This window comes from Impatiens glandulifera, chromosome 7, assembly GCF_907164915.1.
Source record: "Impatiens glandulifera chromosome 7, dImpGla2.1, whole genome shotgun sequence".
Lineage (NCBI taxonomy): Eukaryota > Viridiplantae > Streptophyta > Magnoliopsida > Ericales > Balsaminaceae > Impatiens > Impatiens glandulifera.
In genome coordinates, this window is record NC_061868.1 from 46,358,860 (window position 1) to 46,473,296 (window position 114,437).

At 30.7% G+C, this 114,437-nt stretch overlaps 20 protein-coding genes, 1 long non-coding RNA gene and 1 other non-coding gene across 25 annotated transcripts; 10 read left to right on the top strand and 12 right to left on the bottom strand.

The window, feature by feature from the left end:
* Window positions 1-2,843: 2,843 nt before the first annotated feature.
* On the bottom strand, window positions 2,844-4,417 carry LOC124944854 (protein PHLOEM PROTEIN 2-LIKE A10-like). The gene has a single exon (XM_047485198.1). It carries the CDS (start codon window positions 4,159-4,161, stop codon window positions 2,968-2,970), a length of 1,194 nt encoding a protein of 397 aa, XP_047341154.1. The 5' UTR covers window positions 4,162-4,417; the 3' UTR covers window positions 2,844-2,967.
* A 1,364-nt stretch (window positions 4,418-5,781) lies between these two features.
* On the top strand, window positions 5,782-10,402 carry LOC124910252 (CSC1-like protein RXW8). Its single transcript, XM_047450875.1, has 13 exons — window positions 5,782-6,003; window positions 6,091-6,139; window positions 6,240-6,403; window positions 6,654-7,140; window positions 7,220-7,366; window positions 7,435-7,498; window positions 7,585-7,794; window positions 8,018-8,191; window positions 8,421-8,719; window positions 8,941-9,217; window positions 9,311-9,589; window positions 9,668-9,901; window positions 9,973-10,402. Exons 4-13 carry the CDS (start codon window positions 6,854-6,856, stop codon window positions 10,135-10,137), a joined length of 2,136 nt encoding a protein of 711 aa, XP_047306831.1. The 5' UTR covers window positions 5,782-6,003; window positions 6,091-6,139; window positions 6,240-6,403; window positions 6,654-6,853; the 3' UTR covers window positions 10,138-10,402.
* A 14,024-nt stretch (window positions 10,403-24,426) lies between these two features.
* LOC124910061 lies at window positions 24,427-26,879 on the top strand. The gene is made up of 2 exons (XM_047450685.1): window positions 24,427-24,582; window positions 26,073-26,879. Exons 1-2 carry the CDS (start codon window positions 24,427-24,429, stop codon window positions 26,877-26,879), a joined length of 963 nt encoding a protein of 320 aa, XP_047306641.1.
* A 29-nt stretch (window positions 26,880-26,908) lies between these two features.
* LOC124910062 (glutathione S-transferase T3-like) lies at window positions 26,909-27,860 on the bottom strand. Its single transcript, XM_047450686.1, has 2 exons — window positions 27,489-27,860; window positions 26,909-27,406 (listed from the first exon to the last, which is right to left on the bottom strand). Exons 1-2 carry the CDS (start codon window positions 27,858-27,860, stop codon window positions 26,909-26,911), a joined length of 870 nt encoding a protein of 289 aa, XP_047306642.1.
* Window positions 27,861-29,751: 1,891 nt separating this feature from the next.
* On the bottom strand, window positions 29,752-30,750 carry LOC124910600 (transcription factor MYB36-like). The gene is made up of 3 exons (XM_047451272.1): window positions 30,615-30,750; window positions 30,417-30,546; window positions 29,752-30,341 (listed from the first exon to the last, which is right to left on the bottom strand). Exons 1-3 carry the CDS (start codon window positions 30,748-30,750, stop codon window positions 29,774-29,776), a joined length of 834 nt encoding a protein of 277 aa, XP_047307228.1. The 3' UTR covers window positions 29,752-29,773.
* A 2,637-nt stretch (window positions 30,751-33,387) lies between these two features.
* LOC124944400 (transcriptional corepressor LEUNIG-like) lies at window positions 33,388-41,533 on the top strand. Of its 3 annotated transcripts, none has more exons than XM_047484646.1 (18): window positions 33,389-33,743; window positions 34,007-34,104; window positions 34,177-34,286; window positions 34,987-35,388; window positions 35,480-35,568; window positions 35,895-35,976; window positions 36,175-36,250; window positions 36,437-36,486; window positions 36,808-37,092; window positions 37,455-37,694; window positions 38,225-38,473; window positions 38,562-38,703; window positions 38,934-39,043; window positions 39,170-39,319; window positions 40,457-40,612; window positions 40,703-40,819; window positions 40,954-41,160; window positions 41,263-41,533. In XM_047484646.1, exons 1-18 carry the CDS (start codon window positions 33,712-33,714, stop codon window positions 41,404-41,406), a joined length of 2,739 nt encoding a protein of 912 aa, XP_047340602.1. In that variant the 5' UTR covers window positions 33,389-33,711; the 3' UTR covers window positions 41,407-41,533. The 3 variants fall into 3 exon arrangements, with proteins under 3 accessions (XP_047340604.1, XP_047340602.1, XP_047340603.1); XM_047484647.1 differs by having other exon boundaries at window positions 36,811-37,092; XM_047484648.1 differs by lacking the exon at window positions 36,437-36,486 and having other exon boundaries at window positions 33,388-33,743; window positions 36,830-37,092.
* Window positions 41,534-44,570: 3,037 nt separating this feature from the next.
* LOC124910063 (gibberellin 3-beta-dioxygenase 1-like) lies at window positions 44,571-45,999 on the bottom strand. Its single transcript, XM_047450687.1, has 2 exons — window positions 45,305-45,999; window positions 44,571-45,168 (listed from the first exon to the last, which is right to left on the bottom strand). Exons 1-2 carry the CDS (start codon window positions 45,775-45,777, stop codon window positions 44,571-44,573), a joined length of 1,071 nt encoding a protein of 356 aa, XP_047306643.1. The 5' UTR covers window positions 45,778-45,999.
* Window positions 46,000-47,174: 1,175 nt separating this feature from the next.
* On the bottom strand, window positions 47,175-51,035 carry LOC124945547 (pentatricopeptide repeat-containing protein At2g41720). The gene is made up of 12 exons (XM_047486001.1): window positions 50,593-51,035; window positions 50,348-50,520; window positions 50,179-50,284; window positions 48,994-50,100; window positions 48,816-48,924; window positions 48,530-48,734; window positions 48,303-48,435; window positions 48,101-48,208; window positions 47,920-48,040; window positions 47,694-47,832; window positions 47,480-47,608; window positions 47,175-47,411 (listed from the first exon to the last, which is right to left on the bottom strand). Exons 1-10 carry the CDS (start codon window positions 50,992-50,994, stop codon window positions 47,735-47,737), a joined length of 2,562 nt encoding a protein of 853 aa, XP_047341957.1. The 5' UTR covers window positions 50,995-51,035; the 3' UTR covers window positions 47,175-47,411; window positions 47,480-47,608; window positions 47,694-47,734.
* Window positions 51,036-51,938: 903 nt separating this feature from the next.
* On the bottom strand, window positions 51,939-53,299 carry LOC124945533 (U11/U12 small nuclear ribonucleoprotein 31 kDa protein). Its single transcript, XM_047485987.1, has one exon. The coding sequence runs from the start codon at window positions 53,267-53,269 to the stop codon at window positions 52,463-52,465; it is 807 nt and encodes a 268-aa protein (XP_047341943.1). The 5' UTR covers window positions 53,270-53,299; the 3' UTR covers window positions 51,939-52,462.
* A 784-nt stretch (window positions 53,300-54,083) lies between these two features.
* Window positions 54,084-55,102, bottom strand: LOC124945136 (NAD(P)H-quinone oxidoreductase subunit O, chloroplastic). The gene is made up of 6 exons (XM_047485518.1): window positions 54,832-55,102; window positions 54,696-54,751; window positions 54,555-54,620; window positions 54,442-54,483; window positions 54,307-54,366; window positions 54,084-54,217 (listed from the first exon to the last, which is right to left on the bottom strand). The coding sequence occupies exons 1-6, from the start codon at window positions 55,037-55,039 to the stop codon at window positions 54,188-54,190; spliced, it is 462 nt and encodes a 153-aa protein (XP_047341474.1). The 5' UTR covers window positions 55,040-55,102; the 3' UTR covers window positions 54,084-54,187.
* Window positions 55,103-55,233: 131 nt separating this feature from the next.
* Window positions 55,234-59,732, bottom strand: LOC124945135 (protein TIFY 8). 2 transcript variants are annotated; one of them, XM_047485517.1, is made up of 6 exons: window positions 59,600-59,732; window positions 56,939-57,185; window positions 56,191-56,384; window positions 55,755-56,122; window positions 55,579-55,669; window positions 55,234-55,488 (listed from the first exon to the last, which is right to left on the bottom strand). In XM_047485517.1, the coding sequence occupies exons 2-6, from the start codon at window positions 57,156-57,158 to the stop codon at window positions 55,360-55,362; spliced, it is 1,002 nt and encodes a 333-aa protein (XP_047341473.1). In that variant the 5' UTR covers window positions 57,159-57,185; window positions 59,600-59,732; the 3' UTR covers window positions 55,234-55,359. The 2 variants fall into 2 exon arrangements, with proteins under 2 accessions (XP_047341473.1, XP_047341472.1); XM_047485516.1 differs by lacking the exon at window positions 59,600-59,732 and adding an exon at window positions 58,734-59,398.
* Window positions 59,719-61,714, bottom strand: LOC124910064 (pentatricopeptide repeat-containing protein At5g11310, mitochondrial). Its single transcript, XM_047450688.1, has 2 exons — window positions 61,126-61,714; window positions 59,719-60,899 (listed from the first exon to the last, which is right to left on the bottom strand). Exons 1-2 carry the CDS (start codon window positions 61,712-61,714, stop codon window positions 59,719-59,721), a joined length of 1,770 nt encoding a protein of 589 aa, XP_047306644.1.
* A 1,310-nt stretch (window positions 61,715-63,024) lies between these two features.
* Window positions 63,025-67,665, top strand: LOC124945257 (E3 ubiquitin-protein ligase At1g12760). The gene is made up of 6 exons (XM_047485655.1): window positions 63,025-63,187; window positions 64,167-64,212; window positions 64,291-64,904; window positions 66,518-66,643; window positions 66,742-67,033; window positions 67,147-67,665. The coding sequence occupies exons 3-6, from the start codon at window positions 64,330-64,332 to the stop codon at window positions 67,336-67,338; spliced, it is 1,185 nt and encodes a 394-aa protein (XP_047341611.1). The 5' UTR covers window positions 63,025-63,187; window positions 64,167-64,212; window positions 64,291-64,329; the 3' UTR covers window positions 67,339-67,665.
* Window positions 67,666-68,240: 575 nt separating this feature from the next.
* On the top strand, window positions 68,241-69,925 carry LOC124945467 (syntaxin-32-like). Its single transcript, XM_047485912.1, has 4 exons — window positions 68,241-68,690; window positions 68,776-69,020; window positions 69,105-69,511; window positions 69,612-69,925. Exons 1-4 carry the CDS (start codon window positions 68,453-68,455, stop codon window positions 69,769-69,771), a joined length of 1,050 nt encoding a protein of 349 aa, XP_047341868.1. The 5' UTR covers window positions 68,241-68,452; the 3' UTR covers window positions 69,772-69,925.
* Window positions 69,926-70,674: 749 nt separating this feature from the next.
* On the bottom strand, window positions 70,675-72,091 carry LOC124910730 (polyadenylate-binding protein-interacting protein 5-like). Its single transcript, XM_047451410.1, has 3 exons — window positions 71,996-72,091; window positions 71,141-71,561; window positions 70,675-71,065 (listed from the first exon to the last, which is right to left on the bottom strand). Exons 2-3 carry the CDS (start codon window positions 71,555-71,557, stop codon window positions 70,883-70,885), a joined length of 600 nt encoding a protein of 199 aa, XP_047307366.1. The 5' UTR covers window positions 71,558-71,561; window positions 71,996-72,091; the 3' UTR covers window positions 70,675-70,882.
* Window positions 72,092-76,997: 4,906 nt separating this feature from the next.
* On the top strand, window positions 76,998-77,566 carry LOC124910065 (EG45-like domain containing protein). Its single transcript, XM_047450689.1, has 3 exons — window positions 76,998-77,121; window positions 77,195-77,474; window positions 77,560-77,566. Exons 1-3 carry the CDS (start codon window positions 76,998-77,000, stop codon window positions 77,564-77,566), a joined length of 411 nt encoding a protein of 136 aa, XP_047306645.1.
* An 8,959-nt stretch (window positions 77,567-86,525) lies between these two features.
* Window positions 86,526-87,703, top strand: LOC124945895 (caffeoylshikimate esterase-like). Its single transcript, XM_047486416.1, has 2 exons — window positions 86,526-87,095; window positions 87,199-87,703. Exons 1-2 carry the CDS (start codon window positions 86,567-86,569, stop codon window positions 87,660-87,662), a joined length of 993 nt encoding a protein of 330 aa, XP_047342372.1. The 5' UTR covers window positions 86,526-86,566; the 3' UTR covers window positions 87,663-87,703.
* Window positions 87,704-91,295: 3,592 nt separating this feature from the next.
* On the top strand, window positions 91,296-95,427 carry LOC124946016 (synaptotagmin-4-like). The gene is made up of 13 exons (XM_047486564.1): window positions 91,296-91,414; window positions 91,487-91,591; window positions 91,738-91,788; window positions 91,901-92,021; window positions 92,107-92,228; window positions 92,404-92,505; window positions 92,648-92,722; window positions 92,966-93,045; window positions 93,340-93,490; window positions 93,574-93,804; window positions 94,422-94,718; window positions 94,800-94,913; window positions 95,217-95,427. Exons 1-13 carry the CDS (start codon window positions 91,310-91,312, stop codon window positions 95,361-95,363), a joined length of 1,701 nt encoding a protein of 566 aa, XP_047342520.1. The 5' UTR covers window positions 91,296-91,309; the 3' UTR covers window positions 95,364-95,427.
* Window positions 93,345-97,830, bottom strand: LOC124946017. Its single transcript, XR_007100005.1, has 2 exons — window positions 97,725-97,830; window positions 93,345-93,943 (listed from the first exon to the last, which is right to left on the bottom strand). It is a non-coding gene; the product is annotated as an uncharacterized LOC124946017 (long non-coding RNA).
* A 1,402-nt stretch (window positions 97,831-99,232) lies between these two features.
* TRNAL-UAA lies at window positions 99,233-99,315 on the top strand. Its single transcript has one exon. It is a non-coding gene; the product is annotated as a tRNA-Leu (tRNA).
* A 51-nt stretch (window positions 99,316-99,366) lies between these two features.
* LOC124910443 (phosphoinositide phospholipase C 6-like) lies at window positions 99,367-103,132 on the bottom strand. Its single transcript, XM_047451087.1, has 7 exons — window positions 102,628-103,132; window positions 102,150-102,346; window positions 100,620-101,225; window positions 100,408-100,525; window positions 100,143-100,295; window positions 99,974-100,060; window positions 99,367-99,895 (listed from the first exon to the last, which is right to left on the bottom strand). Exons 1-7 carry the CDS (start codon window positions 102,964-102,966, stop codon window positions 99,527-99,529), a joined length of 1,869 nt encoding a protein of 622 aa, XP_047307043.1. The 5' UTR covers window positions 102,967-103,132; the 3' UTR covers window positions 99,367-99,526.
* A 2,022-nt stretch (window positions 103,133-105,154) lies between these two features.
* On the top strand, window positions 105,155-112,665 carry LOC124945610 (clathrin interactor EPSIN 1). The gene is made up of 11 exons (XM_047486071.1): window positions 105,155-105,343; window positions 105,435-105,486; window positions 106,923-107,002; window positions 107,104-107,182; window positions 107,555-107,638; window positions 107,739-107,884; window positions 107,970-108,221; window positions 108,797-108,954; window positions 110,157-110,347; window positions 111,161-111,620; window positions 112,150-112,665. The coding sequence occupies exons 1-11, from the start codon at window positions 105,303-105,305 to the stop codon at window positions 112,386-112,388; spliced, it is 1,782 nt and encodes a 593-aa protein (XP_047342027.1). The 5' UTR covers window positions 105,155-105,302; the 3' UTR covers window positions 112,389-112,665.
* The last annotated feature ends 1,772 nt before the right edge of the window (window positions 112,666-114,437 follow it).

The following is a 114,437-nucleotide window of genomic DNA, read 5'->3' on the forward strand; positions in this document are numbered from 1 at the left end:
AAAGAGTTATTCTACCTTGTAGAGTTACTAAAATGCCCTTTACTTAAATTGGCTAAATTTATTTAATTAACTTCTAATACTAATAATTTGAAACACTTCTACTTTAATTAAAATTTAATTATAAGCTGGTGAACGGTGACGGTGACTAATTTAATTCAAATCTACAAACTCTTTTATATATATATATATATATATATATATATATATATATAAAACTCTTATTTATATTATATTAAATATTAACATAACATTATTAAAAAAATTAAACATTAATATTATTGTTATATTAATTTATGAGGATTCGATAGAGTAGGAAAATTAAAAAAAAGATAATATGTGATATATTATTGGCTGAAAAAATGTGAAGAGAAAAGAAATAGAATCATATTTATTTTATCAGTAAATTAAATTAACGTCATTTTCTTGATAAAAATATAAAAGTCAATACATTATCTTCTTTCTTATCTCAATTTGTACATTATGTTTCGTTTGAAAACATTTATATAATTGGAATAAATATTATTAAATTTGTTATATATATATATATATATATAAATTAAAATTATTTTATTAAAATTATTAAAAACAAAAATATCTTTTAAATAAATTATTTTTGACAAACCCAGTTCCATTGTTGGAGAGGGGATGATTTTCAGGACCAATTTATTAGGTAATTTTCATATTATATTAAAAAATTACTGTACATTCTTTCATATTTTATTTTTAAAAATTGTTGCAATTTTTTTTTACAAAGTTAAATTTTATTTTGTGTTCAAAAACCAAATAATTTTTTTTGCATTAATCACATCGATCGATGATAAGAAATATAATCATTCATAATATTATGGTGACTTCTATGAAAGAATCAGATTTCCATGTAAGAATCAGATTTTTTTATCCTTAGTTCTTAATCTCTTAAAAACGATAGACTCATGATTTTCAATCTCTTAAAATTCACTTTACCACTCAAAATACCATAATGAATTATATCTATATATATAAATTCCGAAATAATAATGGATTACCAAAACAAAATTTCGGTTTTATTAAAGTTAGTTTTAAAGATAACATATTTCTAACATATTCTTTTTAGTTTAAAAACATTTTTGATGGATAATATGATCATGACCCAGTTAAATCCGATCTGTTAATAAATTATGTAAAAAATAGATCCAGGCGAACCTTAGGTTTTCTTTTTGCTAGTTTTGGATGTTAGGGTTTTGAGTTTTCACCATTAATTAATAAATATACCACTATATTATCTCATAAAAATTGACATTTCATTAAAAAAAAATAGTCATGGTTTTAAATACTGTCGTACAAGTATGGCAATAAATTATAGTGAAAAGGATGGAGACGGACAAGGATATAATTATGAGACGTCCAAAGATTAAAGTTGATAGATATAATCACCCACCCACTTGCCAAATAATAGTCATTTGACTCATTTCTAAAATGTTTGGTTTAGTGAATACAATAAACATATAATATGACCAAGATGTTTAGCTATTAATTATTAGAATAATTTCATATGTCAGGACTCAATAATATAATGTATTCATGATGATAATCAATCTTGCAAAAACACCTCATTTTTACTTTTTAAACATGACCATAATTAAGATAAATTAGGATTAATATTGTTCCTTAATTATGGTGGAATGTTAATTTATTCAATTCAAAGATGATATATTCTAAATTTATTAATACTATTTATAAGTAACAAAATACTTAATTTGAAATTGTTATTGCTGTAGTACACAAATTCATAAATATGATCGATTCTGAACCATTTTATTCAAGTAAAAAGTTTGGTTTTATTATTATTATTATTATTATTATTATTATTACTTTTATAAATTTGAATTTTATTTTAAATCCGTTTATTTTTTAAATTAACATACTTTTAGAAGAATTCGTTTATTTTATAAAATAACATTTTTTAAATGAAATTATAATTATTAACTAAACAAATAGTTAGTATTAACTAATTTATTCAACCATAGGAGACCAAAAAAAATATTAAAAAGTTAGAAAAACAAAATATTAACAGAGTAAGACTACTCAGGAGCAGCAACAAATGTCATACATCTAAAACTAAAACTATGTATAAGACTTATTATCCAGCATGAGCACTTTGACAGGGTTGTATTTTTGGTTTCAATGGGATGGTGTTCAAACACCCGAAATGGGCGTCCATGGGGTGATCTCGTAGTTACTAAGGGTTCATAAGGAGATGCTATTATGGTAGGCATGCTGATGCATACACCCCATATGGTGAAAACCTATATTATACCCAACCCAACCCAATCCAATCCAAAACGTACCCAATTTTGACCCTAAACTCCTGATTTACCCGACCCAGTTAGTAACCATATACCCAACCCCAATTTTGACCCTAAACTCCTGATTTACCCGACCCCAATCGGAATGGCAGGTACCTGACGAGCACCCGATGACATGCCTACCAATGGCTAAGATTGTAACAGCAAAAACACATCAAGTAGGTTTCAAAATCTCTATAAATATTTATTATATTTTGTTTCAGAACAGAAGGCAGCATCAGCTATCATTGTTTCAACCCAAACTTTAGTGGTATAGTCTCTATTAGGGGAGCTATAACTCCCCTTTATCTCAACGCTTATATAATCTTAAAAACATAGACTTTCCAACATGCCAAACCCATGAAAAAAACACCATTCCAGGCTAGACACACATGGTTGGATACCCCATAAGAATAACTGTGATTTGAACAAAAGTAGAACTAAAATTGTTATTTCAGAAACTCCAACAAAGAAAACAAACCCATTTTGAAATAACATTAGTAGACAAAGATTTGCAGCTGAAAAGAAGAAAATGGATTTTATACAGTTTGAAACAGATGATGTCTTTAGAATAGTATAATAATGTCAGTAGTTTGCATTGTAACAATAGCTAACACATGATATATTTATACAAAATCAAAACTTATGCAGCTACCAATACATTTAGCGGACCACCACCAAGGATATGTAAATAAAGAGCAAGACATATGGTAACAATGACCAAACTTTTTGCACCAACATACCTGACCACATGTAGGCCTCTGTCAAGAACTTGGTCACAAACAACATTCGAACTTCTTTTCGTCGCCTCTGATAGTTTAAAAAAGAAGAACTCCATGAGACTGTGAATTGTTTCAAATGTCACTCTCCCAGCCACATCAAACACAAATTTCCTGTTGCTTGGGATCGCCAATGTTGAACTAATAGTGTTGGCCCAACTGTTGTTGTTACTCTCACCTCCATCATCCATTTCCTCCAACCTAATTGAACAAGGGGATGATGATCTTGACCTTAAATCAGGAGGACTAGATTTCTTCACTTGGTGAGAGGTTCTCACAAGTGTTTCCACTGCCCCATTACAAATTGAGACCAAGATGTCTTGAACCTTAGTGTTGTGCTTTGGGTTTGTCAGCCCAGCAAATATATCATCGTAAAAGTTCACATCCATTGTTTTATCAAGGTAAATAGAAACTGCAGTACTGACAAACGTCTGGATGGAATCTGCTATTAGAACTTTACACTCGTCGGTACAAACTGTGCTCACCCAATCTGGAACAGAAGGCTTATCTGTATTATTGGATCCTTCACAAGAATAGAATCCCACAACCAAATTCCTAGCAAATGAACCAACAATTGCTGATACAAAACCAGTCCCAGCTTTAGACATCATCATCTCCATGGCTCGATCAGAAAAAGTTGAATTTGGTGATGACCCTTGTTGCCTCTCACTCCCTTTTACCGACCTTTGATACCCTCTGGAAATCCCAAACGCCATAGCCTCAGTAACCCTAGCAATGGACTCAGAGAACTCCTTTGACTTAGCAATTTTTGACAATTGCCTCAAACTATTAGGAACTTGGTCAGAATCTGACTGTAAGAACTCCTTAAGATCCCTAGATACAACACCAATAGCCTCTGATGAATCAGAAACCATCTCTGCCATTGATAGAAAAGCTCCAAGTAGCTTCAATAATCTCTTCCTCTTTCTAGTGAAAGAAGGCAAATTGTACACCTTGTAAACCCCATAACTAGAGACACCAAAAACTATGAGTCCAATAATCAATTTCTTCTTTCTTTGAGAGAAATTCAATGCCCCTTTCACAAGTTGAATATCCATAGCAGAAATGAATAAAATTTGAACTCAAACAGCTGTGAATATGAAACCTAGATAAATAAACTAGGGTTTGTGATTGGGAGTAGGCGTAAGTGAATTGATTGATGCAAAATGAAATTGATTTGCTTTTTCGATCGGGTAAGATAGATAGTGTAAATAATCATCAGATTTTTTATTGAACTTTAAAACAAACCTCTAATGGAAGACGAAGATCAGAGCCAGCGAAAGAGAAAGAGAGAGGTTACGAATTACGATTTTGCTGGCTCATTATGTCCAGAAAAAAATAAAAAATATATAAAACCAAAAAAAAGGAAAGATGGAAAATATGAATTATAAGACCTAGCTTGTTTGGATTGTATCTCCACGGAAAATACATTATTAGGAAATTTCATGAGATGACCCTAGTAATTTATTTAATCGTCTAAATGACTGCCTAATAAAAATGGCGTAAACTATCGTTTCTTATTTTTCGGATAAAAATACCTGTAGGCGATGGAACCCTAATCCGTCGAGTGTGCCGTCGCATAACGAGCGTACCGTTCGCGAGAGACGCATCCATGTCATCCATTACGCGACGGGTATGGTCATTTGCAAAAAAATTATTAGGCGTTAATCCTATGCGCAATTAAGGATCATTTCACCAAATTTCCTATTATTATAAATTTTTATATTTTTATATTTAATACATTTTATTCTTTTTTTTTTATTTATTTATTTAGCAACTTCGTGTTTGTAATCTAATTGGAAACTAATTTAAATTATTACTTTATTTAATATATATATATATAGAATTGATATAGAAAAAGAAATTAATTGACAAAGAGAAATGGGTCAGATTTTTTTTCTGGAAAAACAAAATTGAGACAAGTTGAGTACCTTATCTTTTTGAAAACAACAATGTACTCATGGGAAGAGGATAACTTTATTTTAATAATAAAAAAATATTATAAAAAAATATATTTCTCAAATAAAACTAAATTCACTCAAATAAGTAAATATATAAAATTAATTGTATTTATATTTTTTATTTATATTTTTACCTCTTATAAATCTTTTTTTTTATCAATATTGAAGTTGTTTATATATTTTTTTTCAATATAAAAAATGTTAAAACTTACTTTTATCATTATGATTTTATCCATAATTTTCTTGTTATTCGATGAGTTTATCTCTCAATTTTTTTTTAATTATCTAATTCAAATATTGGATAATAAGTTTCAAAATATAAGAAAAAATGTGAATTACAAATTAGTATCCTTAACCCATTTTAAAAACAAAATTATATATATATATATATATTTTAAATAAAAATAAATTTAATTTAAATTAATAATAAACTAAATTTAAAAAATGTTCAGTAAATAAACTTATATATTAAAAACAAAAAATATATATATATTTTGAAAAAGATTTAATTAATCTTTAAAATGACATAAATAATTAAATATATAAAATAAATATTTATAATTAAGCTGTTAAATTTAAAATTAATGATTAATGTTTTTTATTATTTAATGAAAACAAATTAAAAGAAAATTTAGTTTGAAAAAAAATAATTATCCAAACAATTAAAAAAAAGAAAATATTTGCTCCAAGTTCTAATTTTCTTTCTGTAATAAGTCCTAATCCAAAGTCTGAAGCAAAAAACCCAAGTAACGAATCAAACGCCAATCATTCATCTTTGAATCTCGACATTTGAAAATCGAATTTCAGTTCAAAATCAGCCAAAATGGACCATCAGATCTTAAAGAGGTCCTTATTCCTCCTGAACGAACGACGATCGGCAAGTGGCGAGGACGAACGACGATGGGTAGCGGCGGTGAGGTGCCGGCGGCGAGGATGGGGGTCGGAACTCGGATCTCTCTCCCCTTTTCTGTTTTCATTATTTTTTATTTTAATTTTCTTAAAAAAGTTACTTCCTTTACTTTATAGGGGACCAATATGAAAATACCAAACAGACCCAAGACGTGGTTTACCGTTGGTAAGGCATCTCTCTCTGTTCTTCTCTCCCAATTGTCTGGCCAAGTTGTTTTCCCCCCATTTGAACTCTCTAATTTCCCATCCTTTGGATTTTTCTTCAGGGTTTTGCTGACAATCTTCTCATCCTTCTAATCCCACCAATTCTCCATTTTTCTTCTATCTATCCAACTGCTTATCAAATTGATCAACACCATCTAACAAAAATACATACTTTACGAAGCAATTGCATGCATGCCGGCCGTGATCAATTCATTCCTTTATTTGGGTCAGTACCATATTTGCAATTTTCCATTTCCTTTTCTGATATTTCTTGGGAATTTTGCCTAGAATAATCCCAATCGTCAACAGATGGATTACGAATTCCTAGAATAATAATTTATGCATGTCGATAAAATTGATCCCCATGATTGTTAATTGATTGGATGATCCATTGATGATTGAACCCCCTTCCTTCAGCGTGAGGAAGACAATGCATTTGTTTCCTACTTGTACTAATTGCAGTTATAATTTGTTAGGATGATAAATTGAAATTCCATCTGGTTCTTCAAATTTTGTTATATTGAAATCATCAAGGGAAAAACACAACACTGGCTTCAAATCTGTAAAGGGTTGTTGAATAGCTTCATCATATGTTATATTCTACTGTCCTATGTTACTTGAGCAAATATGATATGCTCATCAGAAAGTGGCAGATATAGCATATTGGTGGATACAGATGGGTATGAACATCCCTGGACTCTTAACTTCTGCTGGCATCAATATATCAATCTGTGCTGTGCTCCTGTCCCTGTATTCTGTTTTAAGTAAACAGCCAAGCAATGCAAGTGTATACTTTGGTCAAAGGCTTAGTCAAGTTCGAACAAGAAGGAATGAGCGTTTCTCTTTGGAAAGATTTGTTCCTTCCCCAAGTTGGCTTGTCAAGGCATGGGAAACATCAGAAGAAGAACTACAGTCAGTTGGAGGATTGGATGCTGTGGTTTTTATTCGAATGATCAGTTTCTGGTTAATTTTTACTTCCCCCCCAACTCCTTATATTTTTGTTGATGTTAAACTATTGATACTGTCTATGTATGTCCTACAGCATGAAAATTTTCTCAGTCGCTGCAATCACATGCACCTGTCTTGTTCTTCCTGTCAACTATTATGGAAAAGAGCTAGAACACAGGTCTATTGCATCGGATTCTCTGGACTCGTTCACAATTGGGAATATTGGAGAAGGATCAAAATGGTAACAGTATTCATGAATTAACTAACTCTTTAGTTTCATAATTCTTATACTTGTTAAGTTTAATTCAGGCTTTGGGCTCATTGTCTGGCGTTATATATCATATCCTTCTCCACATGTATTCTTCTTTATCTAGTAAGGATGTTATTTTTTATTCAACATCTTGGTTTTTGTTATGAAAAATATCTTAATCTTGTTGAAGCACATTATTTTCCTTGAAGGAGTACAAAAGCATTGCAAATATGAGGATGGCATACATTATTGGAACTTCCCCGAATCCAAGTCACTTCACGGTTCTTGCTCGCTCCATTCCTTGGTCACCGGAAGAGTCATACAGCGAATCTGTGAGAAGATTCTTTATGAAGCTCTACCCGACAAGTTATTTATCTCACCAAATGGTTTATGATTTTGGAACTGTCCGAAAACTGATGGTGAGTGTCTGCCAAAAACTGAAATTACTCATAATGTTTCAGAGAAATTAAGATAAAATCTCATTTTTACTCAGTTAGAGAATCACTTTGAAGATTTAAAGATATTATTTATAGATGTATAGCTGTATACTTTCTTTCTGTTCAATTTTGTTTTTATCATATAAATTCACAGGTACCTTTATTTTGTTTTTCGTTCAAATTGTTTTGTGTTAATTACTCACAGAACGATGCAGCTACGATGTATAAGATGTTGAAGAACGATCCTATTGAGCACATTGGATCAAATTGTTTGAGATGTGGCTTATGCAGAGGGAGTAAAACTTCTTTCAAGGTCCTTTTTGAACCAGAAAGCGCTAGGTGGGGGCGTGACCCAGTTGAACCAGATCTAAGAGACAAGGTTACATAAGTACCTTTTATTTTTTCTCATATATTTTCTTTTTCAGACAACTAAAGTTTTATCTATAACCAACATCAGATTTTGTATAGAGAAATTAGAACCATTTGGTTGATGATTTTGTATAAAAGTATAGGGTAATTTGGTTGATGATGGGATACATGATTAAATCCAAGTATAACCTTTATATCAAACAAGGCCTTCATCAAACTTTCATTTCCTTTTTTGGCAGGAGTGTCCAGCTGCGTTTGTATTTTTCAGGACCCGATCTGCTGCTTTAACTGTGTCACGGGCTCTTCAATCATCGAATCCAATGTTATGGGTAACTAATTTGGCTCCAGAACCCGACGATGTTTACTGGAGAAGCCTTCAATTACCTTTTGGACAACTTTGGATTCGAAAGATAGCTACACTTCTAGCCACAAGCATGATCCTACTTCTATTTATTCTACCTGTCACTCTTGTACAAGGCCTTGTTCATCTAGATAAATTGCAAACTTCACTTCCACTATTAAGGGGAATTTTAAAGAAGTAAGTATTATTCTTAACACAACATTAGAGCCTTGTTTTATGCAGGTTGTAGAAAATAGGTTATTTGAGTTGAAAGTTATTAAGAATTTACATATATAATTTCCATTTCAGAAAAATAGCGGGTTATTTGAAATTAATCTGATATAACCGACATCATCAAACAAGGCCTAGGTGTGTTTCACATAGACTTATTACCATTCATACTTTGTTGTCTTGTGCAGTAAGTTTGTAATACAGATTGTGACTGGATATCTACCAAGTGTAGTGTTAATGTTGTTTCTGTATATTGTCCCACCAATTATGATGCACTTGTCGACATTGGAAGGTCCAATCTCTCGGAGTAGCAGAAAAATGAGTGCTTGCCGGAAAATCCTATACTTCCTTATTTGGAATGTTTTCTTTGTGAATGTTATTTCTGGAAAATTTCTTGATAAATGGGGTATCTTTAATAGACCAAAAGATTTGCCCAATGAACTTGCTAGAGCAGTACCATCCCAGGTAAACAGCCAATCAATCAAAACATCTGTTTTTACACTTGCATTAATAAGAAATGTAATGTAATGGGGTGTATGATTTTGTTGTTTTTGCAAGGCTACCTTCTTCACGACGTATGTTCTGACATCAGGTTGGGCAAGCGTTTCTTCAGAACTTGTGCAGCCTTTTGCCCTTTTCTACAACTTTATGAGTAGGCATGTTATTCGAAGCAAAGATGATGCATCTTATGGTCCTTTTGCTTTTCCATACCACACAGAAATTCCAAGAGTGCTTGTCTTTGGATTACTTGGCTTTACCTTATGTATATTAGCACCTTTGATATTGCCATTCCTTCTTGTATATTTCTTTCTTGCCTATCTGGTCTACCGCAATCAAGTGAGTTTTAGTTCTCTTTTTTCTTCTTTTGGATGGATGGATGGTTTCCTGATTTGATGTCATAATTGAAACTTTCAGATTCTTAATGTTTATGTTACTACATATCAAAGCGGAGGTCGATTTTGGACAATCGTACACAACACTTTGATATTCTCATTAGTTTTGACGCAAATAATAACAATGGGGGTATTTGGTATAAGAGAAGCTAGCATTGCATCAGGTTTGACGATACCATTGATCATTTTCACGCTGCTGTTCAACGAGTACTGCAGGAGAAGATTTCAACCAATATTTCAAAAAAATCCAGCAGAGGTAATTACATTTGTACTTAATCCTGATATATAGTAGTTAAGTTCTAAATGAATTATTTGCCTTACCTATAGGTTCTTATTGATTTGGATAGACAAGATGAGCAACAAGGGAGATTTGGAGAAATTTATCTGAAACTACAAACAGCTTATTGTAGATTTACATCATCATCCACTTTCAGTAGGGATGATCGTTTAAGTCGTTCTGAGAAGTCGGTTAGTCATAGACCAGGTTTATGACTAACAACATTGATGGTCACCAATGTTGGTGGGTTTTCAGGGAAGAGGTCAGGCAGGGTAAACAGTTCGTCGCGTTCTAGTTTGGAGATAAGGAGAAATGATGTCAAAGGATGTTGAATCTAGTTAGTTAAAGGAAATATTATTAGAAACATATTTTTTTTGCTGTTTTTTCAGCAAAAGTTTTTTTTGTTGCTGGGTTAGTTAGAAAAATGTGTGTATTTAAATCAAGAACATTTTTGTTTATCTTCTATAATAATATGTTGAAACCATTTTTTAATCACATGCATGATCATGAATTTCAACATTATCCTGTTTTTCTTTGATTAGCAAATCTTTTCTCAGCTTCGAGGGAAGAATGTATGCTGGTCCAAAAGTTGGCGTATCTCTAGACTGTTCTTCCAACAACACTTAGAACTTTCTGATTATTTTTAAAAAATGGAATGTTTCTATGGTATTATTAAACAACGAACTTTTTAACTGCAAGTGAATTGTTGAAAGATTTTGATATGGTAAAGAAATCCAAAACTTCACATTTGCATCTTTATATGTAAGGAGTTTATAACTATGGACAGTTAGTTCATTAACAACTTTTATAAGGTACGGAGCAAGAACAAATGAACATTAATTCGTCTTAGATCAGTTATAGATTTCCCAACTTTAAATTATGAAACATAGATTTAGCCAACAAACAATTTCTTTTTTCATAAATAGTCCGAATGTAAGAAAAAATACTTCAACAGACAATAATTAAACCTAACAATTCAAATCGAAACAATACTAATTATCAACTTAAACAATTTAATATAAATTCAACAAACAAGAACTAAACTCAACAATTGAAGTATTGAAAAAAAAAATAGCAACATATGATATTTCAGTTTCAACTTCCAACTTCCAATTATCTGCATAAAAATTGAAGAAATGAAATATGTTGATTTTGCTATTTCAAAATCAAAATAAGTTAAGTTAATCAAAGTATTTAGTATTAACTAATTCTCTATTACAAGTATATATATGCCTATTAACATAAATCAAGCTAATCATATTATTTACTATTAACTAAATCAAGCTAATCAAACTATCAAATATTCATTAGATTGCCATATAAAAATGTACCTTTTCATGTGGTCCATGGTGTGCTGATGGACAAGTGGGAAAGTGTTAGAATTGAAAATGTGAAAAAGTTTTAGTCAATGAACATAGGTTTCTATTTCCTAAGTTTCAAATATGGATGTAGATTGAGGTCATTATCTGAGGAAAATTTCAATGGGAATTTTGCATGATTTTGTGTGACTGGGAAGAAAATATGGTACTTTACAAGAAGCCTCCTACTAAATTTCTATTTGGGTTATTTCTAAAAACATTCCTCCTTATCTTAATTTAGAAGACATTAGTATTATGGAGGTTTTATTGGGAAATTCTTTGTATCTGGACAAGATTACCAAAGAGCACCAACAACTCAATTTTACAAAAGTTTGTATTGAAATCATTCCAAAGAATCCTTTTGCCTTTTGAACTTGTTCTTGCCCAATTCAAGTTCAATATTCTTGAAGGCCTTCAATGTGCAACAATTGTGATTCTTTTGAGCATTGTGGGACTGTCTGCCCTTCATAGACCCCTGCCCCCACCCCTGCCACTCTTTCATCTTAATCCACCCAACTCTGTCTCAAATACGAAAATAGAGAAAAAAAAAATAATATTATTTTCTTATGTCATGTTTTGTCGATGGACTTTTTTTTTTTTTTTTTTACTTAAATAGGAAAAAAGAATGTTATAAACCAACACACTTACACTTAGTCAATCACAATTCACAAATATATTAAGTACACTAATTAAGTTAAAAGTTAAGACCACACCAACACATGTTCATGAAACACACTTACATCTAGAATGCCATTTTATAACATGTCAAACCCACATTTTCCTACAATTATTTATTTTTATAAATATTTATTTTCACATGTAAAACTTTCATTACATTTGTGCATCACAACTTAATATGATTATATTATACCTCATCAAACCAACACCCACACTCACAATGACATTCCCTGGTAAAAATTAACAAAACCCACATCAAAATTTATCTCCTAAATTTTGTTTATAAATACATAACTTCCTCTTCAATTCTTCATCACAACATAAACCACATAATATATACTTGAGAGAGACAAGGACATAGAAAGAGGGATGGCAGATAAGGGTAAATGCGGCATTAATGGAGGTGAACAAGGACAAGGAAGCGGTGAATCAATGTCAAAATACGCAAAAGATGGAGGTATTAAACCAAAAAAGAAGTCGGTGAAAAAAATGATGGCCGAAACAGCCATATCTACCGTGAAGAAGGTTGTCGGCCGAAAAAAGATTAATCCTAGTAACAATTAACAAGTTGTATGATCTTAAATGTTATTATTAAATTCAAAACTATATATCTATGTATAATATTGAAGTGCTGTAACTTTTTTTTTATTTTTTTTTATTTTCACAAAACTTTGTTAAGTGATGTAATGATATAGCTTTATAATTAAAGTATTTTTTGTTGTATTCTATATATGCTTCTTATAAACTTGGTCAGTTATTAAAAATGTGAGCATTTCTATGTTTCTTCCTTATTTTATTTATATCAATACATTGACAAAGTCAAAGTAATTAGTACTTGATTACTAATTGTAAAACATAATCAAATATTTTATCAAATGAATTTGTTGTAAAGTCTTTGAGTCATATTGATTTGATTTATATGGTATTCTATCTTTTGATTTTTATTTTTTTTGTATATGATAAAATTCTTCTATGTATAAATAGTTTTGAGACTTTCAATTTCTACATCAAGGGGCACAAAAATCTAAAAGAAAACTAAGTTAATTTTTTTATTTGATCTAAAAATATTAAAATACAAATCGAGACTTGATTAGTGCTTTACATACAAAAACAAATTAGTAAAATATTCTCTAATTTTTTTAACTAGCTAGAAGGAACCTTTTATAATAGAGAATAGTAAAACAAATCCTTAAGCTATTAACATGTTCTGATATCATCTTCAAACTTATACTTTTTAAATAGCCCCTGAATTAATTTCCACATCTCTGTATTTAAGCTAAAACATGTCATCAACAAGCTGGGAACCCAGCTACATAAAAGTCCCTCTTTGAATCAGAGTAAAAATTGTCAAATGTTAAATTAGTGTCTAAATATGGAGATAAAATGTTGTCTTGCAAAAGTTAAAGGCTTAGACACTCTACTTCTTTGATATGGTTAATGCTAACTAAAAATGTTAAGGAGAAGTAATTATATTGTCGAATCAATAAACTATATTAAAGGACATACAAATCTTTTTGGTAGTCGCTTTGAGACAAGAACTGAGAGCCTTTCTCTCGATTCCGCTCAATCACCATCCATAAAACTTTCTTTGCCGACCTTATATCCTTCATCTCGAACTCACTCCCTAACAAACTCTTGACCTTGCGAACCTCTTCCTCGTTTTTGATGCGATCAACATATCATTCACATATAACAATAGGAAAACCCCGCAACCATCAACCCACTTGACATAGACACAACTATCAAAATTGCTCCTCACAAAATCGTTACGAACCATGAACTCATCAAAGCGCAAATACCATTGTCTTGGGGATTGTTTTAACCCATAAAACGAGCGTTTAATGAGACATACCTTGCCTTCATCACCGGGTTTAACGAACCCATCGAATTGCATCATGAAGATCTCCTCCTCCAAGTTCCCATGAATAAATGTTGTCTTCACATCCATTTGCTCGAGCTCCAAGTCAAACTGATTCACTAGAGGGAGCAACACACAAATGGACGTGTGCTTCACTACCGAGGAGTAGATCTCGTTATAGTCGACCCTTCGCGTTGTGTGAAGCCCTTAGCTATCAATATCTCCTTAAACCTTGACTTATTACTACCCTCTACACCTTCTTTGCACTTGAACACCCATTTTGAACCAACCACCCTCTAATTCTTGAATGTTTACCAATTCCCACATCTCGTTTTTGTCAAGTGATGCCATCTCCTCTACCTTGCGCGAACAATCATCAATGAAGGTGATAAAATATCGACCTCCACCTGGAGTTGCAGTCCTTGTTTCCCCCCATAAGTCTGAGTAAACGTAACTGAGTGTCTTATATGCAGTTTTTGCAAAACTCCAAATCATCAAGTTTCTCCTTACCAAAATAGCCTCTTTTTACTCAACTCCTTCAAATCACTCTCACTCACATGCCCCAATCTTTATGCCATAAACTTGTGGACGGTACATCTCGAGGTTCTGCCATTGCCACCATATCACCAACCAAGGTGCTGCCGTGAAGGACGTAAAGACTCTTCACTTGCACACCCCTCATTAACACTAGTGAACTCTTTGTAACCCTCAATACATTATTCTCGTACTTCCATACAAAACCAAGTTGATCTAGTGATCCAAGAGAGATTAAATTCCTCCAAAGATTCGGGACATGTCGTACTTCCGTCAATACCTCTCGATTCCATAATGTGTCTTCAAACGCACTGTTTCGATCCCCATCACCCTACAAGACTTGTTGTTACCTAACAAAACTTCGCCCACCGAAGTCTTCTCATAGGTCTCGAACTAACTCTCGTTCACCCGAAATCCATAATCCAACGTTTGTTAGACTAATTAGTGGAGACAACGAGAACATCCGTACTTTCATACCCATTCTCGACCTCTTAAACAACTGCCGCTTCTCCGCTCTTCTTCCCGTCGTTACTCAAATCTGGACAATCTCGCTTAAAGTGTCCCTCCTTGTCATAATTGTAGCACTTAGTAGATTTCTTCCCAAGAGACTTCGAACGCCTATTTTTCTTACTTTTATTGTCTCTTTTCTCGGTTTTCTCTCGAACTAAGAGTCCATATTTACTCACATTGCTCTTTATATTCTTCTTCTTTTAGTCCTTTGATCTCAACGCACTCATTACATCATCGAGGGTAAGCTCCTCCCTCTCATGCTCGAGTATGTCTACGAACGTCTAATACGACTTCAGTAAAGAATTCAAAAGCATCAGCGCCTTATCCTCTTTCTTGTACTTCTCCCCAATATTTTCTTAATCAAGGAGAATTTTGACATAATCGTCGAGATGCGTCTGCAAATCCTTCCCCTCAATCATTCTAAACTTGAAGAATCTTTGCTTAATGTAGATCCGAGACAATAGTGTCTTAGTCAAATACAAAGATTCCAACTGAAGTCACACCTATATTGATGTCGTGGCACTAACAACCTCTCGCAGTACTTTGTCACTAAGACTAAGAATCAAGGTGTTATAGGCCCTTTCCAACACCTCCATCTTTTTCTCCGCGTCCATCGAGACTGATAATTTTAATTCCCCTTTGAGTGCTTTAGCGACTCCCATGTTACCAAGGTGTGCCCTCATCTTAATCTTCCATAACCCAAAATCCTTCGTCCCATCGAACTTCTCGATATCCACCATAGAAGTCGACTCCATCTCAAGTCAAAGAAACCGAACTACGACCCTTAGACCAACCTCGCTCTGATACCTGTTTTTTCGGTGAAAATATCACCCGAAAATGAAAAACGGAAATATAGCAATCGTAATAGATGTAGAACAATAACGTAAAAGAAAAAGATAAACAGAATAACGACACAAAAGTTTTATCCAAGTTCGGACCAACAATGTCCTACGTCCTGCTTTTAGAGAATCGATTCAATAGAGTTATAATTACAAATTCTAACTTTCTGTATTTTTATATTTTAGTCTCACCATGTCTTACAACTCGTTTACAATATAAATATATAGACATTTATAATTCATAATAAGGAAAGAATCATTATCTCTATATTATCTCTATATATTATATATATATATATATATATATATATATATATATATATATATATATATATATATATATATATATATATTTCCTTTTAGAATATATCATTCTCTATATATTCATATTAACATAAATCAAGCTAATCAAATTATTTACTATGAACTAAATCAAGTTAATTAAAGTATCAAATATTCATTAGATTGCCATATAAAAATGTGCATTTTCATGTAGTCCATGGTGTGCTGATGGACAAGTGGGAAAGGGTTAGAATTGAAAATGTGAAAAAGTGTTAGTCAATGAACATAGGTTTCTATTTCCTAAGTTTCAAATATGGATGTAGATTTTCCTCATTATCTGAGGAAAATTTCAATGGGAATTTTGCATGATTTTGTGTCAATGGGAATAAAATATGGTACTTTACAAGAAGCCTCCAACTAAAATTTCTATTTAGGTTATTTTCTAAAAACATTCCTCCTTATCTTAATTTAGAAGACATTAGTACTTATTGGGAAATCATTTGCATCTGGACATGATTACCAAAGATCACCAACCACTCAATTTTACAAAAGTTTGTATTGAAATCACTCCAAAGAATCCTTTGCCTTTTGAACTTGTTCTTGCCCAATTAAAGTTCAGTATTCTTGAAGGCCTTCAATGTGCAACAATTGTGATTCTTTTGAGAATTGTGGGATTGACTACCCTTCATAGACCTCTGCAACTCTTTCTTCTTAATCCACCCTAACCGTGTCTCAAATATTAAAAAAAATCTTATAATTTTCTTTTCCAGTCATTCTTTATCCTGTGTTTAAATATTTTTTTTTAAATATAAATACTTAAAAAAAAAACAAAAAATACTTTAAATAGGAAGAAAATGTTATAAACCACACACAAACACACTTAGTTACTCACAATTCACAAATATATTAAGTCCACTAATTAAGTTAAGAGTTAGGACCACACCAACACATGTTCATGAAGCACACTTACACCCAGAATGCCATTTTATAACATGTCAAACCCACATAATAAACACCCACATTTTCCTACACTTATTTATTTTTATAAATATTTATTCACATGTAATACTTTCATTCACATTTGTGCATCACAACTTAATATGATTATATTATATCTCATCAAACCAACACCCACACTCACCATGACATTCCCTGGTAAAAATTAACAAAACCCACATCAAAATTTATCTCCTAAATTTTGTTTATAAATACATGACTTCCTCTTCAATTCTTCATCACAACATAAACCACATAATATATACTTGAGAGAGACAAGGACATAGAAAGAGGGATGGCAGATAAGGGTAAATGCGACATTAATGGAGGTGAACAAGGACAAGGAAGCGGTGAATCAATGTCAAAATACGCAAAAGATGGAGGTATTAAACCAAAAAAGAAGTCGGTGAAAAAAATGATGGCCGAAACAGCTATATCTACCGTGAAGAAGGTTGTCGGCCGAAAAAAGATTAATCCTAGTAACAATTAACCAGTTGTATGATCTTAAATGTTATTATTAAATTCAAAACTATATATCTATGTATAATATTGAAGTGCTGTAACTTTTTTTTTTTTTTTTCACAAAACTTTGTTAAGTGATATAATGATATAGCTTTATAATTAAAGTATTGTTGTATTCTATATATGCTTCTTATAAACTTCCTCAGTTATTAAAAATGTGAGCATTTCTATGTTTCTTCCTTATTTTATTTATATCAATACATTGACAAAGTCAAAGTAATTAGTACTTGATTACTAATTGTAAAACATAATCAAATATTTTATCAAATGAATTTGTTGTAAAGTCTTTGAGTCATATTGATTTGATTTATATGGTATTCTATCTTTTGATTTTTTTTTTTTTTGTATATGATAAAATTCTTCTATGTATAAATAGTTTTGAGACTTTCAATTTCTACATCAAGGGGCACAAAAATCTAAAAGAAAACTAAGTTAATTTTTTTTTTGATCTAAAAATATTAAAATACAAATCGAGACTTGATTAGTGCTTTACATACAAAAACAAATTAGTAAAATATTCTCTAATCTATTTTACTAGCTAGAAGGAACCTTTTATAATAGAGAATAGTAAAACAAACCCTTAAACTATTAACATGTTCTGATATCATCTTCAAACTTATACATTTTAACTAGCCCCTGAATTAATTTCCACATCTCTTTATAATTTAAGGTAAAACATACATAAAAGCCCCTCATTGAATCAAAGTAAAAACTGTCTAATGTTAAACTAGTGTATAAATATGGAGAAAATTGTTGTCTCACAAAAGTTAAAGGCTTACACTCCACTTTTTTTATATGATTAATGCTAGTTAAAAATGTTAATGAGAAGTAATTATATTGTCGAAACAATTAACTATAAGTAATCCGAGCTCGTTCGATTGCTGACAAAAAAAATAAACTTGATAAATGAGAATGAGTTTTTCTTCAAAAAGATGATACTTGTTGATAAATATCATAATAATGATTGGTAAGAGAGTTTAAACAAGTCATTTAATTTTATGAGTTTTTAGATATAAAAATTGGTGAGGGACAAAACACATCGATTTTATTGTTTTGTTAACTAATGAAAATGTATCAATATTTATAGAAAATAAATAAAGATTTACTAATTGATCTCAGTATCTCGCTAAATAATACTAACAACACTCGTTACATAATTTCAAAATACTAGTTTGGATATTTTTACATTCACACTCAAACTAGTAATTGCAGAATAAATTAGAAAACATGTAAATTTTTCGTATATTTTTATTGTTATGATCTTAATTTCAACTTAAGGCTTTTTTAAGTGAGATTTGATCCCGTGATCTTTAATCATTTAGGTTCGATTTTTCCAACTTGATCTATCCTATTGAGTTTTCAATTTTTATGTGTTTTTTAAATTTTATTGAGCTTTTTTTTTCTCAATAAAAAGAATGACTCTCTATGTTCAGTTTTCATAAATGAAACTATATTGCATTAACTTATTTAGAGAAAAAAAATTATAATTTTTATTGTATTAACTTAAACAAATTTTTTTTCACTTTAGTATATGAACTTTTTAAAAAAAATTACTTAAATAGAGAAAAAAACCAACACACTTAGTCAATCACAATTCACAAATATATTAAGTCCACTAAGAAGTTAAGAGTTAGACCACATCAACACATATTCATGAAGCACACTCACATCTAGAATGCCAACTTCCATTTTATAACATGTCAAACCCCCACATTTTCCTACACTTATTTATTTTTATAAATATTTATTTTCACATGTAATACTTTCATTCACATTTGGGCATCACAACTTAATATGATTATAATTGATATTATATCTCATCAAATCAACACTCACAATGACATTCCCTTGTAAAAATCAACAAAACCCACACCAAAATTTATACTATAAATACATTACTTCCTCTTCAATTCTTCATCACAACATAAACCACATAATATATACTTGAGAGAGACAAGGACATAGAAAGAGGGATGGCAGATAAGGGTAAATGCGGCATTAATGGAGGTGACCAAGGACAAGGAAGCGGTGAATCAATGTCAAAATACGCAAAAGATGGAGGTATTAAACCGCAAAAGATGTCGGTGAAAGAAATGATGGCCGAAACAGTCATATCTACTGTCAAGAAGGTTGTCGGTGGAAAAAAGATTAATCCGAGTAACAATGGTTAAGTATCCTAACAAGTTGTATGATCTTAAATGTTATTATTAAATTCAAAACTATATATCTATGTATAATATTGAAGTGCTGTGATTTTTTTTTTTTTCACAAAACTTTGTTAAGTGATGTAATGATATAGCTTTATAATTAAAGTATTGTTGTATTCTATCTTTATGATTTTAATCTGGAAAAAAAATCCAAAACTTCACATTCACTGTTTCGTAAGCCTAGAATTGACAATAAGATTTGAGGTCCATTTTATATTAAGAATTGGAATTAGAATTGAATTAAAATTAAAATAGAATTATAATTTACATTTCTTAATTCCAGTTTTTTTTTTTTTTTATATTTTTTCTAAACAAAATAACTTATATTTTATCATTTAAAACACGATTAAAGTTTTCAATCGATTTTTTTTTGAATTTAGTATTTTAAAATACCGAACAGATTCACTTAACATCTTAAACTAATATAAATATATATATTAGTTTAGAAGTTAACATGTTGAACCGATATTTTGTTTTTGAATTTATAAAGTTAAAATGTCGAACCGATATATTTTATTTTTTAAATCTATGAATTTAACATGTTGAAACCGATATTTTTTTTTAATAAAAAATGATTTTTTTTTTATTAACACTTGAGCTATATAATTGGCTATGTGAAATCAAATTTATCTTCTCATTTCATCATTAGGTGTGTTCATTAGGTGTGTTTGGATGGGTAGAATTAGAATTGATATTAAAATTTTAATTCTAATTTCATAAGAATTTATATTGAATACAATTCATATGTTTATGTTTGAGAAAACTATAGAATTGTAAGGAGTAGAAGGAAATTAACATCAATACGTTGTAGATCAGTCATAGATGTCCCAACTTTAAATTATAAAACATAAATTTAGCCAACAAACAATTTTTTTTAATAAATAGTTCAAATGTAAAAAAAAATACTTCAACAGACAATAATTAAACCCAACAATTCAAAAATGAAACAATACTAATTATCAACTTCAACAATTGAATATAAATTCAACAAACAAGAACTAAACTCAACAATTGAAGTATTGAAAAAAAAAATAGCAAACATATAATATTTCAGTTTCAACTTCCAACTTTCAATTATCTACATAAAAATTGAAGAAATGAAATTAGGTTAATTTTGCTATTTCAAAATCAACATAAATTAAGTTAATCAAAGTATCTATTATTAACTAATTTTCTATTACAAGTAAATGCCTATTAACATAAATCAAGCTAATCAAATTATTTACTATTAACTAAATCAAGATAATCAAACTATTAAATATTCATTAGATTGCCATATAAAAATGTACCTTTTCATGTGGTCCATGGTGTGCTGATGGACAAGTAGGAAAGTGTTAGAATTGAAAATGTGAAAAAGTGTTAGTCAATGAACATAGGTTTCTATTTCCTAAGTTTCAAATAAGGATGTAGATTGAGGTTATTATCTGAGGAAAATTTCAATGGGCATTTTGCATGATTTTGTGTCAATGGGAAGAAAATATGGTACTTTACAAGAAACCTCCTACTAAAATTTTTATTTGGGTTATTTCTAAAAACATTCCTCCTTATCTTAATTTAGAAGACATTAGTATTATGGTAGGTTTTATTGGGAAATCATTTGTATCTGGACAAGATTACCAAAGAGCACCAACCACTCAATTTTACAAAAGTTTGTATTGAAATCACTCCAAAAAATCCTTTGCCTTTTGAACTTGTTCTTGCCCAATTAAAGTTCAGTATTCTTGAAGGCCTTCAATGTGCAACAATTGTGATTCTTTTGAGCATTGTAGGACTGACTGCCCTTCATAGACCCCTGCCCCCACCTCTGCCACTCTTTCATCTTAATCCACCCTAACCCGTCTCAAATATGAAAAAAAACTTTTAATTTTCTTTTCCTGTGTTTCTTTATTGTTGTGCTTAAACCTATTTTTTTAAAATATAAATAGACTTTACAAAAAATAAACTTAATTAAATAGGAACAAAATGTTATAAACCACACACAAACACACTTAGTTACTCACAATTCACAAATAGATTAAGTCCACTAATTAAGTTAAGAGTTAAAACCACACCAACACATGTTCATAAAGCACACTTACATCTAGAATGCCACATTCCATTTTATAACATGTCAAACCCACATAATAAACACCCACATTTTCTAACACTTATTTATTTTTGTAAATATGTATTTTCACATGTAATACTTTCATTCACATTTGTGCATCACAACTTAATATGATTATATCTCATCAAACCAACACCCACACCCACAATGACATTCCCTTGTATAAATTAACAAAACCCACACCCACAACATTCCCTTTAATAAATTAACAAAACCCACACCAAAATGTATCTCCTAAATTTAGATTATAAATACATGACTTCCTCTTCAATTCTTCATCACAACATAAACCACATAATATATACTTGAGAGAGACGAGGACATAGAAAGAAGGATGAACGGAGGTGATCAAGGACAAGGAAGCGGTGAATCAATGTCAAAATACGCAAAAGATGGAGGTACTAAACCAAAAAAGAAGTCGGTGAAAGAAATGATGGCCGAAACAGCCATATCTACTGTCAAGAAGGTTGTCGGCGGAAAAAAGATTAATCCGAGTAACAATGATTAAGTACCTTAACAAATTTTGTATGATCTTAAATGTTATTATTAAATTCAAAACTATATATCTATGTATAATATTGAAGTTTTTGTAACTTTTTATTTTATTTTTACAAAACGTTGTTAAGTGATGTAATGATATAGCTTTATAATTAAAGTATTTTGTATTCTAAATATGTGCTTCTTATAAACTTGGTCAGTTATTAAAAATGTGAGCATTTCTATGTTTCTTCCTTATTTTATTTATATCAATCAATTGACAAAGTCAAAGTAATTAGTACTTCATTACTAATTGTAAAACATAATCAAATATTTTATCAAATGAATTTGTTGTAAAGTCTTTGAGTCATATTGATTTTGATTTATATGGTATTCTATCTTTTGATATATATTATTTTTGTATATTATAAAATTCTCTGTATAAATAGTTTTGAGACTTTCAATTTCTACATCATGGGGCACAAAAATCTAAAAGAAAACTAAGTTAATTTTTTTTTATTTGATCTAAAAATATTAAAATACAAATCGAGACTTGATTAATGCTTTACATACAAAAACAAATGAGTAAAATATTCTCTAATCTATTTAACTAGCTAGAAGGAACATCTTATAATAGAGAATAGTAAAACAAGCCCTTAAACTATTAACATGTTCTAATATCATCTTCAAACTTACTTTTTAAATAGCCCCTGAATTATTTCCACATCTCTTTATTTAAGGTAAAACATGTCATCAACAAGCTGGAAACATACATAAAAGCCCCTCATTGAATCAGAGTAAAAATTGTCAAATGTTAAATTAGTGTCTAAATATGGAGAAAATTGTTGTCTCATAATTGTTAAAGGTTTAGACACTCTACTTTTTTTGATATGGTTAATGCTAATTAAAAATGTTAATGAGAAGTAATTATATTGTCGAAACAAATAAATATAAGTAATCTGAGCTCGTTCAATTGCTGACAAAAAATAAACTTGATAAATGAGATTGAATTTTTCTCGAATATGCACGTAAAAAAATGATACTTGTTAATAAATATCATAATAATGATTAATAAGAGAGTTTAAACAAGTCATTTGTTTTTATGTGTTTTTAGATATAAAAATTGGTGAGGGATAAAACATATCAATTTTAATATTTTGTTAACTAATGAAAAGTATCAATATTTAAAGAAAATAAATAAAGATCTACTAATTGATCTCTAACCCGAACACAACACTTATGACATGATTTCAAAATACTAGTTTGAATATTTTTATATTCACACTCAAACTAGTAAATTATAGAATAAATTAGAAGACATGTAAGTTTTTCAATTAGTATATTTTTATTGAAATGGTCTTCATTTCAAATTAAGACTTTCTTAGTGAGATTTGAACATATTTTAACCCGTAATCTTTAATCATTTAGACTCGATTTTTCTTGATCTATCCTGAGTTTTAATCAATTTTTATGTGTTTATCAATTTTAGTGAGCTTTTTTTTTTCTCAATAAAAATAATAATAATAAGAATGACTCTCTATGTTCAGTTTTTCATAAAAAGAAACTGTATTGTATTAACTATTAAGAGAAAAAAAAATTATATTTTTTTTTTCATTTCATACTTTCTTGCTGTGCTTAAATAAATTTGTTCACTTTTAATATATATAGACTTTTAAAAAAAATTACTTAAATAGAAAAAAAAAATGTTATAAGCCAACACACTTAGTCAATCACAATTCAAAAATATATTAAGTACACTAATTAAGTTAAGACCACACCAACACATATTCATTAAGCACACTTACATCTAGAATCCCACATTCTATTTTATAAAATGTCTAACCCACATAATAATTCACATGTAATACTTTGATTCACATTTGTGCATCACAACTTAATATGATTATATTATATCTCATCAAACCAACACCCACACCCACAATGACATTCCCTTGTATAAATTAACATAACCCACATCCACACCCACAAAGACATTCCCTTGTAAAAATTAACAAAACCCACACCAAAATTTATCTCCTAAATTTAGATTATAAATAAATGCCTTCCTCTTCAATCTTCATCACAACATAAACCACATAATATATACTTTAGAGAGACAAGGACATCGAAAGAGGGATGGCAGATAATGGTAAATACGGCATTAATGGAGGTGACCAAGGACAAGGAAGCGGTGAATCAATGTCAAAATACGCAAAAGATGGAGGTACTAAACCAAAAAAGAAGTCGGTGAAAGAAATGATGGCCGAAACAGCCATATCTACTGTCAAGAAGGTTGTCGGCGGAAAAAAAATTAATCCGAGTAACAATGATTAAGTATCTTAACCAATTGTATGATCTTAAATGCTATTATTAAATTCAAAACTATTGTTAAGTAATGTAATGATATAGCTTTATAATTAATGTATTGTTGTGTTTCTATATGTGATTCGTATAAACTTGGTCAATTATTAAAAATGTGAGCATTTCAATGTTTCTTCCTTATTTTATTAATATCAATACATTGACAAAGTAAAAGAAATTAGTACTTCATTACTAATTGTAAACATAATCAAATATTTTATCATATGAATTTGTTGTAAAGTCTTTCAGTCATATTGATTTTGATTCATATGGTATTCTATCTTTTGATTTTTTTTTCTTATGATAAAATTCTATATATAAATAGTTTTGTCTTTCAATTTCTACATCAAGGGGCACAAAAATCTAAAAGAAAATTAAGTGAACTTTTTTTTATTTGATCTAAAAATATTAAAATACAAATTGAGACTTGATTAATGCTTTACATACAAAAACAAATTAGTAAAATATTCTCTAATCTATTTTACTAGTTTAGGGCATTTGGACCAGTTTCCCTATTTTGTATTCCTAAAACTAATATAAAATAATAATATTCATATTTTAGAGATAAAAAATATAAATTATTCTATAACAGTTTTCTTATCCTTATCTATATATCATTTAAATATTCATTAAAACAATCAATTTTCCAACCACCTCAACCACTTAATTATTTATTCATATATATTTAAATATTCATTAAAACAAATAACTTCCCAACCACCTCAACCACTTAATTTATTTATAACCCTTAAATATTTATTCATAACTTCTCAACCACCTTAAGAACCTAAAATATATATAAGAACACATTCCCATAAGGAAATGGCTACTTTCACTTTAAAAGAAAATTCTGATTTGTACCAAAAGTTTTCAAGGTGTGTGCTGGATTGATTTTGTATTTATTTTAATAGTTCAAACTTTATTTTTTTTACATGATTTGGTGGTAAAAATGAAAGCAATTGTAAAACACAAATTATATGCCTTCATAGCAATTGTAAAACATTTGATTTTTAATGTCACTAATATACATTTTTTTTATACTTTATAGGTAAATTCACAAATAAAGACTATTAACAATGACTAATGACGAGAGTTTTCTAAATGATTTTTTAAATGAAAGCGATGATGAAGATATAATTGAAATTCTAGCCTTGAGTCGTGAAAGGAAAAAGCAAAACACACGTGGTGAAAGCTCAAGGAAATCACGAAGATATATTGATCGGGACACACTAGAAGGGCATAATCGCTTATTCAAAGATTATTTTGCAACTCTACCGGTTTATTCATCTCAAATGTTTCGTAGGAGATTTCGAATGAATCATGAACTATTTATGAGGATTCAATCTAGAGTGGAAGCACACGAGCCTTACTTTCAACAAAAAAGAAATTCTGCTGGCAAATTAGGTTTATCATCACTTTAGAAAATCACTGCAGCATTGCGAATGTTGTCTTATGGGGTAACAGCAGATTTCATGGATGAGTACATACGTATTGGAGAAACCACAGCTATAAAAAGTCTAAGGTATTTTATTCAATCAGTCATTGATATTTTTGGTCCTGTCTATCTACGAAAACCAAACTCAGAGGATATTATAAGATTACTTAAAATTAGTGAAGTTCGTGGCTTTCCAGGAATGTTGGGTAGCATAGATTGTATGCATTGGAGGAGGAAAAATTGTTCAACCGCATGGAAAGGTATGTTCACTGGTCATTATCACGAACCTACAATTATATTGGAAGCAGTGGCATCTTATGATTTATGGATTTGGCATGCATTCTTTGGGCTACCAGGGTCACATAATGATATTAATGTTTTAGAACGATCTAATGTGTTTTGCGAAATAACAAGTGGGGAGAGTTATCCTGTTAACTACTATATAAATGGTCACAACTACAATACGGGGTATTATCTGGCTGATGGTATATATCCTCCATGGGCAACATTCGTCAAATCAATTCCTTTACCTATGAATCAAAAGACCAAACATTTAACTGCTGCTCAAGAATCTGCAAGAAAAGACGTTGAACGTGCATTTGATGTGCTCCAAGCTAGATTTGTAATTGTCTGTGGTCCAGCAAGATATTTTGATCGTGAAACACTCAATAAGATCATGCTGGCATGTATTATTATGCACAATATGATCGTGGAGGATGAACGTGAATTTTATCCACAACCAGATATTGACTTCAGTTTGTCTCCAAAATATTTAGTTAATCAAAAGTTCTAAAATTCACATCAATAACATAACATAAAGTACTAGTTTGATCTCCTAGATAGAATATCATCTTGTAGTCTTGTAAAATATTCTCTTTGAACAAGATTCTCCATTTTGCTTACATCAATCATCATGGTAACAGTATCTGCATTTTCTTGATCAGCTTCAATTTTAGCCTTTTGTATCTTTAAGTGTTGCTGAGCAATTTCCATTTTGATTCCTTTGTTCTTCATTTTTTCCTCCGTCCATTTGATAATAGCAGCATCAAATTCAGATATGTTACTTGATTTATCTTTCCCTCTCTTAGCTTCTTTTTTTGCTTTCTTTTGTCCCATGGGCCTCTCCAAATCAATAAAATCAGCACAAATATTCTCTTCATCATTCAAATTAGTTGTGTCACTTGAAGATGTTTTTCTTTTTGTTGGTTCTTGACGCATGTATTCTATCCATTTAGCATTAAATCTCAATTTATTCCAGCAGTTTTCTAATCGAAACGGAGTTTTCTGAATCTCATGGTAGATCTTCTTGGCATCCTCAAGCTGAAAGATAAATCTCAAACTTAGTTCATCAATTTGCACTATATAAACTAACCAAGATAAAGTTAAATAGAAAATAATATACCACGTCTATGCCTGTATCACCAGATTTACGGAGGTTTCCTTCTCGCTGTGTGTAATAGCCGCAAAACTTGTTTACAGCTTGCTGGATTGTGCTCCATCTATTTGTGAGAGATTTATCTGTCCGTTGCCCATACTTAGTCTTTTCTATGACTTCCTTGTAATATGCTCCTACATTGCTCCAGTATTGACTATTGGTTTGATCTGTTCCATGAATTGGATCAATACTTGTGTTAAGACAAACATAAACCAATAGAAGGTCCTCTTCTAGAGAGAAGTTCTTATTTCGAGCCTTTTTGTATTGATCATAATCACCACCACTAATTTGAGATTGAAATGTTTCATTATACACTTCATTATCTACTCTTCCCGTCATTCGTATAATTGGAGAAATACCCATGATAGAAATGAGAGAAAATAGATTATTGATCTAAGAAAAATGGGAGAGATCTAGGAAAAATAGCAATAAAAGGAAAAAAATGGCGGAGAAAAACAATGACGGAATTGTTAGAAATGAAAAGAGAAATGACGGGATGGTTAGCCATAAAAGAGAAAATATATTATTTTATTATTTAGGGATGCTACAGTAATCCTTAAATATAAAGATTCACTGTTTATCATTCCTAAAACATTATAAGGATAGAGAATTTGATAAAAATATTTTTTTTATAATTTTTATATTATTTATCTTCATAATAGAGATAGAACACATCTTAAAGTTTCTGCAATGCAATTAGAAGGAACTTTTTATAATAGAGAATAGTAAAACAAGCCCTTAAACTATTAACATGTTCTAATATCATCTTCAAACTTATAATTTTTAAATAAGCTCCTGAATTAATTTCTGTATCTCTTTATTTAAGGTAAAAACATGTCATCAACAAGCTGGTTCTAATATCATCTTTAATCTTTCAGGCTCGACTTTTACAACTTAATCTATGCTGGTCCTAAATGGGTTTTTTTGGATTAAATTGGTTTTTTCTCTCTCCTCTCATCCATTATTTCAATTTTTTCAATCACTTCCTTCCTCAATTTAAAATACCATTTTACCCTTACCAATTTTTCTAAATTTTAAATTATTAAACTCTATTACCCAGTGACAAGCTCCGTAATTTTTAATAACGGTAGGGACTTAAATGTCCTAAAACTCATTCTACCCAAATAAACTTGTTCATATTTCATACAGGTTTTTCGGACACTTTAACCAAAATAATCCAGTAGGGACTAAAGCTATTAAGTTTTAGTCATTTTTTTTATGTATTTTCAAATTTTAGTGGGCTTTTTTTTTCAAACTAGCTCTTTGTGTTTTCCAACATAGATATTCCTTAATTTACATCAAATTTTACACATATTGTTATTAATTTGAACAATAGTATTCCTAAAATACCAAATGTCGTGAGTTAAATTCTTATTTAAAATAGCTTCAATAAAAAGTATAAATCATCAAGGATTCTATATTCCTATTTTAAAAGATAAATATTAAAATTAAATTAATCATGCAGAATGTATTCATAGGTCTTGTTCGTTATATGTTTTTATTTTAATTTTTTCAAAATCAATTTTCAAATCAATTAATTCTCACCAATCACCTCACTCATTTCATTAACGAAAATACTAAAATACCATTTATTTTAAATTATTATTTTATATTTTATTTATATATATCAATACCCTTTAAGTCTTTTTACCAAAAATAATCATTATCTCTTCAAAATCATCACCCATCATTCAATTTTTCTCTCTCTTTGATTTTTAAAAAAAATCCATAAACGGTCATAATATTAATTATGATTATTAAATAAATGAAATATATTTTTAAGCATTAGTTTCACAATAATATATATAATTGGGTAAGTATCAACATCTACCATTCATATTAATGTTATTGATAAAGACCATTCATTTGTATTATTATAGTCAAAGCCAGGGCTAATTTCTGGGGTGGGATTGTGCACCCATTTTGTCTCTTTTATTAAATTATGTAACAAAATGTTTCAGCAAATCATAAAGGGAAATCATTCCCAATAAAGCTCAACATATGGTTTTGCTAGATTTGTATAACATTTTTCACAAACTTATTCAAATTCTTTCTATATCTACTTTTTCAACATAATACTCAATCAATCAGAATACAATCATGATCCACTTAAAATTAAACATTCTTAATTGAAGATGAGACTTTAACCCACAAAATATCTCATTTGTGTTTAATACATGTAGAAAGTTAAAGCAAATATATATTAAATGGACAAATTCTCAAACTAACTATTTTTTTTCAAATAATTGAAATCAAGAAAACCCACCACCTTCTTGACTAGGTACCCAATTACCAACTCCTTGCCACTGATCATCATCCATTAATCCCCCATAAGTCATAGTTTCAACTGGAAAACTCATGTCATGATGATTGATATTGACCATGTCTCCATATAAAAACTCCAATCCATCAGATGGAAACAGAGTAGTAGTGCTAATTTGTGCATCCAAAAGGGGAATATTAATTCCAGGATCAAGAATAGGCATGTAGCTTGATGATGATGAAGCTGAAACATTACCAAGATCAATCATGTTTGAATTGGCAAACTTCCCACCAATCTTGATCAAAAGCTTTCTGATCAAAGACTCGTGATCTTGATCATTCGAATTGGGTACTGGTTGTGGTGGTACATTTACACTAATCATGCCATCAGAAGTGGGAGCCATGCTGGATCTATCAATAACAGCATTATTAGACTCTTTCCTTCTTCTTTGTATGGATGAACTCTTTCCAAGAAGCTTCTTCTTCAGCCTCGTGTTCCAATAGTTCTTGATATCGTTATCTGTTCTTCCAGGCAATTGAGCTGCAATAATAGACCATCTATGGTAGTACATAGTTGATTAGATCCTTACAATAATAATGAAGAAGAACTTGGAAACATATATATATATATACCTGCTTCCAATACTTATATAGAGGCTGCAAATGATGTTATCTTCTTCTTCAGAAAACCCACCATGCTTGATATTTGGGCGAAGATAGTTCAACCATCTTAGCCTACAACTCTTCCCGCACCTTTTAAGACCTAGAAGAAAACAGAATTGAATATATATGATTTGACCAATCTTTGAAGAATAGAAAACATTTTTTTACCAATCTTTTGAGGCAAAGAAATCCAGTTTCCTCCGGTGCCGTTTTGTTGAATGTAAGATTTGAGTTTAGCATCTTCTTCAGGTGACCATGGACCCTTCTTTACATTTGCTTTGTCACAGCAAGGAGCTCTTCCCATCTCTTTCTTAATTTTCTGGTTTAATGAATTCCCGTGCATGTGATTGTATTTGTATTTTAAGTGTAACCTTATTATAAAATTATAGCTGGAAAAGGATAAATATGTTTTCAGGGACAGACATATGATTTAAGAAAGAAAAAAAAAACAGGACATAAAGGTGAGACCTTTTTTTAATTGAATTATAGAGTGACAGAAGAGAAACTAGGGTTCTTTCTTCTTGTCCTGCTGTTTCTAGAATCATTATGCTTGGGATAACTCTATTGTTCTTTTCTTTAGAGCATTTCAATGTTTTTTATGTACTCAATTTGGGTATTTCAATTATGTGTTCTTATGGATCCCACTTCATGAAACCACCCTTCATCTTTGATTTATTTAATTTTTTTTAAGAAAATGGTCAATACATTAGATGACGTTCAGATGTGTTCGAAATATATAGAAGATGTCCACGTTATGTATTATAGATGTGGACGTCACACTCTACAAGTGATTTTCCTTACTAACTAACATAGAAGATCAAAAGTCACGAATTTAAAATGGTGGGTTAATGAGAGGTTCAACATAAAATCAAAATAAAAGGTAAAGACTATCATGATTGAGTTATACTATAAAAATACATATAAATAATAATGTTAATTTCATCTTAGATAAGAGGTTATACACTAACCATACATAAATATTGTTTTTCAAGTGTGATATTATAATTACTTGTTTGATAAATTGTATCAGTATGATTTTTGTTGAAAAAATTGATGAGAGTAAAATTTCTTAAAATATATGTGCTTTGATTAAAATGTTATTTGTGAGAATTTGAAGGACAAATGCATGAAAAAGAGATAGAGATGTATTATGGTTAATCGGACGTATACGAAGATTAAAACGACTTGACGAGTATTTGGATCCTTCTATGAATATGATCGAGATCAAGTTAATGATGTGTGAGACTATTAGTAGTTGTTGAGATGCTTGAATTGAAACGTCAAATATGACGCACCAGAATTGTTGGATTACTCTTTATAATATATTTTTTACGAATTATCTAGTTAAAAAATAATCGATATAGTATTAATTTGACACGTATTATCTTTAATTCTTTATGAGATTCGATTAGGAAGTTGGTTGATAAATTTGTTGCTTTTTTAGGATTTCCGTACTCGTTAATCTCTTTAATTTCTTTTTATTTGTTACATCATTCTTTTTATACAAATCTTTCGTTGAAAAGGAAGGGTTCATTCATTTTCTTTCTATAGAAAAAGGTTCAAATCCTTTGAATCATTCTTCTTTCCATAACACAATGCGAAGTACTACGGAAGGAGAGTCTCATTTAGACAGCAGAACCCAAACCTACAACGCCTCATTGCTAAAATTATTATCATTTTTCTTAATACATGAATTATTAAAAAAAATAATAATTTTAATTTATAATAAATATATAAATGATATTCTAAATGTATGAGAGTTTTTTTAAATGGTTCATTAATATTAAAAATAATAAAAATCATTTAAACACAACAACAAAACATAACATGCAAAAATAAAATAAAAAACTACAAAATAGAATATGAAAAGGATATAAACATGTTACCTAACATGTTATCGAACTCGTAGATCCTCAAAAAAACGATTAACTCCTTGATCGATTTCATCGAATTTCCGGAATGAATCTCAAAACGCGTCATAATAATAATATTATGAATTATACATATGAGACGACTACGATTTCACTTTCTTGTGACACATACAACAATGACTTACCATAATGTAACATTTTTTCATGCATATATTATTCGTAAAAATTTCACCCGTGAATAATTCAAAGAACGAGTTCTTAAATAAATTTCTTGACTCTTAAAATTTCTCCTAATAAAATTAATATAAAATCATTTTAACGAACAAATTGTAACATTACCCTATATGAAAATTATCTATGTTTTGACAACGCATAATGTTTTGTTCAGACAAGAATACTTGGTTATGTTCGACCAGTAGCAAAACTCAATTATAATAGAAACTGTATATATCTAATTTGACTAAAAATTTGAACCGATAAAAACAAATTATATGTTGCAATCAGGGCCGGCCCTAGGGTAAAGCAACCAATGTACTTGCATAGGGCCCTCCACTTTTATAGAGCCCCATTTTTTTATATTTAATAATATTATATATTAATATTATTTTTCCCTCTTTTTTCTCTCCTTTAATATTAAATATATATTATAAAAATAATTTAATTATTTATATTTTATTTTATTAATTAAATTTTTTTTTTTTTTTTACTATTTTAGGGTCCCAAAATTTAAATTTGGATAGGCCCCAAAATCTCAGTTTTTCATGGCGGGCCCTAGTCGCAATTAGACTTTTGACACAAAAAAAGCATGATAAAAGATCAAATACTAATGTTTTTCTTTTAATAATTTTAATAAGTTGTAAAAAATGTAATTTGAATATTTTTTCAATTAATATTTATAAATGAAATGAAATTTTATTTAGTTTAGTAATTATTAATTGAAATGAATTAAATTAAAATATTAAAAATTTTAGATTGAGTATATTAAAATAAAGAAGTATGATTTTGACCTAAATAATGAGAGTCAAAGAAAGGACCGCTAAATAAAAAAGAGAGAACGAAAGTTGAGTCTCGTTAACCCATTTCCGTTGCCCAGCGTCAAAGCTGTCTGTATGTATGAATGAATCTACAGTTCATTAGATTTTTATCTGCTTGATCCCTTCTCTCTCTAACTCTCTCTCTCTCTGCTTTCCGATATTAATACTTTCTTCATATGATGATGGCATATGGGTGCCTCCTCGTGTTGTTTTGAGGATCTCGCCTGTTGATATCAGCCAGAATCAGCTAGTCCTTCTTTCGAGTTCCTTTTATTGGCGTACTATCCATATGCCACGGTACAGAAGAACATTTCGCTAGAATCTGATTCAATCAAGCTTATTCGACTTTAATTGAGAACCATGTCTCAAACCAACTGGGAAGCAGATAAGATGTAAGCTTTTCTTATATTGGACTACTTCTTTGATCTGGGTTTTTACTATTTTGTATTTTCAGTTTAGGGCTTTTCTTTTCGATTCGGATTGTGTTTACTAGAAATTCTTAGTTGTCTATGAAATGCCGTATTATTCGATTTTTAGTTCATTCTAAACTGTTCTAGGGTTTTGAAGATTTTTTTTCATCTTCGCTCTGGATTCTAAGTATCATCCTTTTCTCTTGTATTTGTTTTGAGTGGATTTTATGATTGTCTCTACACAGGCTGGATGTTTACATCCATGATTACTTAATAAAGAGGGATTTGAAGGCTTCTGCCCAAGCTTTCCAAGCTGAAGGAAAGGTCTCCTCTGATCCAGTTGGTAAGTAGTTAAATTGTATTCATTAATGGATTAATGCAGAGGTAGAAGCTTCATTACCCATATTTATTGCAGCCATTGATGCCCCTGGTGGATTCCTCTTTGAATGGTGGTCTGTTTTCTGGGACATATTTATTGCAAGGACGAATGAGAAACACTCAGAGGTTGCTGCATCTTATATTGAGGTCGGTATTACAATCTTTGCTTTGCAGGATAGTTTTCGGTGAAATATTATAATTTTAGAAGCTTCGATTAAAATGATTAATAAAGTAAAACAATAAAGGAAACTTAGGGCTTTACTACAATTATAACAAATAAATTATAGCGAGGGATTACGGAATCGTAAGTTATGGTTATTTCAAGAAAAATGAAAACAGTTGAAGTCCTGCTTGTATTCATGTAAAAGTTGAAACATTTTGATTTAGTGTAAGTTATTCAACCAAATCTTACCTACTAGTGGGTGACTGATAAATGGGTCACTTTTTGATTTTCAAAGCAGCAACACTTTGTAAAGGCTCTAAATGACCACAGTATAAAGCTGTCAGAACATGGCTGTCATATAAGACTAAAACTGTAATAATCAATTATAGCTCGTTCGAAAAAGTTTTACCATAAAGTCAGCTTCTTTGTGAAGAATAGTGGAAAGTTGGAGAACGTAAGAAAGATAGCCACGTGGTTTTGACGGAGCTCACGAGAAAAAAAATTTCCATTAATGCAGATAATAAATTTATGAAGGCATGTGAGTTAGATCTTAATGAGAAGTGAGAACAGCTTTAGAATTTTAGTTAGAACATCTGTAGGTAATATTGACTTCTCAGTTAGTGTAAGGCTGTTCATTTCACTTCATTTAGTGATGGTTATTTGCTCCTAAAATTGCGAATGCAGTCGCAAATAATGAAAGCACGGGAGCAACAACAGCAGCAACAACCTCAACAGTTACAGCATGCTCAGCAGCAGCAGCAACTTCAGATGCAGCAGCAACAACAGATACTTATGCAGCGACAGGCCCACCAACAGCAACAGCAGCAGCAGCAGGCCCAACAGCAACAAGCTCATCAGGATCAGCAGGCCCAACAACAACAACAAACTCAGCAGGCGCAGCAGCAGCAGCAGCAACAACGGAGGGATGGTGTGCACCTTCTAAATGCAACAGGCAATGGGCTAGCAAATAATGACTCACTTATGAGACAGAACCAAGGACCAGCCAATGCCTTGGCCTCTAAGTTTTATGGAGACAGACTAAAATCACCAATTCAAAGGGATCCAATGGATGATGCAGCTATAAAGGTGTGTTAATTTCCCATACTTGCACATGTACATTAAGAAAAAAGAAGCCACCTATAAAAAATGATATTAAAATTCAATTTTTCATCAACAGCAAAGGTTTGGTGAGAATGTCAGCCATGTCTTAGACCAAAACCATGCAGCAATGTTGAAGTCAGCTGCTGCTGTTAGCCAGCCTTCAGGGTAACTTCATTTTGTTTATTTACCATGTTACTTAAAGCTAGCATGGATCTTTCATGGTAACTTCATTATGTTTATCTACCGTGTTACTTAAAACTAGCATGGATCATTCAGATGCTACTATTCCACCTTGCTGCACATTATGAAAAAAATGAAAGCATCTTTTGTTGTTTTATGTGAAATACATTCATTTTCTTCTATTTTTGTTTCTACGTTTCCAATTCCAACTTTGTGAATGCGAAATCGTCTTCAATTTGGTTCTCATGCGTGTCAGCATCATTTAAAGTGAAATTTAAAGATTTGGATTAACTGTTATCTCTTTTTGGCAGGCAAGTTCTTCATGGTACAGCTGGTGGTGGTATGTCCTCACAAGTTCAGACTCGGAATCAGCAGATTCCAGTGCCAACAATGGTTAGTGTCTGCAGTTACTCTTCAACTTCATTTCTAGTAACACTACTTCCAGGAGAATGTACTATACGAGCTTACTATAAGAATACCATTTTTTCATATACTAAAATCTTGCAACTGGAAAAAAATGGAAAAAAAGTATAGGAATCGCCTCTTGCCTCCTTTTTGCTTTATCTTGATGCATCTTTTTGTGTTGAACAGGATATAAAGACAGAGATGAATACTGTAATGAACACTAGGGCTGCAGGCCATGAAGGATCATTAATTGGAATTCCTGGTATTAGTGGTTCTTACTACTCTTTAAGTGATCGGCTCTTTCTTCTGATATTTTATTTCTTGGGGGTTGGGGGTTGATTTTATTAGACTAAGCTGAAAAACTAATTATTGCTAGATTTCTTGAAGAGATTCTTGAGCTTGATGGTTTTGATTGATTGATATTCTCACCATTACCTCATTTTGCAAGGAGCCAATCAAGGCAATAATAATTTGACTTTGAAAGGGTGGCCTCTAACTGTAAGTCTAACGATCTTTATTCTTACATTGAAAACCTATGTATTTTTCCCCTTCAAGGAATCTTTATCCTTTTAAATATTTTGCTATAAATCCATGTTTATATTTCACAATCTTATATGAGATTATATCAAAATGCTATGGTCAGAAAAATATACAGCATGATTTTACAAACCACTTCCTCAACTAAGTACTATGCATAGTCTTAAATGACAAATATTATAGATGATTGAATTTAAAAAGTAGTTGATGATGTTGTTTTTCCCCAGCATCTATTTCCTAGCAGTAATTTTATTACATTATCTGTTATGCTCTTGTCTCCAGCAGTCAAAATCCTTTATGCAAGGGGGACACCAATTTAATCAACTTCAGATGCTTACCCAACAGCACCAACAGCACCAACAGCAGCTCATGAATTCACAACAAAATATGGCTTCCCCATCTGCCAGCGATGCAGAAAATAGAAGGTTGAGAATGCTTATGAATAATCGAGGTATAAATCTTGGGAAGGATGGCATTGGGAATTCTGTGGGTGATGTAGTTCCAAGTGTTGGATCACCTCTACAATCTGGTTCTGCAGTTTCGGCTCGAGATGATATGATGCTCAAGGTAATCTTTTTCCTCTCAATTTTCATTGTCAGGTTCACATGTTTCTGGTCAATAAATACATAGATTGATTACCATATCCGCTACTCACACCATCCTATTTTTATGTATCATTTTATTTTATCATGTTTTCTAATTACAAGTTTGATTAGATGTATAACGGAGATTCCCTTGACATCTTGGCATGGGAAAAGCGATTATGCGACAAGCGTAGTAGAATCTATTAGAAAGAGCACATTTTTGGTCATTGTCATTTAAAAAGGGACACATATTAGAGTAAAATAAATTAAGATTTTGGTCACATAAAATGGCACAGGGAAAATCATTGAAGGCCTTCTAAGTTGGCATTTTGTCATTTTATATAGCTAAGAATATCACAGTTACAGCAGCAGCAAAGCAACCAACAACAGCAGCAGCTAAGCAACCAACAACAACAGCAGCTAAGCAACCAACAACAGCAGCAGCAACAAATTCAGCAACACACTCTTTCTATTCAGCAATCTCAGAGTTCAAGTCAAAATATTCATCAGCCGGATAAGATTGCAGGTTCTGGAAGTGTTACAGCGGATGGCAGTATGTCCAATTCATGTAGAGGAAACGATCAGGTATATCCTTTTGACAAATGTGTCATTTTCCTTAATTATGATATTCTGGTTTTCATTATCAAATGATAACTTCTAAATCGTTACTCCCTTTAATAAGTGAGCTCTCTCAAAATACTTCCTGTCAATCTGGTGCACAAGAGATGCTGTCTTTTGATGCCCCCTTTTTATGTGTTGAAGGCACGTTTCTGCTATAATGTTTTTTGAATAATCAATAATTAGTCAAGGTCTTTTAGTCTTAAAGAACCAATTTACCAGACTGATTCCCAGAACCCTAGTTTTAGAACTTGAGACAATGGTGCAATGTTCTGGGCCATCTTGTTTCCAAAGGTTTTTAAGGTTGCTATTTCGCAAACAGTTTAGTATGTCTGATAGATAAATTGGATAGAGAGTATCTTACTGCCCATGTGCTGATGGTGCTTGATGACATTATACTTTACACTTTAAATTTTAGGAAGCAATGGAGGGAATACTGTAATCTTGTTTTGATAATTTATGCAACATTGCTAACTTGGATTTTGTTGAACATTAAGGCTTCAAGAAATCAAGGTGGGAGGAAAAGAAAGCAACCTGGATCATCATCGGGCCCTGCAAATAGCTCTGGAACTGCAAACACTGCTGGTCCTTCACCAAGTTCAGCACCTTCCACACCCTCAACTCATAATACACCTGGTGATGCGATATCAGGGCCACCTTTGCCACATAACAATAGTTCATCAAAGCATCTGATAATGTTTGGTAATGATGCTAATATTACTCTAACATCTCCATCGAATCAGTTGGTAAGCTACCTGGATACATTGGTGTATGAGAATGTTTTAGTCTCATTTAACAGTGTCATATTTCTGAATTGACATTTTATTTTGGCAGTGGGATGATAAAGATATTGTACAGGCTGACTTGGATCGGTTTGTGGAAGATGGATCTCTTGATGACAATGTTGATTCCTTTTTATCTCATGATGATGCAGATGTGAGAGAGACTGTTGGCCGTTGCATGGATGTTAACAAAGGTGATTATTTTGGGCCACTATTTGCAGATATCACCAAACTATAGGCTATTCTTAATCTGATATTTCCATTTCTATTCTGTTCCTAAATCAGAAGTATGCAAGGTTGCGATGCACTTCTCTGTGATCTCATAATAAATGCACTTCTCTGTGATCTCATAATAAATGCACATATGTTTTTTTCTGTTTGTTTACGTGGAACTTTGAAGTAGCACTCTGCCAATTTATTGCAGGGTTCTCATTTGCTGAAATCAACTCTGTTAGGGCTAGCACAAACAAAGTCGGTTGCTGCCATTTCTCATCAGATGGTAAACTGCTTGCTACTGGTGGTCATGATAAAAAGGTTGGTAGCAAGGGAATACACGAGATCTGTGAACTTGAAAATTTTCAATAGGTCAATAATATCTTGGACCTTTTTTCTTTAATGATTGTCTATAATTAATATATAAGTTATTTTGATGTTGGACAGGTAGTACTGTGGTATACTGATACCTTGAAGTCAAAAAGTCAACTAGAAGAGCATACATCATATATTAACGATGTTCGTTTCAGCCCCAGCATGCCACGCCTTGCAACATCTTCTTTTGACAAAACTGTGAGGGTGTGGGATGCAGACAATGTTAGTAACAGTCTTCCACTATCTCATACTTTGTTACACTTTATTATCTTTCCATTTCTGTTGGCTTACTAAGATGTGTTTTTTCACTGTAATTCTGGGTTTTTACTAATATGGAAAATGCAAATCATATGGGGTAAGGATTTAACATGTTAGTTTGTTGCGACTCACTGTTTCCTCTGAAATTTTGTTTTGTTTTTAAGGATGTCTTTTGTCATTGGGTTACCTTGCTCTGCTGACCTTTATTTGATAAGTAGATAGAAGATAAGAGCCTAAGCCTAACTATGAGAAGAACTAGATCCATATATTTATCATACCATAACTACCATAACAGTCCTTAGGAGAACTCATAATTGTACTCATTCAAATTTAAATCAACTTATATCAATATCTAGATTTAGAGCTTGCTTAGCGTGGATTATTTCCAAATAAACAACTATCACTTTCTTTATCCATCATTTAGATCATAATCATTTACTTGATTCCTTATAACATTTTAATATATTAAATACGGATTATATTTTGATTATTTTACCCAAATAAATCACTTTCTATAAGGAAGAATTTATTTATCCTAAAAAAACCAGATTATTTCCATGTAACCCTGCATCAAACAAGCTCCTAGTTTCACCTTTCCCAAATATTAATCCAATTCTCACAGAATTTGTTTTTTAAAGGATAATACCATCCATTAGTCCATATATATTTTTGTGAAGACCACCGAAAACAGTTGCATGACAAGAGTAGTCATGAGTTACAATGAAATCAGAACAAGCCAAACATCAGGAGGCACATCTAACAAAGGAAATCAACAGAAAAGAAAACATTTGGTCCATCTCATGGCACACATGAATCTAGATCAATGACACATAAACATCACACCATAGTGTAAATACATTTTGTTATTTCTGGATGATATCTCTTGCTTTCGACTAAAATATAGTATTTCCTCCATGGATCTCTGACGATTAGAAAATGACATAGAATACCCTTCCATTTTAATCCACCTCAGTTTGTTTTGGACACTTCCTTTTCTTCTATTCACATTTTGTTTTGGGATGTTTGGTGTGGAGGCTGGACTTGTTGCATGTTGTTGCATATTTCTGTCATAATATTGCCTTACTGGATCTGTTTATACAGACTGGTTATTCACTACGCACTTTCACTGGGCATTCAGCAGCAGCCATGTCTCTAGATTTCCATCCAAAGAAAGACGATCTTATCTGCTCTTGTGATAGTGATGGTGAAATTAGGTATTGGAGCATCAATAATGGTAGCTGTACAAAAACTTTCAAGGTGAAATTGGGACTTGTAAAATTATGTTTTCTTCCACTTCATACAAGTATGGTACATGACGGGTAAAATATTTTTATGTTGATTATATAGGGTGGCTCGACACAGATGAGGTTTCAACCTCGTCTTGGACGCTATCTAGCCGCTGCGACTGAAAATGTTGTGTCCATACTTGACGTTGAGACTCAAGTTTGCCGGCATTCATTACGGGTTTGCCACAATTATTTGAACCATCTTCTTGTTTTTTTTGAAGAAATTTCAATTTAAATTATTTTGGACTTATATTGAGCTTGTGTTTTTTTAAATGCTTTTAGCTGAAGTGACATTGCTTGACTACTCTGCAGGGGCACTCTAAGTTGATTCGTTCAATCTGCTGGGATCCTTCTGGCGAACAATTGGCAACTCTCAGCGAAGAATGCGTTAGGGTTTGGTCGTTTGGATCCGGAAGTGAAGGGGAATTAATTCACGAACTTAGTTGCAATGGAAACAAGTTTAATTCTTGTGTTTTTCATCCTATGTTTTCCACATTGCTGGTTGTTGGTTGTTACCAAGTAAGTTTTGTCGTTCTGATTTATCTTATTTTCTGCTTTTATGTTTGTTTTGCTCCCAAGTTCCAAATTGAGTGATACATATTTTTGATATACAAAAAACAGAGTTTGGAGCTTTGGGACATGTCTGAGAATAAGAGGATAACGGTTCAAGCCCACGATGGAATAGTTGCGGGTCTGACTATGTCTCATGTCACCGGTTTAGTAGCTTCGGTTAGCCATGATCAGATGGTTAAGCTTTGGAAGTGATATTATGAATGTTATACGAGGATCTTGTTTAATCACTTTCTTTTTTTGTTTATTTTTTTTATTAACAGATTGGGTTTATTTAAAAGAATATTTCCTTATAGGTATTGTCTGTCTTATGTGTTTGTGACACACTTTCTCTCAATATCTATCTATCTGCCCATGGAACTAAGAGGTTCATAGTCAATGCCATGAGATTTACATAATCCCTTTTTTATTTTATTTATTTATTATTATTATCATTATCAAACTGTAATGACTTGATAAATGTTTGTATAAATTTCAGTCTTTGTGCAAATTTATCATTTGTCTCAGTAATGGAATAATAATCTTACCCATAAACTTAGCTTCTTTTATGCATATTTGGATAAATTTATCCTTTACCAAACAAAAATTATTTAAATCCACATTAAGATAAGAACCCATATTTTATATATTTAATTTACAAAGATAGCAATAAATATATATATTTTTATTTTTGGAATCGAACTTAAAATGTTTTTATTTTGTGACAAGACTCGAATCTTAATGGACACTAACAAACAAATCAAAAATATTAAAAAACTAAGAAGAGAGCTAGAATTTATTTATTGGACACAAACAAATCAATCAAAACATAATATTAAAGAAAAAGAATAGCAAATTATTTGTCAATCATTCCATATATATATATATATATATATATATATATATATATATATATATATATATATATATATATATATATATATATATATATATATATATATATAGATTTATTTATTTATTTATTTGAAAAATGTTAACTTTTATTAAAAAAAATAATATTAAACTTTACAAAAGAGAAGAAAAAAATAATATAATAAATAAAAAACAATATAAGAATTTTAAATATGAATAAGTTCGAAAAATTCTTATTCGTACACGCTCCTCTTTCTTTGATTTAGGCAAACGCGTGTAACATAAATCTTTTGAAAAGTTCGTATCCATAATTTTTTCCTTCAAAAACTCTTCTATTATTTTCTTTTATTACTTTTTTTCAGATTGTCCATTACATAATGAGAGTAATTGGTTTTCAGCCGTCCACAATTTTGTTGTTAGAACACAATTCAAATAAATAAAGTTAGCTACTTTTGATATTTAATTAAAGTTGATGAGAGGAAGAGTACCTCAATAATAATGGTGACTTAAGAATTTTTTTATAAGGGTTACCTTATTCTAAAACATCAACTAATTTAAAAAATAAAATATAATATTGAGTCCACTCATCAATGATATAAATAATGAGTCAAATGTAATCATTTAAATCTATACCACCTAAGAATAAACGAAACTATAGACACTCAACCACCATTCCACTTCTAGATTTGCGCAAAAGAATATTCTCAACCAAAATTATGTTTGAGTTTATGTTTAGCTTGCGGGAATTAGTGGCACTACTATAAGTAAAAATATCAACAATCCTCCAATCTCATTAACAAGAACACCGTCAAAACAATGACTATTATTTAGTAACATTAATAGTCAATCTTATCATGATTGAATAAAAGGTTTTCCTTTTGTGATGGGTAACAACAAAATTGATTTTTTTGATTGGATGTCATTTTAATTTGAATTGCACATGCAATAAATAATCTCTCACCTAATAACTTGATTATTATAATAAATAATAATAATATGCCAGATTCCACGTTTAAGTGGTCCATTTTGGACTGCCATTTTGTTCTTATCTTCTATTTAATTTAACGAAATATAATTTGGAATTTACCGATTAATCGTTACAATAAATATGTGTCAATTGAACTGAATAATTTTTCACCATCAACCGTGGTAAAAAATGATTATTATTTAAAGAAATTTTGTAGATGTTTACATTTTGTATTTATTTTTGGCTAGGATACTTTTCCTTTGATTGAAAGAACTTTCAATCATAATTAATATCTATTTGTTGCTATTTATATAAATATGTACTCGTTAACACAAAAAAAAACAAATAATACTTCTTCGATTGAGCTTATTTGTTAATCGTTTTGATACATTTTACAATTTGAAATTTATTTTTTCTATTCCTGGGTACTTATAAGAATAATTGTAGTGGATAAATAAATAAAACAGACATAAATTTAATTTGGTCAGTGTTCCACAATATATAGTCTCCATTAAGATTGAGGTTTCCTATTTTAAATTATACTATGTTTGATTTTAATTTATTAAAAGTATTAAATTGTAGTAAACAATCAATACCACACAAAAATATGAAAATTTAAGTTAGTTGAATAAAAAATAAATAAGATATAAAACAAATATATATATATATATATATATATATATATATATATATATATATATATATATATATATATATATATATATTATTTAATTTTTGAAAGCATAAAAATCCAGAATGCATCTATACATTATGGTGAGCTAGCTAATTCTCTCTCTTTCTCTCAGGTCCTGTTTGATCTGTATGTTATTTTTAAACATTATTTTACTTATAAAATGATTATTATTTAATACTTTAAAATAATAAGAAAAAATAAATATAAAATATTTGACATGTTCAAAAATTTTAAGAGGGTGAATTTGTCATTTTTTTAGAATTAAATAAATAAATAATGTATTAAATTGAAAAAAATATAAAAAATAAGAAATTTATGTCACATTTCTATATAATTTTTATTTAATCTTTGTTTTTTAATAGACTGTCGACCACGCAAGCCTTAACATAAATCCGACACTTATTCAAATGATGCTATCATAATTATCAAACAAAGCCTAAAAGTCCAGCATTTCAATTTAAAAGTTTTTCGTTAAAGACAAACCTCATTTTTTTAATAATAAATTTTGAATTTGATATGACCATATTATATATATATATATATATATAATATGGTCAGATGTCAGAATATATATATAAATACCAAGACAATACTGGTTCGTGTCATGTCTTTTGTCCTCATTATTAACTTATTATTATTCTAATAATGTTAATTTATTTTCATTTTATAACTTTTAGCACTTGTATTAACATAACCCACATATTTTATGTCGGCCATGCACAATGATCTTATTAAAACTCCAAAATTTAAATTTAAATTTAAAGTACTTGATATACCATGTTATCATTTGGATTCTAAATTAAATTAAACTCATTAAACAAGAGTAATAATTAAGGTATTTATTTATTATGCACCAAGACTTGAGTTTTGTATCCTTATGGAGGACAATGCCTTATCAAGGGACTTTGCTTTCAATTGAACATACTCCTTAACCGTAACTTCTCTATACCTAGCAAATTCTGCCTTACTAATGAAGGGCTTCACCACCATATCCAATGGCATCCCGCAAAAGTAAGCCATCGAGTATCGATGCCTTTTGTTTGCCACTTTCACTCGGTGACGACACGACGGAATTCGCCCGTTTGATATGATGTGGATTAGGTCGCCAACATTTACTATAAGCTCCCCGTGTCTCGGGGAGACTTTGGTCCAACGAGCTTGATAACCTGATGGAAGGATTTGTAGTCCGTCGCCTCCTGTCTGATGGAGGACGGTTAAGAGGAGTGAGTCGGTGTGAGGGGCCATACCTAACGCACGATTCGGGTCCGGGCATGGAGGGTATGAATTCAATTGCATCGCATTCGTATTCGTACCGGATTTGTGGATCACATCTACCCATTTTGTGATCACATCGTGGCTTAAACCTTCGATTGATTTGAGGATGAGCACTAGTAGCTTCAAGGATAACTCCTTCATCTTCAATTGGTAACGATCCATCACGTCGCTACACTAAGTTTGAAAAAAATAGGTTAATTTCATTTCAATTCTCATTTAAAGAAAAAACCCTAATTTACGTGGCCCTAGGTGTATCATGTATGCATGCATGCATCAAAATAATTACAAGAACATCATCAACTTACCAAAACCTTTGATAGTCATTTGGCCAAAGAACCTTAGCATGTTCAACAAGAGATGATCCCATAATAGTGAATCCTTCGTGCCACATAGCCTTGTCGAAGAACGACGCTATCCTCGCAGCTCCATATCCCGTGGCTCCACCGGGCTCTCGCATTACCTTCACCTTTTCAATCGCGGACCGAGAAAACAAACGCCTAGTCTCCGTTTCCACTTCCTCCAAGAGTTCCGGAGAGATGTCGTGACCCTTGATCAAAAACATCCCCCACTTCTCGCACTCTCGGCTGACCAACTTGACCACATCGGGATCGGCTAGGTCAATGACACGCAGCGAAGAATCCTTATCGGACAAGGGTTGGTGATCGCGATCGACCCATGCATGGGAGTCGGGAAGAGATTGAAAAGATGAGAAGTCTAGAGGGGTAATGTGATGGAGTTCAAGAGGGTTATCTTTGTAGGCCTCTCTAAGGGAACCCATAGAAAGATTATGTTTTTAAATTTGGTGGTGGGGATTATGTTAGGTATAATAATTTGGAGACTTAAAGTACTTCTTATATATCACGGAAGAGAAAAATAAATACTAATGAAAAGCCAAATAAGGTCAATTTACATGTGACATATGGGTGGCTATTTGGATTAAGTGTTGTCCATTTTTGCTCACTTTTAATTTTCTTTTTTGGGTTAATTTCCTTCAAAACCAGCCAAAAGAGATAAGAGACAAATACAATTCTATCATAATTCACAAAAGAAAAAGACCATTAATTTCCTACCATACAATCACAAACATAATTATAAAAAAAAAATGTGTCACAAACATAATTCGAAAAATAAAATAAAATAAAATAGTACTGTATTCTAAACTCGTGAATCGAATAGAATCTAACCGACATTATCATAGTTTATTATAAACGTGTTTTTTTATCGTTTTAGTTGAAAATATTATCTAAAATAGTTGAAATTTATTCTAGAAAGACTTTGTTATTTGTATTTTTTTTATTAAATAATAAATTTGAGTTATATTAATCAAATCATTGTAAAAAATACTTTAATAACATATGTGTAACGTGCTATAAAGATAAAAAATAATTGAACTTATTTACAAAAGAGAAATGATCAATTTTCGTTGAAAAAATAACATTTTTTTCTCTTTTCTTTTCCTTTGTTTTTTTTTTAGCTAATGATGTGGTGACATGTCATTCCCTCTCATAAATTCGGTTAGTTCGATGTTAACCATATAGGTGGTGTTTGTATCCATTAAGGCACCGCCACAAGAAAAAAATCAACAAATGAGGAGGGTAATACTTCATTTTTATGTATAAGTGTCATTTATGAGTAGAATACAGCGTACATCGAAATAACCTCAAATTCCCTCTTCTAACACTCTTCTTTAAAATAAAAAAACAAAAAAAAAACATAAATATATATTTTTTTATTTTTTAAATGATCATAAAATAATGATTTTGTTTGGATATTTTTCTAAATAATCCAAAAAAATTGAGCCTTTTTCAAAATTTTAGTCACATTTAGAAGCTTTACTTAAAATGGTAAAAAAATATGGTCAAAAAAAATATATTCTTTTAAATATCATGAATACTTAAATCCACAATTTGTGGTTATAAGCTTTACTTTATCACTAAAAAAATGTTTTTTTTTTGTATTTTAAATAATTCAAACTAAACCTTTTCAAATCTAGGTTCCAATTATTTTTCAACATTCAATGAGCTTTTCAGCTATTTGGAGATTTTAATTGGATTTTAGTGTTAGACAAAAAAAATTAAATTATTCATACTTTATTATATATTCACTTGATAAATAAGATTAATTATAAATTATTCAACTTGAAATACTTACTTTTTAAGTTTGATCAACAGAAAAGAGAAAAGGTTATATCTTTACTGGATAAATATATATACATTTAATTTACTCAATTAAGTCTTGAATTTTGATGAACTTATGAAGAAGAAAGCTACCTACAAAAGAATGCTATACCGATATTAGGTAAGAGAACAAAAATCTCATATTCGATTCACACTCTAAACTGTTTAAATGGAGAAGCTTTCCCGAAGAATAAACCCCGAAAAAACCATCTAAACTGGTTTAGAGTTTACAAACCTGTAAAAAAATAATAGTAAGTACATGAAAATCAACAACAGCAGATGAACTAGGAGAAGAAAACATACATCATGAATGCGTTTTTTCTTCTTCTCAAAAGGTTGAATCTGTAATAAGATTATGTTGCTCTTTTTTCTAAGATCAATCCATGTTTTCAGCAAGGAAAATAAATAAAAACTCCAAGCTTTATTTATGGCCTGCAATGATTAGGGATCATCATAATGAATTAAACATACAATTCCGAGAGCTTTAAAGAAACGGATCTACGACGGGGTGGCATACCTAATAATCATCAGTTGAACCGAAAGGATCACCAATTTTGTCTAAGCAGACTTCATATTTGAATCCATGGGATCTAGAAGCAGAGTGCTATGAAGGTCCTTTCCTGAGATTTGCTTCTGGTTTTTCGTGTTTATGGATTCTATCAAACATGAAGATTATTCTTTCATCAATTGTCACAACTCACAAGCAATTCCTATTTCATTTAGATTAGTATAACGGATTTTACCTAATTTTTGTTGTATCAGAGCAGCACAATCGGACACACTGTTTTTCTGTGCAAAAGAAAGTATACTCTGGTACATTCCAACTGAAGGTTGAATTCCTGCATCTTCCATCCATTGCAGAACCTAAAAAATATTCTTGTTTTAATTATTCATTCACAAACAAATGTGGTAAGTTTTGTTTACCTCAACATATTTCCTCGAATGTCCAGTAGCCAAAAGGTTCCTCAACACAACAGAATAAGTGGAGAAGTTGATTTCTGCACCACCTGCCGCTACCATCTTGTAGAACAACTAACAAGTGTGACAAAAAAGAGCAAGAAAAGAAAAACGTCTTCAACACCAGAAATTGAATATTAGCAGGCAACAGATGTTGTTTCAATAGTACCTTCATCATTGTTTCGATCTTGCCTGATTTTCCAATGAAAAGCAGAAGATGATTCAGAAGTCCTACTGACATGTTTGGAAGTGAAGGTTCAATCATTTTAATCAGATCCAATGTTGTCTTCCAATCCCTCGATCTTCAAAAGAAAAAGAAAAAAACTAAGATTTTTCAAAACTTTTCAAAGAAAGGACACGTTATCTTCAAATAAAAGATCACAGATAGATAGTTACATGCTACAGGCTGATATCATTTCAAATAATACAGCATCACAGAAGGGAATTTCCTTGTTTTTCATATACTTTGCTAGAGTTATCACTTTCAGTGGCTGGCTTCCTTTATTAAAAGTTCTCATCAAAGCAGAACAAGCTACTGAATCTAGCTGAATTCCGTTCCTTTCCATCTCTTCACACAGTGCTGATGCTTTTTCCCAACTATCTAAGAACCAACATATATCCAAAAATGAATTTGACGAAAATAAACTTCATTTTGTCTTTTGAAATTTTCCATAAAACTAACCCGCAAGACCATAGGCGTGTATCATTGTGGTATATGTAACAATATCAGGCGAGCAACCCTCCTCTGTCTTCATCTTATCAAACATAGATTCAGCTTCTGTGAGTCGACCCTAAAAAAGAAGATGAGTTAAGATTCCAATTCATCATTGTTAACTGTAAACTGAAGGAAAAAAACTTGCCTGGTTGCTGTAGGCACATATAACAGATGAATAAACTTCCTTGGATAAAGGAATTCCTAAATCCCTCATTTCCCCAAAAAAATCAAGGGCTTCTTTATGCATTGACATCTTCGAGCAACCACTAATGAGAGCATTAAAAGTGACAGAATCCGGTTTCACCTTTTTCTTCATCGATCGATACAAATCGATGGCTTTCTCATACTCACCAACATTCATGTAACTCCCAATAGCAGAATTATAAGCAACGGTATTCAACTGAATCCCTCGTGATTCAGCAGCTGAAAGAATCGAATCAATCTTAACCTTTTGTCTAGAACGGCCACAGGCAGCCAAGAGTGTACAAACTGAGACAACATTAGGCTGTATGCCATTTTGTTCCATCTCCCACAAAACTTCGACACCTTCAGAAATAAAACCATTAGACGCGTATGCATCGATCAGTGCATTGTAAGTCACCACATTGGCCTTACAGTTACTTTGTCTAATAAGATCAAATATTTCTCGGGCCTTCCTAGGTTGCTTTGATCTTCCATAAGCATTGAGTAAAGATGTATAGGATACTATATCAGGATGAAATCCATTCTGTTTAATCTCATTAAAAACAGAAAGAGCCTCTTTACTCATTCCATGTGAAGCATATGCACCAATCAAGGAATTATAAGTAATAGTATTCGGTTTCATTCCTTCTCCAAGCATGGTATTGAAAACCGCCTTGCAATTCTCCAACTGACCGGAAATCGAATACAAATGGATAATGCTAGTGAATGTTACAACATCAGGAACAGACTCTGATCTCTTCTCCCTCATTGAATTGAAAATATCCACAGCTTCCGAATACTTTCCAAGCTTCGACAGACAATGAATGACAATGTTTAAGGTTGTAGTGTTTGGGCGAATTCCAGTTCCTTTCATTAGTTCAAAATAAGACAATGCTTTCCAATATTCCCCTCCAGTTTTATAAGCAGAAAGAATAATATTGTGCGTGACGAGATCTGGACCAACACCATTTTCTGTCATTTTCTTGGAAACCTTTAACGCCTCTTTCCAATTTCCACTTGATCCACAAGCATTGATCAAATTGTTATAAGTCGTCCTACTAGGAGGAATCTGCAGATACATATCTTACTGAATGATTGTAAGAAAACAATGTTAAAAGGAAGTCTCGAGACAAGAACAGGTACCCACAGCTGCGCGTAGCATATCTTCCATGATATTCATCGCCCATCGCCATTGGCCTGCACGACCATGTGCATGAATGAGAGCGTTATAGGTTTCAGCATCAGGTTTACACCTAACAATGAAATTAAAAAAGTTCAAATAAGAGAAAACAATGATGCTAATGGAAAAATAGTACCTCCATTCTTGCATCTCAAAAAACAAACCACGAGCCTCGTCTGATCGATTATGCCTTGAATGCAATCTGATCATCATGTTATAGATATCAGTTCGAGCACAGTAGTTCTTCTGCAACTTCATCCAACGGAAAACATGATTGCTGTGTTCGATTGATCCTGATTGAGCTAATTCCTAAGTCAATAAATAAACCATATACATAATTAATAACGCAATTTATGAATGTAGAGAGGAATTGAGTCTAACCTTAATAAGAACGGGGAAATTCTTTCTGGAAAATCGTCCAATCCAGTGATTGAGAACTCCATCTATGTCTTCCCATTTCTGAAGCTCTAAAATCTTTTGAACTACTTCGCTTATCGCCCAGTCTTTCTGGAAACGATCGTTGCTTACCTTAAGTTTATAGCGTCTCTGTAAATCATCCTTTCTGAGGCCGCTCACTTGAACAGTTACTCGGTGATGGCCACTGTCGTAGTCTACGACACCAACCTTCTTCTCTTTCCAGGCTTCGTCATTCTTAGTTTTGTCGCACACTATAAGTGAGATTCTCCGACGGTATCGGTTCCCGGAAAGGTTTGTTGGGTAGAGTGTGTCGGTTTTACTTGTGGAATTGAGAAATTGCGAATGCAGCGACTGTAAACTCGCCATGGATGGCTAGAGAAAGAAGGGTGCGGAGATGGAGGAACTCAAAAGATAAAAATATGAAGACGATGAAGCCAATCTTTCATTATTATTATTTTTTTAATAGAATTATTATTTTTTTAATAGAATTATTATTTATTATTTTTTTTTATTTTTTAGAACAGGGTTACTACTCCTCGCTTAACTAGACTCAAAATTCCTCCTTAGGAATCCGCTTAACTAGGCGCAAAATGTCTGACGGGTTCGAACCCAGATGTCAGTGAAGACCTCAGTGATGTCGAGTCGAAGATAACAGTAAGGTCCTCTAAAATGAAAATCGAGCGAGGATAATATGAATTTGTAGCAGTTTAAAATGAAAATCAAACTCTAAAATTTTAATCTTTTTTCACTTTCTAAGAAAAAATAAAATTATACAGTGTACAAATTTTAATTTAGAAAAAGAAAATCCATTTTCCATACATCTCTTGTAACCTTTTGGAGTTAGTGGAGAGTGAATTAAGAATAACCAATAATATCAAATATATTTAAAGAAATCTAAACATCCATTGAATTAAACAGAAAAATATGAGCTTTGAGAGCCTAAGCCACTAAGTTGGTAGGGTTGCACAAACAATCGCCCCATCCGTCTAATTCATAGCATTATCCTCCTGAGACTGGTTCAACTGCGGACGGGACCAAGCGTCCTTCAGGCTCGTTTGGGACCTTTATCTCCCTCTGAAAGATCTCGGAGATCACTCTAACTTTTTCATTGTTTTGGGCTTCTTTCTTACAAGGATGTCCTCGATTGGGACCTTTATCGTCCTTCTGGAAGATCTCACTTGTTTTGGGCTTCTTTCTTACAAAGGAAGCCCTCAATTGGGACCTCATCACCCTTCTTGAAAATCTCCGAGCTGGTTCAGTTTTTTACTTTAGTTTCTGCCTTGTTCAGTTTTTTACTTTAGTTTCTGCCTTGTTTCGGGCTTCTCTCTTACGTGAAAGCAAACATATGATATAAAAATGTCTCAATACATAAACTGATGATGAATGTCTCATCATTCTCTGCAAATCAACAAGAAAATGAACTAGTTCTTAAATCTAAATCACGCAGCACACTAATAAGACCTTTCCAACAACTAGCTAGAGTCTGTGTGTGATTTAAGGGGTCCTGCAATCCACAACCATCTTGCATAAACACACATCATTTCAATCTTCCAGATTTTACAATTTTTTATATGAAAATAAGTTTGTATTTCAAATCAGGGGAGCTGCAATTCTTTTTCATTTTCTATAACTAAAGAATAGCAGTAGCATCAAAGCAACCAAATTAAGATAACTTGTTCCATAACATATGAAACATTTCTAACTTTGACCTTTTTTTGAACACCAAGGCTGCAAGCTTCAAGAAATCAGAATGAAAAGGAAGCAACCTGGATCATCATCAGGCCCTGTTTCTTCAACAACCATGTACAAATTGAAGACAGCAATTCAAGATCAATCAGTCATCCTCTCCACTTTCATCGCTAAAATAGCTAGTTTTCTTCTTCTTCATCTTACTACTACTATCTTTTTTCTTAGATAACCCTTCTTTCTCTTGCACCAACAGCCTTTGATCAGCACCTGTATCCACCACTGATGCCCAATTATCATCATCAAACCCTACCCCTCCATCCCCATCATCATCATCATCACCATTTTCATCCTCCTCCACCGCTCTATTCCGGGTCAAACTTCTTCTCCCTCCTCCTCCACCACCATCACCATGCTTTGATCGCTTAGAGGGTTCCGGGCGTTCTCTAGGACCAAATTGATTACGTGGGCATTCATAAGACAAATGTCCAGATTCTCCACACTCGTAACATCTAGTCTTATCCTTATACACTTTCCTGCGAATGAATTCGGAAGCGCGGCCGTTGTCCGTAGCTATGGAAGCGGTTAGGGTTCGACCATTGAGGAGCTTTCCATGAATTCCCTGGACGGCGGCGACGGCGTCTTCTCGGGATACAAAGAGAACAAAAGCGACGCCGCGGCTCTGTCGAGTGTTGCGATCCTTAAGGGCGGTGACCTTAGCAACACGACCGAAGGTGGAGAAGATAGTGAAAATGTCGGAGTTTGTGAGGTTGAAATCGAGGTTGCTTACATAGACGGTGGATTTGGAAGGCGCGAGACCTCCACTACCTCCATTGATAGAAGAATTGGTTGTTTGAGAGGTGGAGGAATGAGGCGGCGGTGGTTGCGGCGGCGGGACGGTGGAATAACGGTAGTAGAACGTATCGTCTTCATCGCTATCGCTTCGACCACCCATTTCGATCTCCAATTTTGCCAAATCGAAAAAACCCTAATTTAACAAATGAAATTTGTTTTTCTTTCTATAAATGTGATTTAAGATTATTTTCAAATTGTTAATTAAAATAAAATAGCTTTATTTTACTTTTATAACACTATTAAATATTATTAAATAAAAAAATACTTATTTCATACCTTAAAAAGGAAGATTATTTATTTATTCACTTCTTAATGATAAAAATATTTTTTTTTTTAAATATGTGTTAACAATTTCAAATACAAATAATTTATTAATTTTTTGTATTTATAAATAAATAAAATATTTATATAACTAATTTAATTATTAAATTTTAGAGAGTTTATAATCAAAATTCTTAATTCCTTAAAATTAAATAATTAAATTAGTAATATAAATTATTTATTTAATTATTTTTAAATGTTATGTAAATAATAAGATAAAATTTGATTTTAGATGACTTCATCACAAAAAGTAAAATTGTGAGATTTAATGAAAATTTTTAAAATTTGAATTGATACCAAATAAAGAAACTTAATTTGACAATTAGGTCATTAATTTTAAAAATTAACACTATTTTTTACCCATTTTAATTAAAGCATTTTTAATGTAAATTAAACTAATAATTTTTTTATCTCTTAAACACAATTTTTATAACTTGATTAATCATAAATTCCTAGTGGGTTAGTGTTTAAATTTATATTATAGTAATTATTATTATCTTAAAGATAAGAATAAAATGGTTGTTTAACCTAACAAAACTGTTGTAAAAAATAAATTAAAGTTTAAACACAATTATTTACAAATAATCAGTTGATTACTGAAATAACCAAATCAAATAATTTAATAGTACACAGTTTACAATTACAAAAGCAAAATTGTTTACATAATAAATGTTACTATTAACATTTTATTCTTCTTTCAAATCCTGGTGTAGTCAAGCTTATCAGACTGCAATAATATCAAAAGACCAAAATATAAATAACAATTCAATAGCTAAATATATCTTTTTAATTTTATTGTTTTTTTTGTTTTCAGACCTTGATTAACATGTCTGTGGGAAGCCAAGCCGGGGCAGTTGGAATACCTACCCAAGATATCTGCATTCAATCATTCATTCATTGTTTAAATCAAACTAAAAAAACCAACAACAGCTTAATTGAATTAATACTTACAAGTGCATATTCTCCAGTGTCGAAATTTCGAAGGTCAAGAATCTAAACAACAATATTGTTAATGAAAATGAGAAAGAAAACAGGTTATAAACTGTTGTGTTTATTTGACATACCTCACCACGATCTTCATATATGTAATCCAAGCCTTTGAAGTAAATTGGATGCCCGACAGATAAGTACTGACCACATGACCAGGTATAAACATTTTCAATGCATATTCAATTAAGTAATGACATGAAATATTGAATGCTTACATTAATGCTATTAAGGTACTTCTCCTTGTCTACTCTCACTATTTGACCTTTCTTCACTACAGATACAAAGATTAATATTAAGTCAATTTGGCTGGAACTTGGGGTAACAAATGAATAATTAATCAGTAAACTAAACTCGAGTAAACTGGTTTTCTCGGCAGCTTAGGAGGGGATGCTGGGGGCTGTGGATTCGTCTTAGCAGCAGCAGGAGGAGGAGGAGCAGCGTTCTCTCCTTCCGATTGAACAGCAGCTCTGATTACAATAGAATGAGTCGGCTTTATTCTAATTTGAACATATGTTGTTGTTAATGTCCTTGATGGTGAGAAAACTGCAGACAAGGCCATGGCTGACTCTCTGTATCTCTTTCTGTGTTTAGTTGTTGTTGTGTTAAAGATGATGTTGTTGGATAAGGTCCCTACCCTAAACTTGTCTTTCTTATCCAACCAAAATGTGAGAGGCTCAAATTTCATTTTATAATTATATTCAATATATATATTTTTAAAATAAATTTACTCAAATGATTTAATTTTAGTAATAGAAGAAAAAGATTCTCACTCACATCCCCTAATAACATTATAAAGGTACAAAATAGGTCATTGAGCTTGTGCAAAAATATAGAGAGCAATAACAACTTATAACTACTACTACTACACTACTAGCCATTTCATTTCATTTCATTCCCTGATTCTGCTGCCGGAGTAAGTATTGCCTTCTTTGATGATGATGATGCGTTATAAGTTGTTGTTGACCAAGATCCCCCATTCGACCCGGCTAATGCCATTATTATATCAGCCTGAAAAGTGAAAACACATATATATATCATGTGATCAAACAAAATAAAACAAATTAAAACTAGTGTCTTCAGTAGAAAGAACCGAAGAACCTTATGTGGGTGAACATCGTCAAAAACATGGGCTTCACCGCCATAAAAGATAGTCATCTGCCCACTAACTGGATGTTGATGTTGTTGTTGACTGACAACCCGATGCATGCACGAAAAATACATTTATATAAAAGAAAATTTGACGGGAAATATATTAGAATAATAATAATATTCACCTAGTGCTGGTAGTAGGAACAGAGGAATTGGCTGCTTCCGGTTCAGAAGTGTTAGACTTGTGCTGCAGCTGCTTACTCGCCCCCACCCCCATCAGAAGAAACTGAGACCCTTTAATCCCAGTCCTTGATCCTTCATCAGGAGTAGTACTGATAACTGAAGGTTGACATCCAAGAGATGTAATTTGGCCCATCACATGAGGATGATGGCCGATATTCAAGCTTCGATTGCCAGCCAGTGGTGGTGCCTGTAAAACAACCGATGGCCCAGCAGACCTCCATGGATGATGATGATGATGCATACCCGAGAAGAATGGCTCGTCAAGTGTCTGTCTAGGCCACTCACCTCCTCCTCCTGTTCGTCTTAGCATCTGAATTTTGAACAATACTCTAGTAAAATCAGTGAAAAAACAAAATTTCAAATAAATAAATTATCCACCTTGATCAAATGAGAACTATCAACGGAGTCTAGTCCTCCTCTTTGCTGAAATCCGTCTCCAGAAGAGGTGATAAAACCCGAGTCTGAATTACTTCGCTTATTTCTCACAAACCGCTTGCTAATATCATGCCCCAAAGGATCACTCCTCAAACCGTAGAATGGGACTCCTTCAAAATGATTTGAGACTTGTCCTTCTATTCATACAACAAACATAATTCAAACTTTACTTCTCTAATAATCACAAACATCTAAACAACCAATTATCCATTTCCCATCATCAGATAAAACAGAGTAAAATCTACCTTAGACGGACTATAGATCTAATTAAGGCCTTGTTTGATGTCGGTTATTTGAGATTAATTTTAAATAACCCATTATCCAATCAATACTCTATTCAACCAAAATACCCTCTATATTTAAAAAAAATTAATTTATAACCTACCCATTTAGCAAGATTTTCAATAACCTAATCAAATAATGTTATTTGGCAATAACCACTTGGCTATTCAAATAACCCTAGATCAAACAAGGCCTAAGATATTCCAAGAATGTCCAAATGATTGCAGAGCCGGCATTCCGACATAAATATATGGAGAGAGGGAGAGAGAGAGAGAAAGAGAACTACTCCATTGATTATCTCAGTTAAAGTACTCCATTATAGAAGCAACTAACACAACCCAATGACAAACATACTAAAAATGTACAAAATCAATTAATAACTGAAAAAAGCAGTGAAATAAACACTTACCGGAGGTAACAGAGACAAGACCACGGCCACCAGCGGAGAGAGAAGCTGAGGGAGATGCATCGGTAAACCTCCCGTCACCGCCAGTGGAAACTACAACTACCGCCGCTTTTGCCGGAGAAGGTGAGGCATCGGAGGCACATTTTCTCCCCAGAAAGTCATGAAAGATGGCCGGGTTCACTGCTTGTTTAGCGTTTTTGGCATTGTCCTTGCTCTGAGCCATCACCAACAGAAAAATGCCATAGTTTTTCTAGGGAGAGGATGCAAGAGAGTTTAGAGAGAGGAAAAAGAAGTACGAAAAAGGGTACACGATTTTCAGAAAAGATAAAAAGAACAAAACTTTCTCGTGCGAGAGACACAGAGGGTGAGAATTGCGTTGGAAGAGGAGAGCATTAAAAAGCAAAAGCTTCTCACTTTCACTCTCTTTCTTTCTTTCTCTCTCACTCACACAGTGTACTCTGCTGCTATACTGTTTACTAATTACAGTATGTGTGTAATTCTGGGTGTTCGTTTCTCCTGCCAATTTCTGTTCTAATTTGCTTCACCCAACAACGGAAATTGCTACCCATCAAATGGAGAAGACGGGAAGGACTGAGGACGAAGGATTTATTTCCATAGTTTAAGGAAATGGGAATCGTATTTAATTCTTTAACAATGTCATAAACCAAAAAGCATAAAAAAACATGTGGGTCTACACTCTACATCGTCTACAATGTACTCACATGTGACTTAGGCATTCATATCTTATGGTTACAGACTATTAGAGTGTCATTGGAGTTATTTTTAGTCTCTTATTTCACATCAAAGTAACTTCTATATTAACAATTGTATATAAAAAAATGTGATATAATTACACATTGGAAACATCATTTTCTCATCAGGGTGTGAATTCAGCTTTCAGATGACATTATGATGTTAATTTAGTCCATCCATATTTGGATCCAAATAAGCCTAGAAGAATACATCGGTGATAGAGTTGCTATTTTTCAGCAGGAAACTATGTATGATTGAGCTTTGTGAGGGCCCAAAAGCATTGTATTGGAGTGTTCTACAAACTATACAGATTTCACGATAATCTAAAGCTTGACAAGATGATGCACTAGACAGAACGAGACACGTATTTCTACTGTATACATAAATTCATGCGTGATTTCTATGCCAGACTAAAATCCAGGTACAAAAATTTTCACATGTTATTGTATGCAAGTCATTTAACTTTGAGTAACAATGATATTCGATAGCTGTGGAACTATGTAAATGGAAAGAAAAAAAACATTGAAAGATGTATTTAAGCAAAGGCAATAAAGTCCCTCTCATAATCATTCCATTGTTTACATTATTTTATATTGCACCAATAATAGTCTTTCATCACAATTTCTCAAATCATCAACCTAATCATTTGTCAAGCTTTACAATGGGGCCCATAGCATCAAAATAAAATCCAAAGAATTGACAAAAAAGGAACTTAGGTTTGGTTGAGCCTATAACACAATTGGAATAATACATTTAACTTGTTTCTTAAACTATATTGTGAGTAAAAGCAGAAGCGACATCAGCTAGCTCGCCTCTAAACAAGCTAATTATATAAATAGTATTCCAATTAGTCTGTTTGGAAATATATGGTTTATAAGAAAGTATGGAATGACTATATATTGATTTGTATCCATCAAGAATACAAGGGTAATTGGTAATTATAATTGTTAGCCCATCAAGAAGCTTATACAAGCAAGTATACTTGAACAGTTCATTAATTTGCAAACAAATATAAGTTAAACAAGTTGGAACTTCCCTTTTGTACCTGTGTTTGACCTGTTATCTTTCTCTTTTTGTGAAACCATGTCGAGTAGGGGACCTTGATCAAGACTTGGAAAAACAATTTCAATTCCCTAACCCCATAAGTGTCTGCTTCAAAAAAACTTATTTTAGACTCCAAGGTTCTTGTTGTCCTTCCTGCTTTCATACCAAAATACCATCTGTCATATTTGAATTAAACATACATGACAGAAGAATTGATGCCTCCTCATTTTCCCCCTTTTTTTCATATCAGGCGGACAAGAAAGGTGCATATAAACAAACAGGCTACATCAAGTTTGTTTGTTTTCAGGTGCTTAGATTTGTGAGCTTCTTTTATGATGAAAAAATATTTGTGTAAAATGAATCATCTTGCTGTTCTTCTAAGATGGGAAGATGATAGAGAATTTTTTCACAGGCGAGGGATGTTGGCTCTCATACCACTTGGTAAGTTTTTAAATGATTTAAGCAGGGTTTTGTAAAAGAAATCGGATATATTCAAAGAAAGAGATGAGAACGTAACAACCTAGCCCTTTAATGAGAAAACCATTGAGAAGTTCCATAGCCAAGAAGATTCTGATTCAATTCATATATATATTCAGGATCCTACAATCATCTCTTTACAAATTTCATTAATAAAAAAAACTAATTGTATCCCAAACTAACTTGTGTACTTTATTTATAACCTAACTAATACTTCACCCTCACTATTATAACACATTTTGCACAATACTCCTCTTTGGAATTGTCAACCTCACAATGAATCAAAAGCTAAATGACATTTATGCAAAATTTCAAATAGGCTGCTTAAATCTTTAATCATTTATAAACAAACAATCCCATCATGAGCAATATATATGAGCTTGAGCTTACCTCCCAAAACAAGTTGAGATTGCTAGGGTGTTTACAAAAGCGATTCTTTCCGTACTCATCATATGTATGGAAGAGCCAGGACAAGGAACTGATAACATGCTTATTGAAATTCAAAAAAGTTAACCAGCTTTTGATATCCTCTGCCGACTTCCTCGGGTAACAAATTCTCTTTCTTTGTGTGATTTTAGAATATCAGACATATGTTTAGCCTTTTGCAGTATACTTGTTTTCCTCTTAGCTGCTTCACTTCCGCACCTGCCATACATTCTTGCTGACATCATGGAATAAGGAACTGAATCCATCATATCACATAGTTTCTCTGCTATTTTATTCATTCCTTCAGCTTTTAGTTCATCAATCATTTCTGTAAACATAGGGTATAGAGGGATGATTCCTTTTTCTCTGATCTCTTTAAACTCCTGTATTGCATCTTCAAACCTATGCATTTTGCATAGGAAATGAATCAACGCGGTCCAAGAAGACAACCCCAACTCACATTCTCTAGCTCTCATTTCTTTCCTAACTTGTATAACGAGGTCAAGTCTCTCTTGTTCGCATAATAACCTTATCAGCAGATCACAAGTGACAGAATCTGGAATATATCCCAACTCAATCAGCTTGATATACAAGCTCATTGCCTCCTCAGTTTTCCCTAACCTTGAGAAGTGTCTAAAGAAGTAGTTATACGTCATAATAGTTGGCACAAAACCCCTATTGATCATCATCTTAACTATCTTATTAGCCCCAGGAACATCCCCAACCTTGCAAAAGCCCTTCACTAGAGAATCATAAGTGGAGTTAGAGGGACCTGAATCAGAAACCAAAAGTCGATCAAGCATTCCTAATGCCTCCTTAAGTCTTCCTTCTTTTGCTAATCCATTGATAACTGCATTATATGCAATTGCATTTGGTTTTAGTCCCTCCCTTTGCATCTCACCCAGAAAATTCAGTGCTACGTTAACTTGATCCACGTGGCAATATCCATTTACAAGGGTACCATAGGCTAACACACTATGCTTCAGGTTTTCCTTTTTCATCTTCTCCCATAGTTTTTCAACACATTCAATATCTTTTAATAGGAACCATCCATGCAAAAGTATACTATAAATTCGAACAGGTAAACCACAATTAAGACCAAGTTCTCTTCTTTGCTCAAAATACTGTGATGCAACATGAACATATCCTTTCTTACACAATGACTCCACAAGTGTCACAAATAAATCATCTTCCAAAACTGCATCATGAGTTAGCATGGAGGTACATGCAAATTCAAACGTTCGAATTGCAAAGAATGGACTACCTGCAAACAGTTTGCCAAAGTAATGCATTTAAATGAGAAAAATAATCAAAATTTCACACAAGTAATTTATAATCTAGCTTCAATTATATTTCCTCCTTAAATTTCATCAAAATTGTAACAAAAAAACATTGACCGGTTATGAATTCGTATCTTGAAATATGTATCAAAGTAAAGGACATTATCATCATACAGGAAATTATTCAACAAAATTGGCAACATAGAATACCTGTCCTAGCATACTGTCTTATAAGAATGACATAAACATCCATATATGGCCCTTCAATCTTCCTTTTGAGTCTAGAGAATATAAGACACCAAGCCATCTCAAACTGTCTTGAATTAACGAGAACATTGACCATCGAATTGAAGACACTGACCGAGTCGCAATATCCAGGTTTTCTCTCTGCCCACAGAAAGAGATTCAGCAGCCGATCGCAATACTTGGTCCCGAAATTATCGAAAGCTTGTTGTAATAAAGATGGAGTTGGTCCTATTCCGGTTCCATCCAAAGCCAGTTCAAGAGCTCGGCCGGACGTAACGAGAGAGTTTGAAACAAGGTCAGAAATGGCGGTGAAATCGTTGTGGATGAAATTAGAGTTAGGGTTAAGTTTAAGCGGAATTAGGGAAGTTTCCGCATTGGAATCTGGCGGCGGTGGCAACGAGGAAACCGGCGAAGTGTGAAAGAAAAGTCTAGTTATGTGATAAAATGATCGGCAATTTGAGAACAACTTATCATTCGTCCATACAGTGGGAACGGATAAAGAGCTGATGCCGCCACAATAACGTTTGAGAAGAGAGTTCATCAGTTCTGCCATTTCCGCCAATAGAGAAGAAGAAGGAGGGAAGAAGAGTTGCTTTACTTTAGGACTTTTATATGGAGGGATCAAATTAGTAAATGTTTTCTTAATTGAATTTTGAACTTTATTTATAAATAACGAATGGATTTTTTTATTAAATTAAGTTAAGGGTTATATATTTAAATTAATTAATTAATAAATAATATAAAAATAACATTTAAAAAATTAAAAATAAGTAATTGATTATTTATCACATCCTGGTAAATAAAAAATTTAATGAAAAATATTCAATAATAATACAGTTTATCGAGGGTCATTCAGAAAAATGAACTTAACAAGTTGAGGTTGAACAAGTTGAACGAAGCAATGAAATAATGTTTGAATAATTTTTATCAAATATTCTGAGCGATAGTTAAAATTATCTTGGTCGAACGTTGGTAAATATCGTTAGAAAAATCATGTCAAATGATAATGGATCATTAACGTATATAACTAAAATATTAAAAAACTCAAATTATTATAGGTGTGCACATCTAAGAAACCTTCGCATATATATCAGTTTTATCGTGTCTTTATTGAAAAAGAAAAAGAAAAATAACTCTAAATTCGATTATTTTGTTTAATTTGGTGACGTGAGAAATGTCATCAATACAATTACAATTCATCAATGATTAAAAGTATTATTCGGATTATAAAAATTCAAAATGAAAAATCTGATCCAACTAAACTATATGTCCAACCAAACACAACACCAACTCTCGAATACTTATTAAAGAGGCTAACAAGAAATTACTCTACAACTTCTTAAAAAAAATAAAAAATAAATAAAAAAAAATTTAAGAGGAAAGTTTAATCATATTTGAAAATTTATATTTTAATTTTTTTAATAATATATATTAATAAATTTAATAATATTTGTTCGATAAAATTCAATTTCATTTATTTTCAAACATTACCAATATATAAAATAAATAGTAAAAATAAAAAATATTAATTCCATATCATGAATGATGTTTAGAATAATATTATATATTATTTTTTACAATTACCTTCAATAGTTAAAATGTTTTATTTCAATTGTTTATTATTAATATTTTTTAAAATGTTAGTTTATAAGAAAACTTTTACAGTAAATTTTACTTTCATTTTGTTTACATGGATTTGTTAGTGTATTACTTACTAACAAGACTTCATAATTATCAATATATTTTAGTATGACAGATATTATCAAAGAGAATAAAAAATAAAATAATGAATCTCTCCTCCGTTAAGATTGATAATGATGATTAAAGTAGTAACATATACAATAAAGCATATTCTTATTTGACGCCAAGAAGCAATAGTGGGAAGAACAACCAGCTTGCTAATCACACACCCAAACACGCGGTCTCTCTCTTTCTGTCTAAGAAAGCTGCTGAAATTGACGGAAACTTCATCTTGATTGTGGTTTAGTTACTATCTCCATCACCTCTAATGCTGTAATCAGCACCGGTCAGTAATTTCTACAACCAATTCCTATCATTAGTTGTTCAGGACACCGATGCTGTAATTCTGGATGTTTATTTCTTCAAATTATCCAATCCTTATGTTGATTTTGTTATCTGACTGCTTCTTCACTCTAATTGCAACTCATTTTGAAGTTCTGTAGCTCATGGAGATAGTCAACGTCAATTCTAGGGCTCTTTTTCTTGTTCGATTGAAATTTTGCTTAATCTTTTTTCAATCTGGGTTAAAATTGACTTGATTGGATACTGGAATCTTCTGATTTTCTCCCCTTTTAAGTTTAATTATCTCTTCAATTCGGATTTTTATCATTTTTTGTACAGTTTTTTTTAGCTATAGAGGTTGACCCAACTCCCCAAGTACATTTAAACATACACCTATATGTACTTAAGCTAGGTTTGATGATTCTAGTTCATGGGTACTGTTCAATGAATTTTTGTTCCATTAATGGGTATACATGCATATTTCAGTTTGTATCCTTGTATAGATATTCTTGTTGAGTTACCATCATGGGTAACAGTATTGTTAAGCCATCAATATTCCCTCTTTGTGACCCTCATTTGTACCTCATCAAATAAACGCCAGGGAGACTATTTGGAAGCATTTTTTTAAGCTTTAAATGTGTATATAGCTAATTTTGAGTACCTTTGTATCTCTTGTATTCAAAGTTAAACTTCATGGAACATGGAGTTCAATCTGTTAAGTGATGTTTACAACAATAGAGGCAAGTTAATTCTTCTATCCTGGGAAAATGACAGACTGATGGATTTAGTTCGAAACAGTAAAGAGAATACACTTATGATTGAGTGATATTGCTTATGTTTATTCTCTAGAATGGCAATAGGCCACTACTCTATACCTTGATATATGATTGGGAGCTTCGCTGTAGGAACTGTATTATTTTTTGTTTGTGCATAATCCCTTCTAACTCGAGGAAAAAATGAAATAATGAAGCTCATTTTCACAGGTACGAAGCCGTATGCTAGTACATCCTCTACTTTTAGAGAACCTAGGTAATACTGGTACTGTAGTTCAAGTAGGCAATGATATTGCTCGCATTCATGGTCTTGATGAAGTATTCTTGTCCCTAGGTTGCCATGTGAGAATCATATTGAGGATTCTCATTCGTAATGGAGCGGGTTGGAAGCCATGTGATTGACATAAGGAGTGGTGCTGATGCATCTTCATCTGGTTCATTGAATGATTCTAATGTGCTAGACAGACAACTGCAGGCAGATCGGCCTTCTACTATTGTCACTTCGGCTGCATCTCAACCTGCGGGTTCATCTTCCAATGAATCAAACTCCAGGATTTCATCATCCGCTAGGAGGGGAAATGCACATAACCGTCGACGAAGAAGACCACTAAACTCTACATTATGGATATCAGTTGAATTAGTGTTAACTATTGGCCAGATAACTGCAGCTATTGTTGTTTTATCTTTGTCCAGACATGAACATTCTCGTGCTCCTTTGTTTTCATGGATTGTTGGTTATGCATTTGGATGCATGGCAACGCTTCCCCTTCTTTATCGACGATACAGGCACCGGAACCCAGCAACAGACCAAGATTCATCCCAGGCTCGGCAAAATTCTCCAACGAATAATCCTCCTATTGTCACTACTTTTTCATCTATTTCAACTACAAGGATTTCGGAGCTAGAAGATCGCTCATCTACTATTACAACCAACCGGGGAACTTCTAGGTATGAATTGTGTGCTGCAAAATGGATTGTGTTTCTCCTGTATACACATTCCATGATTATTTCTATATATAGCAACTTTTGATTATCAGCGCGTACTTATCTAGATGGCAACTGGCTTAGTCGATTGTCATTGTGATTATCTCAAGGAGCATATTGGCTAGGGTATCATGATAGAATTGACTCCTCAAATTGGAAAGCTGAAAATATACCTACAGAATTGGCTATAGCACTCTAAACCTAGCACATTCCTTTCAGTCCATCTAGTTATTTAAAATTTGTCATTTTTATTGCAGCTTCCCCCTGATACGACTTGCCATATATGAATATATGCTTAATGGGGGTTGCATAACCAAATGCCTACAATGGGATAATCTATTGAAGCATGCAAGCTACTTCTCCATGTTTATTGACCATCTCCTTAGTAACCAACACGTATATGTATTTATGTTCAATCAATTAATTGAACTGTATGTGTCCACTGGCTTGATCTTAGTAATTGAATATCTGTTTGTGGATAAAGAATTAATCTCTTCCATGGTTATGAGGCAATGGTATCTATTAAAACCATAATTGGGAAAGTATTCTAAACCTTGTTCAGGAGATTGGTTAGTCCTTGGGAAAGTTTTTATCATTTGAAAAGGTCATCTTGTATTAAAAGGATTTAAAAGGAGTTATGAACGCGAGGTGTGATTACAGAAATGAAAATAAATGGAAGACAATAACAAAGATAAATGTGTTAGATTCTATCAAAACAGAGTAGTCTCATCCTGTGCAAACTCCTTTTTTTGATTGAGGCAAATGTGTGGAGAAAGAAACCCTTGATCCTCTCAATGTTAAAGTTTTTATTAATAAAGTTGTCGTGAATTGTGATCTGTCTCTATGTTTCTGCAAATTATCTTGGAGTGCTAGTTGATTAATCACGGTAGCTTTTTATATATATGGAGTCTTAATTTCTTTGCGAGCGACTTCTAAATTTCTTTGTGAACTTAAAGAATTGTTACAGTACTTCAGAGAACTGAGAGGGTGATCTGATTGATTAAAGAATTTCAGTCTTTTGAAAGCTTTCTATTGTGTTCTTTGTTTTCTTGTAATTATTGCTTTTTGTTGTAAAAGGATATGGTTTAGTAGGCTTGAAATGTTTCAACTTTTCTGCATATTAATATCAGGGCTACTCTTGGAAAAGTATATGAACATAAAGAACCTCCTTTCTGCAATTAATATGCTACATGAAGTCTCTCATATTTGTTTTCCACATGTATTAAACTAACTTCATAAGGCAAACTGGACTTGGTTGCTCTGATGTGTCACTTTGGTCAAAGCTTTTATGGAACACATTTTTGTGCCAACTTTTTTTTTCAGATCTAAAATGTCTATATGATTGCAAAAAAAAATCACATTGATCTAAAAAATTATTTTTGGATAATGATCATTGAGAAAAAAATCATACTATAGTTTGAGTCACGACCCAAAACATAGTTTGATCATCATGATCTAAAAAAATTTCAGAAAATCACTGTCAATTTGAACTTGGGATGTTTTTTCATCGAGATCGTGATTGTGACAAAAGACTAGTTTCCAAATAGACTTATTATAAGGACATATTTGACTTGCAGACTGAAAGCATTTATGGAATACTACAAGACGGCTGTAGATTGCTTCTTTGCTGTGTGGTTTGTTGTTGGCAATGTTTGGATCTTTGGTGGTCACTCTTCTCCATCGGAAGCTCCTAATATGTACAGGTCACACTTTGTTTTCCACCATCTATAATATTTTCCTCATTCTTGGGGGCCTTGTCTAACTCTAAGTCATGCATACATGTATGCCTTAAATATTGCAGGCTATGTCTAGTTTTTCTGGCTTTTAGCTGTATAGGCTATGCAATGCCTTTTATTATCTGTGTCACAATCTGCTGCTGTCTTCCTTGTGCAATTTCGATTCTGGGATTTAGAGAGGATTCAACTCAAAATAGAGGGGCCACGTCGGAATCTATAAATTCTCTGCCAACATATAAGTTCAAGGTAAAGAAAGGGAAAAACAGTAGTGGCAGAGAAATAAACTTAAGTGTGGCTGAAGGTGGAGTTATTGCTGCTGGAACTGACAAGGAACGTGCCATAACAGGGGAAGATGCTGTAAGCTCGTAACTTTATTCTTATAATAGCCCAATAATTTGAACCGAAATAGCGTTAATGAGTTGAAATGGAATGAAAAATGAGAGTTTTTTGTGTTGATTGTTGTCGGTCAGGTTTGCTGCATTTGCTTGGCAAAGTATGGTCATAATGATGAATTGAGGGAGCTAGGATGCAATCATTTATTTCATAAAGAATGTGTAGACAAGTGGTTAAAGATGAATGCACTTTGCCCGTTATGTAAAGCCGAGGTTGGTGAAACCGTTTTGGATGCTGTTGTGGCTGTAACCGCTAGCCTCAGAAACTGATCGATGTTGGAAAACTCATATCAACTTGTGACCCACGTGAGCTGACACGTCATCCATCCGCCTTTTTCTGGTCTCGAAGAAATATCATAGGGAGATATTAAAAAAAAAAACATAATTTGTATATGATATTGCTTGCTTGCTTATTTGTCTGCTGTGAGAGTAGTAGATTAATCAGTCTTGTTGTAGTGAAGATGTATGTTTGTTTGTCTGTATGTCTGTTTGTCAGTAGAACAGGTTAAGAATGATTAAAGAAAGGAAGAATATAAAAGGAATCTAATATTGATTTGGAGTAAATCACACATCATTTCTCCCTGTTTATCTGTTGTTGTTTTTTTATTTTTTATTCTATGTTATTTGGTATAATATAATATAAACTTTCAGGATTTTTAGGTTATAACTAAATGTTTATTCAAATTATATTTTAGTTAGAAGAAATTATTTTTAAGTAACTTTATTGAAATATTGCATATTTGAAAACACAAGGGTTTGAATATGAAATTTGAATGAGAAATCTAAACATATTTTTTGAATTTATTTTAATAATGTTTGGTAAAAACTAAAAACATTGTTCATGAGTAAGAATATCATTTTAATTTTTACAATGTACATAATAGAGTACTAATTATATTTGGGATGAATAATGTTTATAATCTTATATATTTGCATAAACTACATGTGTTTATTATGATTTAATTGGCCTTATCTTTTATAAATGTTTATTTCTTAACTTATTTAATTTGTTATTTACTAAATAAAAATAAATAAAAAAATTATGTCACTAATTTAATTAAAAAAAATATAAAAAAAAAGTTTGATATGTTACTTTGTAAAAAATGTGCATTTTGATTTTCTTGAGAATCTATATATCTCCAGTTCCAGTTGTCTGCATCGCGAGAAAGATTTCTCCATTCCAGATTCAAAGTTATGCATCATAATCTTCGTCTTCTTCACTCTACGTCAAGGGCTGAATCGCCATGTTTTGCCAACCTGATCTAGGGTTTCATTCTCGTTGCATTTGAGCTGAATCTGTCGGTGGTCAATTTTTGTTTATCAAAACCCCATTTTGCAGATCATCTGAGAAACCCTTCTCCGATCTGTGTCTAGATCTTACAAAATGCCTGTGAAAGGTTCAATTTCTTCATTCCGTGATCGTACGCATGAGTTTCAGAGCATAACGGAGCGATTGAAGAAATCGTTTTCCTCATCTCATCAGAATGGCCCAAGCATTAGTAATGCTATATCAGTGGATCAACGAGCTGCACTCACAATGCAATCTGATTTCAACAAGAAAGCATCCAAAATTGGGTTTGGCATACATCAATCATCTCAGAAGCTTTCCAAATTAGCCAAATGTAAATCAAATTATCTGTTTTCATTCAAATTGATTTTTTGCTTTCAGTTAATTAACTCATATTTTGCTTGATTTCCTTATTTCAGTAGCAAAGAGGACATCTGTATTTGATGATCCAACAAAGGAGATTCAAGAACTAACTGCTGTTATCAAGCAGGACATTACTGCATTAAACTCAGCTGTTGTTGATCTTCAACTTTACTCCAATTCTCGCAACGAGAATGTCTCTAGCGATACAAGCAGTCATTCAACTACAGTAGTCGATGATCTGAAGAATCGCTTGATGACCACCACAAAGGAGTTCAAAGAAGTTCTTACCATGAGAACAGAGGTGGGTTGTGTTTCAATTTTAATTTTAATGTGTCCTCAAGATATTATTTGATGGTTGGTTGTGTTTCAATTCAAATTTACGCAGAATTTGAAGGTTCATGATAACAGAAGACAATTGTTTTCTTCCTCGGCCTCCTCCTCTAAGGATTCTGCAAATCCCTTTGCTCGTCAACGCCCATTGGCAACTAGTACCTCCTCCTCAGTTGCAGCACCCGTTCCTCCACCCTGGGCTATTAATGGATCATCATCGTTGTCATCTTCATCACAGTTGTTTCCTAGGAAGCAGTTTGATGGCGGGGAGTCTCAACCATTGCTGCTGCAGCAACATCAACAGCAGCAGCAGCAGCAGCAGCAGATGGTTCCGTTACAGGATAGTTATATGCAGAGTAGAGCTGAAGCTCTCCAAAACGTGGAGTCAACTATTCATGAACTGGGCAATATCTTCAACCAGTTGGCAACCCTGGTTTCTCAGCAAGGAGAAATTGCAATCAGGTTTTACCCTCTTATAAAAGTGGTGAAAATGTTGAGTTTTAAGAAAACTACTCTTAATTATGTTATGATGATTGATTAATTGATTGATTTATGGGAGCAGGATCGACGAAAACATGGACGAATCATTGGCGAATGTGGAGGGGGCACAAGGGGCTCTACTAAAATACCTCAACAACATATCATCAAATAGGTGGTTGATGATCAAAGTTTTCTTCGTCCTTATTTTCTTTCTCATGATCTTCCTCTTCTTCGTCGCCTAGGAAAGAAAGAAAATATATGTTCTATTGCTGATGGGTAAAGCTATATTGTTGTTTTCTATCAACTTTAATCGCATTTCATGTAATTCTATATAGCTTTTTTTGTGTGTGCATAATTTGCTGCACTTTCATATACGATATGTACACTTTTGACTGATGAACAAATTTGCCCATTTTTTATTTTGCAATTTGAACCTATCTAGGCATTTTATATAAACAAGAGCCAAATCGCTGTTGAGTGAGGACATGTTAATCTTCTATATTTATAAATAGTTAAGGTTGTAAGCAATTCAGTACATTGATTTATATACCCAAATACACAATCAAAACTGTTGTCGATTTTAGATTTGTTTTCAGTTTTTATTGATCGATTATATACTGAAATACACTATCAAAACTGTTGAGTCGGTTTCATTTGCACAATTTTTTTTTGTTAAATAACATAAACTATTGTAGTTCAGTAGTTAAGTTATTCGGATAGAACTCCATGAACTGAATTATGCAGCGGTTTTAAAATGGTCGGTCATTCTCCTGTAATGTTTGTATTTAAGAGTTTGTTTAGACCGGTAAATAGAAGTAGATTAAAAGATTTGGATTAATTTTGGTGAGCAATTCAACCAAGAAGTTTGCATGTAGGATTTGTCATTAGGTTTTAAACTCATTTTAAAATAAAATTGTCCCATTTATGAACTCGAATTGAAAATACTATTAACTATTTTTGATAATACAGGTCTATTTGAATTATGTTTTGTATCTAAATCAAAATTTGAAAGAAATATTTGACTGAATTAAATTTTCAAATGTTATGTCTTGATGAGAAGTTTGACACAAAATGAAGGTAATGCTAGATTCTCCGAAAAACAAACTCTGATTTCAAAAAAGAAAAACTAGCACAAACCTAGATAAGGTAATCATATGGAATAACCGAGTAAGAAAAAATGATAGAAAAAGAAAGCAACCTTGGATTCAACAGAAGGTAAACTTTTAATAATGTCTGTATGTCTGTCTGCCTATATCTCCAAACTAAGTTCAAATCCTTAAGATCAACTGCAAACTGGCACACCTACTAAGCTAAAAATGATATTTAAATTTGATTCATTTCCATTTGTTTTGATTATGGTTTCTTACTTTCGGAGTCTTCCATGCCCAATCCAAGTGAAGAAGACGAAGAAGAAGAAGCTACTGCTATTTGATCTTCGGAAACAGAAGTTTCATTCCCACCAGAAGATCCAGGTTCAGTCACATCCCCGATATCCAAGCTGTCTGGAAGATGTTCACAGCAATCATCTATGTCCATCTGTATTCACATAACACATTAATCTAGACATATATATATATACAGATCGATCTAGTTCATCAAGCTTAATATTACCTCGAGTTGCCTTAACATTTCTACAGTTGCTTCCAAGTCACCCTTATTAGCCAAAAAGACTTCTGTCAATGATTCTTCTGATATACCTGGACATATCATCTGAAGATATGTCAAAGCCATATCAAACTCTTCTACCATATTTGTCTCTTTATCATTGTTATATCGATCATCATCTATCGTGCTGCAGCTTTGGGAGGTTGAACCATTTGACCCATGGATAATCTTTCCCTTCAAATTGTAATCATCAGAAGAAGAACCTAATGATGTTGTTTGGTTCATGTTTATTACATACTTATTAGGATCATCTTTTTCCATCAAATTGTAATCAATCATCTCTTCTAATGCTGCATTTCTTCTTGAAAGGGGAATGTATGCTGCAGCGTATGGATTCAACGAAGATGATTTTACAGACTTCATTGCACTGTTCAAATTCATATAATCAATCAGAGCTTATATTTGAAAAGATCAACCCTAACCCTAACCCTAACTCTTAACAATCAAAGAACATTAAATAGTATGTAAAGCTGATCAATGTTATAACATTCCATCATCTACAGTAGAGACCTGACATTATTCTAATTCCGTGAAGAAAAACTACTCACAGATTATGATCCAGAGTGATGTCAACAGATCAAGTTAATTTGACGGAAAATGAGAGAGAATTCGCTCACAATGACATGCATACCGATGAAATTATATAATGAAAATGTACGAAAGGCAATCAGATTGAGAAAAACAACAGTTTTCCGTCTAATATGAATCGAACTGGAGACGGAATAAACAAAAGAATGTGTATACATACATACATTCATACGTACGTAGATTGTAGAGAAGATTGCAGAAATCAAAACTCACAGTATTAACTGATCGGAATTCTTGGCGATCGCCTTCAATGATGAGGAAGATACAACAACTTTTCTCTTCTCTCAATAAATCTCGTGTTTTTCGATAATCAACACTCCAACTAAGGCCTCGTTTGATCTTTGGGTTTTTGGGATAAAACCCAGGTTTTATCCCAAAACCCAACAATCCCATCATCTATCAAATCAACATTTTTATTAATTAAAATACCCATATTACCCTTACTTAAATATTTTATTTTATATTTATAAATATATATATATATTATTTTATTACATTATAAAATTTATTTTCATATAAATTAAATTAATAAATTCATTTATTTTAAAAAATTATATTAAATATTAATAAATTTAAAATATAAATAAAATTATAATATTTTATATTATCTAATATACCATTTAAATTTTAAATAGTGTAAATAAATAATTATGTTAGAAAATAAAGTGACATATATTTAAATAAAAATATTTATAACATTAATTTTATGTAAAAAATTATATTAATTATATTAAATAAAAATAAATATACAATATAAATAAAATTATAATCTATTATTATTTTATGTAATATTTGAATTATAATAGTAGTTATTTATAAGTATTTATAAAAAAATTATTTATATATTAATAAAAGTTAATATTAATATATATATATATAGTTTTTTAATATTTATTTTATTATATTTAAAATTTTATTTAATATAATATTATTTTATTATATATATATATATATATATATATATATATATATATATATATATGGAGAGGAAGAGAGAGGGGGAGAGAGGGAGAGAGGAAGAGAGGAAGAGAGGGGTATAATAGGAATAAAATTAAAAAAACCTGGTTTTTTATCCTTTTCATCACACAAGGGTTATTTGGAAAAAACCCAGAATTTATCCAAATAACCCATACATCAAACGAGGCCTAAATCTACAAGCTTTTCAAATATGCCTATCGATTTTTTTTTTTATCGGAAATGATTTTTTTCTCACATATTTACTTATTTTTTATACCACAAGTAAAATTAATATATTAAAATAAAATTATGAACATGCATAAAAAAAATATTTAACGAACACAAAATCATATATTAGTAAGCTAGGTATTATATTCAAAACGAATATAATTCTCGATGATTCTCCGTCAAATTTCCATGGTAACTGTTGAATCTTCCTTTGAATGCTTTTTTTCTTTTAATTTAACTTCAAATTTAATAATCAATTTAGTAATAGACGTGCAGACGTTGCAAGTGGCGCTATTATCTCCGTGAAATCCATTTTGCACAACTCCACCTCTTTTAGACAAGGGAATATAAGTCTGGTTTTATATTTACGACTTCTAAACAGGTTTTTATTGAAATACTTATTCTGAAAATTATAGATACAAGTTAATTAAACAAACAATAGTTTATATCGAAGAAAATATATAAATTACTCACCAAAATTACTATCAATTTAGTTAGTCGAGGTAAATATTCAAGATAAAACAATCCCGTAGAAATACAACTAGTTGGGTGTATATTAAGTAGAACATTCTCTATATATACTTGAAAGTGAGTCAAGTTGTCCAGGATAATGCAATCCATTGGACCTAGATGAGAATGAATCAATTACCCTGGTTCAGAATATATATACTTGTGATCGTTGAATTCGATATTGGTGATTTGGGTCCAGAAGTCCATTTTTTCGAGATAACGCTGGTTCTTGCTGCCTCATCTGATGTAAGCCGCGAGAGGATGTTCACGATCATATTATCTGGCAATTCACTTAATCTATCCATGTTTGAGAATGAATGAATATTTGATTCTTATTTAGATTTTATAGCTGTTAATGAATTACTATTTTTAAAGATTATATTTCTTAAATATAAATATAATATATCAAATCCAAATAAATATGGAAGGAAATAATTTATATGATTTAATAATTAGAATATAATGATAGGATAAAAAGAATTTTTTAAAATATTAAGAAAATCCAAGATCTTCGAAAATTGATGGCAGAACAAAAAAATGTAAGGTATGTTATATATACTTAAAATAGTTATGAGATTTCTAAATTTCAATATATTGGTATACTAAAATAATATTTATAAATTAAATATATATATATATATATATATATTATTTATAAAGAAATAAATAATGATCAATTTTAATTAAAATTTAGATTAAGGCGGACATCATGAAATTTCAACAAGATCAAACGGTAATTAACGAATCTTGGGAACAAAGTTCAGTTGAGAGATAACTGGTTAAACAATAATAACTTGAACTAAACTATTTTTATAATTCAGATCAAAATCTTAAACATGAACAAGTCTTGTTTATTTGTAATTAACCTGAACCTAATTCGATTAACCAACAAATGTCGTCGACTTTATGGTCAAATTGATTGAATGACGTTCGAGCAACAACATCACGAACGACTAAAAATTAATCATGCTCCTCGTATATGAATATTAATGTATGACACGCGAGGTTTAAAATCTGATAAGTTATTTACTCCTAACAAATACATCAATCATACAACAAAATTTCATGTCTTGAAACATCCAAGAACAATGTCATATTAGCATCAATCAGACAACAAAATTTCATGTATTGAAACATCCAAGAACAACGCGTGGTACTAGCGAACGCCTCTTCCCCAACTTCACTAGAAAATAGTAGCTAGAAAATAGTAAAAAGTTAAAGACTATTTTATCCTTCGATTTACATAAATTATTTTAATATTTATCTTATTTTAATATTTCTTATTAATTCTATTTAAACTAATAAAAAATAATTAAATATCTTATAAATATTTTTAAACATAAATAATAATGCTATAATGATTATATAATTTCTTTTATATATATATATATATATATATATATATATATATATATATATATATATATATATATATATATATATATATATATATATATATATATATATATATATATATATATTTGTGATTTTTTATATTTTGAATTCCTATAATTAGATAAATATTTATCAATAATTAATATTATTAAATATATAATAACAAAATCACAAACAAATTAATGAACTTGGATAATTTGCTAAGTCTTCCATTTTTATTTTTTTTAATAGATTCTTCTAAGTTGTGAATGATTAATAAGAATTTATTCTTTTGCAGCGAAGCTCTGAAAATAAAACCGATTATAATTAATCTGAAATATTTGATGTAATATGACCTATAATTAAAAGAAAATGCAGTTAGGAACTTAGGTTAAAACAAGAAGAATGATCTAAATGCACGAAGAAAGAAAAAAAATTTTAATAGGATTAGAAAAGATAAAGAAAATAGACAATTTTATACTGACTATACTTGTTATAATTTTATACCAGTTTAAAGTATAAATGGTACATTTAACATCAAGATATTATTATCCTATATCTACAGTGTTGCATCTCCAATCAAACGAAGCCAAACACAACGGTTATTAGATCCTTTCTTGCAATCGCTTTTGAGATCATGAATTCTGTGATTACGTGGTGTCGTTGTCCGATCTGGAAATGGACGTTCTATCACCATTGATATTAAAAAATTGTTAGACAATTGTTTTCCTGGTGTAACCCGTACTGAAAATAAGACGAGAGGGTATTTATATATGTCTTTTGTTCAAACACAAATAAAAACAAATAAATATATAAAATTATTCTTTATATTTAATAAAAAAAAATAGATTTATTTTACATAATAATATGAATTTTTAATATTTTAGATTATATATATTATATAAAAAATAATTTTATAACAGAAACTAATATTAACAAAAAAAAATATTAATTTTGAGAAAATTGTATAAATTATGTCTGGTGGGATTACTCGAAAATGAATACGTTGAAAATGATATTAAAAATAAATCTCTAAATTAGAACAGAACGAAGATAGTAAGTACATTCTCAGTTCTAGCTCATCTTAGTCACTTCTTTAGTCGAATGTATTTATTCGCAGTCATATAGTTCACCAAAATTCACCAAAAAGATAATAGGAAAGTAACTCAACAATTCAAATTTATTATATCTTTCTAATCAATCAAAACATCTCAATAATGTTTTTTAATAGTTCGAGATGAATACTCGAACCAATAACCCTAAAGATGAGAATATAAGTTCACGTGCTTTACGTTAAGGCGGAGGCGTGCTCAAGCCCACCCTAAAAAAAACAAAAAAACTTGTGTTTGAGTTAATTTAAAGGTCTCCTAATCCAAGTGAAACACTACATACATTTAAAAGTGGGGCGGGTAGTAAACTAATAATTATAATAAACATTGGAGATAGGATAAGCAGCATTAACATCCACTCACTTACCTACAATTTTATTTTTATTTTATTTTCCTGCAAATCTAAAGTTTAATATTTAAAAGGGAAGGAAATTTACAGTTTAATTTATTTGGTGTAATACACTCAAACTCCTTTAATTAGTTAACTGTTACAAAATCAAATAATGGATTCCTATCAAGTGCCAATCTTTGTAACCAACTATTTTCAATAAAATATATTTTGATCATGTGCATTAATTAATTAATTAATTAATTTCAATAAAATCAAATATAATGGTGATGATGACAAAGACCACACCACTTATATACCACTTATTAATTAATCTGATATTTTCTTAGATTCCTTCGATCTTAGAACCACAAAATAAATAAATCCATATTGATCATGATCGATGAAATCCAATAAATAATTAACATAAGCTTATCTATATATATTTACAAATCATCAAATCTCTTTCAAAAGCCATCAGCCATGTTATTAATTTTATTATTATTATTATTATTATTATCATTTCAGACTTACTTGTTTGCGCACATGATTCTCATTCTTTTTAACTAGTTCAATTATTTAATCATATGCATATTTCAGAGCTTCATCCCACTATATATATTACAAGAATCGATCATGCTCAATATATACATCTTCAACCAGCCAGCAAGAGAATAAAGAGAGATTGATATTTTCGTAATAACTAGTTATGGCGGATAATACATGTCGAATTATAATTGTAATTGTCATCGTTATCGTTACAATTGTAAGCAAGTCAATTCTAGTTGTTGCTGACATAGGAACTGCCACATCTTATGCCCCGCCATACACACGTAAGTATTATACGATAATAAAGTTATTATTGTTTTAAAATAGGATTTTTCGTTTATTTATTTATTTTTGTAGCAACCAAGTGCAATGGGAATAGACCGGACCAATTTCCATCTGGAAACTTGTTTGTGGCGGTTAGCGAAGGGCTATGGGACAACGGGGCGGCGTGTGGGAGGCGATATAGATTGAGGTGTTTGAGTGGCGGAAATAATCCTTGTAAAGATGGGACTGTTGATGTTCGTGTTATCGACTATTGTACAAAGAGACCTTGTCCTTCAACTATCATGCTCTCAACCGATGCTTTTTCCGCAATTTCAAGCTCTCATCATTCAAGAATCAATATTGAATATATCCAGTATGTTTTATTTTTACTTACCATGCACAATGTATACAATATTAATTAATCTCTAAATGTCTTCTATATGTGTTTGGATATGCAGAGTTTGACAACGGCCATAGATTGATTGATTTGATCGTCGTGCTAGAGAAGAAACTCAACGAACGGATCAAAAGAAGGACGAGAATTTGTTAATGGTGTAGTTTTTGTATTGTTATTTAGACTTACTTCATTGGTTAATACCATTATAACGTAAATGGGACAAATTCATGGAAGATCTTATTCGGCTCTATTGTGAACTCTTTCGTAGATCTTTATTTGTATAACTCGATACAAAAAATAAACCAACCTGCATAGAGACACCATTATAAGGTATTTGGAAGGATCGTGAGTGCATGCATGTAATAGACGTCGCTCTTCAATATATACATATTAATCTATTTTGTAATTTCGTTGTTTTTCTGATTTATTTCGAATTTAAAATCTACTTTGACTAAAAACATTTTACAAAATTTATTCGGGCTAAAATATAATAATATAAAGTTAACAAACAAAATATACTTAGTTTAATGTCGCTAATTCTCTTCGGTGACGAAATTGTCCAGTCGTTATTTTGCTCTTTAAGTCTCTCGATCAAAACAATACTTGGTAACGGTTTTTAATCTTGCAGTTTTTATACATGGTAAAAAAAACATATTACAATATTTTATTTTATCAATTTAAATAAATTAAGGAATTATTTCAAAATTAATAAATTATATTATTGAAAAATTATATTATAAGAAACTTTTAACTTGTTAACATTTTATATATATAACAATTCTTTAGTTTATGAATAATTTGATTTTTTTATCAAAATTTATGCATAAATTTGATATTTATTTAAAATAAATTATATAAATAAATATAAACTTATTTTTGTGATAAATAAATATATACACGTGGGGAAATAAAAAGATCTTAACTCAACTTAGAGTTGAATCCGAGCTGTTTCAATTTCAGCCATGTAAAGTGATGGTTGAATCCTTCCGTTAATAATTAATTAATTATTAACTTTAAAAATATTCCATTTTTTAATTAATTAGGATGAACCTATCTCTTTCTACTTTGAGTTTTTAATTCGTGATTTATTATAATTATTATTTTTATTTAAAATTTAAATTTAGATTGAATGATTTAAAAAGATGTTATAATAGTATTTTTATGTAAAAACCCTCCAAATATCTTGGAGTTTATTTGATATTGGATTTTTTAAATTTTTTTTATGCATTTAAAAAAAAAGAAGGTTGTTTAACAAGAAGTTGAAATATTTGAGATCTATATTATTATTAAATAAGTTTATATTTTTAAAATTAAAATTTAATAAAAATAAAGTAAGAATATTTTAATATTATTTTTACCGTTATTCTTAAATATTTCTTTTATCATTTTTAATATACATGAAATATTTAAAATATATATTTAATATTTTAATTAATAAATTTAATAATTTAATAATAATTTTTTTATATAAAAGATATAAAAAACAGAAAGAAAAAAAACTAAAAAACTTGATATTCATCGTTTATATGATGACACATAAATCTAATAAAACGGTTAAGAGCAAATCATGCAACAATTATCATGATTTATGATAATCAATTTATAATTTTTCTTTAATTTTAAATAATTTATTAGTAGTGGATAATGGATGGGTTGTATCATTTGTCATGGAATAAACTAGAATCATATTATGTACGCTAAGATTTAATAAAATTTGACTTTGAGTGCATTTGAATTTTGTTTTTTCAAAAATAAAAAATAAAAAAATTCCATAATGAATAAAGTTTTATTAATTTAAATAAGGAGTTATATATTAAAAATGTAAATAAAATTTAGATGTTAAATAATATAATATAATTGTAATAATTAAAATTTTAATGAACAATCTTGATTTTTTTTTTTAGAATGACTCAAAAATCTGTAACGATAAGTGATGAAGTAAAGAAACTGAACAAACCAATCAAACGGTGTCGGAAGAATTTCTACCAAATATTTTAAAAGACAGTGGAAATTGTCCTTTACAGAGGATTGGTAAGCAATGCTGATTTTTTTTTTTTTCAAGTGATAACTGATCATCTACTTATATAATCAAAACTTCAAAAAAGTGAGAAACTCGTAAAAAATAATGAGAGGAAACTTATAAGATAGCTTCCGACTCAAATATATGTTTCAATAACTCTTTTTATTAGAAAAATAAAAAAACAATTCAAGTTCAAGATTGGATAACTTAATCTCTTTTGTTGTTAAGAAGAGGATGAGCACGGACAATCAGAGAGTATGAGCATCAAAAGACTCTCCAAGCGTTGAGAGTATTATTCGGATTATAAAAATTCGAGATTAAAAATCATATTCTGTTAAACAATATGCAAAACCGAACAATAAGATGTGGTACTAATCCTAAGTTTTTAGGTTCGAGCCCGTCAGACAACAAGTTCTGCGTCTAGTTAAATGATTAAGTATATTTGTGGGCTACATACTTAATATGTTGTCCCATTTTTTTTTATGCAAAATCAAACAAAACACAACACCAACTCAAATTTGAGTGCTGGAAATAAATATGAGACACCACCCGATGCTAAAAAGGTGTCATCGAATAGGCGACCCGATAAGTTTGAATATATATATATATATATATATATATATATATATATATATATATATTTAAAATATGACAAATATAGTTTTGATATAACTCCATAAGTTTATATTTAATATTACTTTAGGAATGTAAGTGTTATATTTAAAGTAATATAATAGTTTTTAATAGAGTGGTGTTTAAATGACGTAAATTATATCTTTCAAGGACATTTCACGATTAAATATCTTTAATTAGACTTTTAAATAATAGCAACAAGTTTTTATCATTATTTTTTTTTAAATGATATATACAACATCCTTATACAACTTGATTTGGCAAGAAAGAATAAATATATCTTAAAAAAATACAAAAGATTTATTTCTTTCAAAAAAGGTAAATGTTGTATAAAAGTGTTGTACAAGAGTATTATATATATCATTTCTTTTTTTAACGACATTACTTCAACAAATATAAAAAAAAAAACAAATGAAAACAGTGACAAAAATCATTCTAACAATCAAAATCAAGGGTTTATAGAAGATTTATATTTTAAAGATAAATATATATGTATAAATATAACTCAGTGTTAAAAAAAATATTTGTTTTAAATATTAGGAAATAAAATTGTTAATTATATTTGACTAATTTATATATTCTCCATAAAAACATTAAGACATGTGTGAATTTTAGTAGTCATGTCATTGAGAGGGCTAAAGTAATAATTAATAGATTGTGAATAATTAAGATGGGCATGATAAGCTTAATCATGATTAATTATTAACAATTAATTATGTAGTTAGTGACTTACTTGATGGGATGGTTATCTAAAATTCCTTATATTATAATTACGGTCTAATCTCAGATTAATTTATATATAAACAAGTTATAACGGAAAAGAATAAACAGATTTGAAAAAAAATCAAAATAAAACTAAAAAAAATCAAATAAAATTAACTTTTAAGAGCATCTCCAATCGATACCTAAACTCAAATCCAAACCACATTTTTCCTTCAACCGATGCCTAAACACAAACCCAAAATGCGTTTTTCACCATTTTCCCTCTCTTCAAAACGCATATATGCGTTTGTACTATTCATAATCTTAAAACTTTTTTCTCTTCTAATTCAACCCCTAAACTTAATTTAGGTATATTTTATGCATTAAACTTATTTATATAATTTATTATTTTAATTTATTTATTTAGTTTATTTATATAATTTATTTTACTTATATAATATTTTTTATATAACATAAATTTATAATAATTTTCAAAATTGATAATAATGTTAAAAACAATTATAATAATGTTTAGAAAAATTATAATAATGCTACAAAAAAACCATTTTTAGTTTGTTTATTGTAATTTTGGAACTTTTAATAACTTTTTATAAAAAAATTACAATCAAATTTAAAATATTATGATTATATTAAAATATTTTGATGTAATTTATTACATTGTAAAATATATGGGGTGATATTAAAAGATTATAAAAGTTCATGTAAGAAAGAATATTATAAAAATATTATTTTGGATTTGACAATGATTTTTTCGATTGAAAAAAAAATATTGTTTGTTTGATGTGACATTTATATCAAAATGTGTGAAAATAGATTTTTTTTAATTAAAAATGGTCTAATATATTATCATTTAAGTTGTGCAGTTGAATACATCAAACATATTGGATCTATTTGTAAACATATTATATTCATGGTAACAGAATTTAACAGCAATAATATGGTTCCTAAAAAAACACTTTTAATGATATAATATGACAGCCTCACCCAATAAAATTAATTTTTGGCTGTTAAATTCATACAAAGTAAAAAAAAAAAATGTACGGTCCAAAATAGGATTATAAACTATAAACATATTGGATCTATTTGAAAATATATATATAATTTGTACTTTGACATTTGAATGTAAATGAAAATTAATCAATAAAATTTAATTTTCTCTCAAACTAAAATAGATATTAGTTTTCAAAATTCAAATAAAGAAACAAAATAATAATATTTTTAGGGGTTTTGGTTGAGAGGTTTGAGAATAAAAGAATAAAAATAACAAGTGTTTGATTAATGTATTTAAGAAAAAGATTTTTTTAAATCATTCTAAAATATTTGAAAATTAGAAGGAAAAAAATCATGAAGAGTTAGGTATAGAGACGCATTCCCCATTTTAAATTGGGAAGAATGTCAATTTTACACATCAACTTGTAAGAAGGTGTCAAATTTACTTATTAAGTATCAAAATTCTATTTATATATAATAACTTGTTAAAAAGTGTCAATTTTATTTAAAATAACGGAAATGTTAAACACCGTCAATTTTTTTGCCACATGTAATATCCATTTTTTTTTAAATTGACATTACTTTAATTATTTTTCAATTTAAATAAAACATTAAATCTTTCTTTATTCATTTTTTCTCTCTCTTTATCTCACAATTATTCATTTTCTTTGAACTTTTCTCTTTCCATTTTCATTTCCATCTCCATCTCCATAAAAATCGATTGATTATTTTTTCTAAAATGAAACTAATTAATGAAATTGAGGTCTATTGACCTCTATCTCTCTACACATCATATTATCGTATATTATTTTATCCACTTTTAATTCAAATGGAAAGAGAGATAAACACAATCTCTTTATATTATAAACCAAAAATAAATTATATTAAGTTGAGTCTTTATATCTAACCAAACCAAAAAATATATAAAATTAAGAATTGAACTACAACAGGTTCAACTAAAAGGAAATTACATGATTCAAAATTAATAGATTATATTAAATTCACAGTAAATTTTTGTCACACATAATTTATTTTGAATCATGTAATGTCATTTTAGTTGAACTTGTTGTAGTTCAATTATTAATTTTACAGTTTTTTTAGATAGTTATAAAGACTCAATTTAATATAAATTATTTTTGATTTATAATATAAAGAGATTATGTTTATATCTCCATTTGAATTAAATTAGGGATAGAGGTTGAATGATCTTATTACAAAGATATGGCCTCAATTTCATTTTAGGAAGGGACTTATTTATGCACTCCCTATGCATATTAGAGAGGAGATGAAGAGGGAAATTAAGAAAAAAAATGGATAATTGTGGGATAAGAGAGAGAAAGAATGGATAAGGACAATTTTTAATGTTTTGTTTAAATGAAAAAATAATCAAAGTAATGACAATATAAAAATAAATAAAAAATATGTGGATATTACATGTGGCAAAATTTTTGACGGTGTTTAATATTTCCGTTATTTCAAATAAATTTGACACTTTTTACAAGTTAATAGGTATAAATAGAATTTTGATACTTAATAAGTAAATTTGACACCTTCTTACAACTTGGTGTGTAAAATTGGCATTCTTCCCATTTTAAATTATATTTTTAATAATAAAAATTCATTAATTAGGTTATTAATTTTCTCCTTTTATATTGTATACCCTATTAGTAATGATAAGAGTTTGGGATCTGTCCCACTTGTTATCTTTTCTATTAAAATTATATTAAAATCTCGATAAATTAATAACCTTGTAATCAAAATTAACTTTTGTTTTGTTTTAGGAAATTAGTTTTTATTTTGTTTGGTTTTATTTGACAGTAGAATTAATGTTATAGTTTTTCATCAATTAAATAGAGGGTTAATTGTGTCAAATTAAGCAAATTTAATTCCAAATTCCAATTTCACAACATTAATTATACTGTCAAACAAAAACTAATTTCCCCACTATCAACCAATTAATTTCACCTAATTTTATTGTCAAAACAAAAACTAATTTCCCCTAATTTCACTATAAACAAAACAAAAAAAAAAAATCCTCTAATTTTACTATCAAATAAAACAAAACAAAAGTTAATTTCATGAATTTTTACTGTAAAACAAAACAATAACTAATTTCCTCTAATTTCATTGTCAAACAAAACAGTATAAAAGTTTTTACTGTCAAGTTAATATTATTATCAACTCTTAATTTTCTCTAATATCACTGTTAAATAAACCAATATAAACCATAATTCTACTGTCAAACCAAGCTAATCAGAATATTTTCAAACATAAATTACTAATGTATTAACTTTCGAATGAATGTAAAAATAGAGGAAAGAAATTTAAGACTAACCTTAATTTGAAAGTCATTGTTATCGAAGGTAGAAGCTGTTGGTGGTCAGCGACGAAACCGAGATGAGCAGTATCAGTCGGTTGTAGAAGCAGAAAGAAAGATTTGAAGAGAAATAAAATAAATAGAATATGTGATAATTGAGTTTTATTTATTTGTCTCATTTATAAAAAATGGACCCTATCCCAACTCGTAATAATAGGGGCTAGGTTTGTTATGAGGTATAACACTGTATATATAGTATAAGTATACCTATAGTAAATTATAAGAGTTGTTTGGTGGATTAATATTTATATGAATAGTATTATTTAAGTATAATTTATACTTTGAAATGGGTATAAAATAATATCACCAGGGTACAAGAAGGTATAAAAGTTTATATTACTCTTTTATTCTTTAATTTTATAAAACTATTCAGATTTTTTTTGGTATTATATTTAAAATATAATAATAATAATAATAATAATAATAAACTATAACTAAATTAATTTATATTTAATTATCTAATTTAAATAATAATATTAATAAATAAACAATTATACCATTATAATTTCAATATTATTTAAATATACAAATATCTATATTGATACAAAAATTTTAAATATAATTATTAAATATTAAATAATATATAAATTTTATTTATATAACTATATAAATTAAATTATATGAAATTATATATAAAATAATATATATTGTATAATAGTATTATTTATTTTTACAATGAATTTATATGATAATTAAATATTATTTTTATTAATTTTAATATAGTTAATCATTAAAACTATCTATAAGATAAATATTAAAATAATAAATAAAAATAATTTATATAAATAAGGGTAAAATAGTCTTTTACATTTTTTACTATTTTTTTATTCCACCAACCAAACACAAAATAATAAAACCTATATAATTTATACATATTTTATTTTCTCAACCAAACACTAATAACCTATCTAATTTATACATCTTAATACCTCCTTATAATTTATACCCTTTACAACTTATACTTATATAACTAATATCGCTTACCAAACGCTACCTATGAGTATTGATAGAGGACTATATACCCTATTAGTTATGATAGAGTATTAATGAGTATTAAGATATATTTACTTTCTTCAAAATACCATAAATTAATTTTGAAGTCAAAATATATAAAATTTGTATAGAATTATCATATTTATTTTAAGAGAAAACATGGTATTTATTATATTTATATTTTCAATCCTCGATCTACTAAATCAAATATCAATATTGATAATCATGCATAATTCTAACTTATCAACCAAATAACAATAATAAAATGACTAAATCATTCTCAATTTGATTATTTATTTAGGAGACATTATGTTTCTGATTTGATTTATATTTTATTCTCATTAGTATTAGTATATACAAATAAATAAAAGTCTAATAATAATTGAGTTAGAATTGATAATATATATATATATATATATATATAGTTGTACCTAGCTTGACGGTGACAAAAAAAAAAGATCTAATAATAATTGAATGAGACTTGATGATAAATATAGTTGTAGCTAGCTTCACGAAAAAAAGTAATAATAATAAATTAGTCAGACTTAAATATATATATATATATATTTAAATTTTATTTCAATTATAAAAATTATAAAAATGATATATCTAATTTTTTTTAAATATTATTCTAACTCTATCAATTTTCTAACATTGTAGTTAGCTTGAAAATGAATGGAAACTCGTAAACATCTTATGGATCTCGATTCTTATTTAGACGAGATTACGATATATGTGGATATGTATCTAGATAAGATTGTATTTAAAACTATTAAACATAATTAAATATAATTTTTTAAATTTATTAACATTTTTTAATAATATAGATTGAGGTAAAAAAAATGCTTCCAAAGGAACAAAATAACATTTTAAAATGAATTAAAACAGTTATGTTCATATATCATCTGAAAATAACAATTTTTTAGATTGTTACTTAGAAATTGTTATTTTATTTTGATAAACATTCACATTGTTTCTAATTTTTATTTTTCACTTCAAATCTAACATAAATAAAATAATTATTAAAAAACGTAAAAAAAATAGCCTTAGGATTCTTTAATTTAAAGATTTACTCCATTAATATGAAGTTTGATATGGTAATAGTAGATTTTTTACATTATGTCATCGATGTGCATTAATAGTAATACAATTAATTATGGATAGTAATACAATTAATTATGGATATATAACCATATCTATAAGGAATAAATATGGGAAATTAGTAAAAGAAAATTAAAAAAAAAATAAAAATATATTATTTGCAAGGCCAATTCCATAAATAAATAGTAGCCATGATTGATATTTTTTTGAGTTCAAAATTGAAGCTAGAAAATGGTTCTAAAGATAACTCACCCCGGTCACGACGCCAACGAAACAAGCCCTTTCGGTTCATTCACCGCGGACGAGTTCTACGACCGTCACGCGGTGAGTCATGGATCCGAGTTCATCGTCAACGCTCGTGGAATGAGGCTTTTCACCCAATGGTGGATCCCGTTACCACCAACTAAAGTCATTGGATGCATCGCCATGATCCATGGCTACACCGGCGAAACCAATTGGGGTTTCCAACTAACCGCTATCTTATTTGCCAAACATGGTTTCGCCGTTTGTGGAATCGACCATCAAGGCCATGGATACTCCGACGGGCTCCCAACACACATCCCCGACGTTAATCCCGTGGTAGATGATTGTGTCTACTTCTTCGACATGTTTCGCCGTCGCCACGTGCCAACTCATCTCCCCTCGTTCCTCTATGGTGAATCACTCGGTGGCGCTATCGCGTTACTCATCTCGCTTCGCCAACGCAAAGGCTTGATCGAACGTCCATACAATGGCATGGTCCTCAATGGCGCCATGTGTGGTATATATCATCATAAAAAAAACTTAAAACTTAATTTTTTTTTGTAGTAATAACTTTTAAATTTGAACATATAAAAGTGATAAATAACAATTATATTTAACAGGAATCATGGACAAGCCAACAGGGGCGCGTAAGCACCTGATCGCGGCGGCGGCGTGGTTGATTCCTACATGGAGGATAGTCCCAGTACGAGGGTCGATTGTAGATTTGTCGGTAAAAGTGGAATGGAAGAGAAAGTTGGCTTTGGCGAATCCGAAACAGAGTGTGAAAAGGCCACGAGCGGGGACAGCGGCGGAGCTATTGAGGATTTGCGAGGAGTTGCAATCGAAGTTTGAGGAGATTGACGTGCCGTTTTTCATTGTACACGGCGGTCGGGACATAGTTTGCGACCCGAAAAAGGCTGAGGAGTTTTATGAGCGGGCGTCGAGTGTGGATAAAACGATTAGGGTTTATCCTGAAATGTTGCATCAAATACTTGGAGAGCCGGAAGAAAGTGTGAGCATGGTGTTTGGAGAGATTATTGAATGGCTGCTCACTAGATCAGCCGACAAGGTAGCTGCCGTATGAATGTTTTTAATTGCTAGGATTTTTATCTTATGTTTCTTTGTTGTTGGGGTGTTTGTTTTCTAAAATATTCATCATTTTTATTATAATAATTGTAAGGATTTTTTAATTATAGACTAAAATGTAATACAAGAATTTAAATTCACAATTCAAGAAAGAATAATTGAAACATGGAGTACAACTTGATATTTAAGAGTGAAATTGAAAATAAAATAAAATATGAAAACACAAGCTGTGTAGATTTATATATGATTCAGTGTTTGTTACTCTATTTCAAGATTTTTACTAGATTATACGATTTAATTGACTTATTTTTTCTTTTGTTATCTATGTATGTAGGTTTTGAATATATATATATATATATATATATATATATATATATATATATATATATATATATATATATATATATATATATATATTTGAATTGGATGAAAATAATTCGATAATTAGAAACAAAATTAAGCTTAATTATCCCATGATTACCTATTGGTTTGAATAGGAAAAGCTCAATTATTAAACTTATGAATGAAACTATTTGATGAAAAGTCTAATTATTAAAAGTATATTAGATGGATGAGTGAAATTTAAATTGAAATTCTAATTTAATAAGAATAAAATTATAAATGGTTAAATATTATATAGTTTAATTTAATTTTAATTATGATCTTTGAAAAAATATATAATAAAAATAATTTAAATATATATATATATTAAAAAAAAAATACTAATGTCAATACTTATTTTATTTAAGGTTCCATTCTAATTAAAAAAAGTTATTGACTTTAATGTTAACTTATTAGGTTTGTCGGCTTGATCTCAATCACACGACAAACTAATCATCAATATCAGTCGATCTCTAATCTAATCTCAATCACTTCATTATCCTTTGTTATCGGTCTCTTAAACCACGTCACAATCACACTTTCACAAGTCTCTTTATCCGTTGGCAAATCAATCATCATTCTCAATCACACTTTGACACGTCTCTTATATCTAAATAAACTAACCATCAGGGGCGAAGCCAGGATTTGAAACCTACCCGGGCTAATTTTTTATTAAAAAAATCTATCCGGGCTAGTTTTATAGTTTGCTGTCACCAATGCTTTTTAGCGACGAAAAATAACCTTTTAGCGACGGAAAATAACCAATAACGACGGTAATTTACCGTCGTTATTGATAAAATACATAAGGCTCCCCGGGCTACAGCCCGGGCCAGCTTGCACTTGGCTCCGCCCCTGCTAACCATCAATCTCAATCATATTTTCACATGTCTCTTATCCCTTAATTGGTAACAAATCATCGATCTTAGACCATCTTCAACCTTCACCCCCATTTTCATCTCCAAAATACAGTAAACGTCACATCAAACAGTAATTCATCTCCAACCCAAAACTCATTTCTAAACTCAAAAGAATATTCTCAGAATATTCTTTTTTACACCAACTTTTTAATTTTACTAATATTATCTATATATTTATCAACTTTATAAATTTAACCCCAATCTTTTTTCATTTGTTTCAATTTGAATAGGTGCAGTAAGGTCACGTTCATCCTCAACAATCATATTATGCAAAATTATGCACGTAGTCATTATATCATGCATCACTTCTTTTCTCCAATATCGTACCGGTCCTGCTACAATGGCAAAACGTGATTGAAGAACTCCAAATGCACGCTCAACGTCTTTTCTACATGCTCAAAATCAAGATCAACCAGATTCATTCGCGACGGGTACATTTTCAGGATATTTCAATAATCTTGGAGGAAGTGATGCTAATTTATCAGATTATTAATTATTGTATTATTTATGTTGTAATTTTAATTATTGTAATTTTTATTTTTAAGTATTGTTTTAGTAATTTAAGTGTGTTTTTTAAATTTTATAACATATAACGAATTATTATTATTTTATATTTTTTGAAAATTGTTAATTTTTTTATCAATATTATTTATAATTATAAATTTATAATATAAATAAATAAAACAATTTAATACTTAAATAAATTATAAATAAATACAAAAAGATTATAAATATATATAATTAAATAAATGTTTAATATAAAAGAAAACTTAAAGAAAATTTTAATTAAAATAAAAAAGTATAAGGACCTTTTCACATATTTTGGATAATTGCAGGCATGAACAGTCTTCCGCCATATATGGCGTCTTCTTCCTCTAGATATGCCGGAACTTCATTTTGGCGGAGGATTTGGAGGCCGGTTGGAGGAGAATGGGCTACTGCAAACCCAGTTTACAGTAGGGTTGGAGATGCCCTTAATCACATTTTCGCACGCCTCTTATCCCTCGGCAAACCAACCACCAACCACCAATCACACTTTCACATTTCTTTTACCCATCAACAAAACAACCACTAATTTCAATCGACCATTAATCTTGTGATCTCATGATCCTTTGTTATCAGCTTCTTATCCCTCGACAAACCACATCCTAATTACATTTACACACTTCTTTTATCTCTAAGTAAACCAATCACCAATCTCAATCAACATTTAACATTGTGACCTCATACTTTGGTTAATCAAATATTTGATTCATATTTTTTAACCACTCTCATTTGTTACGACCTCTTATCACTCGATAAATCACATCCCAGTCACACTTGGTTAAAGGTTGTACTAGCATTTTATTTTATTTTAAAATGTTTCAAGTTTATAGGTGGGAGTACACACGATCCAACCTAAGTATTCATTTACTCATATATATATATATATATATATATATATATATATATATATATATATATATATATATATATATATTCAAATTAACCACATCCCTTGACACTGCGAATCAAACAAATTCAAATTAAACATTATATATATATATATATATATATATATATATATATATATATATATATATATATTAGTTAAAAAATTGAATTTATATCGTTAGAAATGTTGCACGTTCATCACATTTTGTGTTAAATATAAAATTTTATTAGTTTAGTTGGTTAAAAGGTTGTACTTGTTTTGGTTAGGTTTCAAATTTGAAATATACTCGATCCGACTCAAATATTAATTTATATATATATATATATATATATATAAATTAATCATAACTCTCAAACCAATTAAATTCAAATTAAGCATTAATTATATATATATATATATATATATATATATATATATATATATATATATATATATATATATATTTATTTATTTATTTATTTATTTCTCCAATAAAAAAAAGTTAATGAAAAAGTGTGTAAGGATTATTTACTCTTTCTGAAATAGTATAAGGGTAAGTATAATCTTTATACCTTCTTTCTTTAATAACCATATGAAGATTTTCGAAAAGAAAGAAAATGCGTATAGCATGCATGCAAGAAGAGCAGAGAGAGTACGAGGAAGAATGCAGGAGGAGGATGATAGATATTACAAAGCAGCAGAGTCCTCCAGATTAAACCTTCCAAAATCTTCTAATCCAATTCAAACAATGGCGGCCACAAACTGATCGAAAATGTCGGTATTATCGATCGATGGACGCTAATTTCCAATCAATAAGACCGCCATCGCCAAAATCCCACGTTTTGAGACCTCATTGTCGACATACCTGATTGATTACCCTTTTTTTGTTGTTGTTGCATGCATTTTCATTTCTCTGAGGATCAAATTAAGAATATGGGTTTCTTTTTGGGTTTGATTCTTGGCATTGCACTAGGCATCTGTTTGATTGTTGGCTTCGCTCGTTGTGAGAGTATCCGATCTAAGAGTCGTTCTGATTTGGTATTCTACCCCCCATTTTTATCTACATTGTGATATTATTATTGATATTGATTTTGTAATTTTATGTTTAAGGCTGCAACTGTGGCTGCATTTGCTAAGTTAACAGTTCAGGATCTGAGGAAGATTCTTCCAGCTGAAAATTACCCTTCATGGGTTGTTTTCTCACACAAACAAAAGGTCATATGTAATCTCTTTTTATGGAAGATACTTCTTGACTTACACAGAGAGACTTTTAGGGTTCTAGATTCTATTGAAAGCTGGATTGAGATTGCAATGACTGCTCTCTGACTTTGTTTATTTTATAATTATTATTATCATTGCAGCTTAATTGGCTTAATGTGCAACTTGAGAAACTTTGGCCATTTATAAATGAGGTAATTCTATATCCATATATGAAGATCTTAGCCTTAATTATGTTCTAGAATTAATTGAGTGAAGCATTGCATTACAGTTTATGAATTGAACTTTTATCACATTGTGGCATAGGCAGCATCGGAGTTAATCCGAAGTTCGGTTGAGCCTATTCTGGAGCAATATAGACCAGTAGTCTTGACTTCTCTAAAGTTCTCAACATTAACTCTTGGAACTGTGGCACCTCAGTTTACAGGTGGGATTGGTTTAATTTCAATTTGATGATCCGGATTATCATTAGAAATGTGAACAGCTGTTCGTTTTAATTTGATTTCCTTCAGGAATAACGATACTTGAAAGTGATGCTAAGGGAATTACAATTGAAGTGGAGATGCAATGGGATGGAAATCCCCAAATTGTTCTTGATATCAAAACAAGACTTGGTGTATCATTGCCCATAGAGGTTTTACATATTACCATTCATTTATCTTCTTTTTCTAACTGTAACAATAATGTTCTCTTTTTAGTGTTGTAATGTTTTATCAAATCCCAAAATTGGTGCTTTTCATGTTGTTCCAAGTGTACTCTATTGATCGATATGAATTGAACTAAATTGTGCCTCATCAACGTGTATCCAGGTCAAGAACATTGCATTCACAGGAGTTTTCAGGTTAATTTTCAGACCACTTGTAGATGAGTTTCCTTGCTTTGGTGCTGTCTGTTATTCCCTGAGGGATAAGGTTAGGTTTCCTCATTTTCTTTAAGACCAACCTCTCACAAGTAGAAAATAATAATCCTAATGACTACACATCATTATGTATGTTCATCCTTTTTCTAATCTTTTATTTTATTTTAAATTATGAACTTTTATTATGTTCATAGAAAAGGATGGATCTTACACTTAAGGTTATTGGTGGGGATATCTCAGCAATTCCGGGAATTTCAGATGCTATCGAGGTTTGAAAAGTCCTATCTTTTGTATCCTTGTCTGAACATTGCATAGGGGTAAACTGTTGTTTTTACCACCTCATTAAGGCTACAATCTCTTCTAAAACATTTGGGGATTAACGTTAGGCAATAATAAAAATGCCACATTTCTTAAGACAATAGAGATTTGAAAGTGTGGACCTCTATCCCCCCACCTACTTTCTGCAAAATGTCATTTTCTTCAGCTCTCTCATATTTTTACTTTTTTTACAGGAGACTATTCGAGATGCTGTGGAAGACTCGATTACCTGGCCAGTTCGAAATATTATAGCCATATTACCTGGGGATTACAGGTATGTGATTTGGAAAACCACAAACATTCAAGCAAAATATATTTGATCTTCTCTGTAAATGGTTCAGTTTTATATAGAGCTTCAAATATTATGATCATATACCTCAGAATTACAGGTACACACAACTTAGAAATTAAGTATCTTTAAACCATATTAGTAAATATGTATCATTTTCTGTATCAACCATTAATTTCACATTACTTGCATTTATTGCTCTGGTTATTGGAAGTTAGTTATTTTTCCTGCCATAAGTTGAAGAAATTAATTATTTGTTGTATGTTCCTTATGATTCAGTGACCTGGAGCTAAAACCTTGTGGAACATTAGAAGTAAAGCTTATACAGGCAAAGGAATTGACAAATAAAGATATAGTAGGAAAGTCTGATCCTTATGCTACCTTATTTATCCGTCCTTTGCGACAGAAAATGCAAACTAGCAAGACAATTGTAAGACAATCCAAATCCTATGTCTTATAATTTTTCAAGTTTCAAGTGTATGAAGAAATGTAAAAAATGATTTATTTCTTCAGAACAACCAATTGAATCCAATCTGGAATGAGCACTTTGAGTTTATAGTGGAGGACTCATTAACACAACACTTGACAGTGAGAGTTTTTGATGATGAAGGCGTTCAAGCTGGTGAGCTCATAGGCTGTGCTCAAATTTCATTGTTTGAACTAGAGCCTGGTAAAGTGAAGGATGTATGGTTAAAGTTAGTCAAAGATTTGGAGATTCAGAGGGATACAAAGTACAGGGGACAGGTAAATGCTTGGCTGCTATAACAAATATCTTGGTAATAATTTTTTTAACTTTAATTTATGTTATTTGTCTCTTCCATTCACCCATCTTCTGACCAACACAACTTACAAATGTGCTAGAAAACCCTGGAATTAAAAACACCTGCAAAAAGTAGAGCATGATTGACATCTTTGCAAGGGTTTATTTACTTGGTGGATAAGGATATTTTAATCTTTTAACGCTTAAATAAAGACATTATAACCTATGATTACTGGACCATTGGAACATTGTGAGTATCATTATAATTGGTGACTCCCTAAAGATAGATGGAAGCATTGTTGGTTGAATCTCGTTAAATGAAATACACTAAGAATCCACTCAAATATATAGTTCACTCTTAGCTTATTTATGTTAGATTGTTTTATATATATGGGTAACCAACAATAGTTTTATTCTTTAATTAATGCAACCATTATAGACTGTTCCATTACTATTTTTTACAAGGTCATGTTTATAATTCAATTGATCTTATGAATCATATCATCCATTTCATAAGAGCACATAAAATAGGACTGAATGTGTACGTATTTGGTTTAAATCCAAAACATTGAATAATTTTGTTTTTTTCACCTGACTGTAGGTACACTTGGAGCTCTTATATTGTCCTATTGGTACTGAAAGTATCTTTGCAAGTCCTTACGATCCTGATTTTCGGTTAACTGCACTAGAGAAGGCCCTTAAAACTGGACTCGATGGAGGAGATACTTCAGATGGTGTAAGAACTAGTGGTTTAAAGAGGAAGGATGTAATAGCTCGAGGTGTTTTATCTGTTACAGTGATATCTGCTGATGACTTGCCATCAGTAGATTTGATGGGGAAATCTGATCCTTTTGTTATTCTAATCACCAAGAAATCTGAGCAAAAGTATAAGACCAGGGTATGTGGATTTTCTTAATTACCTTGCTCACTACTCATCATGCTGAATTTTTTACAATTTTATTGTGTTTTTACATTACAGGTTGTAAATAACAGCTTGAATCCAGTTTGGAACCAAACATTTGACTTTGTCATTGAGGATGCATTACACGATTTACTAACACTAGAAGTATGGGATCATGACATTTTGGGAAAGGTATTCGTTTTCTCCATATGACTGTAGGGTTGTGCTAGCTTATTCCATATAATAAACACTGGTTTCAAAAGAAAAAACAAAATCTAACTAATTATTTTCCAACAATGCATGGTTGAATTTTGATTTCCAATGTCTTTATTTTGAGCTGTTTGATGTTGTTATGTTAGGAGTTTTTTTTTTTGTGGCGATTTAGTTTTGTTGACGGTTATAACTGCCATGTTATATCGCTTTGGAATTTTATTTTTTTCACTAGCCTGAATCTAAAAAAAAAATGTGAATTTTCTTTCCTTCTTTGTGTTTCAGGATAAGATGGGGAAAGTTATTATGACACTAACAAGGGCAATATTGGAAGGAGAATTAACAGACACATTTGCAATAGATGGGACTAAATCTGGGAAGCTAAATTTGCACATCAAGTGGAACCCTAGACCAATATTTCGAGATTCATAGGGTTGTTTGGAATCTATTTAATTCCAACATAATCCAATTTGAAATAAGGTTTGTAATTTATAAGTTTTTTTATTCTACTATTACCCCCAATGATGAAAAATGTAAAAGTATATATAAAAAAGTTTGTTAGAGAGATAAAAGAGAAAAAAGGGGTAAAATAGGAAAGATATATAAAAAATATTAATAATTATGTGTTTCTCCTAAAAGAAACAATTTTTTTATTTGATTAATACTCTTTTTTATTTTGTATGTGGAATGGGCTATGTTTATATATTTAGTAGTATTTGGAAAATTTAGAGTAAGTTATAAATTATTTTCAGATGATGTGAATGAGTTTTGTAATTTTATAAACTTAATATGAACATGTGAGGGATGTTGTTTGTTGCATATCTCAATCATTAATAAAGTTGTACTGTAAAATTAACAAATATATGATTTTCAAGAAATTGTTATATATATATATATATATATATATATATATATATATATATATATATATATAAAATGATGCTTAATTTTTAAAGTGTCCGGATTGCCGGGTCGAGAGCTGTGGTTAATTTTGATACTTGGGTCGGATTGTGGGTTTACCCGTTTTTAAATTTAAAACGGTTAAAAATAAAATAAAAAATGCTAGAGGTATGTTTCGAACTTGCAACCTAACAAAACAAGTACAACTCTTTAACCAACTAGGCTACAAAGACTTTATATTTTAAATTCAACATCAAATTTGATAAACGCGGGACGTTTTAACATTAATATAAGTTCAACTTTTTAACTAACTAATCTATATATATATAATGATGCTTAATTTTTAAAGTGTCCGGATTGCCGGGTCGAGAGCTGTGGTTAATTTGGATACTTGGGTCGGATTGTGGGTTTACCCGTTTTAAAATTTAAAACGGTTAAAAATAAAATTAAAAATACTAGAGGTATGTTTCGAACTTGCAACCTAACAAAACAAGTATAACTCTTTAACCAACTAGGGTACAAAGACTTTATATATTAAATTCAAACACCAAATTTGATAAATACGGGACGTTTTAATATTAATATAAGTTCAACTTTTTAACTAACTAATATATAATAATGTTGAGTAAATGCATACTTGGGTCGGATTATGTGTTGACCCACCCATAAATTTAAAACGGTTAAAAATAAAATTAAAAATGTTATCCGTAATTTTTTTCACGGTTTTTTATATTATTACTCGTGCAAATGCACGGACTAAATGCTAGTATATTATAATACTACTTTTATAAATAAAATTAATCAATTGTTTTGATGTTAAAATTTATTTTAATAAAAGTATTGCCATAATTATGAATGGGATCCCGAACCCAATTTGTATTTTAACATTCGAACATAACGATAACGGGTATTTTTACTTTTATTCTCATTTTCGATTCGTCGGGTATGATATCTGACGGGCACTTTATTATCCGATTAAAAAATTTATTTTAAGATTATAAAGATTAAAAAAAATAAACATAATTATAATAAATCATTTTAAAATTAGTAATATCGAATGTTAAAAATACAAATAAAAATATTACATACAAAAGTTAAAATATTAAATATGAAGAATAATGAGAGAAGTAATATTTTGTTATTAAATTAGAGTTGAAATCAAGATTTATGTATAAAAATATTTTTTTAGAAATACAAAAAGTTTAAAAATTGAATGGAGTGTATTTATGATGATATTTTGAGTGGAATATGAATAAGACTAAGTTAAATAATGTATTTATGATGATATTTGTAATGATGAAGAATATGAAAAGTGACATTAAGTTTTAATGAAAAAAATACTTTTAATACTATTATAGTTGGGTATTGGGTTTTGAATTCGCACCCTCTTCATCTTGTCCTTGTACCCGAGCGAGAACATTCTCCCCTCCCAAAACCCGATTTAAAATACTCGAACTCTACTATCGAGTACCTACGAATATCAGACATAGGATGTGGATGTTCGTAGGTAAATTAAATATTGTTCGTAATTTATAATAAATATTGTTTGTTAAATTAAATATAACAAATTTGTCCAATATTAGGATAATATCAAGAGTAACTCTACAAAAGTCAAATAGTAATCCAACATAAACCAATGTTCTAGTTGGTAATTTTGTTCTAGTTTTGTGATAATATATATTATAAGGTTACATTTAGTTGGAAATTGCTATCTATATTATATATATTTATTTCCATTAAATTATCTTGATTGGTCATAAATCATAACAATAGGCATTGGATGCGGTATATTTGTTTTATATCCAAAAGTAGATAAGATAAAGTTTTTACCAGTTAGAGATTCAATTTAGTTAGAATCAGTAATTATAATGGGCGGTTGAGAATGAAGTTTACCTCTCAAGCGTTGGTTTCGCATCCCAATTTCCTCTCCATCTTCATCATCTGAATCTAAATCTAAATCTGAAAGGAAAACCCCCTGAATTTGATTCTTATTCTCCATTATTAACAGCATATAGAAGAAACAGAGAAGATATTACCCCCAATCTTTACAATGCAGGATGGAATTAGAGATAAAGGCGCTTCCCCTACAGTGAAGCGAAAGAAACCGGCATTGAAGAGATTATCAAGCTGTTTCAGTCCTCGTTTCCATTCCTTCGAGATCTCATCATCATCATCTCCTTCAGGAAGCCCTAAATGGTCACCTTCCTCTTGGTTCCATTCTAAGCCACATGATAATAATAATAATAATAATAATTCGTTAGATCTCAAACAATCCAAAAACCGTCAACTCACACCGCGGATCATCGGACGTAACGGCCGTCGTCATTCCGCCGATTTCAGTTATGATCCGAGAAGTTACGCTCTCAATTTCGATGATGGAAAGTATCCGGAGAGTGATAAATTCGCCGATAGGCTTCCGGCATCGCCACCGCGGCGATCTAATGATATCACTGTTCCTTCGCGTTCTGCATTGACGCCGGCGATATCGCCTGATACTTGGATCTCGTCTGTGAAAAGGAGGAGCGCCGATGGTGTTGATGAAGCGGCGGTTACGGCGAGGACTGTTGTGAATGGACCTCCGCCATTGGCGCTACAAATTTTGGTCTGAAATCTGAATTTTTTGCTATATGCATTTCTTGTTAGAAAAAAAATGCTCATTTGATCCTTTAACTTGTACAAAAGTCTCAAATCACCCCCTTGAGCGTTATATTTGATTCGATTAGCTTATTAATTCAATTGTTTCAAATCATCCATTTTAATTTAATCTTTTTCAATTTGTTATATCATTTGTAATATTTATCTTAGTAGCTTCAGACATTCATCAATTGTTCTATTTAGATTATTGTAACAAGTTATAAATAGAATTTTAAGAAAATTTCAAATAAATAATTTTGAAGGACTTGTAGGGTTGAAAGTTTAATTGAATAATATAGGTCCTTGGTTGACTATTTCAATGTTAGTAAGGAATGTTTAATTAGTTTGTTAACGGTGTGAGAACTAAATTTTGATGATACAAATCTTTGTTATTTATCTTTACTTAAACTACTTAGTTTTCTTGAAAATCTAAGAGATAGGCATCAACTATTTGAGTTGAATTAACCATTTGTTAAGATAAACTTAATTGAAAATATTATTTAATTGAAAAATCGTAATAACACAGACTAAAATAATTTAAATGACAATAGTTGTGTTAAAAATCGAAAATCACAAGATAAATTTTTACTTAAAAATTGTAATAACTATTCCAAATAAGATATTCTAGTCTTACAAAGTTCAAATAAAAAAATTTATAACTAAAAATAATATGACCAAAGATATCAATATCTAATATTTGATTTCAATAATATATACTCATCACTGTAATATGTTAAAAATGACAATTTCAACACTTTTAAACATCAGCTGGTTTGCCCGAGAGGTTAAGGGGGAAGACTTAAGATCTTCTGCACATCAGTGCGCATGGGTTCGAACCCCATAGCCAGCAATTTTATTTTTGGACAATTTCAAAAAAAAAATATTACTGCACAGCAATAGAATAATCTCAGTAGTGCATGAACATATCACAAGAGGGGAATAAAAAAAATTGGTATTTTTTCTGTAATATTCCTCATCCTTACATGAATTCAGATGGAATCACGCGATTTAATCAAACACAAATACAAATAAATTTATTGACATTTTATTGTCTCAATCACTCACTCTTTAGTGCTAGTGGTCGAATTAATTGAAGGAATTGTAGTAACCTGATCTGGATGTGAATGTGAATGCTGCACTTCAAGTCGAAATTCAATGAGAAGTTTAACAGATTTAAACTTCTCACCCTTCTTATCATAAAGTGGTACTGCCCGAATTCCAGGTTTCAGCTCAGATATGGCCAAACATGTCTGCCCACCAAAATCATCCTTCTCCGACCTGTCATGTTCCCGAACCTCAATCCGAAGCAATGCTAGCTCTGGAACCGTAAGAGGGAATGAGAACTCCTCGTTCCAAACAGGAACCCAATCATCCTCAATTATCCTTGTTTTCTTCTTTCCTATATCTGCTGGAACTCCTATTATGTAGAACTGAAACCATACCAAATACAATCAGATATATCCATCTCTTCCATTTTCATAAACAAAACAAATTGTAACTTTGCTAACCTTTGTGTAGAAATCTGGTGGTGAGAATGTATCAAAATGTCTTGGGCTAAAATCTTGACTCCAACCATCCCCCATGTAAGCTTTCACCTGTTTGTTTATACACAATTAATATTCATAATAATAATAGACTGAATTTGTATACATATATGGATAAATGGATTCACTTTACCTTTAAAATCTTTTTTACAGGCTGGGTAACTTTTGGATCAAATACATCGTTATTTGGGTGTTTTGTTAAAAGGAAATCAGGCTTCTTAAGATAACCACACCCTCCATTAGATCTAAACATTCCTTGCATCATAGAAAGAGATTTACCATAACCCTGTTCAAAAATATAACATTAAAACATTGTTGAGACAAAATATTTGGTTTCCAAATTCCAAATAGGATAAATAAAATTTTATTACAAAAAGAGACAAAAGCATGAAACTGACCTGCATATTAAATGCAACCATCTGACCTCCATGCATCCAGGCAGTTATTGGCTTGAAATTGGAGGAGGTTACACGGGTACCCTTGGGGTAAATTCTCAGGAAATTTTTCTGAGTAAACCTAATTAAGGACAATATTTTAAAAACATCAAAAAAAGTTGATTCAGACACACAACCCAGAGAAGGAAGAAAAGTAAATAAAAAAGGATGTTTACCGCACAACATCAGTGCCATAATTCTCTGCTGCTCTTTCAAGGGCTTGTTCACTCAAACTGAGACGCTTGACCTTGTCTACTACAATTTTTAAAGCTTCTCTAAGCCCATTCTTGGGTTTTCCTGCATGAAGTGCAATAAGACGCATGTATTCAGGTGCTCCTGTTTTGCAGCCTTTACTATCACAGTCGTTGATGTCTCCATCATCCTCTTCACTGTCATCCCCGTCATTAACATCTGGTTCAGATGCTGCTTCTTCCTCAACCAACTCCTTTTCTTTTTTGGAAAATGATACATCCAACTCCCTTTCTGCCCCACTACTTTCTTTTACCTTTGGACGTTCAGCTTCGAGAACTTTTGGAGGCCTGGTTGAGATAATAATGCGATGTTTCAAGGCTTCTGGAGAAGGGAACTCTTCCAAACATCCTGACTCTCTGTAATACAATAGCTCGCCAAAAGTTTCTGTAATCATATGTGCAACTTTTTCCTGAAGGTCTGCAGTTAGATGATCCTCCAATGTTATAATCAGTGGATATGGGGATCTAACAAAGGCATACTCTTTAATGGACCTCAGGCATTTGATCAGTGTCACTGGAGAAGTAAGTGTCCTGTTTTCAGATATTTCATCTTGTTAAAACATATTGCCCTAAAATCAAGCTTAAAATCTTACACTAATGATCCATCTTAAAATTCAACTACATTTTATACCAAACAAAAGCAAATCTGTGTCTAAAAAATTTTAGATCATTCAGCCTGTGTCTTACCCAACCTGCTTTTTTCTTACCAAAAAAAGAATTCCTTTTCTTTAATGTCAGTAAGCAACAAGACAAAGCAAAATACAAGAAATTAGGCAATTTCTCATTGGGAGTGTTTCTATCCTCCAAGAGGTTAACAAAAAAAAATCATATGCAATTAAAACATACTGGGCTCATATCATATGTGCAAAATATGTGACAGGTGACCATTAGCAGAATCTATAAACAATCCAAGGATATAGACCATAGAAACTGATTGTACTTCAGAGTCACGTTTCTCAAAAAAGGATCAAATTATGAGACCAAGTAATATATTAAGACTAGAAAATCAGTTATGGAAGAATCTGATGCCACTAAAATTGAGTGGCCAATCGTGGAACAGGGGGTTGTTATCGAAATTCTCAAAGACGTCATTGAGTTTCGCAAAGTGGCGAACCACTTGATTGATATAGTCTTGCTAGAGTTTCTTCTAAAGGGATAACACTAGTGTCTTTGGATATGATGCTTAACACTAAAGTAATAAGTTAACTTGTGGTACATATGCCAAAATTAACTTGTGGGACTTGTCATAAGTTAACTTATATGACTAGCCTAGATTGTAATTTGCAAATTGTAATGAAATGAATTTTCTAGGCAGCACATTCACATAGATCATCAATAAGACAAGGTAGGATTTATAGACATTTATGTAGGATTTAGGAAATTTGGAGCAAGTAAATCACAAAAAAGTGTATATATATTATTGTGAATCCTGAATAAACATTCATTCATACATACCTTCCATGAAGAACATCAATATCATCTTTTGCAGAATTAGGCCATATATCCAATTCTATTACTCTAACTCCCCTTTGTAACGCCTTTATAATCGGCAAATCACTACAGTCGCTACTCAATTGGTTTCCAGTCAAGTAGGAATTATGTCCTGTGTAAATGAAATAATGTTGCAATGGAGCATTCATGTCATGGTGCACCTGAAATTTTTATCAAGAGTGAAAAAAGCAAAATCTCATATAATCATTTACTGTAATAAAGAAAGCATCCATTGACAATAATTCTTGAACTATCTCTTACATTTTTAAACTGTAGAGTTGGTTAATCAAAGAATAGTGACGAAAGGAAACGCTAATTTCAATGAATGAATGAATGAATGAATCAAATTAAAATAATGACATCTATTGATTGCTATCAGCCTATCATGAATGTCCTGATTTAAACTAGTAATTTGTTAAAGTCAAGATGAATTTAATTAAACCTGCGATCTGATAGGTCCGTTTAGATCCTCGAAGAAGAAATAATGAAAGAAATCGTCTAGCGTGAGATTATGGCGAGCAAACTCGGTGAGATGATGTCGTCGATGAAGAATTTCATGAACGATCCGTTCGGCATCGGATACAGTAGAATGCGTTTCTTCTTGACACTCAAGGAGAAAGCGATGGAACTGATCAGCCGACATATGAGAGTCACCGTCAGTATACTTTGCGAAAGCATCCGCGACTTCCGACGGCGGTTGCGCCTCGCTGATCTTGAACTTCCGATTGAAGCATCCGAACATCTTGTAGTTCATGCTCTTGCTCCCGATTTTCCCATCCATTTCTTAATAGATGGATCATGAATTCATGTATGTATGTAGTGTATTTATGTAACGATCTGGACTTCCTTTGAAGCGCGTTGTTGATGACTTTTTCAATTATGGTTGATTTCTGAAATAACCTGCAAATTGTCCATTTCAAATTGGTTGTTGAAAATTGAATCCAGTTGGTATTATGAAAACAATTGTATTGTGTGTGTGTGTCAGTGTGTGAGAGAGATTTATATATATATATATATAGTTTACTTTAATCGGGGAACAAAATAAAGATTAAATCGTTATTAGTTGGGTTAGACACGTGGCGTTTCCTAATTGGATCTTTTTCTTTTATTTTTTTTTCTCCCCCTTCACTTGTAATAGTTTGGTTATTTAAGGATTTTTTAAAATTTTGTTAAAAAAAATGTTTTAAAATAAAATAAAGGTATTTTAGTTATTAATTTAAAAGATATGAAAGTGACAGAATTTGTAAAAGAAATGGATAAAATCTATAAAAAAAAATCACAAAAAAACCCAGATCAAACAAGCTCTTTTGGGTTTCCTTGTCGGTATCTACTTGTTATTATTTTGTATATAGCAACTTTAATAAAGTATAATTAAAATTAAATTTTCTCAAACTATAACATAGTCCAAAACCTTTTGGGTCAATGTACAATAATTCTGATTTTTTTATTGGATCACTAATATAATCTTTAAAATATTTTTACTTTATGTATAGATGTTTGGTAATTAAATATTTTACATGAATTAGATTGAAAAAATTTATAATTAGAATTAATTTTATTAAAAATATTAGATGAGCCACCACGTCTAGATCTGTCTCTATTGGTGACCAAAAACAAATTATTTTATTTATATTAAGTTGTTTAAGTTATTAAATACAGTGAAATCTGAAGTAATCTTATTATATATATATATATATATATATATATATATATATATATATATATATAATGAGTCAAAGTTCAAAAGATAAATATTAATGAAAAAGATAAAAGACCAAAATAGAAGTCTTGAATGAAAGAGATGTGAGCAAAATCACAACAACCAAAGCTAAAGTCTTGAATATTGAGACAGTTTTTTTTTTTTTTTTTTTTTTTTTTTTTTTTTTTTTTTTTTTTTTTTTTTTAAGAAAAACTATTTTCATTATTGGTCCGAAGACGAAGACGCATGAGGATATTTGAGATATAAAAATTTGTTTAAAACGAGGATGGACAAAAATAAGTTTTGTCATTTTTAAAAAAAAAAATAATAGATAAAAAAAAGTATTAAATTTACAAAAATAAAAATTTTATAAATAATGTCACATTTGTTTCATAATTTTTTTATTTATTTTTTTGATGGACGAGCCCTTCATAGATTTGCCCCGGACGAAGATCAAAAAATAAATCTACAATGAAACGTGTAAAATTATCGTTTAACATCAATTATAGCAACAAATAAATTAAAATAACTCAAAAAATATAATGCTTCAAGTTTAAAATTCTCATAAGAACTTTATTTTACTTGAACGGAAACCTTTTTTTAATAGTTTCGTCTTGTTCATGTCCTTTTCTATTTATTATATAATAGTTGTCGTGGAAAATTGAGGCTGCTTATTATTATAGTCATTTGTCTTATTTTTGGAATTGTTTTTTTTAATGAGGAAACATCTGGTTAACTCTTATTTCTAATTGTAATATATATGAATAAATATTAAAATTAAATTATAGTTAATTTAAATATAATTTTTTTCCAAGTGAAATTATGTTTTAATAATATTTATAATTTAAAAGCAGTCGAACATGACCGTATTAGAAAAAAAAAAACTCCCATAAACATTTTTACTAAAAAAAAATAATTTTGTTTTTCTTACTTTCACATGGTCACAAAAATCTCCCGACCAATTTTTTTTTTTTCAAATAAAATTCCTGCAAATGACTTGTTTGATTTTTTTGTTTAAATAATAATTTTTTTTTTATCTTTCTGCACATGTGGCTCATTTCTCATAATTTAAATATAATTATCTTATAAAATGTTCAGAAATCAAATAATTATTTTCAACTAAACTTGGGCTAGACTTGATAGTCATATCCCAGCCCAATTTCCAAATTTAAAAATTCGAGCCCAATTTCCAATTTAAAAATACGAGCCCAATTTCCAATTTAAAAATACGAGCCCATTTCTCTCTCTGTCCTACTTCGATACTTCCTGTTGGTTTCTCTATCTGTAAGGCTTCAAGAGAGATTCAATTATCACTTCAGTTTCTTTAGATCTGAATCATCTGATCTTTGATAGCTCATACCAGCAGCATAATTGACATCGTCTTGCTTCCAATTTTTGTTTTTCCCGTAGATTCAACCATGGATTTCATGAAGGTATTCGATCAGACGGTCCGCGAAATGTAAGATTTGCAGTCGTGGTCCTTATATAATTTCGCTCAACTGATCTCATTTTGATTGGATCTGTGGTTAATTTATGTATCCTGATCGCAGAAAGAGGGAGGTGAACTTGAAAGTTTTGAAGGTTCCCGAGATGGAACAAAAGGTAATGATATCTTGCTATTTGTTCCGAATTATGGTGTTAGTATTGCTAATTGTTGAATAGAATTCTGCAATTTCTCTACCTTTATGGAAAGATATACTTATGCGTTATTTGAAACTCTGTAAGTGGAATACTAACTTCAAAGGAAGTTAGTAGCACATCCGGTATTTTCCATCAATTAATATGCAGCAATTGTTATGCGTGTAAGATGAATTACTTAGGGAACCTTTGATCTGGATGAAAATTGGATTGTCATTATTGATTAATTTGCAGAATATTAGATAATATTGTTCTTTAGTGCTTCAGATAGAGTTTTGAATATTACGTGAATCAGTACTTGTATTATCAATGTGGTGGTTGCAAGGGAATATAACCATATGTGTAATTCAATCTTTATGTGTTTGTTATCTTTGATTTCATTCATTAGTGCCACCTTTTTGAGATCTTTTATTCTTTAACCTTTTTTTAGCATTTAAACACTCACAAACCTTTATTGTGCACGCAATTTTTGACTTGAAAAATGGAATTTGAAGTTAATAAAAGGGGAAAGGGAAAATAGATAAATAAGTATCATATTGTGGAGATAACCATGACATCGCACAATATATTTCCACCTACCAAACATATGCTATATGTTAATAGGTAGTAATCCAAAGTATTAGTTACATGGAACACTTTTTACTTATTCCAATAAGGTGTATTAATACTCTAATTTAATTGAAGTATAAGTAGGCCAATATAGATTTAAACTTTGAATTGATGCATCATTTTACTTATTTATGTTGTTTTGTCTTTTTTACTGAAATATATTTCTTACTTGTAAGAAATTATCACATGCATTTTCTGTGCTGTTTAGCTATTACATGTGAAGGGGTAGGTATAACGATTACCTAGATGCTACAGATCTCTAGCTGACAAAAGTCATTCTAACAGTAACAAGAGCTTCTCGAGATTGGAGGATGTTTATCCATACTCAGCTGTCACAAAAAGATAAATAAAGAATTATTAGATGGAACTGAGGTGGTTGTATTCCTTAAATGAACGAAATGAAAAATATTTCCCAGATCATTCTCTTTCATCCTTTCCTGAGCACAAGCTTCATCTTCTTGTTCCTATATTGCTTGTTATATATTCCTTCTGGTTGAAAATCAGGGATTACGTTCATCAAGTCTGTACAAGACATGAAATTTTGTTGTCTGATTGACGTATTTGTTAGGAGTAAATAGCATATCAGATTTTAAACCTCACGTGTCAGACATTAAGACTCCTATATGTGGATATTTTCTCTGGACTAAAAATCTTGACAGAAATATTTTTATTTCCCTTAGAAATATACTGTGAAATAATTTGTTATGGTATTCCACTTCTCCATTCTTCAACATTTAAGCAGTATTATTACATAATGCACCGATTTTAAGACTGTTTTAACATTAATTCAGGTGTTGGATGCAACTGATGAGCAGCCATGGGGTCCTCATGGTTCTGCATTAGCAGAGATAGCTCAAGGAACCAAAAAATAGTATTCCATTTACTTAGCTTTTCACACTATTTTATTACTCTTTCTTCAGAAGAAGAGATTAATATTTTATGTTGCTAATCTGTTTTTGTTGTGCTGCGTAGCTCAGAATGTCAGATTGTGATGAATGTCCTCTGGACAAGATTAACTGAGACTGGCCGGAACTGGCGTTATGTCTATAAGGTATGTCATAGTTTCCACATCGCATTCAAAAATAATGTATAATGTTGAACCTGTATGGATATTTTTTTAAAAGGTCAACTTTTTATTTAAAAGATCGCAAGACGCGTTCAAACGTTATAAAGGGAAAAAAGCAAAGAAGAAAATAAAAAACAACAACGTAAGAATTTTAAATACCAATAAGATCGGAAAATTCCCATCCCGTACAGCCCCCTTTTCCGGAATGAAGCGAATGCGTGTAACATGAATCATTTGAGACAGCGTACCCAAAACTTTTCCCTTCAAAGACTCTTCTATTTATTTCTTTCCACATCATATGGACTTTTAATAGACATTGCTAGCTTTTCTTTTCATTTTCATAATTTTCTTTACCAGGCATTGACTGTTATAGAGTATCTGGTTTCGCATGGATCAGAACGAGCTGTTGATGATATAATAGAACATACTTATCAAATATCTGTAAGCTTTCGTTTTTGAGTTTAATGCAATACAGTTCTTATATTAGACAAAAAACCCCATACATAACCCTTCACTTAATTCACTTTTCCGACAATTGTAGTCACTCTCAAGCTTTGAATATGTTGAACCTAGCGGGAAGGATATGGGAATCAATGTCAGGAAGAAGGCTGAAAATATTGTAGCTCTTCTGAATGATAAAGACAAAATACAGGAAGTTAGAAATAAAGCTGCTTCAAACCGTGATAAGTATAGCTAACATCTAAATTCACAACAAAACTTACATCTACTCTCATTTTCTCTGGAGACCCTATTTCTATTTTGTATTTGCTAGGTACGTTGGCCTTTCTTCATCAGGCATAACATACAAATCAGGTGCACCCTCATTTGGTAGTAGCAGTTTCGAGAGCAGCAATAAATATGGAGGCTTTGGTAGTACCAACGATGGTGACACATCCAAAGATAAGGAGAAAAATCATTATGGTGAAGACATGGTTGATCGGACTACTTATTCCAAGTCACATAAAGGAGATACAAGAGATAATAAAGGGAGCTTCTCAAAGAGGGGATCTACACGTCAGAGCAGGTTTGTGTTACTAATGTGAATTTATATTCTTGAAATGAGCTTTTAGTTCTTGGATGAAGTTTGCTGAAACTATATTGAAAAAACGCCATTGAGCTTTCCGGTCATAATAACATGGGCTTGTTTCAGTAAAATAACATATTATTTTACAAATAATTAATACCATAATAATGCCAAAATTTTGTTTGTAATCCAAAGCAAACAACTTAAAATGTAGAGGAAATATCATGATGGTAGTGGCTTATTCTCTTGCCAGTAACTGTGCTGCTACTCCAATTCCACTGTTGCTCTATCTACTTCATGTTTTAAATTTCTTGGTAGAGTATGATCCCCTCATTAAGTAACAATGTACTCATGCTTCTCTCACACATGTTGCTCATGCTTTATCCTCAGCGTGGTTGTTCCTTCTTCCTTTAGTCAACTAGAGCTCCTAGATTCAGGTGCTTAGTATCATACGACCTTAACATGCACACCTTATGCTCCTACTTTTCCTTAGTTGTAGAGTAAAACGTATCGATTCCCCCAGATACACTGTTTATATGTCCGTTTTGCAACCGACAAAGAATCTTGTTTTTCAGCAAGGCTCAAGATAGCTCTGCATCTGGTGCATCGAAGCCCGTAGCAGTAAGTGGCATCTCTGATAACTATACCTCAGTTACCTCAAAGAACTCAGCTGCGACATCAAACAACTATGATGATTTTGATGACTTCGATCCGCGAGGAACTGCCTCCCAGAGTAAAATCCTGACTTAAATAGAATTGTTTTTTCCCTTTCTATATAATTAATCAGTCTTGTTTTATATGTTGGATTTGTTATTAGCACATCCTCTTTTTTTATATGATATTTTTTATTCCTTGTGCATGAACTGTTTCTTAGCAATGGTTGGTTCCATATATTAATAGAGGCAATATCATTATGGTCTTCATGGAACAAATTTTCAACTTCCCATTTCAAATGCCGAGAGGCCTTTATTTTGGATACACATTTGAACTGTAATACAATTTGACACAATAAATTTATGCCCGAAGAACCTGTATTTTGTCATTTGTGAATATTATTTGTTTACTTTATGAAGATAACTTTGAGTTTTACTAGATAAGTATTTAAGTTGGTCAATTAGTATACTTGGTTAGCACTGATAGTTCAGAATTTGATCCGATTTGTACCCCTGGTCTATTACAGTTGATGAATACATATGTAATCTGAACTTGTACATTATAGAATAATTATTTGTTGACTTAGAGTGAGTTTCGAGGTTAATTATGAACAGAGGAGGATTAGAGAAGATTTCACAAAGTATAAAAAATGAAACCTATAGAATAGGTTGGATGTACAAAAACAGAGAAAAGAGGACAGAAAAAAATTGTATAAACTTGTTGTGGACAAGTTAAAAGCTTCAGTTAGGGCTTGCGCGAAAACGAAAGTTAGTGCAAAGAGAAAGAAGACTGTTTGTTGTGTAATAGAATAGGGTTTTAAAAAAGAAGGGAAGCTCAAGAAGAAGAGATGAGTAGAAGAGAGAATACAGGTGCCAGTATAGGTATTTATATGCTTCACCCACAATTTTACAAGATTGTCATCTACTCCTATTTACTAATTTGCCACTAATCCTTATTATTTAATATATATCTATAATCAACCATGTGTGCTTTTGAGCCTGAAATATAATACGGCATAGAAGCCCAAAGAACCTTGCCTTTTTTCTCTTCTTATCCATGATGTTTTTCTTCATTTTCTAATTCTAAATTAGTAAAAAAAAAAAGGGATTTTCAGCTCTTATGTTTTTTCTGCAATTGATTGACCTAATGCAAAGGCTGCATTGAAACTTTGAAGTCCGACTCTCTGAGATTGCAATTTTAAACCTGATTCTTTCATGTTTATTAGTAGACTATAAGATGGTCTTTGTTTCTATTCTCATTCTTATATTGCCTTTTTGACAGAACCTGCAACTGGAAACTCTAAACAAGTGGATCTGTTTGGAGAAAGTTTGCTTGGTGACTTAATGGATACTCCTATATCTGTTACTCAAGAATCGCCAACTGTAGTTGCAGAAGAGGTTGATCTGTTTGCTGACGCAACATTTATATCTACGCCACCCCTTCCAGAAGTTGGGGGAAGTTCTCAGAATCGGGTTAGTCCTCTTCCCTCTTTCACAATAAAAGGTGCATGATAAGTTTTGAAATAAACCCACCCAGTAGAGTTCAAGTGGCAAGAGTCTTGAACTAAGAGGTTGAGATCTCAAGTTCAATTATCATTTTATTGGTTCATACCGACTGAAAAAAACTGTTGGCATGTTGGACCAAGAGCTTAACATGCCTTACCAACTTTGTAAAGGATGTTAGCCCGATTGATGGTCTGGTGGACCCAAACCCTAGCGAGGCATAAGGTTATTTACTTTATATATAGCCCTACAGACGGTCCGGTAGACCAAAGCCCTAATGAGGCCTAAGATTTTGCACTAATTGGCAGTAAAAGAGACTTTTAAAAGTCATTTAACAAGAGCCTTACTTTACTATGCCTTATAGGCTACAAGAGAAGATAAGAAAGACAAATAATGTTGAAACCAATATTAACCCAATGACAATTTTTAACTTGTTTGATCTTGGATTATTTGATTATTTCAAAAAGTCCTTAATCACATCATCTATCAAAATTCATCAACAAAAATACCATAATATTATTTTTTTATAAAATTTAAATTTTAAATATAAAAAGACATTTTTGTAATTTAACCCAAATAATCCACTTTCTTTACCAAACATTTTTTTTCAAATAACCCAAGATCAAACAAGCTCTAAGGTAAACGGATATCCCTTACTAATTTTGTTTTACTAATTTGTTTTTCGCATAGTGATGAGATTTAATTTTGATCTCTAAAGATTTGTTTCCTTAAAATATATAGTACATATTTTCAGTTAAGTGAAAAAGTGTGTTCCTTGTGCAGATGCCAGTTGATCTCTTTGCTTCACAATCTGTAACATCTACCAAGATTCCAACTCTCTTTGCCCCACAATCTGTAACATCTACCAAGATTCCAACTCTCTTTGCTCCACAATCTGTAACATCTACCAAGATTCCTCCACCCGCAGCAGATCTTTTCGCTGTTCATGAGGCAGTAGTAGAGCAAAGTGAGAAGAGCAAAGCTAAACCATCATCGGAGGCTACCATATTTGATCCGTTTTCTGCAGTCCCACTAAATAATTTTGATGGCTCTGATCCTTTTGGTCCACTGTCTTCTCATACTGACTCAGTTTCAGTTGAGTCTCGGAAAAATGATGATAACTTGACTGGAAAACCGTCAACTGAGCTTAAGGGTTCGTCAAACAAGGATACTTTCCAAGTAAAATCTGGAATATGGGCCGACTCTCTAAGCCGTGGACTAATTGATCTCAATATATCTGCACGTAAGTTTTCTTTTTATGCCTAAATTACTTATTTTTTGCTGATTATCTTTGGTTTAAGGGTGTGTTTGATAAATAAATATTGAATAAATCAAATGAACATAACTCAATTTTAAGTAATGGGTATGAAGTTGATTTGATCAAATGTGAAACTAAATACGGAAAAGTATTTAAAGACTATTTTACGTTTACCCATTACTGACATGATTTAATTAATATTTGTAGTATTAAAGTTATCTTTTGCATGTACTATGCTACTAGTTAAGTCATGCATAGAGGTAAGCTGTTTAATTTAAGCTGAATCTGAATAATTAAGTTATTGTATGTAACACTTGTCAAATAAACACATAATTTTTCAGATTAAGTAATACGGTGTGTTATCTTTCGAGATTTCTGTTTTTTTTTTGTCTGTCTGTGTGTGTGTTTGTTTGTTAGCAGCTATAGAAAGCTGCAATAAAAATTTTACTAAAAAATAAATAAGTAATTTATTTCTATGATCTATTAACTTGATTGTCTCTTTTTCTGAACACAGCCAAGAAGGTGTCTTTAGCTGATGTAGGTGTGGTGGGGGGATTATCAGACGGTTCAGATGAAACCTCATTTTACATGAGTGGTAGAGCCATTGGTAGTGGATCATCGGGTCCGGGTAAATCAGGATTTACCCCAATGTCAGGGTTAAGTGGAGGAGGAATTGACGACGATAACTTCTTCTCTAGCCTTAGCATTGGTGGTCAACAATATCCACCATATGGCGGCAGCCACATGAAATAGTTACTTTTGATGGGATGGTAAATTTCTTCTATATACTGAAAATCAAATTTACTCAAATTCCATTTTTACAGGACATGTATTATTCTTCTAGGAGTTCTGGATTCGATTACTATTTGTGTGAGTTTGGAGATATGTACTTTTGAGCTCAATGTGTATTCATTTTACAAGTAAACAGAGGCTTTTACGGTTACCCCGATGTTCTAGTTTAACTGGAAAACCGGAGAATTATCGTATAGTGGATGATAAAATATTTTATATATTTGTTGTTGCTATCTAATATCTATAATGTTAATGTTTGTTCTTGGTATCTATAATGTTAATGTCTAATGAAACATGCAGATAAATTAAAATTTAAAATTAGGTATTTAGATCTCGTACTGTCCATCTTTTTCCTTCCCTCTATCAAATTGTCGACTTTTTAAAAATATTCACTTTTATTTTTTTAAATAATAAAAATTAATTTAAATATTATTCCCTTAAATTAAAATACATTAAATAAAATAAAAATGTATTACAATATATCAAAATTAGTTAATATTTAAAATAGATAATCCAATAAATTTATTTTTATTTATTAAATTTTATAAATAATATATATAATAAAAACAAAAGTTAATTTAAATATTATATTGTTAAAATAAAATATATTATATAAATATTAAAATAAAAATGTAACTTATTAAACAAACAAAAATTAAATAAAAAATTTTATTTTAATAATTTTATTTTTTATTTAATATTTATATAATATATAATATATTTGATTTAAATATATATAATGTATTGTTTTGATAAAATATGTAATTATTTTAATAAGTTTTATAATAGATTGATTTATCTCTATACATTTTATTTTAATTAGTATTTAATGTTTAATATAATGTTGTTATTTTAATGAATAATATTTAAGTTAACTTTTATTTAATTGTGAATTTAATAAGTTTAAAATATCGATCTTGGTTTTATTTTAAATTAATTTTTATTTTATTATTTAAAAAGAAATATGAATAGTTTGAGATAGTGAAATAAAATGTGGGTAAGTTAAAGAAATGAATGAAAACGTGGATAGAACATAAATTGATTATCAATGGGAAGACATTTAGACACGTGTCTTCTTGTAGACTCGAATTTAGGACTTAAATTGATTTTTCAGACCATTTAAAAAAAATAAAAATAAAATTGAAAAAATTGAAGTGACATGGTAATAAAATACAATGGCATGCCTCAGCTTCAAGAACATGGTATATATATTTTATTTTTATTTTTAAGTAAGGACGATAATTTGAAATCGCTTCGCAAAAATCATTTTTTTTTATTAAGGATGATAATTTAAAATTGCTCCGCGAAAATCGAATCAAATTGTCCTGTTTGAGACGGTTTTTCTTCAAAATCAAACGGAGATAGAACGGGAAGGTATTTGTGTTCCCCATCCCGATCCGTCCCGATTTTATCTCGATTCTGCACCAAATACTATAAACATAATTAAATATTTTAAATCACCAATATATTTATTTATTCATTATATTTTATAAGGGTAGTAACTTTATTTTGTATAATAATATAAAATTTCAATATATTACTATATATATTATTTTTTAAAAATTCGTTTATATAATTTTATTGTAAAAAAATTTTATTTTAAAAAAAATATTTTATTACCGGTATCTGTGGGATTTCTCGAAACCGAACAAAATCGAACGGATCAGAATGATATTAAAAAAATGCCCAAAATAAAAACAAGAATATTAAATGTATTCTCGCCTCTAACCGCCACATTATCATCCTAATCTCTTATCCATTAACATGGCTAAGGGTTTTGTTTGATATATGCTAAATTTAAATAAATACATATTTTATTAGTTTTTTATTAAATTATTATTTATATTTACTTTTACTTTTTTTAAAATATTAATTATTAAGAATTTGACTTATTTTAGAGATATTAGATGAGATGACACTAATAATTGTCTTAATTAGAGAAATGATCAGCACCTAAAAAATATTGCGCAAATGACTACTTCATATTTTTTGGACGAAAATATTCACGTC

Bases quoted from the DNA above. Each gene is read 5' to 3' on its own strand.
- LOC124944854 (XM_047485198.1), bottom strand. From the start codon at position 4,161: ATGGATATTCAACTTGTGAAAGGGGCATTGAATTTCTCTCAAAGAAAG.
- LOC124910252 (XM_047450875.1), top strand. From the start codon at position 6,854: ATGGGTATGAACATCCCTGGACTCTTAACTTCTGCTGGCATCAATATA. The intron at 7,367-7,434 runs GTAACAGTATTC...AGTTTAATTCAG, and splicing joins ATTGGAGAAGGATCAAAATG to GCTTTGGGCTCATTGTCTGG. The intron at 7,499-7,584 runs GTAAGGATGTTA...TTTTCCTTGAAG, and splicing joins CATGTATTCTTCTTTATCTA to GAGTACAAAAGCATTGCAAA.
- LOC124910061 (XM_047450685.1), top strand. From the start codon at position 24,427: ATGGCAGATAATGGTAAATACGGCATTAATGGAGGTGACCAAGGACAA. The intron at 24,583-26,072 runs GTTGTCGGCGGA...TCATCACTTTAG, and splicing joins CCATATCTACTGTCAAGAAG to AAAATCACTGCAGCATTGCG.
- LOC124910062 (XM_047450686.1), bottom strand. From the start codon at position 27,860: ATGACGGGAAGAGTAGATAATGAAGTGTATAATGAAACATTTCAATCT. The intron at 27,407-27,488 runs GTATATTATTTT...TTTATCTTTCAG, and splicing joins GTGATACAGGCATAGACGTG to CTTGAGGATGCCAAGAAGAT.
- LOC124910600 (XM_047451272.1), bottom strand. From the start codon at position 30,750: ATGGGAAGAGCTCCTTGCTGTGACAAAGCAAATGTAAAGAAGGGTCCA. The intron at 30,547-30,614 runs GTAAAAAAATGT...GTTTTCTTCTAG, and splicing joins TTCTTTGCCTCAAAAGATTG to GTCTTAAAAGGTGCGGGAAG. The intron at 30,342-30,416 runs GTATATATATAT...GTACTACCATAG, and splicing joins TATATAAGTATTGGAAGCAG to ATGGTCTATTATTGCAGCTC.
- LOC124944400 (XM_047484646.1), top strand. From the start codon at position 33,712: ATGTCTCAAACCAACTGGGAAGCAGATAAGAT. The intron at 35,977-36,174 runs GTTAGTGTCTGC...TGTGTTGAACAG, and splicing joins AGATTCCAGTGCCAACAATG to GATATAAAGACAGAGATGAA. The intron at 41,161-41,262 runs GTAAGTTTTGTC...TACAAAAAACAG, and splicing joins TGGTTGTTGGTTGTTACCAA to AGTTTGGAGCTTTGGGACAT.
- LOC124910063 (XM_047450687.1), bottom strand. From the start codon at position 45,777: ATGGGTTCCCTTAGAGAGGCCTACAAAGATAACCCTCTTGAACTCCAT. The intron at 45,169-45,304 runs GTAAGTTGATGA...AACTTAGTGTAG, and splicing joins AATGACTATCAAAGGTTTTG to CGACGTGATGGATCGTTACC.
- LOC124945547 (XM_047486001.1), bottom strand. From the start codon at position 50,994: ATGGCGAGTTTACAGTCGCTGCATTCGCAATTTCTCAATTCCACAAGT. The intron at 48,735-48,815 runs GTTAGTTTTATG...GTTGGTTCTTAG, and splicing joins ACACGCCTATGGTCTTGCGG to ATAGTTGGGAAAAAGCATCA. The intron at 48,209-48,302 runs GTACTATTGAAA...CACACTTGTTAG, and splicing joins AGATCGAAACAATGATGAAG to TTGTTCTACAAGATGGTAGC.
- LOC124945533 (XM_047485987.1), bottom strand. From the start codon at position 53,269: ATGGGTGGTCGAAGCGATAGCGATGAAGACGATACGTTCTACTACCGT.
- LOC124945136 (XM_047485518.1), bottom strand. From the start codon at position 55,039: ATGGCCTTGTCTGCAGTTTTCTCACCATCAAGGACATTAACAACAACA. The intron at 54,752-54,831 runs GTTTAGTTTACT...TTGTATCTGTAG, and splicing joins GAGAAAACCAGTTTACTCGA to TGAAGAAAGGTCAAATAGTG. The intron at 54,218-54,306 runs GTCTGAAAACAA...ATATTATTGCAG, and splicing joins CCACAGACATGTTAATCAAG to TCTGATAAGCTTGACTACAC.
- LOC124945135 (XM_047485516.1), bottom strand. From the start codon at position 58,895: ATGAAAGCAGGAAGGACAACAAGAACCTTGGAGTCTAAAATAAGTTTT. The intron at 57,186-58,733 runs GTACAAAAGGGA...TCCTCTCCCTAG, and splicing joins AGATAACAGGTCAAACACAG to AAAAACTATGGCATTTTTCT. The intron at 56,385-56,938 runs GTAAGTGTTTAT...TTGTATGAATAG, and splicing joins TCTTGTCTCTGTTACCTCCG to AAGGACAAGTCTCAAATCAT.
- LOC124910064 (XM_047450688.1), bottom strand. From the start codon at position 61,714: ATGGCAGAACTGATGAACTCTCTTCTCAAACGTTATTGTGGCGGCATC. The intron at 60,900-61,125 runs GTATTCTATGTT...AACTGTTTGCAG, and splicing joins AAGACAGTATGCTAGGACAG to GTAGTCCATTCTTTGCAATT.
- LOC124945257 (XM_047485655.1), top strand. From the start codon at position 64,330: ATGGAGCGGGTTGGAAGCCATGTGATTGACATAAGGAGTGGTGCTGAT. The intron at 66,644-66,741 runs GTCACACTTTGT...TAAATATTGCAG, and splicing joins GAAGCTCCTAATATGTACAG to GCTATGTCTAGTTTTTCTGG. The intron at 67,034-67,146 runs GTAAGCTCGTAA...GTTGTCGGTCAG, and splicing joins CCATAACAGGGGAAGATGCT to GTTTGCTGCATTTGCTTGGC.
- LOC124945467 (XM_047485912.1), top strand. From the start codon at position 68,453: ATGCCTGTGAAAGGTTCAATTTCTTCATTCCGTGATCGTACGCATGAG. The intron at 68,691-68,775 runs GTAAATCAAATT...TCCTTATTTCAG, and splicing joins GCTTTCCAAATTAGCCAAAT to TAGCAAAGAGGACATCTGTA. The intron at 69,021-69,104 runs GTGGGTTGTGTT...AAATTTACGCAG, and splicing joins TTCTTACCATGAGAACAGAG to AATTTGAAGGTTCATGATAA.
- LOC124910730 (XM_047451410.1), bottom strand. From the start codon at position 71,557: ATGAAGTCTGTAAAATCATCTTCGTTGAATCCATACGCTGCAGCATAC. The intron at 71,066-71,140 runs GTAATATTAAGC...ATGTGAATACAG, and splicing joins AAATGTTAAGGCAACTCGAG to ATGGACATAGATGATTGCTG.
- LOC124910065 (XM_047450689.1), top strand. From the start codon at position 76,998: ATGGCGGATAATACATGTCGAATTATAATTGTAATTGTCATCGTTATC. The intron at 77,122-77,194 runs GTAAGTATTATA...TTATTTTTGTAG, and splicing joins TTATGCCCCGCCATACACAC to CAACCAAGTGCAATGGGAAT.
- LOC124945895 (XM_047486416.1), top strand. From the start codon at position 86,567: ATGGTTCTAAAGATAACTCACCCCGGTCACGACGCCAACGAAACAAGC. The intron at 87,096-87,198 runs GTATATATCATC...TATATTTAACAG, and splicing joins CCTCAATGGCGCCATGTGTG to GAATCATGGACAAGCCAACA.
- LOC124946016 (XM_047486564.1), top strand. From the start codon at position 91,310: ATGGGTTTCTTTTTGGGTTTGATTCTTGGCATTGCACTAGGCATCTGT. The intron at 93,805-94,421 runs GTAAATGCTTGG...ACCTGACTGTAG, and splicing joins ATACAAAGTACAGGGGACAG to GTACACTTGGAGCTCTTATA. The intron at 94,719-94,799 runs GTATGTGGATTT...TTTACATTACAG, and splicing joins AGCAAAAGTATAAGACCAGG to GTTGTAAATAACAGCTTGAA.
- LOC124910443 (XM_047451087.1), bottom strand. From the start codon at position 102,966: ATGGATGGGAAAATCGGGAGCAAGAGCATGAACTACAAGATGTTCGGA. The intron at 102,347-102,627 runs GTTTAATTAAAT...TAAAAATTTCAG, and splicing joins ACGGACCTATCAGATCGCAG to GTGCACCATGACATGAATGC. The intron at 100,526-100,619 runs GTAAACATCCTT...GTCCTTAATTAG, and splicing joins TATGGCACTGATGTTGTGCG to GTTTACTCAGAAAAATTTCC.
- LOC124945610 (XM_047486071.1), top strand. From the start codon at position 105,303: ATGGATTTCATGAAGGTATTCGATCAGACGGTCCGCGAAAT. The intron at 108,222-108,796 runs GTTTGTGTTACT...CTTGTTTTTCAG, and splicing joins GGATCTACACGTCAGAGCAG to CAAGGCTCAAGATAGCTCTG. The intron at 110,348-111,160 runs GTTAGTCCTCTT...TTCCTTGTGCAG, and splicing joins GGGGAAGTTCTCAGAATCGG to ATGCCAGTTGATCTCTTTGC.